Here is a 121,600-nt window from a genome sequence, read left to right as displayed (position 1 = left end):
AGGAAATTCATGGCAGCCACAGGTCAGGGAGAGTCTGTGGGTCCTGTGCCTGGAAAAAGGAAAGAGCCTTTAAAAAGGAAAAACAGGAGGAGAAAAAACAACATTTCCATGCTGCCAGAAGCTGCTGGGTGACTCCATTGCAGACACCAAAGGCTTTACCTGGATTCCACCACACCTGAGCCCCGTCCAGCCCAGGGAACTCTGATCCCCTTCAGACTGCAGCCCCTGCCCAGCTGGGAGCAGAGCCAGGAGCTGCTGGGCTCTCAGGATCCCAGCAGGAGCTGGATAACCCCACGTGTGTTGGCATGGTCTCTTATTCCGTGTCTGCCTGTTCCAAACGGTGGTGGAGAAGCAGCCCCAGCCCTGGAGCCAGGCAAGTGCCCCTTCCAAGGGGATGCTCCTGGCCTGGATCCTGCTGTGGGTACAAATTCCTCGTTTTTAACGCTGACTGGGATATCCCAGGGAACAACCTGCCCAGCAGGAAGGGATTTCCCGCTCCAGGGAAGTTTTATGCAAGATGCAGAGGGCTTTTCCAGCAGGGATCAGGGAATAATGGATTCCCCACGTCTGCTGGCTGTGCCAGAGGCAGGGTGATGCTGCTGGCCTGGCTGCCAGCCAGGAATGCTCCAGGATACACAAATTCCCAGCTGCTCCGGCAGCCCCGGCCAGCAGAGTGCCCTCTGCCACCAGCAGGAGCTGCTTTGGCTGGGATCAGCAAAGAGATCGGGAATGCACCCCTGGGACAGGGATGGGATCAGCCTGGGCACCCACAGAGCTCCCCAAGGCTTCTCCCAGAGCCCAGCACAGGGGCCTGGAGCAGCAGAACAGCAGGGGAACAGGTTTAAACTAAAAGAGGAGAGATTTAAATGAGTTAGGAAGGAATTTGTTACTCAGAAGGTGCTGGGGCCATGGCACAGGTTGTCCCCAGAATCTGAGGCTGCCCCATCCCTGGAAGTGTTCAAAGCCAGGGTGAACAGGGCTTAGAACAAGCTGGGATAGTGGATGGTGTCCGTGCACACAGCAGGGACTGGACAGAAGATGATCTCCTTTTTTTTTTTGCAGCCAAAACCATTCTGTGCTTCTATAATTTTCCCTCTTTATGGAAACACCCCATGGACAGAGCCTGCTCAGCCAAAATCCCCTCTTATCGAAAGAAAATCGATTTTTGCCTAATTTTGAATAATAATTTTTTTTTTTTTATATAATACCTCATCCTGAAAGGTAGCCTCTGCTTTTGGACACACCATCTCCATCCCCACCCCTGTCCAGGGGCAGCACAGGGGGTGTTTGCAGCATCACCCAGCAGTGGGGTGCAGTGCAGGGTGATGATGGTGCCCCTCTCCCATCCCCACTCTGTAATTCAGATGATCCCTGGGCTTCCCAAAAACGCCTCTCCAGCCCCAAGGAAGCTCCTGCAGCGAGCAGAGCTCGGGGCGGGCTCAGCAGGGGGAGCCACAGACTGTGCAGGGAGCCCTCACTGCGACATCCCCTGAAAAATCCCCTCGCCGGGATTCCTCCTCCTGGGGAGATGAGAGGCCTCAGAAAAGAATGGAAACAAGAATTATCTGACTGCTTGGGAACGTGGTCTGGAGATCGTTTACCAACAGGTAACGATTTGGTTACCTTTGATTGGTTCCATGTGAATTGTTTTTAATTAATGACCGATCACCATCAGCTGGGTCAGACTCTCAGGAGTCAGTCACGAGCTTTCATTATCACTCTTGTGAAGCCTTCTGATGTATCCTTTCTGTTTCTTTAGTAATAATATAATATAATATAATATAATATAATATAATATAATATAATATAATATAATATAATATAATATAATATAATATAATATAATATAATATAATATAATATAATATGGTATTATATTATATTATATTATATTAATGTATAATATATTCATATTTTATATAGTATATGTTTTATATATTTTTATATTATATATAAAATATAGTAATGTATTTATTATTATATTCATATATTGTATATAATTATAAATATATAATATATATTTGTGTATAATATATTTATATATTTTATATAGTATATGTATTTTATATATTATCTATAAAATATATTTTATAGAGAGTATATAAATATAATAATATATAATATTATTACATTATTATATATAAAAATATATTATTATCATATATAAAATTTATTATAAAATATATAATTAAATAATAATTATGATATATCAATATTGTAATATATAATTATAATAATTATAATATATAAATATATATAAAATATAATATTATTATATAATTATATATAATTATAAATATATAACATAGATTTGTGTGTGATATATTTATATATTTTTATGTATATCTTTTATATATATTTATATAATATATAATATATATTATAATAATATATTGTATAATGTCAACATGTATTATATTATATTATATTATATTATATTATATTATATTATATTATATTATATTATATTATATTATATTATATTATATTATATTATATTATATTATATTATATTATATTATATTATATTATATTATATTATATTATATTATATTATATTATATTCAGCCTTCTGAGACATGGAGTCAGATTCTCATCTCTCACCTTGTTCTGGGGACCCCCTCAAACGCCACAGGGACCAGCTGAGCCCCCGGGACATCCCTGACCTCGGGCATCCCCCAGGGCCTTTGCAGACCCCTGCCAGCTCTCCCTCCCTCCCTCCCTCCCACGGCTGCTTCCCTACAAAACCTTTCCCGTCCTTCTCTTCCTCCCCAGCCAGGCCCCGTTCCCCCCAGCTGATCTCCCGTGGTGAAGGGCAGTGCAGGAGAGGCTGCAGAGGTGGGCACAGAGCTGGGGCTGGCACCTGGGGCTGTGCCCACAGCCAAGGGCTGGCCCCTGCACAGCACCAAAAACCAGCAGGGAATGTCCTGAGCTGGAAGGGACCCTCAAAGGCCCATCCAGTCCAACTCCTGGCCCTGCACAGACACCCCAACACCCCCACCTGAGAACATTGTCCAAATCTTCCTTCAGCTCTGGCAGGATTGCTGCAGTGACCCCTTCCTTGGCTGCATCCTGAAATTTTGCCTTTTTCCCACACACTGATGCCCCTCAGGCTGGAGCAGTGTCTGTCCCCTCCTGCAGCAGCTCCATGCCCCAGGACAGGGTGCCAGCTGTGGAGGAGCTGTGCTGGCACCAGGGGATGCCCAGGGGCGTCAGAGGCACCAGAGCAGGGCAGGGCAGGGGTGCTGAGGCACAGACACCTGGGCTGGGCCCAGGAATTGCTCCCTCCATGGCTCCCACACATCCAATCCAAAGCAGCGCTGCTGTGCTCTGCCTTGGCACCTTTGAAATCATTTTCAGGCCTTTGCAGAGCAGTTGATCCCCCTTAGTTTGGGTTTTTCACCTTTGCTTCACTGTCACAATCCTGGTGTGGGGAAGAACAGCAAACAGAGGGAAGGTGGCACATTCACCTCCCAAAACCACCCCTGCAACACCTCAACACCCAAAACAAGACATAAACTTGTTAAAACAACAAATTCCCTGTGATTATATTCTTGGTGTATTTCAACAATATTCCTTTGAATACTGGGATTTATTTTCTGTCCCTCCCAGACCAAGACTTATTAACAAGAGCTTTAATGTTTTGTGCCCCCTCAACTCCTAAATCATGAGTGTAACTTCCAAAACAGCTGGAAGGAAAAGCTTTTCCTAGAAGCTGTTATTCCAGAAGGGCTCGGCCAAGGCTCAGAGGGCACAGCTCATTACAGGCTCTGTCCCAGCTCCAGAAACAGGAGCAGGAACAGGAGCTGAGGAGCTTGGGGAGCTCTTTAAGGAACTCTCCAAAGTGTGGAAGGTTCTGGAGGCTGCTCAAAGCCTCTGGGATGATCCCAGCCTTGCCTGCAGTTGCTGGAAGACAGATTTTTGTCTAAAAAGGGCCAAATTTGGAGCCCAGATCTGGAGGAATTGCCTGAACTGAAGCGTCCTGTTGGGCTTGGCAGTCTGGGGCTTGGTGGCCAGGCAGGGCTCTCCCAAATTTAATGATTCCATGATAAAAACCTGCATGTAGAGGTGGAACACAAGGGTGAGGGCCAAAGAGCCCAGGACATGGCTGGACATGGGATTTACAGATTGAGGTTTATGGATTGGGATTCCATGGCACAGGGATTTATGGAATGGTCACTCCACAGCACAGGGGCAGGAGGTGATGGGAGACACCCAAAATAACCAAAGTGAGAGGAAAAAAACCTCAAAGAAGCTGCTCAGATATTTTCTCTTGAGAAAATAAAATTGATAAGCAACACATAGCACTGGAGAGCATCGGGAAAGGAATGGAGCTCGTGATAAATCAGGTGGAGTCCTGGGAAATGGGGCAGGTCAGGGCTGGGAGGATGTCCCCTTCTTTAACAGCTTTTGGTCCTTCTGTTTTAGCTTTTAGTTGCAGATTTTTTGGGGGGGGGGGTTTGTGGTTTTGGTTTTAGGGGTTTTTAGCTATAAAGCAAAGTATTGGAAGCAAAATATTTTTTCGCCCCCATGAAAACAGATTTTCCCACGATGGCAAAGCCAGGGAAGCTCCTTCCCAATCCCACACCTTAAAAAAATTTTGAAATAGAAAATTCCTTGCAGAAGTGCCTGTTTTCCCAAGCAGGCCATTTCCCACCACAAGCAGCAGCTTTCATGCAGAGCTGTGGGAAAGGCAGAATCAGCCTCACCACAGGGATGGGCCTTGCCAATGCTCCTGGGGCTTCCCAGGGGATTTAATTCCACACAGTTCAGAGCATTTGGATCCAAAGGTCAGAAGGGGCTGGAGGAGGCTTCATTCACCCTCCCTTCTCCCTTCCTGGCCCCAGGGTGGACACAAACCCTGGGACCCCTTCCCTTGCCCTTGGGCTGCCCTGCTCATCACCAGTCTGCCACCCATGCATTTTATATTTTTATTTTTTCCCCTGAATCCCAGCAGTATCTGCTTCCTGGGAGGCTGGAGGACAAGGAGGAATGGCTTTAAGCCCATCTGCCCACCCTGGGGACAACTTTGGGGCAACCCAACCCAACCCAACCCAACCCTGGTTTCGCCTTCGAGGTTCCTCGTCACGGATGCTGATGGGATTCATCTGTTCAGGAACCAGGAATTCCCTCAGGTTAATGTGGGGTCCAGGACAGCTCAAGAAGAGCACAAAGGGTACAAGAAGAGTGTGAAACCCCCAAGCTCAATGCCAGGAGCAGCCCCTGCCCCTCACCACCCTGCTCCGGTGTTTCTGCTCTGGATTCCCCTGGCTCCAAGCAGCAGCATAAGAGAAGAAGGTGACAACAGATCCTGGAGGTTTTTTTGCTTCCCATTCACCAGCTGGGGACTCCCCTGTGGAAAACAGCACCACCCAACCCAGCACCTCATCCACGAGTGAAAACCATCCCCACACGAGGGCAGGGAGCTCTGTCCCTTCCCCTGTGCAGAACCATCAGCTCCAGGACCCCAAGGATGCTCCCACTCCAAAGGAGAACATTTTGCTTTAATGTTTCAGAGACAATGCACTGGAGAGCAGCACAACAGGGGCTGTACATCCTTTACATATTTACACACGGGGTGTGGTTAAAGCTCCTGTGTCTGAACAATGCTGACATCCCAAAAAACTCACTGAGATCAACAACAGCAAAAAATGGGAACAAAATCCAAGGCCACGAGTAGAGAGAGGTGTGTTTTAAGGACTACAGGTCACGTGGAAATAAAGAACAGTGGTGGTGCAACGTGAACTTTATCCTGAATAGAGATAAGTGGTTAAAACACAACTTTTTTGGCGCCTCAGGACCAACACAGTGTTTTACAGAGATTTAATTCCCAAACTGAAGCAAGGAAAAAGAAATAAGTGTACTGGTGTGTGCCCCTTTGGTCCTCAAAATCTCCTTCCAGTCGAGCTAAAAGGAGAGGTTCACTGCCAAGCTCAGGCAAGAAAGGTTTAAGGCTTTTCAGCTGGAAATTTGTAACAAACTGAACTGAAAACTGAAATGCCATGGGGTTGGTGTGGCTTAGCAATGTGCAGCACAGCTTGTTCACACCAGAGACAAACACTGTCCCAGCACCCAATCCTACAAACCCAGGGCAGAGGGTGCTCCAAAAGATTCTTCAATAATGCTGTGAAGGTCCTCAGAGTGAAATTAGTGTAATTAAACACATGAGCTTGTTCTCCTTCAAAAAGCTCTTCAGGCCCAATCTGACCAGACGTGATTTTTATTTTTGTTTGCAACTGGAAGCAGAAGGGAGGAATGTTGGTGAGACGGAGCTGGGCAGAGCAGAAACTGCCCTGAGCTTCGTGGACAGCTTGGATTGATGTCCACAAAGCAGAGAGAGCCCCGGGAACCCGCGGGCACCCAACCCCTGGCTCGCATCTGTTTCGCAAGCTCACTGTGAGCAGGGTGGTTCTCATTCGCTCCTCATCTTTTCCCAATTAAGAGTTGCAAAACACCCATTAAAACGGTAACAAAGCAGAAGTTCAGCCAAGTCCAGCTGGACTGAAACTTTTTGTACCAATTCTGCCACTTACAGAGGTTGCCACACACACGGGGGTGGGGGAAATGTGGTTTGATTCATCCTGGTGGCCCTGGAAATGCTTTTGTCAGCTGCTCTTGTGAAACGAGAGCTGCTGTCACTCCAGGTTGCTCTGCCCTGGAATAACCCAACCTGTGGGCAGGGAGGGGAGGTACCTGGGCTGTGCTCAGGATTTCACGCCCACCTTTGGTCCAGCATTGGAAATGGAAACCTTGGAATGCTTGCAAATCTTCATTTTCACATTATCAGACTGATTTTAGCTTCTCAGTCTAACGCGTGAAAAGCCAAGAAGGAAAGCTCAAGATATAAATATCATTAAAAACCTCTTTGGATACCTCAGTACTCTGCAGACAGACTCTGCAGGGTTTTTTCCTCCCCTCTGTTAAAGTTTCCTTAAAAACAGTAAGAGACTGACAGTTCAAGTGGTCAGAGCTTCTGAGGCACAGAGAAAAAGGTGCATAAACCCCTTTGTACTGAGACAGGGCTGTGCCCCAAATAATTCAGAAGTTAATTCCCTGCCTGTTAAGAGGATAGGAAAAATGGAGTTTACACATTTCTCAAACAAACAAACAAACAAAAAAAAAAAATACACAGAAAAGGAAGGTTAATACTAGCAAGAATATAAAACACACCAGAGGTAACAATTCAGAGGTATAACACACATATCCAGGTACTGAAACAGCCACTGCAGGACTTGCAATAAAACATAATTCAGTCCAATAATTCAGGACAATCCCAACCCTACAAAGATCCACATCCTTTCGGGTGTTTCCTGTGCTGCTCCACATTTATTCTCATAAACACAACATATCCATTTCACTCCTGAGCCCCACTTCTCTCCTGACTGCTGGATATTCTGCATCAAGGACGGAAGAACATTTCCAAACTCCTGTTTGTGGCATCAGTGGGAATCCAGGAGGAGCCTCCCCCATCCCACCTTCCCCAGGTGCCACCAGGAGCCTCTCACTGCACGGGGACCATGACAACAATTCACAACCATTGAGTTTAGAGCTGGGACGTGGGGACAAGGACAGACAGCGACACAGGACAGGACAATCCAGAGGGTGACACGGTTTCAGCTCCTGATGAGGGTCAGGAATTCCTCCCGGGTCTTGGGGTCCTCCCGGAACACGCCCAGCATGGTGCTGGTCACGGTTTTGCTGTTCATTTTCTGCACCCCGCGCATCACCATGCACATGTGCCTAGGAGAGAGCAGAAAATCGTGCCTAGAGAAAGTCAGGGCACCAGGAACACTGCTGGGGAAGGGAATCCCACAGGGAGAGATGGTTCTTACGTGGTGACACTCAGTTCTGGGAGGGTCACAAAACCTCCACAAGCAGAAAGGGCACCTGCAGCTCCTCAGCTGGGGAAGGGTCACATCCTCAGCCACTGAGCTCTGCCTTCCCTCTGATCCCAGGGAAATCCCACCCTCCCAAGGGGCACTCTGCTCACAGGACATGCCTGCTGCTGCTCCCAGGCTCTGACTGCTCCAGGAGGCAGCAGGAGCACAGGGCATGGACCTGGTGCAGTGGGGAAGCTCCTCCCTGCCACATCTCCACACAGGATCAGGCAGCTCCCACTTTAAATGTGAGCTCCAGCACATCAGCATCACTAATTTTTTAATTACTAGTAGTAATAAGTTACTATTAATAGTGTTGTTGTTGTTGTTATTATTGTAATTACTAATCCCTCTGCCTGACAACCAAGCACAGCACAGAGCCACCATGCACCAGCCCTGCAGCACAGGGATCCCACGGACCAGGATCCCACCCAGGGGACACCTGGGATCACACAGAGCTGGGATCACACCCCTAGAACATCTGGGATCACACAGAGCTGGGATCACACCCATGGGACACCTGGGATCACGCAGAGCTGGGATCCCCGACCTGGAACTTCTAGGATCCCAGACCTGGAACTCCTGGATCCCACCCCTGGAAGTGCTGGGATCACACCCATGGAACATCTGGGATCCCACAAAGCTGGGATCCCACCAATGGAACTCCTGGGATCCCACCCATGGGAACCTGGGATCACACAGAGCTGGGATCACACCGATGGGACACCTGGGATCCCACAGATCTGAGATCTCACCAATGGAACTCCTGGGATCACACAGAGCTGGGATCCCACCACTGGAACACCTGGGATCTCACCCCTGGAACACCTGGGATCTCACCTGTAGAACTCCTGGATCCCACCCCTGCAACTCCTGGGATCACACAGAACTGGGATCCCACCCTTGGAGTTCCTGGATCCCACCCTGGACCTCCTGGATTCCACCCTGGAGCTCTGAATCCACCCTGGAGCTCTGGGATCACATAAAGCCAGGATCCCACCCCTGGAACTCCTGGGATCACACAGAACTGGGATCCCACCCTTGGAGTTCCTGGATTCCACCCTGGAGCTCTGGATGCCCCCCTGGAGCTCTGGTTTCACTCACGTGGCTTCCACGACGACGCCGACCCCGGCGGGCTGCAAGGCCTCTGTGATGGCGATGGCAATTTGTTTGGTAAGGCGCTCCTGGACTGGGGGAACAACAGGGAATTCAGGCTCCCAGAGGGCCAGGATGGTTTGGCTTGGAAGGGACATTCAGGCTCATCTCATTCCCATTCCAAACCCCCCACCATGGGCAAGAACAGCTTCCACCAGACCAGGGTGCTCCCAGCCCTGTCCATCCTCTTTTCCAATTGTATCCTGCAACAGAGCTTTTATTTTCTTGTTTATCTTTGGAGCCACCTTGCATTCCATCTCTCCAACCACAATTTGTTCTACCAGCTCCTCCATTTCCTATTTTGCAAGAGGATTTTCTTGCCTCTCTGCTCTGTTTCAATTTTTAATGTTCCCAACGTTCCTGCTGCACCATTCATTCCACACGCCCGATTTCTTTCCTTAGGGAAAGGAAGCTGAGATCAAAAATGAGCTTTGTCCTGCAAAGCTTCACTTCCTGCAGCTCCAGCATCCTCTATTCACCAGCCTGGTGGTCACTGAGACTTCTCTTGCCAAGACCAGGCCAAATTTAACCATGGAACAAAGGCAGCAGGATCAGCCCAGCCCAAGGCTTGGACCCTGCAGCTTCCTCTCCCTCTCAGGGGCAGGAGGCAGCTCTTGCTCCTTGCTCCAAGGATTCCTGAAGGCATCTCTCCAAATCTCTGCAGGAGAGCTCATCCCCAGCAGCATCCAACTGGTTTAGTTATTCCTGGCAGCTCCACCTGGAGCACTTTCATCCCTGGAATCAGTTCCAGGCTCCATTTAGTTCCCTAAGCAGAAGTTATCTTCACTGGGAATGCAGGGGCTAAGAACAGCAGCATAACCTCTTCAAGAAACATTTTTCTCCCTTCTTAAACTCCACATCTACAGTTACCAGCCCCCTGCACTGACTAGGAGAGGAGAGCATACAACAAACACCAAATTTCGTGTTTACCTTGTAATCTTCTACTGTATATTTCCACGATCCTAAAGGAGAAAGGAAAAAGACAATATTACAGTTATTCCCAGCTGGCCACTGGCTGATCTTCACAATTAATTTGGTGCTGCCAAAAGAGACCCCTGTGTGAATCCATGGCTGTGAGGAACATCTCAGCCTGCCCTTGGCACATCCCTGTGTGCAGGGACAGGTTCCCCCCACCTGCAGCACCAGGGATTATTTCAGGGCAAACCAGTCACTCCTCTGGTCTCCTTCTGCTGGTTTGCAATTCCTTGTATCCCCACCCACCTGCATCACACAGCTGTGGGGGAATTCATGTCCAAAATCTCCCTAATTTCTGAACATTTCCCTGTGTTTCAGACTGGACCAAATGCTGCCTTAAGGTCAGCTCAGATAATGGATGCCCAGAATGCTGGAATTGAGCAAGAAATGTTTGGGATTCTTGCATCTGACCACAAATTTAGCTGAGAACAATGAGACAGAATTGGCCTTATTTAAAACAGAATCTCTCCACCCACTCATATCTCACCCCATCCTTCACATTTCAGTGCAGGATCACCTCAATGGTCCCCTCCAGTACAACTCCAAATTTAAGCCATTGGTGGCAGTGGAAGCGACACTCAATGACAGCTCCAGAATCCACACATTTTAAAAAATCCATATAATTGCTCTGTAACTGCAGGGGCCGTTCATGCCAAGCTCAAATGCTTAATTACACTTCAAGTGGCCACAAAAAGGAGTTGCTGTAAAGCTTTGATACCTGTCTGGGCACACCAGACAAAAGCCAGACACTGGCTGGCAGCCTCAAGCATCACTTACAAGAATCATCCCTGACAATGAGACTCTCCTGCTGCTTTTGAGAGAGAATTAAATGCACAAACTGCCCTCCAGCAATGAAATGGTTGTGCTACAGCATCAAACAAAGCAACACAATGTTTAGATTAACCATATGGATAGGAAACATGCTCAGATATTGCACAGAAGAAGTCCTAACAAGGTGTTTATGTAAAAACAGTTGTTTGAAAGAGCATTTTCAAGCCTGAGCTTAAAACCCAGGGAAAGATGTTTGTTTACTGAATGCAGGTCATCCACAACTACAGAAACTCACCACATAAAACTAATCCTATTATGAAAGATTAGGCCTAGAGCACCAGCAGCCTCACAAATCTTGAACACTGGCTGCATTATGCAGGGCACCAAAGGCAGGCACAGTTTGACCCCCAAACCTCTTCATGGTGAGCACTCAAAAGTGAGAACATTTTGTTATACAAGAACCTAATCTCTTCATTATTGCAGAATATGGGAGTCTCACCCTCACTTTACACAGAGGCAAGATTTGAGATTTGGGCACAGTGCAAGAAGCCTTGCACATATTTTGATGCAGGTTTCCATTCTGAGGATAAACAGGAGGAAATTTTTATCTTTCCAGCACCATAGTCTCACTTGCATTAAAAAAAAAATCCATGAAAAGCATTTTGGGCTCCTTTTTCCAGCTGCGGACAAGAGAGAAACAGAGACCAGAGCAAGCACAAAGCAGTGGGTGCACATTTCCAATGTGATCCTTGATGCTGCATGGGAACCCTGCAGAAATGAAACCTCGTGCTCAGGACAGTCTCTTCAGGAATGGATTCTCCTCAGAAATCCAACTCCAAAGAACAAACCCCCCAGCCCTGCCCCACCTAAAGACCCACCCAGAACTCAACACCAGCCATGGGATGCCACACACATCCCCAAATACGAGCAGCCAACAGGAGATGAGGATTTTGCCCAACAGCTGCAGGTCTGACAGCTCAGAACCCCAGCCTGCAACTCCAGCAGCTCCTACAGCCACAAAAAAAAAACAAAACAAAAAAAAAAAAAGAAATAAAAAAATAAAAACCCACCAAAACAAAACAAAACCAAACCTCTTTCCAGCCTTTTAACCAGAGCAAAGCCCACTCCTAAATGCCTCCCTGCAATAGGAATTTACACAGCAGAGATGTGAGATGTGACCTCCAAGGACCCTTCCCCTTCCAAACCCAACTCTGCTGTGCAAGCAGAGCCCAGAACACATCTGGATCCCTTTAGGACATTTTGCTGCCATATCCTACAGGTTCCTTACCTGCTAAGGAAACCCAGCAGGCAGGCAGATTTGCAGGGCTAATTTCTCATTAGTGTTGCTGTAACTACAGCAGGATTAACAGACCCATCAGGGAAAGCAGAACCTATGTGGTGTTTTTGAGCTGCAGCCAAATTTTTACATTTGTTTCTCCACTCTGATCCCAAATAATCTGCTTATTGAAGGGATCTACCATCCTCTTCCTCACCAGCAGGAGAAAGTGTCACTTAAAAACAAGAGCCAGTGCAACAACTGATCCAAGGGAACTTGCTGAGGGAAAAAAAGCTGTTTAACATACTAAATGGATTTCTCAAGTGCATCACAATTGCTTTGTTTCTTAGGCTGAACTTTATCTATAAAATCTACCCCACAGCACTCTCAGCAAGTTTGCAGTGAAAGAAAGAAATGTCACATTTTTTCTGAAGAGTCAGCTAAGAGATGAAAGCTTTAGATTGAATTTATATCCATGAAATGTGTTCATTTACGGATTTTTGTTCTTATTAGCCAATTTACACCCAAGTGGTAAAGAGCTGGAAATTCTCACTGGTTTTTTGTGGCTTGCCTTAGAACATAACCAAATTCTCTTGTTCTTTGCCTCAGAGCTCCCTGCAGACTCTGGGGGAACCTACAAAAGCATCAGAGCTCTGCTGCAGCCACTGGTGAGAATTAACACATAGCTCCAAGATTTATCTGTCCTCTCCACATAAAATAAAATAAAATAAAATAAAATAAAATAAAATAAAATAAAATAAAATAAAATAAAATAAAATAAAATAAAATAAAATAAAATAAAATATAAAATAATATATAAAACATAAATGAAAATAAAATAAAATAAAATACCACAAAAAAAAAAACGCCCAAAAAAGAATCCCAAAACCAATGCTGCGGATTGGTCTAAATCCAAATCCAGGACACAAAGTGGGCTGAGCTCTAGAGGCAGAGGAGATTAACAAGATTAACAGATTAACACAGCTAGCACAGCCTGGAATCCTTTTTACAAATTAGCATCACTTTCATTAGAACACTTACCTGGCGAGCTTGCTGAGGCCGAGCACTTGTTTGTTGGGGAGATAACCAATGTGTACCTGGGCAGGGGAGAAGAGCCATTAACAGCAGCAAAAGCACCCTCCCAAGGGCAGGTGGAACTCATGCACAGACAATGGGATGTGCATTTGCCCCAGGACTGACTCTGGGACTGCCCAGAGGTCTCAGCAAGTGGGAGGAACGTGGCACCACGCAAGCCTGGGGAACTGTGGAGCTGAGGCTGGGAGCATCTCACGAGGTCCTGGTGAAGAACAGGGGAGCTTTTCTGAGGGGCAGAGCAGTCACAGCTCTCCAGGAGCCAAGGCTCAGGTTCCAAGTCTAAGGAATGCTCCAGAACACTGCTGCATCTGGGCACAAAGGCAGTCTCTGTTACTCAGCACAGCACTATTTGTCTAAAATAAACATGCTTTTCTCCCAAGGCCTTAAATGGATTTAGGGAGAGGAAGGAAGAGGGACTGTGCTTTACTTGCAGTGAAAGTTCTGGTGGCAAGAAGTGCTTTGCCACCAAAAATCAGGCTGCAGTTCCTGATTTGATTATTTCTCTTGTTTTAGTATCAGAGATCACTGGTGATCAACCCAGCTTCCATCCTGCTCAAATATGGATTTGCTGAACATGTACTTGAACTAAATTGGAAGGAGTTTAGCAGAAAAGTGCTCAGATATGGAGGGAAGGACATTCAGCTCCTTGTTTTTAGCAATCCACTGAATCCCAGTGGGTTCAGAGTTATAACAGATTATAAACCAGTCCTGTGCCACTGTACCAGAGACTTGGAAAATGAGCCAAGCTGGAGCAGGGCTGTGTCAGTGGGGGATTCTGGCTTTGCCTGGAGGCCCCATCTCAGAATCCTGTGCTGCTGCACCTGCAGTGGAGGCACCACAGTGCACCTGATCACCTGGCTAACTTGCTCATTCCTACCCCTCCTGTCAGGCAATCAGCCCACTGACACCTGGAAAGATACATGAAACATTTCAGACAGAGAGACACTGCTTAGAAATAAGCCTTGAATCCTGTTCCCCATATTTTCGCAGATTTCTCGATTTCCTGTAAGGCAGAACTGCAAGTGCAAGACCTGCAGGTCAGTGTTTGCAGCCTGTTTGGTGCTCCCAGCAGGGCAATGGTTACTCTGAATATTCAGAGCCATACCAAGTCATTTTTAAGGATGAGTTGGTGTTTGTGAGGAGATTTCTCCAAACCACACAGGCTAAACAGCTGGATGTAAAAAAAAAAAATGCACACATTGCCACAGGAGTAACAGGGAGAATATACACAGTGCACACAACCAAGAGTAACAGGCACAACAGAAAGCTTGCACAGAAAAAGGGGTTATCCTGTTCTCCAGTATGAAATACCAACAACAAGAAAAGACAGCAGACAAACCTGAATTGACTCAGCTAAATAAACAGCTGGTTTCTGTTCATGTATTTTATTATGGGGAGACAATTTGCTTGGAACATATGTGGCACTGATTGAATTTTACAGACAACACAAGCACGTGCTGCTCTTGGACCTGTGAGCACCTTGTGGTAACAGATGGCTCAGGCTGAGCTCCATCCTCTGTGCTGATAAGGGACTGAAGAGGCTGAGACGTGCAGCTCCCACTCAGAACTCCTCATCACCTCTACAGTGGTTAACTGGAGAAATTTTATCTTCCTGAAGTTGTTGGGAATACAATTCCAGCACCCTGTGAAGCACCAGCCCCTTTCACAGGACTCCCCAATCAAGCACTGCCAGATTTGGCCACCCTCTGCCTGACCTGGCTCACATAATTAAGGCAGGGCTGCTAATGAGTGTGTTCCACTCACAGGGGGTTTCAGAGAGATGGATGTGCTCTGGATAGCTCTGAGCCAGGAGCTAAATCCATGACAGAGCCAGTGTGCAGGGTGAGCTGGTTTAATATCGAGATGTCTGCCCTCAAGGCTTGCTGCTGCTTCATGGAGAAGAGCTTTGATATGAAATGTCAGAAACCATTAGATTACTTAGACTAGCAAAGGTTGAGCATTATATTTCAGGAGCTTAAATTCAAATAAAAGCTCACATTAAGGAGACCTTCCTTATTTGTATTCTGAAGATTAAACTTCTAGGACTGTAGCCGTAAGCAGCGAGTACTTACAGCCTTAAAAAGCTTTGTAGCTACAGCTGCAAAGTCTTTTACATGTCCTTAAGGTCTTTTACTGTGCATTCCCACATTTGTTCTGTGAGGGAGAGTTACCTTTCCAACAAATGGAACGAGGTGATGCTCACACAATGAGAACATGTCTATGTCCTTCACAATTACCATCTCATCATGGTCTTCATCGAAGATGGCGTCGTTCAGGACATCTGAAATCAAACATCTGCATTAAAAATAAACCCAAAAATCATGGCAGGCTCTTCCAGACAAGAAGAAAGCTTGTAGCAAGGGCAGAGCTCTCTCAGGGCTGTAGATTTTAGGGTTAAGGTGTGGAGGGAAGTGAGGAGTAACATCGCAAGCAGTTTTGGTTTGGGTACAATCACACATTTGCCCTGGTGTCACCCTGCCTACGTGCTGCACCAGAAGTCAGCCTGGAGTGTTCTATTCAATTAATAGCTCGAGCATGGGTTAGAACAGGTCTGGTCTCTGCAGAATTACTGACATCTTTAGAGCAATTAACAGCTGACACTGTGGGCTTCCAGCCGTGCTTCCAGCAAGCAAAGCCAGCCTGAGGTCAGGGAAAACCTAAAAATCCACCACAGTGGTTCCTGCAAACATTTAACAGCAGCATTGCTGTCTCCAAGAAGGCTTTGCAGGCAAATTTCATCCTGCAGCTGTTCAGGTACACACAGAAGTCAGAAACACATCTGGGGAGAGACTTGCTGTCCTGATCTGAAATGGGCAGACACATCCACACTCCAGCCTAATTCTGCACCTCAGAGTCGGCAGAAAAGTGAGGTGTGGAAACTCCCACTGAGACAGAAGGGAGAAGAGACAGCTCAGTAAGAAAAGGAGCACATAACATGACACCTGGCTAATCTCAGAATGGATCCTCAGTTGATTTTCCACTTTCATCAGTCCCTTGACAAATCCCCAAACAATCCTGGCACATCAGTCTCCACAGAGATTGCAGGCACCTGAACCATGCTCAGAGATCTTAAAAGTAGAATAATCCCAAGTCAAGAACCCAGGTCTTTTGAAGAACAAGAAAGAAAAGTTATGTATGAAGGAGAAACTTGCAGGAGACAACCACCTGTACAGGTGGGCTGATAACAGGGACAAGGAACTCTGCAAACAAATTCAGCTGGGAGCCACACTGGCTCCTTGGGGCTCCTTCCAGGAAAGCAGAGTCCCACACACCACAGGCAGAGCAGGGCACTCAGGGACTGCCCTGCAAGCACCAGGGAGCACCTGCAGGGCTGGTGACACAAACCCAAGGGTGGTGGTGGCACAAACTTAGTGATGGTGACACAAACCCAAGGGTGGTGGTGACACAAAGCCAACAGTGATGTCTGCTCTGCTTGCCTTGGTGCCTTCCCCACACACACATCCAGCTAATGGCCACCATCTGCTGTCGATAAGGGATCATCATCAAGGAGCATTTTAATTTCCTGCCTGCTATCAGCCCTGCACAGGTAACCCTGGAAACGCGCTCCGCCTGCGACACGGGATCCTTCCTGAGCAGGGCTGGCAACCAAGGCAGGCAGGATGAATCCCAGGAGGGTTTGGATCAGGTCAGAGGGCCGGAATAGGGGCATGAAAAAGGCCAGGGAACAGTTCTGTGAAAGCACATAATTCTGATCTTTGAATTTCTGGGTTTAAACCGAGCACCGCTGGAGAGGGTTTTGATTGCATGGGCAGCATCAGGCACATGTATAATTATGAATTCAGCCAGGCAAAGGGAGAGCCCAAAAGAGAGGACCTGAACAGGCTCACAGGAGAGGGAAGGGGAGGCAGAGCAGCACTCTGGGTGCTGAGCTCCCTCCTGCAGCACTCTGCAGCCGTGCCATTTCCACAGCTGAAAGGCAAACAGTGGCTGGACAAAACCTGCTGCCGTGGCCAGAGTTATTAAACCAAAATCCAAACAGATCCACAAAGCATCTCCAGAGTGACTGCTGCTGTTATTAGACCCCCAGCTCAGGTCACACCAGCCTCACCAGGAGCATATCAGAGCCTGATGTCAGATATGGATTTACGTCAGCTCACGAGCAAAGCAGATTGTTCAGAACAGCCAGAAATGGCCAAATTCTCATTAAGAGTCCTGGTGTGTGACACAGAGCAGAGCTACAACAGAAGGTGCGTCACTCCTGAAGCCTCAAATCCACGTGTATATAGATGGATATACACTAAATAAAATATAAAATATATATTAGCAGGTCCTCACAAACTTTCTCTCCCAGCTGTGTTGTATCATGGGCACAGCTCAGGGGAGAAAAGAGAAGTTTTAGTGACCTCAGAAGTACCACACAGGCAACTCCAGGAACAAAAGGCACCCTGCATCCCTCTCAGGGCCAGAGCAATCAAACAGAAGCAAAAAGAGCACCCATCCTTCTTGCACATCCCCTCCAATGCCACAGCTCAGCCTCAGCAGCACGGGCAGTGCCCCAGCACAGCCAGGGGAGTTTCAGAGGTAAGAAAACACATCTGCACATCAAGAATTGCAGCCACAGAGCTGTGAGGAGCTTCAAGCTTCTTATTTATGGTGGTCTTGCCATTTTTGCATCTTTTATTTATTTATTTAATATTTTCAGCAAGTCGCAGCCAGGTCACAGACAACGCCAGCACTGTCCCTGCAGTGAGTTGGGCTGATTTTGTCAGCACCAGCTACTCCCTGAGAAGAAGGCCCACAAAGGAAGAAACCAGCTCAATGTTAGGCCCTCCAAAAACTCCTCCAAAAGTGCCAGATGATGCAAGGGCACAAAGGTAAAACCAAGTGTGAGGCTGAAGGCCACCACCTGAGTAAATGGCCACCGTCTTGAGTGGTCACCTATCCCTATTCTGCTCCAGTCTCTGCTTCACAAGTCTCTGTTCCTGAAATTCAGCCCAGCTTGAACCCTGCCCATCCCTACACCTCCCCCTTTGCAGCCCAAGCCCATGTTGACAAAAGCAGAGTGAGCAGAGCATCTTTCCACAGCTGCTTCTCCCTGTGTCCCACTGTTGGCAGTGATCACACAGGAGACACTTCCCTGGCGCAGACTCAAACACCTTGTGCAGGGAGGCCACACCATCTTATCTAAATTTGTCCGGGGTTTTTAGGTTTTTCTTAAAGATTTTTTTAATTTTTTCTAATTTTTTCCGTTTGCAATAACATCAAACAGGGCTCATAAAAGCTCAGCCTGTGTACTGCAGCACATGTTCTGGAAAATTTAACAGAGCTGAAAGGCCAGGAGGGGAAATAACCTCAGACTAAACAGGGCAGAAGCAAATCTGGGGACAAATTTTTGCCCCTTTTCCCGTTCTTTCACTCTACCTACCAGACCATGCTTCCCTAGTTTGACTTCATGGTTTTTACAGAGAGTTTGTGCTCTCTAAATCATTCCAGCCGAATTTTCCTTCAGCCAAAAGTTCAGCTCCTGGTGCAAAAACTTCATTGGGCTGTTGAAACTAAACAGCCACCTGTGCTGCAAGTTACCTCCTGAAACAGAGCAGAATTAATTTGCCCTTTATCTTCAAAAAAGAGCTGATAAAATGAAAAATCAGAACCGGGTGAAGACAGAATGAGAAAGACCTTTCAGGATTCTGCGTCAGAGCTCGGCAAAGACACCTGTTGCTATAGAAACTATTTGCATGGCTTTAATGTGACACGGGACAGCAAAAGCACCTCTGGCAATGAGAGAAGGCAGAGCCCACCCAGCACGGGCTCGGGAGGTGAAGGGGAGGAGGGATGGCAGCACTGCAGCAGCTCACAGCATCCAGAGCTGCCTTTTGCACTGTGCTGGAGTGAAGTGATGCAGGCTGCTCCCACCAGGGGTTTAAGCACTTCCCTGTGGTGTTCAGCTGCCTCACAGCTGCAATTTAAGTGCAGGTTGCTCAGTGCCAGCAGGATCAAGGCAGCCTCAGGAGCTCCCTGGAGCTCATCCATCCATCCTGGCAGGGACAGAAGGACAAGGCTCTCCTGACCCCATTTCACAGGTCCTGGCTGTCCCCTCTGTCCCTCTCTCTCCACAGCGACAGTGCCACAGGCAGGGCAGGAATGGGCCAAGGCAGGATCACATCCTATGGGACAACTCACACCCCCCAAACAAACTAATGTGACAGCCTTCACAGGGGTCTGAGGATGAGGGGAGAGACAAGGATTGACTCCATGTTTCAGAAGGCTTGATTTATAATTTTATATTATATATATATTATATATAAATATATAATATTGATGATATATATTACATTAAAACTATACTAAAATAATAGAAGGAAGGATTTCATCAGAAGGCTGGGCTAAGAATAGAAAAGAAAGAATGATAACAAAGGCTTGTGGCTCAGACAGAGACTCCGAGCCAGCTGACTGTGATTTGCCATTAGAAACAACCACATGAGACCAATCACAGATGCACCTGTTGCATTCCACAGCAGCAGATAATCAATGTTCACATTTTGTTCCTGAGGCCTCTCAGCTTCTCAGGAGGAAAAATCCTTAGGAAAGGATTTTCCATAAAAGATGTCTGTGACAACTAAAGCAGTGTCTGAGCTCAGGCCCCTCCAGAACACAGAGTTACCCCCAAAGCAGTGGCAGGGAGCTCACGTGGGCCAGGAGCAGGTCATGGTTTGGTCATTGCCCCAGAAGAGCAGTGCCAGGAGCCAGCCAAGGTCAAGGTCTTTAAGGCAGAAGCACCTGGGCAATGCTGCAGATGTTTCTGGTTGTCTTTCCCAGAGTCCCTCCCCAGCTGAGGACAGATGTGACTGCACCAGGAGACACCAGTTAACAGCTGGATGTGTGGCAGGGAAACCAGCAGGGTCAGGATGAAATCTGGAAAGGAACTGCTGGAAAAACCTCTCAGCTACTGCTGGATAAGCAGTAAAATGTAAAGTTAAACCTGGCTTTGTTTTTCGTTATTCATGTGATGACATTACAGGTAATTGTAGTTAGGGAAAAGATTCCAGACAAGCAACAAGAAAATTATTGCAGCCTTTGAGTATGAAAAAGGCACCAGGAATTTGTGATGCATTCAGAGAGCCAGGCTATAAAACCATTAATGTAAAGGGCTTGTAGTGCTGCAGGAAGTGAATGACTTCAGGTTGCTAAGAAAAGGAGGCTCTGGGTATGTCATTTGCTTCAAGATGTCTTGAAGAGCTCTAGAAAGAGGCACAGCCTGAGATGCCACATGACTGTTGAAATAGGCAATAGGGTTCAAAAGATGCTGAGAAATGAACACTTGCGATAACACACCTTCTGCAGAAACCAGGAGAAACCTTAGACACAAAGGAATTTACAAGTTTCTGGCTACTTTTTCAGATTTCATCACCAAAGCTCTAGAAACAGACACCCAGCTTCAGACAGGGACATTTGCTTCAGAAGCAAAGCTCAATCCCTCAATTACCAGGAGGGAGGTGAACCAGACATGTGGTTCAAGGGACATTTCATAGAAGCAAAGATAAAGGAGCAGCATTATTGCTCTTCAGCTAATTCTGGCTGTGATTTGTACAGATTTGTTTATTTTCCTGTGAGATACCCTCCATGTTGTAGGGAGACTGGAGTCTATTCATAACAGACCAGCTCCTGCAGACAGATGAAGCCAAGATTAGGTTCTAGAAGTTGTCCTCTGACAGGAGGTTTATTAATGTGAGGGAAAGCAGCATTATGGAGATGCTCATTAAAATGTATCAGGATTTTTCAATAACCATTTCAATGTCCCATGTGACAGAAGGTGCTCACCCACACTTCTTTCAGAAACTGAAACAAAGGAAAAATCAAAAACAAAACTCTTTAGAAGAGCAACATGAAAGATCAGAAGCCTGCAACAGCTCAGATCCAAGAGGTCACAATATTTAATAAATTCCTAACAAAACCCAACCAAGCTTAGTGTTACTTGAGCATTGACAGGAAGGGCAGATGATCCAGGAAAATCCCAGTTCCCAGAAGTTTCACTGCAATTAGTGTGTGTTCAAGCATGGTAGGCATCCCTTCTGTGGGGGCAGAGGTTGAAGAAACCCCAAAAAACCTCTCTCTGAACAGCCCTGTATTTCCCACCCTCTGATTTGCCCTGGCTGGAGCAGAACAGGGCTGAGGTTTCAGCTGTTGATAGATCCCATCCATGTGCTCATGGATGAGCCAGCAGCTCCTCAATTCCATGAAACACGTGCCATGTGCTCTAGCAGCTCCTCAGTTCCATGAAACACATCCATGTGCTCATGGATGAGCCAGCAGCTCCTCAATTCCATGAAACACATGCCATGTGCTCCAGCAGCACCTCAATTCCATGAAACATGTGCCATGTGCTCATGGATGAGCCAGCAGCTCCTCAATTCCATGAAACACGTGCCATGTGCTCTAGCAGCTCCTCAGTTCCATGAAACACATGCCATGTGCTCATGGATGAGCCAGCAGCTCCTCAGTTCCATGAAACATGTGCCATGTGCTCATGGATGAGCCAGCAGCTCCACAATTCCATGAAACACGTCCATGTGCTCATGGATGAGCCAGCAGCTCCTCAGTTCCATGAAACACATCCATGTGCTCATGGATGAGCCAGCAGCTCCTCAGTTCCATGAAACACGTGCCATGGGCTCATGGATGAGCCAGCAGCTCCACAATTCCATGAAACACGTGCCATGGGCTCATGGATGAGCCAGCAGCTCCTCAATTCCATGAAACACGTGCCATGGGCTCATGGATGAGCCAGCAGCTCCTCAGTTCCATGAAACACATGCCATGTGCTCATGGATGAGCCAGCAGCTCCTCAGTTCCATGAAACACGTGCCATGGGCTCATGGATGAGCCAGCAGCTCCTCAGTTCCATGAAACACGTGCCATGGGTTCATGGATGAGCCAGCAGCTCCTCAGTTCCATGAAACACGTGCCATGTGCTCCAGCAGCTCCTCAATTCCATGAAACATGTGCCATGGGCTCATGGATGAGCCAGCAGCTCCACAATTCCATGAAACACGTGCCATGTGCTCCAGCAGCTCCTCAATTCCATGAAACACGTGCCATGGGCTCATGGATGAGCCAGCAGCTCCACAATTCCATGAAACACATGCCATGTGCTCATGGATGAGCCAGCAGCTCCACAATTCCATGAAATATGTGCCATGTGCTCATGGATGAGCCAGCAGCTCCACAATTCAATGAAACACATGCCATGGGCTCATGGATGAGCCAGCAGCTCCTGAGTTCCATGAAACACATGCCATGTGCTCATGGATGAGCCAGCAGCTCCTCAGTTCCAGGAAAGCACAGCAGCTCCCCAGCTCTGGCAAAGGGCAGGGCTGCTGATCAAACAGCCTTGTTTGCTCAAGGCACTGTGTGTTTTGACACAGCAACACTTAGCACCTCAGCACAGCAAACCAAGCAGCCTGGAAAAATTTAGGAGCTTACACCATTGTTGTCCTCTATAAAAATACCAAATCCACTAGAAGAAAAGATTATTAAGGTTGAATTTTTTCACCCCACAGTGTAGGAAAAGCATACAAACTGATGAGTGAGGAAATGACCTAACTAGTTTATTGCTTTGAAATAAAAGGTGCCCAGCAGAGTCACTTGCCTTGCAGCCTTTCAAACCCCAGAGGTCCAGGAAGCAAAGTCATCCCCTCCCAGTATTTCTGATTTTCATTTCCCTGCTGAACACACTGAAAGGATGGGTGAACCTGCCAGCATGCCTGAGAGCTGCTCACATGAATAAAGGCTGGGAGAGTCCCCTGGCAGCAGCTCCCACCATCACCAAGCCCAGACTGGTGACCAAGTTTTGCTTTGAGTGTTTGTGGCTGATGAGAACAACTTAACTTAACTTCCTCCTGCAGATACAGCTCGTCCAGGCCTGTGCCTAATGTTTCCTGCAGGATTACACAATACAAACCACTCATTTATGGTTCACCTTTCAAAGGCAGGATCACTGACACTGTTTCTGTAACTTACCAGTTGCTTGGGTCTGAAACCTTCAGTTTCAGTTGAGTTAGTGCTGTCTGCAACCTTGTATATCCATTTATTCTCATTTACTCATTTTTCTCATTCTCATTTTACACTCATTTGCTGCCTTTGCACACACTTGTGCTTTGCAGTATTTATTGTCAGACCCTCAGACAGCACCTCTGAGGATGCCATGAAGCCTTTAGTAAAAGGAGGGACAAGGTTTGACAAGGTTTGTGTGGCAGGTATCTGCCTGAATCAGCTCTCAAAAAGCTGAAGGCACAGCCCTGCAGTTTACCCTCACCAGCCAAGGGGGCTGTTCTGAAATACAATTTACACTCAGAATTTACACCCAGAAATAGGAAGTTGATAGATCTGACCCTGGAAAAGAACAGATGTTCTTGGATGCTGGCACAGAAACACTGCATGAAATTGGGAGTTACTTTTTTGGTGACTTTCCTGCTCTGCCTTCCTTACCAACACATTGAGAGGTTTCTGTTGCAGCAGCTGCCAGTCTACACCAGTGCTGAGCATCTGCACTGAGCTGTCAGGGTTTTTAATCTGGTCCCCAGGTGGGTTTTATTTGAAATCACTAGAGGCATTCTTGCCAAGTGTGATGACTGGTACTACAGAGTGGGAACAGCACATTTGAATACATCCTGTCAATGAAAAGAGGTTGAGGCCTTTGGTAAAGCCAGGATTAATAAATGACAATCTGGAATTAACAGAAAGAGCCAGATACAGATATTTAACAAGTAAACTCTGCTAATGGCTCTGACACAGCCCTGAGCAGCTGCAGAGCACAGATAGCAGAGATGAATGGAGGGTAAGGCAGAACAGCCACTCTGCACTGCTGAAAACAAGGCAGGAAATACACAGAGTAGAAGCTGGAAAGCAGAATCAGTTTCTCAGCTGCTCACAAATCTGAATGGAGAGACAGAATTCAGGTGTTATCTTCCCTACAATACTACAAAGCTAAGCTCTGGGAAATACAAACATACAAATACAAGCAGGTGTCATGGAAGCCAAGTGACAACACCCAGCACAGGAGATCAAATGACAGCACGTTTAACTATGCTCCAGGTTATTATTATTATTATTGTTATTATTATCATTATTATGTTCTCAGACACACAGAAGCCAAAAAGCTCATGGAATGGTTTGGGCTGGAAGGGATCCCTAAAGGCCATCCCCTTGCAATAACACAGGGAGGGAGGTGAAAGCCAAGCACACCCAACACAGACCTGGCAGTGCACAGCAGCTTGACACTCTCAGGAGACAACAGAGCTGGGGAAGGGTCTGGAGAATTCCTGAGGGAGCTGGGAAGGGGCTCAGCCTGGAGCAAAGGAGGCTCAGGGGGCCCTTGTGGCTCTGCACAGCTCCTGACAGGAGGGGACAGCCATGGGGATGGGGCTCTGCTCCAGGGAACAGGGACAGGACAAGGGGAAATGGCCTCAAGTTGTGCCAGGGGAGGTTTGGATTGGATATTGGCAAAAATTTCTTCACTGAAAGTGTGATTAGGCATTGGCACAGCTGCTCAGGGCAAGGGTGGAGTGCCCATCCCTGAGGGATTTAAAAGCTGTGTGGATGTGGCACTCAGGGACAGGGCTCAGTGGTGGCCTTGGCAGTGCTGGGGAATGGTTGGACTCGATGATCTCAGAGGGCTTCTCCAACCTAAACAATTCTATAATTTGGGTGTATATATCACATCTTCCTTTGTGTTCCTTTATGAAAATGAAAACTCCATCAGACACTAATTGCTTCCCCCTCCCCAGGGCAGATGCTGCAGCAGACGAGGTCACAGGGCTGATTTTAAAGCCTGTCCCTGTTGTGCCATTCACTGCCCTGGGTCACCTGTGTCACTCCCTCCTGGCTGCACCTCCAGCCCTGTGAGCTCAGCAGGGACCTGTTGCAACACACACACACTTTGGCCATGTGGCTGTACAACTACCACAACCACAGAGCTTTTACCTGAGGAACCTTTCCTGGGAGGATGGAACTTGCAGCTATTGTGAGAGCCCCTCATCTTATGCCTGCTGCAGGGATAAAAAGGAAACACTCCTCAAAACACACCCTGCAAATCCCTGCTTTAACCTCTGCCTACCCAGACAGCTCCACAGGAGGAGCTGAACAAGCTGCAAAAAAACGCCTGGGAAAACAAGAGGTCAGGGCTGCTTCCTGTCAGGATTTTGGGGAGGGTTTGGGCTGGTTTTGGTTCATTTTCTTTTTCACTTACTGGTCCAGTTGCCAGCCTGGCCAGGCAGAGAGCTGGATTAGTATAACCAAGGGAACAGCACAGGATGCTGCAGCAGGGACAGCAGCAGTCCCAAAGCTACTCTTGTGCCCAAATGTTCTTTAGTTGTTGGCTCTAGGGTTCATCAGGTATTTAAAAATCTGTAAGAAGAATTTACTCATACTGATTCTCCTAACAAACTCTCCATCCACCGCTTGCTTTGCTCTCTGCTGTGGGCTTGTGCTTCAGCTGCAGCTCTTCCTTCTGTCTGGCTGGGAAAAGTGGAAGCTGAGCATCCTGCAAGAAGGGGTGAGCAGCTGGAAAGTGAAAGGATTCCCCACCTGACACAGGAAGGAATGTTAGTGTCCCAGCCTGACATGATTTCCTAAAAGGAAAGAAGCAGTCCAGGAGCAGAGCACGAGCAGTGACATTTTCTGTCCTTGGATATAATACAGCTCTCCCCCATGGATAATCAGAGGAGGGGAGTATCAGAACTACTCTGCTTAATTAAATGAATGTGAGAGATTAGAAGATCCCAGAGAACCCAGCTTGGAGCAGAAAAAAGTTTTTAAAATTACTTCAGGTAACGTGAGCACACAAAACTGGCAGCAAGGTAAGAGAGGACTTGAGAAGGGCAGCAACCTCATCCAGGTTCAGCACAGAAATTCGTGCTCAAGTTATCACTGGAAACATTCCCTGTGCTAGAGCCTGGCAGGATGGCTGAGAGACCTCCTGTGCTTTACAGCAGGAAAGTTAATCCCAGCAAACAAAAGACGAAACCTAATGAAACCTCACCTCAAACACACCGTGCAGCAGGACCAAGAGAGGAACAAGGAGCCCAGAGCTGCTCCCAGCTGTGAGCCAAAAACCTGGCTTGATCTGAAAGGCAGAGCAACTTCCAGGGCAGAAATGCTGTTCCTGGGACACAACAGTGGCACAAGAGTTTAAGCTGGCCATGAGTAAGTGAATGCTGGAAGTTGTAGAAATCTGATTTCGAAAGAGCCAACAGCAGAGAAACAAAAAAGAAACTAAACACAAGCCCCAGCCTTTAAGTTGAAGCACGGTGCCCTTAGAAAAGGGCTCTGATGTGGCAGCAGGAGCTCCCTGATGCCATCAGTAGCACAGGGCAGCCTTTGCTTTGGGCAAAGCATCCTGATGGAGCCTGGGGCAGGCTCAGCACCCCAGTGCCGATTCCAGAGAGCAGGGCAGGAGCAGCCGTTCCTCAGCCACACTCAGGGATCCTTGCTGGCTCTCTCTGCATCCCTCACTGACAGGAACTCGCCTTTACTGTAAGAAGGAGCAGAAAGGGGAATTCCCAAGCTCTCCAGGCTCTTTTTTACTGTTTGTACCGGGTACAGTCCTCAGCCAAGAGGCTGAGAAGAGGAAAAGTGATGTAAAATGATGCATTTTCAAGCAGTATTTACCCTGCATTGGAGTCATGAGTTGTTGATGAGAACGTATCCCAGCCAGTTCCTTTCCTCACACCCTCACCCAGCAAGCAGGGACACACACCTGGAGCAGGGATGTGAACCTGGGGCTCCCCTCCACACCTGCACTTGCTGCTGAGACCCCGAGATGGGGAAGGGATCTCCCTGTCCTCTTCCTTTCTCCTCACCTCGCTTTCTTAAGTTTCATTCCCACCTTTGAAAAACCTCACTCGATTAAAACATCGGCAGAACGGGACTTTTCCTGAGAAAACTAAAACCCCTTCTGTCTGCTAATGGGAATAAACCTGGATTGGATTGGGTTGGATTGGATTGGGTTCCCAACTTGTCCGAGCACAGCCGGGGAGGGAGGAAGGACGGAACCCACGAGTTCCTACGCCAGGGCAGGAAAAGTTTCCATCGGAAGAGAGAAAGCAAAAGCACTTGCTGTGCTCGCCCAAACGAGAGGCTTACGACAGAATGGAAACTTTACCTGCACAGAGTTTAATTAAAAAACACCCGAGATATTTGGGGAGGGAGAGGACAGCGAGGCGCACAGGCGATAACGAGCTGGGTGACGCGGTGACAGGACAGCGATCAGTTCTCATCAATTGATCAATCCCAGCTCCATCCCCGCGGCCCCGGGAGCGCTCCCTACCCGCGATGGTCTCCTGGTAGCCCTTGGTGAAGAACTGCATGGCCGTGGCCGCCCTCCAGGGCGTCTTGAGCAGCCCCTGCCGCTGCGGGTCCTCGCCCAGCGCCCGCAGGATGGAGGTGTACGCGGCGGCCAGGCCGGGCAGGCTCAGCTCGTTGTCCTCCTCGCTGCGGGGCCGCTCTCCCCGCCACCCTTCCCCGCTGCCGCCGCTCCCGGTGCCGGTGCCCGGGGCCCCGCGCGGTTTCTCCGCGGCCGCGGGCGGGGAGGGCGGCGGCTCCCGCCGTGCGCACCCGTTCCAGCCCCGCGCCGCCTCCATGGGCAGCGCCGTGCCCGAGCGGGGCCGAGCCGTGCCCGAGCCGTGCAGCCCCCGGGCCGGCCCTGCCCGTCCCGGCCCCAGCGCCGCCGCTTTTATCCCGCCCGCGCCGCCCCCATTGGCCGCCGCCGCTGCCGCCGTGAGGGGCCGTGCTGCCGTGAGGGGAGCGGGTGCTCCCGATGGGGGTACGGTACAGGGGGGATCCCCCGGATGGGGACCGGGTGGGGATAGCGGAGACCCGAGGGGACCCCGGGCTGGGCTGAGCGCCGGGGGTGGAGGGGGCGCCCCGGGTTCGGGGGATGCCAGGGCATCCCCGGGGTTGGGAGCCTGGCTGGGCGTGCGGGAGGGTCCCTGGGCTGAGGCGTGGGCCGGGGGTACCGAGGGGATCCCGGGGGATCCCCGGGCTGGGAGTGCGGGGGGATCCGGGGAGATCTCGGGGCTGAGGGTATGGGGGGATTCCTCGGCTGAGGGGTGCGCTGAGGGTACGGGGGTGCTCCTGGATCACCGGGGATCCCCCCGAGCTGAGAGCCAGGCTGGGAGGGCAGGGGGGTCCCCGGGCTGAGGGCATGGGGGGGATCTCTTTTCTGTGGGAGTATCCCAAGAGATCTCCAAGATATGGGATCCTCCAGGATGAGGTGCGTGAGCAGTGGGGAATGCCCTGGGCTGGGGCTATGGGAGCATCCAGAGGGACCCCTGGGCTCAAACCTGGTCCAGAGGTTCCAGGATGGAATCCCATGGACTGAGGTGTGCTGGGGGCATGGAGGCATCACTGGGGCTGAGGATGATGTGGGGCAGCCCCGAGGCTGAGGTGTGTGATGGGGTAGAGGGGGACCCCCCCAGCCTAGGGGCACAGTGGGATCCCTGGGCTGAGGCATGAGGGTACAGGGAGACCCCTCAGGCTGGGGGTGTTGGGGTTCTGCAGGCTGAGGGTTGGGGTTATGGGGGGGATTCAGGGCTGAGGAGGAGCTGGGGATTCAGCCCCAAGCTGCTGAAGGTGCCTCCTGCTGTCCCTCACTGTGGGGAGGGCTGTGGGGAGCCCAGGGTGAACAGAAAAGGAATGGGGATGGATGGGGCAGATTTGTGCCCCGGGATGCTTTGTGCCCTTCACAGCAGCTCCCAGCATCATTCTCCAAGTACTCCCCATCCCCTCAAACTCCTGGAGCTGCTCCCTTTCCCACAGGGTGCTGTTGGCACATCCTGCCAGTGGCTCCCTGGCACTGCTGGAATGCCACCACCACCATTCCGAGGCCCCTGGGGTTGGGATGCAGTCAACAGCATGATCCCAGGCATGGACTGACCTTCCTTGGTGACCATTCCCACCCCCTGATGCCAGCTGGGCTTCCATCCATCCCTCCAAACCCCAGGTCTCTGCAGGCACCTTCCTGCTGCAGGGCTGGCATGTCCCACTGTTTCCATATTCCCACCCAGGATTCATGAAATGTGCTAACTCTCATGACCAAGACCAAATATTTTGAAGTTTCTGTGGGGAACGTATTGGTGTGCCACCCCAAAAAGTGGTTTGAGCATCCTGCATCCTCCTGGGCACTTTTGGGGCAAACCCAGCAGACAGAGCACAGCTTGGGTTCAGGAGTTGGTGAACAAATAAATGCTGGGGCAGATTTTTGGAACACGGGTCCCCTCCAGCTGGAGCTATTCTGGGATTTTATGAGCTGGAAACTGAGTCTGAAGGCTCAGCTGAGCGTGGGGTGAATGCTCCATCACCCAAGCATGAGCAGGGGGACTCATATTTTCTGGATTGCAATCAAATAAATGGCCAGGATCTAAAGGAGCCACAAACCCTTCTCTTCACTCCACTGGTCCTTAAGGCAGCAGGGACAAATTGTCCCCCTCTTGTGCCTAGGAAATGGTGAATTGCTGGGAAGTTAAGGAGGGGAAGGAGCTGTCAGAGGGTGGGGTGTGACTCACTGGCTTTCCTCCTCCTCCTCCTGACACAAGAGCTGCATTTAACTAAGCCAAGCAAGAGAAAAAAAGAAAAAAAAAAAGCCCAGCAGCTGTAACACACTATTTCCACGTTTATCATTTGGTTTCTGATCACAGGTTTCAGCAGAAGAGCCAGCATGACTCAGGTGAAATGCAGGGCCCTGCAGCCAGCCCGGCTTTGTTCTATTGCCCCAGGCTCTGCTCAGGAACAGGAACTGCTGCACCACAAGGGTTTGGAGCCCTGAGCTGCATCCCTGCTCCTCCCCACACTCCCAGCTCATTTCCCAATCCTCTGAGGGTGTTCAAATCCTCTCTTTGAACCAGACAAGTCCCCTCACTCTCCTGTGGGCCTCGGCAGAGGGATGGCGCTTCCCTTTGGATCAGAGGGCTGGGAAATGCTCCTGAGGAGCTTCAAACCACTGAGACCCAGCCAGCCACACAGAAAAGGGCTTAGCAAAGGCCATCTAAGCATCTTGGCCTTCCCCAGGCTCTGCTCTCTTTGTTTCCTTGGAAAAGAAGATAAGCTCCCTCTGGAGTCAACCCCGACGCTGTGACTGCCTGAGCTGAGCTGCTGTGGGAGCTGGCTGGAATTCTTCTCCTATTTCTGGGGCAAGAAGGGCAGGTTCCAGCTTATTTACCAGCGTGGTCACTGCCTGGCTGTGCAGAAAATCACTTTTTCTGAGGGTGTCTGAGCAGGGGTTGCACACACAGGAGCTGATGCCAGCAGTTCTGTTAATGGCCTTTGCCACCATGGAATTTGTAGGTTCAGGTAATTGGGATTTGTGCCAGGATGTGGAAGGACACAGCCCCAGTTCCACCCACAGTGGAGTCCTCTCCCTTTGAAACACAATCTACATCAGCTGGGTAAGATTAAGCACTGAGACTTTTGGGTTTTTGAAGTATGTTATGATGATATTTTATTGATAATTCCCTGTTATTTACACCCCATGTTCTCATTAAGCCTTCTCAAATAAGTTTTTCATTGCTGTTTCTGAATACATACCAAAAAAAGTGAAATACAGACTATAAACCAGAAGAATCAAAGAATATTAAAGGTTGGAAATGACCTCTAAGACAATCAAGTCCAACCATTAACCCAGCACTGCCAAGGCCACCACTGACCAATGTCCCCAAGTGCCACATCCACATGGGTTTTGAACACTTCAAGGGATGGTGACTCCACCACTTCCACTGGAAGCCTATTCCAGTGCCTGACCACCCTTTCAGTGAAGAAATTTTCCCCAATATCCAATCCAAACCTCCCCTGGCACAACTTGTGGCTGTTTCTCCTTGTCCTGTCCCTGTTCCCTGGAGCAGAGCCCGACCCCCCGGCTGTGCCCTCCTGTCAGGAGCTGTGCGGAGCCACAAGGGCCCCTGAGCCTCCTTTGCTCCAGGTGAGCCCTGCCCAGCTCCCTCAGGGATTCTGCAGCCCCTGCCCAGCTCCTCAGGGATTCTGCAGCCCCTGCCCAGCTCCTCAGGGATTCTGCAGCCCCTGCCCAGCTCCTCAGGGATTCTGCAGCCCCTGCCCAGCTCCTCAGGGATTCTGCAGCCCCTGCCCAGCTCCTCAGGGATTCTGCAGCCCCTGCCCAGCTCCCTCAGGGATTCTGCAGCCCCTGCCCAGCTCCCTCAGCCCCTCCTGGTGCTCCAGACCCTTCCCAGCTCCCTCACTGCTCCTCACAGGACTTGTGCTCCAGACCCACCCTTAGAGGGAATGTGCCCTGGTTTTCCCTCCTCTGCTTGCTTAGAGCTTGGAGGGTATTTTCACAGTTTAAAGAGAAGAAATCCTTAAAGATCAACAAGACAAGGAGTGCAAAGAATCCTGAGACTGCAACTTGGATTATTTTCAAATGTAGAACAAGGTTTAGAGGAGGTGAAAGCCCTGTGCAGCCTCTGAAGGGTGCTGGGGGTCCCTGAGGGAGCCAGGGGATGCTGCTGGGGGGCAAGGTCCATGGGAAAGCCCTTCAGAGGCCTCTCTTGTCTTTGAAATTTGGGAAAATATCTAAAAGGGAGAGGATGGAGCAGGTCTGTGTTCAGGCTCCACTCCTTGGCCTGTTTTAGTCTGTGTTGGCTTTGGTGGGACCCAGCTGGGAAGGGCTGGAGCACCATTCCCTGTGTGTGAAATGTGATTTTCAGGGTTGCAAGAGTGGAGTTCCCAAAAGAAACCTCTCCACGCCAAGGCTAATGACGAAACACCCTGGGCAGAACTGACTGGGGCAGGTGAATCCATCAAAAAGGAGTTTCAAAGGGAATCTCTGCACCAGCAGCTGCTAAAAAGCTGTCAGGATAAACAGGAATCATGCACAGAACACACCTGCTTTTCCCTCTGTTGGCTGCAAAATGGGATCATTCAGGGCTGGGCTCAGAGCTTAAAGTTAGAGATGATGAATTCCACTCTCTGAATCCATCTGTGCCCACCCAGCACCTCAGCAAAGGAGCACAGCAGATCAATGCTGCTGCCAACAGCAAGCCAGGACGTGGCCCCAGCGTGATCCTGGGATCATAGCTGAGCCCACAGAGGCCATGGATGGCAACATCCCAGCCTGCAGACATCCTCCCTCTGCTCTGGAAACAGCCTGGGAGTTATCAGCCCCTGGAATCACAGTGGTTCACTTGAAAGAGTGAATCACGAGCAGTTTAATTCCATTACCCACAAGAACGAGCAGAATTGATTGCAGGCTCCCAAAACACTCGTTTGTTACAGGAGGATTTGTTGCTCCATGAGGGCAGAGGACGCCCAGGGCCTGAGGGGTTTTCTGCAGGTGGGATCTGCACTTTAGCTTGCTTGGTGGGGGTCTCACATCTTAGGGATGAGGCTGGAGGTGCAGGCAGCAGCTTTGCCCCAGGTTTCCTTTCCTGCCCTCACAGAGCAAGGACACAGGGGCTCTTGCCAATGGGTGTTTCCTCCCCAAAATTTAGAAAACTTCAGAAGTATTGGCCTGGGTAGGCTGTACCCAGGTGAATTTATATTTATGAGTGTGAAACCAGATATATGACAAAAGTTTCATGGCTCTCATGGAGCTATTCCCAACAGAAGGTACCTGACATCAGCCAGGATGATCTTTAGGTCCCTCCATCCCATCCCATTCCATCACCAAGGGTGGCTTTGGACTCAGAGCCCAGCAAATGGGAGCAGCAGCCGTGTCCCTGCATGGCTCCCCTCAATTGCTCCTCACTGCTATTACCCCAAGACATCGATAATGTGATTTGGAGACCAGGCTGTTCCCTGGCAACACATGGCTTGAAACCATTCCTGCAAATTTTCCCTGCCATTTGTGTCCAATTGAGTCAGGATCAAGTGGCTCTTTTCACAGCCTGGGTTGGTATTTGTGTTTTGTCTGCCTTTAAGTAAATTGTTTACTATCAAATTTGTTTGGCAGCATTCAGCTGAGCATGTTTAGTACAACAAGCAGAGGGAGAAGCCAGATCTGCTGTTCTCTGTCAGAGAGCTCCTTGAGGCACCCAATTTCCTCACAGGCAGCTCTCAGCCCTGGATTATCTCCTGAATTAATCTCCTCCCTGGATTATCCAGCCAGGACCACCAGGTCACTCCATGACCAGCACAATTATTTGTTTTTGGAAGGAAGCTGAGGTGCATCTCATAGCCAGAGGACCTCTGAGAGGGGAAATCTTATCCAAATACAGATTCTCCCTTGCCAGCTCCACCCTGAGAATCCAAAAGTGATGTATGCACCCTGACTCTCCCATTCCACAGAATTAATTGGCTTGGAAAAGACCTCTAAGATCACCAAGTCCAGACATCAAACCCAATCACTGGGATTCCCAGCACAGCCAAAAAGAAAAAGCAACTATCAACCAGATTCCTTGGCACAGTTTCCAAGTTCCTGGTTTTCCAGCAGAAAGGTGGCAAATTCAGGACAAACAAACATTTCTGAAGACTTCAGTGAAATTCTATTGAATTATTTAGCAACGTTGTTAAAAAAAAAATTGAAAACAAGCAAACAAAAAAACCACAAACAAAAAATTCAAAACCAGGTAGTAGAGATTTACCTCTTTTCAACTGAAAATCCACTATACATTTTCTGTTTCTTGGTCTGGCATTTCATTTCCACTCGAATTAGGATTTATACTTCTGCCTGTCCTGCTGTTGCTGGGTGAGTGCTCCCCGTTCCTGGCCAGCTCAGCACAGCTCCCTGGAAGGCTCCAGGTGATGGAGGATGCATTTGTAGCTCTGCCTGGAGCTGTGTAATAGAGCAAAACCCATCTTTGATGGTAGAAATGTACCAGCAGCCTCGTGGGAGATGATCAGCTGGAATATTCCCTGCCGTGGTCCCAAGAGCCCGTTTGGGGTTTGTTTTAGGGCCATGGACCTAAAATCACCAGAGAAAGTCCTGGGAGGAGCAGCTGAGGGAGCTGGGCAGGGGCTCAGCCTGGAGCAAAGGAGGCTCAGGGGGGACCTTGTGGCTCTGCACAGCTCCTGACAGGAGGGGACAGCCATGGGCATGGGACTCTGCTCCAGGGAACAGGGACAGGACAAGGGGAAATGGCCACAAGTTGTACCAGGGGAGGTTTGGATTGGATATTGGAGAAAATTTCTTCACTGTAAGGGTGGTCAGGCACTGGAATAGGCTTCCAGTAGAAGTGGTGGAGTCACCATCCCTTGAAGTGTTCAAAACCCATGTGGATGTGGCACTTGGGGACATTGGTCAGTGGTGGCCTTGGCAGTGCTGGGGGAATGGTTGGACTCAATGGCCTTGGAAGCCTTTCCAACCTTAAAAATTCTGATTCTAGAATTCTGATCCTACCCCCAGTCACACAGCTCTGAAGCAAATTCTCAAATCTGGTTTTGGAAGCAGCTCTGCCGGCTCTGACCTGCCCTGAGAGCCAGGCTGTGACCCCAGGGCTGGGGATGTTGGGTCTGATGAAACCCACAAATGTTACACTGCAAAAATTGTTATGCAGGGAGAAAAAATCACATGGAAATCAGGGCCCTGCAGGATGGTGCCCAAAATCCCCAGTGATTTCCATGAAACCACCCCTAAATCCAGGAGCCTCCTTTTAAACTGACCTTTGGTGTGTTTGTTCAGAAGGACTGTGGGATTGCAAACATCCAGCTCCCAGAAAACTCCCCTGGAAGTTTATTTTGGCTCTTTCCCCCCTCCACTGGGAGCCAAAAGGACTTTGGCTGCTCTGTAGGATGTTGTTTGCAGCAGTGGATGCCTCCCCAGATCCCTTGGAAGTTTTCCTTCCCCACTTCCAACATCAGCTCTGTCAGAGGGCTCTGGACAAGCACCCCAAACACGGATTTTGGATGTGGATGACAAGAATTGCCTGGAAAACCTCCCAGCACCACACTCAAGATGCTCAAGTCACCCTCAGAACAACCTTTTCTAGGAGTAAGAAAACATTTCAGTTCACCAAGCCCAGTGATTTTTTCATCAGGATGTTTTCCTTACCACTGCAACCCCGTTTTTCCACAATACACCCAAACAGGCTTTACTAGCTAAAAATAAATCCCAGTGTCTGATACAATAATTTCTTCCCAAAGAATGCAGAAAAATCAGAATTCTTCCTGATTATTTATGTTAAATATTACTTGCTGCCCACTATCAGCTTGAACACAGAAATTGTGAATTGATAGATAAGAACTGTGGATGACAGAAATATTGGAGTTGTCAGGTCTTCAGGATTTTCTGCTTGTTTTTCCCATTCCTGGTTGACATCACTACCCTCCTCTTTTTGTTTTCTCCAAAATTACCAACAGCCATTGCTAAAATAGTCTAATAAAACACTTCTTATGGTAAAAATTAATGGTTTTTAGTGAAATCTCACTCAATCTTCCATCCACAGATTTCAAGGTTTAAAGTGTGTTTTGAATTGAAAGTCATTTGCCTTTTAAAGAACCAAAGAATTGTTAAGGTTGTAAAAGACCTTTAAGATCATCAAGTCCAACTGATGCATTTTAATTAATACTGATGTATTTTCAGTAATAATCACAGTGGTTTGGGAGGGAAGGAACCTTAAAGCTCATCCATTTCCCAACTCCTGCAATGGCAGGGACACCTTCCACCATCCCAGGCTGCTCCCAGCCCCATCCAACCTGGCCTTGGACATTTCCAGGGATCCAGGATCAGCCACAGCTGCTCTGGGCACCCTGTGCCAGTATGAAGAGGGATGGAAAAAGAAAACAATGAAAGGCTGTGCAAAAAATGAATTGGAGAAGTCTTCAGTCTCAGCTGTTGTGCTGAAAACTTTTAACTGATCTTAGAAAACATTTCAAAATTTGAGTTTGCTTCAAATTTGAATTTGCTACATTTATCAGACATAGTGCTCTGTCTCCAGAGCAGGGTAAAACCAACTGACTGCCTTAGGGCTGGCAGGTAGAAATCTGTTTACTTTAATTACAACTGCAAAGAAGACTCTAGCACCTTAAACAAAGAAACAGCCATTTTATTTAAAGAGACAAACATTACAGACACAAATGTTAGAAACATTACAAGTTCTGAGCAGTTTCTGGATCCTGCTGAGGCAGGGATTGGGAAAGCACCTTTGCACAGTGTGGAACGGTTTGGCTTTGCACACCTGACCTTCCTAACTCAGTTTCTGCTCTGGTTTTCTATCCCTGCCCATATCAGGCTCTGCCAATGTCACAGGTGTTGAAGATGCAGCTGAACATGTTGCTGGTGTTCAGCTTTCTCCCCCTCACACCCATTTCCTGGAGTGTCTTGCTCTCAAGGCAGTAGGGATGGTAGGAAAGCCATTATTTTGCCTCTCTAAAACCACAGGGCAGATTTTGGACATAGTTTACCCTCCCCAGAAGGATTAATGTGATTTGGCAGCCAATATCAGTGGTATGAGGGCACACAGGGTGTACCACAGCCACACAGCTCTGCTCAGGGTGTGCTGCCAGGGAACAGGCCCATGAGCAGGATCTTGTCAAAGACTGGGAGGGCATTCAATATTCCTCTCAAAAATTGATAATAAACCACTTTCTAACAGACTATTTGGAGCCAGGCACTCTTTTTGCCAGTGCTCTTCAAGCATGGCAGCCAACTCCTCAACACAGAGGAATTTCTTCCATGAATTCTTTCAGAACACAGACACTGAGAAGGCACCACTTCATTCAGCTCTGCTTGAAGGCAAAAGCTGACAATCTGTTGTTTGTGGATGGATCTAAAGACTTGGATTTTTTGGATACATTTGTGTCCTCAGATTTCTGCTCCTGGCTCTTCTTCACCTCATCTTCCTCAGCTGGGGGACGTTTCCTCTTTTTGTCTTCTGCTGAGTCATTGACTCTTCCTCCTCTTGCTTTCTCAGTCCACACCTTTGAAGAAAAACAGAAAACTCCAAATTAGGTCCCAAAACTCACCACTTTGTTTTATACACATTGTTAATCTGATTTTAAGGTACTGAAATAATTCCTGTGATGAACTAATAGGGATTAAGTAAGGAACTATTTCTTCACTTTCCTTTTTTCTAACAACATTCTCCTTCACAACTGAACTTCTTTTGAAACTGTATATGAAATTGAAGCTCTAAATTGTCTTTCTGGAGAAATGAGAAACCCAAAAGATTCAACAAGTTAAATGAGAACAAATTGAATCCCCACTGAATTAAGCCTGGCTATGTGACTTTGAACTCATTCCTTTTGTTATTTGTTCATTGATTACATTCCTCTCACAAGCCTCACTTTGGAAAAGCTGCCTTTTGATATTGCTTATAATTCAGTTTATATTTTCATAAATTATAAGTCATAGATCACAGCACAATTCAAAACTGAAATCCATAAAGAGGAATTTCTGGAAAAAAAGTCCTAACTGAACATAACCCAGGGATTCACTGGAGAGAAAAAAAGTATCAAACCCACAGATTTAGAGAATGTTTTCTTACCATCCTTTCCTCTGATGTCAGCATTCTAAATCGACTCATTCCTTCTTTTATTACTTCTGCTTCATTCAGATCAGGATTATCTGTCAAAATGTTTGCTCTGTTCTCCTCTAGCCACATCTGGAAACCTGTCCTTGGTCTAAAGCAAGCACACAAAAACTGTCTGGTTAAGAAGATTATAGGAAAACCACATCCTCCCAAAACAACATCTCTGAGCAGCACCTAAGTGGTATTTTTGCTCTCAGAAGACCTCTCAGGGCAGCAGCCTCCTCTCTCCCATGCAGGATGCTCTCAGAACATGCTGACAAGGCAAGATCAAGTCAATGATTTTTATTAAAACTGTGATATATATATGGAGATTAACATTTTTAGAATGACAAAGCATAATGGTTCTCTTTCTTTCTGACAGGGTCCCATCAAGCTAAAAACAGAGCTCATTCATTTCTCACAGCTCTCCTTGCCACTTGTTGTAGAACATCATCTGTAAAGGTTAACTGAAAGAATGTCAGTCCAAATGAGTAATAATTACCTTCATCTTCCTCGGCTAAATGAAGCCTAAATGAAACATGATTGGAATAATGCAGGTTTCATGAGGATTGGGGTTGTTAGGAAATACATCTGCTTCCCAGGAACATGACAGATGAGAGCCTTAGCTAGGAAGAGATGAGCTCCTCAGGTGACTGAAGATTTTTTTGACCTTCTTTTTAAAAAAATCCCACCAAAATAAAGTTTTTACTTTTTCACATAAGACCCTTAGCTTTGAGATTTTCTTTGTGATTTTGTTTGTGATTTTCTAGAGCTGTTGAAATTTTCACTATTTCCTATGCTTGGGACTGTCACAGCAGCATGGTTTCATTTATCAAAGGTCATTACCAAGGCAAAAATTGTTGCTCAGAGCCCCAAAATTATATTTTGAACCGCTCATTTATTATTCCCTCCCACATTTTTCAAGTGGGTTCACAAATGTGACAACTTGTGAGCCGAACTTTAATCTTCATGTTATATTTCTTTGGCAAGTCCAACATCTTCAGAAATAAAACAGAGTTTGGACTTGCATTTCTATCAAAACTGGAATATGGCACTGAGATGAAAGTGTCTCTCACCTTCTGTTTTCAGTGTTTTCCTGTGCAGTGACTTTGGCTTCCTGGGACTCATTTCCTGCTTTTTCTTCTCTTTCTTCCACTGTTTTTTCCCCAGGATTAGTTGCAGGTGTGCGGGGCTGGAAGAAGGAGGCAGCTGAAGCCTACAGAAATGGAGAATAAGAAAGAAAAAAGTAAAATCCCCTCATTCTCAGACAACATGTAACATGTAGCCTAACAAACCTCAAGCCTTTCCTAAAGACATAATAATCACTTGCATTAATAGAGTATCTAGTCCATCCAATTTCAGCACAGCAGATGTTTACATTATTTCAAATAAAAGCACAAGGCTCACTACAGAAACTAATTTCTAAAATTGATTTTTTTTCCTGCTGTTTTATGTGCTGTCATAGTCTTTGCACTATGCTTTAATGAATTCTGCTATCTAAGCTGCTTTACTCACAGGGTTTCATACGTGATAAAAGCTGGTAAAATTCCATTTTTTATTCTTTCCTCACTGAAATGATGCAAGACTACAAACATTACCTGCTTGGTCTTGGGTTTGGGAGTCAGAGGCTTTATAACTGGAGGGTTCTGCTTGTCTGCAGCTCGACTGCCAGATGAAGATGTTTTCTTTGAGTATTTGGTCATATTGTCCAAAACATTTCCTGAGGGGACCACTGGCTCCTTTTTGCTGGATGACACCTAGCAAAACAAAGAAAATAAGTGTTTTATTTATTTTCTGTCATGTTCCCCTCCAAGGTATCTATTATATTGGAAACTGCAGACAGAATCTGTTGTGGTTTTCAGAGCATCACAATTAAAGCTGCAAAATTCTCACCTTAAATGGATTCACTCGTCCTCTGCTGCTGGATGCAACCAGAGCTGTTTCAGAGGAGAGAAAAAAGAATGTAAAAATGTGTGCACTCACACAAATTCCCAAATCTTTGAGGCAATGTGCACATTTTAGAGGAGTAGAAAGACACTTTAATAACCCTGTGAAGGTTATGCTGTATGTGTTCAGCTATTCTTAGTTATCAGAAATGCCACACAGGACAGGACAGCTTAAAATACAAACCCAGAGGAAGACCCAGTACTTCCTCCACTCCCAAATCCGTTTCCACTCCTATTATTCTTGCTCAAGGGTTGGCAGGTTGCAGGAGGTCACATTCTGCCCCTGCCTGCCCACACTCACAGCTCTAGCTCAGGATTTCTCACTCTGCTTTGCAAGTAATAAATGTGCCTGTGGGTAGTGAAACAAATCCATTGATCACTGTCCTCATTCCTCCCTTGTCCCAAAGAAAGCCTTCATGGCACAGCCAGGCTGGCACTGATTCAGCATTTGGCACAGCTGAGGCAATCAGAACAGTGCTGTGAACACCATTAGGTAGTGAGGACAGGAATAGGGAACCTCTTAAAAACAATCTGTGTGAGCAGGGCAGGCTGGACAGGGCCTGGAGCAGCCTGGGATAGTGGAAGATGTCCCTGCTCATGGCAGGGGGGGAAATAAGTTTTAAGGTCACTTCCAATCTAAGCCCTCCCATGATTCTGTGAATTTACCATTTGACAACACTGTTATGCACTAAATTTAAGTAGTAATGGGAGAATAAAGGATAAAAAACAGGAGCAGATTTGTGAAGAATGACAAAGGTTTTATCCTAGAATGAATTATTTACTCACCAGGCTTTGGAGTATTCACCTCTGCTGAAGTGACACCTTTGGAGAAACCATTTGGCTCTTCTGAAAAAGGAAAGGAGAACATATTTAAATACAATAAAATATGTAGCATAAATTCTTTTTTAAAAAAATCAAACCAAGCTGACAGGTAAGGAAGGATGGGGCTTCAGCAACTTGTCCTAGAGGAAGGTGTCCCTGCCCTTGGCAGCAGGGCTGCAACTGGATGATCTTTAAGGTCCCTTCCCACCCATTCTGTGATTCCATGATTACAGTAAAATTATCAGACAGTACAAACACTTTTACAAAACCATCTGTCACCTCTGCCTTGATTTAGAGCTGCAAATTTATTTCTTAAACCTTAAGCTTATTCCTTAAAGTGTGCTCAAACTACTCATCTATCAATCTACCTCCTGCAAGACTGGAACTGAAATCAAAGTAACTGATTAGGGGGTGAGCCAGTCCTTTAGGAATAAAATCAAGCAACAGGAAAAAATGCCCCAGGGCCCCTCTAATGGATACAAAGCACACACAGCTGTGACACAGCAGATGACACACAGTGAACTTGTTTCTCTGCAGTGACTGCAGGCACAAGCTGGAACATGGAGCCACTTAATTCCTTATTAAGTCTGCAAAAGCTATCTGGATAACTCCCAGTCTATTCAGAGAATATATTTTTCTTACTCTCTTTATGCACTTCTGGGGTTTCCTCTGCTTCCTCACAGGCATCAGTTTCTTCTTCATCTTCCACTTCTTGGTCCTGCTGAACATTCCTGCCTGGCAGCTGCCCCCACTTGGTGGCAGAGCTGCTGGAACTAAAGGAAGGAATTCAGCACAAAGGAAATGGTCACCAAGGCAGAAGGAAAACTGAAACAACAGATAGCAAGCTCACTTACCTAATTTAGGCAATAAGGACAATAACATTTGGCATTTATGTGCATTATACCTTGATTAAACTGTGATGATTAAAGATTCATTGACCACTCCATAACTTTACTGCCAGAACACTTTGCAACAAATATAAATGCAAATATTAAAGATCTTCTCTAATCTCCATGTAAACACATATACCTCCAGTATTATCAATTACTTTTTCTGCATCCATGAATATACACACAGTATATTAATATACACTGTATATATGTATTTTATTATATATCCATTATATATATAATATATACATATATACATATATATATGTATGTATATATATATAATCTATATAATGGATATATAATATCCATTATATACATATATATACACATATATATATGTATGTATATATATATAATATATATATATAATGGATATATAATTTCATACTGAGGGCATCAAGTTTGAACATTTAATCCAATTATTCTCTAAATTCCCAAAATAGTAGGATGTATAATTCTTGCATTTTCCTCCTAAAATTTGCCAATTACCAAAATCTGTATAATATAAACAAAAGGCCCATTTCTTTCAATCAAAACAATCAGTATTAGATTATTCTGGCACTAAGAACAACATAATGTTTGTGATGGATTTGAGCCCTCAGAGTGGTTGAAGTTGCAGACATGTGATTAAAGCTTCCACACAGGATCCAGAACAAGCCAGAATATTTAGAAATTAGTTTTGACTGTGCAGTTTAACACAGAAGAACAAGGGAAAGGCTACAGATAAGTTCAGGGACTTATCACTTCCTTTTGCTTAAATAAGTCTCAAACTTCATATACAAAATTGCTATAGGAAGACATTGCTTTCAACAATATTACATAAATGAATATAAATATATGTTATTATTATTATTATTATTATGAATTTAAATATGTTTAAAAGTAACCCCATAACAATTAAAAAAAAAAAACACCAAGACACAAACACACACCTTTTGCCTCATCACATTATACAAAGCAGATACAGGTAGGAGAGGAAAGATTGATAGCACAAAGAGGAAAAAAATGCAAAGCCAACCTGTAATATGTTCCATAGGTTTGAAGAGCTGGGATTAGTTAGGAGGGAATAAGACTAAATAAAATTAATTGAGATGGGATATTAGAAAAAAGGGATGGGTGGAGAAAGATAGGATTTTAAAACAGGTGTGGAATGAATCGAGATTGAGAGATTGAGACAAAGAGGGGAAAAAAATAGGTGGGAGTTAATCAAAGGTAGGGAAATGTGGGAAGAGAAAATTCCAGTCAGAGCAACTTAGCACTGAGCCTGCTTTGGCTCTCAGGCTGCTGGACACAGCACACAGGAAGTGAGGAGTGCAGACATTTCCCTTTGTGCTGTCCCATTTCCTGGGACTAATGAACAAACAAAACACCAGCAAGGATGTGTCATGCCACAAGTATCATTTCCAAGCAGAGCAACTCGAGCTGTCACTTCACCCACAAATACCCTGCAAACTGTGGGCCACAGGAAGTTCAGGGACTTAGCCCACAAATACCCTGCAAACTGTGGGCCACAGAAAGTTCAGGGAGTTAGCCCACAAATACCCTGCAAACTGTGGGCTACAGAAATGCATCAAAACCTTAACAGAGCAGCAAAACCATCCCAGTTTTTAGCCACGGAAATTTGCCTTACCCAGCGCTCGAGCGCTTTCGGAAATCCTCTTCCTCCTCCTCCTCCTCCTGCTGTGCTGCTTCCAGCTCTGAGGCTTTTTCCACAGCCACCTCACTGAGGAGCTGGGCCAGGTTGAGCCTGCGGGAGCGGGAGGCGTATTTGATGGCCAGATTGAGCACGCTGTGGGTCATGAGCCCAGCCAGCTCCACACAGCGCGACTCGCGCTCCAGCTTACAGGAGAGCTGCAAGAGAGGGAGCCCGGGGAGTCACACACCTCAATCCCACACTCCCTCAAGACTCCAGGAGTAGCACATCATGGTCTTGGTGGAGTGAATGAATAAAGACAAGACACCAATAATCACGAGCTACAGATCAAAGAAAAAGCTTTGTTATTTCTTTCTTCCCCCACCCTTCACACTGCAGCCCACCATTTATCAGACTGAACCAGCTGGTTGCCAATCACCAGCCAGACTCCTAAGAAGAAGAATCACATCAGCATTTACATCAGATGCCATCTACAAATAAATTATAGAACCATAAAATGGTTTGGGTTGAAAGGGAGCTTAAATCTCATCTCATTCCACCCCCCTGCCATGAGCAGGGATACCTTCCACACCAGGTTGCTCCAAGCCCTGTCCAACCTGGCCCTCAGCACCTCCAGTCTCAGGAATAAATCTTAGGGATTCTTCCTATATGTATTTGTACTTACAGCAAACAGCTTCATTAGAAGTTCCTGCTGTTCTTTCACTGCCTGATTTTTAGCATTTTCATCAAATTCATATCCATTTTTTGACAAGTAATCCATGTAGCCATGAAACAAAACAGAACGCCAGTACTGCTCCTGAAAAAAAGGGAGAAGGATGAGTGTTGGGATTCAGAGGGGAAAAACATCCCATAATATAATGTCTAATAATTTACAATGGATTTTATCCACTTATTCTGAAACATTCCTTTCCTCTGATAATGAGGGTGAGGGGCAGAGAATTCTCCTTCAAGTCAATGCTACCAGGGAAAAGATGGAGAACAACCACACTTACACAAACTGATCCAAACAGTTGCCATGTATTTTGAATTCCATTTATATTACAGGCTTGCAACAGAATGAAAGCTACATGTTCACCAATGTACTATCAGGATAGACAATTCTAGAACAAATTATTTTATCTGCTGTCCTACAGCAAGCTGGAAGTGTTCCAGAATAACTCAGTAAACTTAGGAGTTTACCTGAGAGACACAAATAAAAACTATAATGCAAGTATGGCTATTAGACCAGGCTAGCCTTGTTCAAAATAATTATAAACTTATTCAAAAGCAGTATGTTTTCATCAGATGTATTAGAATAACTTTTCTTTACCCACACAGATTCCCTCAAGCCAAATCAACAGTTTCTGGCATTCTCATCCCATTATTTTGGGTAGAGGGAGGAATGGCAAACTATCAGATAAAGAACAAAACACTTAACCAAATGAAGGAGAATTCATTAAAAATGTCAGGGTGTTTACTGTTGAAAATTTTTATCTACACTTCTATCAAAGAGAATAAATTTTAAATAGCATTCAACTCTTCAAAGGCTGAGGTTAGAATTTTATGTTCATTTCTCTTTGGTTCATCACAAGTTTGAAATCCTTAAACCAATAAAAAATGAAGGATAAAATCACTTCTTTTTCTAGAAGTGGTCTACAAGCACATCTTGCTCCAACCAGCCTCTAAATAAGCCAAGCCAGAAGATCTGTGTTTTCAGTGATTATGAATATGTATACTTAGTACATCTTTCAGAAATTTTGTTATGATTAAAATAGTAAAACCCAGACATAATCAAGGGCATCTTGACTGGGATCCCCAAATCTGGTATCACAACCCACTAAAAAAACCAAGAGTGAGAAAGACTTCAGTGGTCAGAAACAGATCATGTATAAATGCAACATTGCATCAGCTCTGCCAGTTTCATTTTGTGCTCTTCTAGGAACAGTTGTGAACCAAACCAGAGAACACTGAACCCAAATAACCTCCTGGCCACGTGTGTTACTCAGGGTTTGCACTGCTCCTCTTGTATCACCCCCACTCCAGGGACACCTGAGCTCCCAGCTGTGGACTCCCCACCATTCCATACCTCCATCTGTCCCTTCTCTGTTTCCACTTGACAATAAGGGAGTTTGAAAGGCAGGATTGCTACAGCAGGTCGTGGCAGGGTGGGAGGGAAGCGAGCTCCTTTACAGGGGATACACCTGGGCACAGAAACAAAACACAGCCACACTCACCACAGGCTCCACACCCAAACCAGGTCTCCCAAGCAGCAAGAAACTTCAAGAGGATGTGTACTTTGGAAAGTAGCAATTAAATGACTGGTTTAAATACAGCAATGTGTAAGATTGCATGAAAAAGGGTAATCTTTACATGGCAAGCAAGAAAAGTGTTCAAAACCAGCCAGGCACACGCTGCTCTTGTTCACACCTTAAACTCCAAATGTGGCACATAACACATTCTGATCTTGATCTCACAGAATGTTTGATTTAACAGCTGCTACAAAGAGTAAATGCAATATATTAAAATCAGAAACCACTGAGCAACTGAAGGGACAGACTTATTGCTTTATTATATTTAAAGGAGTAATTTCTGGTAACAATCACTTAAGCAGACCATTGACTGGGGAAGAGCTGTGTTTCCTGCAGCACCAATGCAGCATTGACAAAAACATCTGGGTTTCTAAGCTGCTGTTCCAGAGACTTAAAAAAAAAAAAAGAACAGGAAGCATCAGTGTTCTGGCTATCTCTTAATTAAGGCATGTGGTGTTTCTACAACAACCCTCCCCCTCCTTATCTTCATTATGCTGCTGGCTTTGAGTAAAATGTTCTTAACAATTCAGAGAGCAGCACCCTCTTTCTTGGAATAGAAGGAAAAACTCAACATGAGAGACTCACAGTTGATCATCTTATCAATGTGATGTGACCTGCACATTTTTGGTGGCAAACATAATGATTTGGAGGGAGAAACAGGCAGGAAAGTGACATTTTAATATCAAATTATTTCCCTTATTCCAAAAAAGCATTGTATTATGAAGAATGCCACATAAGTTTTATTAAAATTCAGTCTCCCACCAAACTCTAAAATTGTCTGTATATAGTAAAGTAAGAGAGTCTAAATTTCAGTAAAATATGTGAGCTGATGGATTCTGCCCTGGTAGGAAAAGGACACAGACCACTGAATAAAAACTGCTACAAACAAAGCTTAGCAACAAAATGTCCAGCACACATGTCACACTAAATAGAAACAATTATTTAGACACGCCAGTATAATATTTTATAAAGAAATGGTTAGCTTTCAGCTGAATATTTGAGCAATTTTACATCCAAAATGGCTCTTCAAGGCCACAGTTTAAATATTAAAGTAACAACAGACAGCTCTGATTTATCTATGTCTGATGATGTAGATGAGTTATAGGATTGGATTCTTTTCAAAGTCAAAAAAGGGGAAAACAAAGAGGGGGACAAAGATACCAAGAACCCCAAAAACTTGGGAAAAAAAAGAAAAAAACAACCAAAACCATCAAAAGGAGAAGTAGATGTCTAACAGCCACCATAACTTCAGACAGTTTCTCTAGCAAAATGCAGTTTTATGAATGTGTCAATAAAGTGCACACACACCTGTGAGCCAATTAATCAGTCACAAATTACAAAACTCTAATGAGTTACTCAAAGCCAGTTTATAAAGAATCCTCCATGCAGAATTCCACTTGGGGAGTTACCATTTGCTGTGAATATTTACCAGGCACCTGTTCCAGCACCAGCTGAAGTTTGCAGCTTTGTAAAAAGGGATTGAAAAAGATTCTCTAGGATTGAAAACCAAGACAAACAAAGCATGAATTATCTAACCTGAGCTGCTGGGGATTTTCATGGATGCCAACGACCCAGTAATGATCATATTTCCCCTTGCAATGCTCTCTGGTGTTGCACACTGGAACCCAGGTGTTGCCAAGCCCTCGGTTCAGCATCCGCACGATTCCCTCGGAATCCACGTAACAAGGGGTTCCTGTTTGGGACAAATGAGAGAATTTCCTCTGACAGGCAGCAAATTACAGCCCAGCCAGGTTTGGAGTGGTGGGTACAGCTGGGAAACGATGGTTTACACATTTCAGATAGATACCCTCTCTCCCAAAAGCAGCAGAAATCCGTTTGGCAAAGGCGGTTTCCTTGGAGAGATGCGCCACCTTCTGTCAGCCAGCACCACTGCTCCAAATTTAAACATTTTATGGAGAAATCGAATTTATTTATACTGCTTGGGCAGATTCCCAAAGGAAATCAGCTATTATACAATTATTTTTTTATGTTTATTATAAAAGGTCCTACCAAGCTACCAACTTTAAGGGGTTGGGGTGCTCTTATGGTGTAATAACAGTTTATTTCTTTTGGCTGAGCAGGAAAAGCAATCAGGAGAACAAGTTCTGATAATATTTGAATGGGAAAATATTAAAGACTTCTGATAAATATATTGAAAGAATATAAAAATAGAATTTTTTTTTGTTGAGGAGATTGGAAGAAAAAGTCCAATTCCTAAGATCTGCATTATTGAAAGGTTATTAATTAGCCAAACTTTTCCATAAAATAGCAGGATGGTTTGGGTTGGGAGGGATGTTAAAAACCATCTTGTTCCACCCTCTGCCTTGGGCAGAGACACCTTCCCCCATCCCAGGCTGCTCCAAGCCCTGTCCAGCCTGGCCTTGGAAACTTCCAGGGATCCAGGGGCAGCCACAGCTGTGCCAGGGTTTCACCACCCCCCCAGGGAAGAATTCCTTCCCAAAATCCCTCTGGCAGTTTGAATTCATTCCTCCTTGTCCAGTCCAAAGTCCCTCTCCAGCTTTCCTGCAGTCCCCCCAGCAGTGTCAGTATCTCTCTCATGCAGGTGTTCATACCTTCTGCAGAGAATCCAACCCACACCAAATAGGATTTCCTTGTCAGAGAAAGAGGGTCTCCATGCAAAATCTGTCTTTTCTTCATTCCTAGCTCCATCAGCTGTACCCCAAGGCACTGGTCCCCATCAAACCCAGTACCTAGGAGGAAGTTGTTCAATGATTGTGTTAGAAAACAGAAGAATTGACTAAATTAGTTTTGAATCAAAAATTAATTCTAATGCAGTGTTACCCGTGGATATCCCTGTCAGACACACAAGTATTTGATATTTTGGACACACAAGATGTGCATAACAACAAATTCCTTAATTTCCTGTAGTAATTCCTTCTGGTACATCTGAAATCCAAATTTAATGTATTAATTTCATTGTTGCAAAATTCTCCCCTTCCCCACAGTTTAATCCCAGCATCCCAATATCAAACACAGGCTCTGCTGTCAGAAGTCACAGGTCTGTGGGTGTGATGGATGTGCTTGTAAAAGGACAAAAGAAGAGGAAAAGGACAAACACCATGAAGAAAAGAAGAAGAAAACACTCTGGTGATTACAAACAAATTAACCAGTATGTGAAGCTGTGAGAGGCGAGGATTGAAAACAATCCCAGTTCAAAAAAAGACAAAAGGGAGAAATTACCTCTGTGATAAACAAGCATCAGCTGCTCTCCATGTCCTGCCATGGACACCACTGGGCCTGGGAGAGTGAAGATCTCCTTCTGGACTCCTCCAACTGTGAACACACGGACCAGGAGGGCACTGGTGGCACAGGCAGCCCAGCCCTGACCCAGACAGATGGCCTCAATCTCTTCATCCTTTGGCATATCCACTGTCCACTCCTTGTTGGCATCCCAGGAGCCAAAGTGGATGCAGTGCAGCTTGCTAAGGCAGAGACAAAGAACCAACAAACATCTCAACATGAAGTAAATACAATATCTGAAAATACACCAGTAAAATAAATTTTTGTCAGAGATCTCTGATGGAACTACAGGTGGCACTACAAATTTCAAGTGGCCATTTGCAAAGGTGTTGCTCTTATTACTCAAAAACTGAAGAGGCAGCTTGACCAGCACTGTAGATTTAAAGTCTCTAAAGCCTGAAGCAGAAAGAGTTGAAAGGCCTGAGAGATTTTTTTAGATGGAAGCAGCTAAATGTCCTCCTTGGCACCCTGAATGTCAGCCCTCATTAGAAGTCAGTAATGCTATTTTTCAAAGGGAAAAAATATTAGAAACTTCAGTTCTTAATAATTGTAAACTGCCTATGACCAATCCACAGACATGGTGCCTTTTGAGAGGTTACCCATTTCCACTGAGGAAAACACTGACACTGAAAACACTGACACTTTCAAAATCAGACAACCAACATATAACAATTAATACTTTTAAAGGATGCTTTTCAACTTACCACAAGGCTCTATGTGTGAAAATAATAAGAAAGATCTTTCTTCAAGATATTTCCACAGAAACCAACAATAAAATACTGTTGAAATTGTTCTTAAATGCAAGAACAGAGTTTAGCTGGCCCAGCTGCTTAAATCTTTCTGTGGTTTTCATAAACTAGTCTTCTTCACACTTGAAATTCTTATGGGTATCTCCAAACATCTCCTTAGCAACAGTGTGAAAAGAAATAGCTGAACCCTTATGATTGATCTTTGGTCTGAGCAGACTGAAAAATTGTTGTTCATTTCCTTTGAGCCTGCACTATGTACTTTCCAGTATGCATACATTTGGAAAAGGAATTAAGAAGAAAATCTTAAGAAACAATTTACATTTTTCAATACTCTTGAAGTCTCCAGTAGGTGGAAGCTAAAATTCCATTGAGAGTGGTCCCATTGTCTCAGGTTTAGCTGGGTGTGTGTTCAATTCCCATCTGTCAGAGGTGGAGCAGTTATCTCTGTCCATGGGGCAGTTTTTTCTTTATCTCTCCCACAGCCAACCCTCCCTCCAGGAGATCTCTGCTGTCCATGGGCACTGAGTGTCCCTGCAGGGCTGATCCAATCCCAGCATCCCATGGGGAGATGCTCCGCCCAGGGGAGGAGCCAAGCATTCCTACCAGGATCCAATCTGAGGGTTGGGACACCAGGACAGCCTTTCCACTGCATTGCCAGAGGGAGCCCAGGCCCATCTGCAGCAGCCCTGGAGCTGCAGAGGAAAACTCCCCCCTTGTGCAGGATCCCTGCTGCAGCAGAGCCACAGCTGGCACTGCAGGAGGGCTGAGCCCCCATGGCATGGGGCTGGGACACCCCCTGACACACAGGGGACAGGGCATGGTCTGACTCTATCAGTGTATTTTTTGTTTGTTTTTGGTTTTTTGCTTATTTGTTTGTAATATTGCATTTGAATTTTTAGTTATCCTAGTAAAGAACTGTTATTCCTATTCCCATATCTTCACCTAATTTCAAAATTATAACAACTCAGAGGGAGGGGGTTTGCATTTTCCATTTCAAGGAAGGCTCCTGTCTTCCTCAGTAGACACCTGTCTTTTCAAACCAAGACACCCATAAATAAAAAGCATGCTCAAAACCCAGAAAGCTCAGAACTTATATAAGCCGATACCAAAAGCCGAAATACTTGAAACAAGTTAAAAGCAGCTCCCTATTATGGGTTGTGCAAAGCAAGGCCATGACTTACCTTGCAAGCTCCTCTGTGCTCTCACAGGCCAGCAGGATGGCTTCAGTGGAGAGGTCAGCCATGGTGTGGCCCAGGGAGTTGGGCAGGTGAGTGGCATGGTGCACAGAGGTGTCGTGGAACTCGATGTCTATGGCGTTGTCCTGCTCGTCGTTGTAGCAGCGAATGATTCCGACCGAATTCCACACCTGGCAGAAGGAACCACACACACCCAAAAAACCCCATCAAATCAAATGCCCTAAATCCAGCAGGTCTACTGCCCTAATCCAGCCCGTTGTAATTATTTTATCTGGAACCAGAGTGGGTGGCAGGCTGGAGAAAGATTGGAGACCTGTGAAATCAGGACTTGTGGTTCCTAAAACAGCTGAATTAGGCAGAAAGTAGTTTTACTCTCACTGCATAGCCATCTTTCTCCTTACCAAATTAAGTGTAAAGAACTTGCAGATAGAAAGAAATAGTGAATGATTAACATACAAGTCTTAACAGCACAAAATTATCCACAGTTCTGACTTAAAACTAATTTTTTCCCTGTTCTACTCAATTTGCTAGAATTGAGTAGCACAGGTACAAACTGCATAGCTTGATTTTATCTCAAAGCAAAGTATTTATTTCTAAAGCAACTGAAATGTAAACCAAAATATTATGGAGTCCTTGCATGAAAACAAAGCTACTTTCCATTATTTAGCTTCACACTGTAAAGTATTAAAAAAATATTGGATTAGATTAAAAAGTGACACGAAATGGACAATATTAAATACAAAATTAGCATTTTAAATCTAAATAACCAGCATTTAAATCTAAATAATCACACAGATTTACCATGAATCGATGCATCAGATGCACAGGAGTGGAGCCAGACTGGAAGGGCTTTTGCCTGGGGGTTGGCATTGGCCCATCATAAAAAGGCTGCTGTGCAGATGATGGTGGCAAAGCTGAAAAGCCACCAGGCTGATCATCACCATCATCCTCCTTCTCAAGAAGACTGGAACTAGCTTTTATCAACCCAATATCTAGAAGTAAAAAAAAAAATAATAATAATCTCACACACAGTATGATGACAGAATATAGGTTAAAAAACTTTAAAACAGTCAAGATTTCTCTGGAAAAACAAAGCAGAATATATCTGAGTGGAGGATGCTAAAAGATCATCCCAGTAAAAGAGCTCTGGAAAATCAGTTCATTGTGTACCTAGTGAGTTATCATCATCATCATCAATTACTGCCCGTCTCACGTGGCCTGGGGGCTGCATAAGGTCATCAGCATCATCCTCATGATCTCCAGTTTTTGGGGAAGAAGGTGGCTCAATCACATCCCCATTTAAATAATCATCATCATCTCCATCAAACAGATCATTGTAGTCTTTGGCCACTGCACTGGCAACCTACGAGCAGATCAGCCATCAGCACAGAACTTCCTTTGGAATGCAACTCAAGAAATAAATTAACACACAAGAGGGAACTTGTAAAGCACAAAACAAAGTGTTCCACATAACCTAAATAATGATATTAATTCAAGAAGTCATTGGCACTGAGCACCTTGTCATTTGGCTTCTCTACATCACCAATATTTTCCAACAGCCCCAGATTTCCTTCATTGTCTGTGTAAGCAATTTGCTTATATTTAGGGTGCCATGCCAGTCCACAAATTGAGTATTTTTTCTCATGCTTCATCCTAAAAAGAATATGAAAATAATGGATTTTAGTAAGCTCCTCAGGGCAGAACCTTCCCCTCCAAGAGTTATTGCAAAAAGAGGTAATTTTTATTTAGTACAAGAAAGTGATATTACACATAATAAGATCATTAATAGGCCAACTTCAGAGTAAACAGTTGCTATAAAAATAGAGCAAGTCTTCCTTTTCTATGAATAAAATAATTTAAGGTTTAAAAATCAATCAGAATCATATTCTTAAAACAACAGCTTCCTGATACACATTTAGAAGACAAAAGAACTCCTCAGCACTCATTTATTCCAGAACCACCCAGTTATAGAAACAATATTATTTGTTTCTCTTGAAAAAACTGATAAATGAATCCTCTATCTTTTCCACCCTTTATGCTTACAAAAATCATCCCATTAATTATTTACATCATCTGTCAATAATTCTTAACATAGGGATTGCAGTTACAATCATGTTTCTTACACAGAATATTCAGATAATTCTCTTCTTCTCTACCTCATTTAATAACACCTTTGATTTTAATTGGGGGGGTATTTAGGGTTCTTTAAGAGCTTTAATTAAGCAAATTGCATTTGCCAGTCTATCCTTTTTGGCCTACAGGTGAGGATGGCTGACTGACTGAGCTGTGTTTCCCTTTCCCTCTGGAAAACTTGTTACTGGGGCCTGGGATGAGAGGAAAATTTGTTTCCATCAAAGCTATCCTTTAATCAATCATCAGTTTCAAAAATAATAACAGATATACACAGAATGAAAGATTCTGGGATTTGAACAAAATCCACACTCAAGTCCCTTCCCTAAGGTGCCTGACAGGTTAAAGCAGAAAACCCTGAAAATCTCAGAGTTTTTCAGGAGGCAGACTTCTACATTTGAACAAAAAAAGTTGCACAGAAAAGACCATAAAATTCTATTCTGAGAAAAAGAGAAGAATTTGGGGATTTATGGAACAACACTGAATACCTCTCTATGCACTGCTGGGTTTCCACATTCCACACCACTAAATTCCCATCCACACTTCCAGCTGCCAGGAACTGCCCACAAGGAGACCAGACCACAACATTCAAGGGCTAAGGAAAAAATAAAACAAATTATAATAAAAAGTAACCAATGCATGCACAGCATTCCTATTCAGGAGCTTAAAACAGACAGATATTCTGGAATAAAAATATTAATAATCATCTTTAGCAGAGTATATTCAGCCTCCTGTATGCGGGATGGGGTTAAGCAACTCTTTTTCTTTAAAAATTATTATAAAAATGGTTGCTTTAAAAAATCACTCTTTAAGATAGCATACATATTTTTGTTTCAGAATATGCATCTTCTGTCATTAAACAGTGCCATGAGGCCAAACAAAACCCAGTTCTAGACATGCAGAAAAAAGCAGAGTTTATTTTGCAAACTCAGCACTAAACATTGCTTTATTTATTTTGAACTTCATGCAGTCCCACAAATTAAAATCCAAGGCTGTGTGTTCTGCATCTTAATAACACTAGGAGGTGATTATCTTCAACCCAAAAATTCCCAAGTACACAGTGAGGCCAAAAGAAAGAAGATGGCACAGTCAGGTCTACTAAATTTCAGCTCAATAAAATAGAAAGTGAGCAAGTGACATCTCTGCTCCATACAGAAATAATACTCCTGACATTTTCTCTAAAAAGCTCTGTATTTAGAGCAATTTGTGGAAACAGATGTTCTTCAGCTGCAGTGGGTGAGTCACCAGGAGACTTCAGAGACCTGGTGGGTTACTAAAAATGAAGGAGGGGAATCACATGGAGGTGTTTGACACCACTCAGCATCTCTGCCCTGTTTTCCAACAGAAAGCAGAAATTAAACAGAAAATGTGAACAATAATTACCAAGAGAAGGGGGCCAGGGAAGGGAGAGGTACTGTGCAGAATTTCTTGCAGAATAACATTTAAATTGCAGAGTATTTAACAAGCCCCTGGTTTCTGCACCTACCTGTGTGATGGTGGCATCTGACAGATCAAATTGACTATCCCAGGTCTCTCTTCTGAACAGTGTAACAACTTTATCTACAGGAACTGCCAGCAGCTGCTCAAAGGAAAAATATTACACCATTTAGAACAAGTTACCTGTCAAACAGAACACTCAAGCAGCACATTTCCCTCATTCAGGAGCCTCACAGATGTGACTGCCTCAGGATTTAACAGCTCTCTAACATCCCAACCATGCCAACTGAGAGAGCAAGCTGAAGTAATTTAAATTACAAGGTTCTTTAATGCTTTCCACAGGCAACAGAGCAAAACATGCCTGTTTTTACTGTAATCTTAATTTCCTTCTGGCAGAAAACTGCACCATAAGGTTATGGGTTCTTATTTATCAAAATATGACACACACACACACATAGTTTTCAATGCCCTGAGCACAAGGCTTAGGTGATTCTTTATCCTCCCTCCCCAAACTCCTTTTGATCAGGTTACAATTTCTCAATAAATCTGATTTGAATAGCTGATTCCTGAACCAGCTCATTTCCCTTTCCATAAAACTACATTGATTTTACTGGCTGGTTATTTCTTTAGAATCTGTTTTTGTTAGGATTCCAACAATTTGCTTTGTAAGAGAAGCAAGACAACTGCTTACATTTTGAATACATGTGTGTGTGAAGAATTAAAAAATGCCAAGTATTTGGTTTTATGCAATATGGATATTGAAACAATTTGTACTGAGGGTGACATTCACTCTTCCATGGAAAATTGCAACTTAACACTGTCATAGCAGCCAGGGATTTTGAAGAATCATGGAAAAGCCCTCTAAGGTAATCAAGTCAAACCATTAACCTGACAGTGTCATCTTCACCACTAACCCATGTCCCCAAGTGCCACATCCACACAGCTTTTAAACCCCTCCAGGGATGGGGACTCCACCACTGCCCTGGGCAGCTGGGCCATGTCTGACAACCCTTTTGGTGAGGAAATTTTCCCTAATATCCAACGTAAACCTGCCCTGATGCAAACTGAGACCATTTCCTCTTGTCCTGATGTTTGTGACCTGGGAGAAGACACCAACCCCACCTGGCTGCAACTTTGATCTTCAGGTGAAAAGAAAGGGAGGAACTTACTGAGGAAATATTTACTGACTAGAGCAAAATTGACTCCAAGCAGAGGAGGACAGGACTGCTTTGATGCTCTGTTGTGCACAATTTGATTACTTCCCTCGTGTACAATGTTCCTTCCTATTCAAGCACAGCAAGACTGTTCAATGCTGGTTAGGGCTGACAGCTGAACTCCTGCCAAACTCAGTCTGGAGCTTAAAGAAGGAGCCATTTCCAGCTTTTTATGTTTCCTAGAAGGGAACTTCACCCCAAATATTCTCCTGACTCTCAGGAGGTGCAATTTGGGCTTGCCCAGACTGAATTCTACCAGAGGCAAAAGAAGGATTAAGATGTGATAAAAGAATGTCACTTACCTTGCCAGTGCCAGGTTGCCAGGCAAGCCTGCAGATTGATTTAGCATTTATCACATCATTACATTTCTGCAGCAGCAGCCAGCTTGTCGTGCATGTCTGAAAACAAAATTTTTAAAAATAAGCTTTTTAGCTCAGCAAAAATCTGCTGGTTAGGACAAATTCTTAAAGGATTTGGGTGGAGAAAAAAAAACAACAAAAGGAAGAAATATATCTGAACTGAAATAATCTCTTTCATAAAAATACAGTAGTACATACTGCCTTAAAAATAATTTGTCAATGTAGCCCTGAAACTATTTTAATGACAATAAAACTACTTGTAACAGAAATAAGATCACAGAACATGTATTTTTAACCAAGTACAGAACAAATGAGCCCATCTATTATTAGGTTATAGAGAAATCTGGCCAAAATGCATTTGTCAAACCCAGATCAACTGCAGCAAGGTGACACAGCACAGCCTGAATATGGTCCCAGCTGCAGAAAGAATGAATGGCTGTAATCTTAAATCCCAGAACAGATTCATGCATCAAACTGCCCAACCCTGGAACATTCTCAATGTAATTTCCCCAGAAGGAAAGCCACTGTCAGTCTGGAACGTGAGATTTCACACAACTATGCTTGTGTCATAAAAAAGGAGCAAGCCACAAGTGTGGGGGGGATATTTTCAACTGCACTTACAGGAATAATTCCACAGGGATTCTTATTCCAGTCAGTGGTATTTAGCAAAACTGACTCCATACCCATATGCAGAACTGCCTTATTAAAGCCTTCACCTGAAATTCTCAAGTTCCTTAGAGTTCTAAGAGCAGAGGCTAAATGTGCTTACTACAGTTAATAAATTGTTTATTATAATCAAAATTCCTCAGTGCTGAAATTCTGAAATGAGGACTCTGATGTCAGTTGCTATCCTCATTTTGTCCTTGGCACTTACAGTGTTGGCCAATTAGGAGAGATGAACAGAAGGAATCAGGGATTTCACAGGCAGGAAGAACAAAACACAGCTACCCAGGCAACATTTCATAATCAGGTTTTGGAATTTCTCCCAGAAGCAGAGAGAAGTATTCTGTGAAGTGTAGCTAGATTTCATCCCCAAAAGGAAAATCCTACTCCAGGAGGGTTATTTCAGTCCAGCTCTTCTTGCTGTCTGTGAAATCCTGGATTGCTTAGGAAAGATTTCACGTGGAAAGGGCAGCCTTTACCTGATCTGCAATGCTCCAGACTCTGACAGAACCATCACAGCTCGCCGAGGCCTCGGTGAGAGAATGGAGTAAACAAATTAATAATTAAAGACATGGAGAAATTAATGCTGCAGAATTGAAAAATCCCTACAACCAATGCCACACACACAGGATACACAGGCAGTTTTAAGAAAACCTGCCTGTTTAAACCACTTTAAGATTTAAAAATTTCCAATGCTGTCATCTTGGAGCTGTACTCAGCTCCAAACTGCTGTAATTACAAACCCTCATACTTCAAGTGAGCTATCTATTTGCAAAAGAGGCTCAAAATTAATATTACATATCTTTAGTGAGGCACCTTTGCTCCTCTAAATTAGATTCCAGAAGAACACAGACAGTAACTGATTAGTAAAGCAAAGACTGAGTTCTCCTGGGAGGAAACAAGTTGTGACAGACTCCACCACCAGCAAGGTCAGATGAAATGAAATTGTCTCATCTGCACAGCCACTGGTTGGATTTTTTGGTAAAAAAAATCTAATTTTTTTCTCCCCCCAAGGAAAATGAGATTCAAAGCAGAAAGCAAATAAGAAAAGTTTATTTTTACCAGGTAAACATTCTTGGGGTCAAAAGAAAGGCTTAACACAGGAGCATCGTGTCCTCGAAATGTTTTCTGCTTGCTGCTATCAGTCACCTCCACAACTTTGATCATAAAGTCACTGCAGATAACAATGACATAAAATTGTTAATATTGCTATTAACAATGACAAACTATGGTTTTATGGCAATAAAAATAGGCATTAAGCATCTTTTGGGGAAACTACAGCTCTCAACAATATATGATGTAATGGAAAATGAGAATCTTGAGGATTGTTACAACAGAACTCAGGCCAGACTGGTTTTAGCAGAAAATTATTTTTGTTCATGTCAAAATCCATAAAATATGGTTGTTTTTTGAAAAAGATATTATGGCCACACAGACCATATATCTCTTCAATATAATATTCTACATGATCTAATAAAAATCTCTGCTCAGATATCAGAGAGCTGATGATTTAATAAGAACTATCTACTGAGTGGGACCAATATTCATTAATATAATTATTTGGCCAAGAGGCTTTTAAAAATAAGATGGTGGAAGTAGTTTATTTTGTGTGACAGGATTTTTAAGACTATTTAGTGCATCAGATACAACAGAAGAATTTTAACAATTTCCTTCCTTCTTCCAAAATTGCAGCCAATGCTGCAGTTTAACTCACAATATCAATCCTAACTCCTAAGACAAAGAGCTCCTGTGATAAACTGTGATAAACTTCCAGTACCACTCCCTCAGAAACTTCATTGCAATACCCTCAGAAATTTCATTTTAAGACCTAATTCTATAGGGTTAACCATTACTTTTAACCTTTTTCATGTAGCTCATGAGAACTTTGGCAGCCAGTTGGACGTTAAATTTATATACAACTGAAGTTTGAGGATTTCATGTAAAAATGGAGAAATCTGGGACAAATAAAAGCAATTCTTGTCAGTTGCACTCCCACACTTCATGGCTTTCACCATTCTCCTTTAGGGTTACACAAAGACCTCACTGAGGGGTGGCCTGACAGTCTTGTGAGCTCTTTTTCCTGAAAACGTGGGAGCCCCAGCCAGGCTGCAGGAGTTCTGGGGGGTTATAAAAGTTTTAGAAACAGCAAAGAGTTTGCTGTCTGCCTAATCTCTCTAATCAAAGCTGGATCCTGGGGCAGAGCTGTTCTCTCAGAAACAAGCACTGGCAGAGGGCCCAAAGCCATGATCCCTGTCAGATTTGGAGATTACACTGGTTACTGCCCAGCCTCCCAGTTCTGCTGGAGCTGCTGCCAGAGTTCACAGTCCAGCACGTTCATCCAAAATGCTTTTCTGGTTCAATTCACACTTAGAGGAGTCAGGAAGCAGATCCCTGCCATCTCCCCTGTGGAGCAAAATTCCAGAAGAGAGGCAAGCAGGCAGTTTGAATTAGCTATGACTGCCCAAAGAGTTCACCAAATCCAATTAAGAACCACCTGAGCCTTAAATACACAAAAAACCCTCAAAAAACCCATTGCCTGTTGGCTATTTTGCTTCCTCTGTTAAAGCACTAGAGTATATTCTGCAAAAGCACACATGCTGCCCTAAGAAAATAACTAAACTACATATTAAATTCCCCTCAGGCAAGTCTTGAAAGTGTCATCTGTTATCATTTGGCAGATCAGTGATGCTTATGCCAGAGAAATGACTCAAAGCTCTCACACAAATCAGAGCCAATCTAACTTTTAGATGTGCACATTCATCTGCAGCCCCATGATCCTGAGCAGTGGGGACATCATCCTCAGCTCCCAGTGACAAAACCACCCCTGAGAGGGGACATCCAGAAAGGTGAACACTTGAGCTGAAAACACTCAAGGCTCCTAAAGAAAAGAAATTATTTCACAACACCAGGCTCCCATATAAAACTACTTGGTGGATCAAGTATCTCCCAGAGCATTGTTTCCTAAACTCCTCTTCATTCCTTTCTTCCCCTCCACCCCCTTGAAGGCATTTTCCAGCCCTCAGAGGTTTGCGGGTTCTTGACCTCGTTGGTAACAACCAGCCTGTGAGGAAATTTCCAGATTCTGAAGGGCAGCAGAGCTTTTGCTCACACATTACCTGGAGCCAGCAGCAACTTTGGTGCCATCAGGACTAAAGGTGACGTGGTTGGCAGGCATGGTGAAACGAGTGAGGATCCCATCTGGAGCTCCCTCAGGAAATGTGTGGATCTGGACAGTGTTGTTGGAGACTGCAGTGATCAGCCTTCCATTCTGACAACAAAATCAGCCACAAAATCTGTCACTTAAAACATATTTATGCCACAGAGACAAAAATCCCGCTCTGATGTCCCAAATATTTTGTCCAATTATTCATTTATTTATTAATTTCATTCATTTATTCATTCATTCATTTATCCATTTCAAAAAGGTCTGATAGTAAAAGTAGTACAGGAAATACTCTTTAACTTATATTTTTTCCACCCAAAAATATAGACAACCATAGTAACTTTAATAATTTAACACTTTAACCAAACTAACTTGCATGATATTTAGATCTGCTGCAGCATCAGGAGAGGGCACCCTTGGACTGGAATTCTCAGTTAAATTCCACCAGGGAAAGATGAGAAGTTCATCAGCTATAGCTCAGTTCTTTGCAGAAAACAGAAGGCAGATGTTTAACCCAGACTTTAAAAACTGCAAAATAAAATTGTTATCCCATTCTTGGAAAATAATATCTGTTTGAGTGACAATACTATTCCTCAGTTGTACACAGCAGTAAAACTTTAAAATAAATGTAAAGAAATTCTATATTTTCTTTTTTATTGTGTGTCTTTTTTTTTGGGGGGGTGGGGGGCAGTATTGTGGTTGGGGTTTTTTGTTAAGGTATATAAAATTATAGTAAAAAATCCTGAAGGTAAAGGAAACAGAAGTCAGTAGTGAATAACCAAAAAAAAAAAAATTAGATTTATTACCTAGATTACAACATCTCAAAACAGTCCCTCGTTGCATTTCATTAATGATGGGTAGTTTTTGAAAAAGGATTGCCTGACATTTAAGTCTCCCACTGCTTAAAAATAAAAGATCCCTCAAAGAAAAGCACCTTTTTCAATTTTTTCCAGGATTTTTCCTCATCTATTCTTTAACAGATTTAGCAATTTCTGGCTCTGCCACTTATTTGCTAAGAGAACCCATTCAAGTCACCTCACTTGGTCTGTGAAACAACAATTAATGTGGTGGAAATCTACAGCAAAATACCCTAAAAATCAATGATGAAAATAGATTTTACAGGTATATGAAGTATGTTAAAAAGGACATAAGAAAAAGGACTCCATTAAGGCAGTAATTCTGAATAAGACTTCACATTATAATTCTTATAATGCAATACAAATATGTTAATACTCATTTACTTCCTCTGTCATACTCCTCTACAAAATCACAAGTAGTTGAAAAATTATCTTAAATTTTCTCTTTATCACTGCCAGGTTAAATACACAATATTTGTAGAACTGATGCATACTTCTAGAAGTTTTCTCTTCTAAAATTGCCACAAAGACAACATTTTAGACCCACTATGATTAATGCAATATAAAAAAATTGAACATGAAGGAAAAAATGTGACAATTCTCAAGCTAAATACATGAACATGCATAGTAAAAATAATTATTTTCTATTATATAAATCTTCTCACTTCAGGGACACGGGGTCAGAGGCATCTTTAGGCCAAACAACAATTTTGAGAGCAAAACATCAACCAATTATTAAAAAAAAAAGTGTTACCAAACCATTACTCACTTTGTGAAAGCAAGTTTTGATTAATACAGATTATAATTCCTTGGACTTTAACACAGGCCCACATAAAACAACCTCTTGGCTTTCTTCCTAATACTTGATGATCACATCCTATGCTGGGAAAATTCTTGCAACTCACATGGTGAGAAAACACTGAAACAGCTTAAAAAGTTCACTGAATAATTAGCTTAATCTGCTGGGTTTGTTTCTCAGAAAGGAGATCAAAGTCAGAAATTAATATAACTGAATGTGAAGGAAGAGGAGGGGAAAAAAGCATTACAGAAGTTTAATGTAAGTTATAATTCCTCTACAACTGTGTATGGGGTAGAATGAATTGTCAGAGGTAATTCCTGTTTATGGTTACCCACAGAGGCAGCATCCCCGAGCTGGCACATCCAGAATCTGGAGGAAGATGCACAACTGTGAGCAGCTGTGTTAACAACCCTACCTTTAGAGCACAAGAGTAGGCCTTTTCTCCCACATTAATGGACTTTGGATCATCATCATCCAGGTTTTCCCAAATCCTAACATCTCCATCACTGCCACAAGTCACAATGCAGCTGTGGAAAGACACAGAATTTGTTAACATCCAGGAATCTGCATCCTTTTTGAAGCATTTGGTTGGAATGCCAAACGAGGCTTTTTGTGGTTTCAAGGGATTGTTACCAGACCATCTCTTATGAACTGTCTTTGCAATGATAATGAACTTAAGAAAGGAATAAAATAATATGTACTATAACCAGTATATAAGGTGGATATCCTGAGTTTGTTTTGAGAGGGCTTGGGTTTTTTTTTAGCTCACTTTTTAGTCTATAAAAAGGTATTACTAAATATATAGTTTGTATTTTAATACTAAATATATAGTTTTTATTTATACATTCAAGAACTACCACAAGGAAGAGATCAAAATATAGCAATCCCAATATTGCTTTCCTTCAACTATATTTTTAATTTCTTAGTGCATACATAAACGTATTTACTCCCACACTACACTGATTTCTGCTAAAATCTATGAAGTCACTCTCATAAAATGTGCACATAGAGTTTTAAAATATATAATACTTACTATATATATATATACACATGGGGATATATATATATATGCTTATATTTAAGTTATAAATCAATCACTTCTAAAATCAGAGCACCTAAATATGTCACACAGCCAGTTCTCAGCACAGGCAAAACCCAAAGGATTTCTTGAACCATGCCAGGCCATAAATCCATCCCAGTGTATCACACAGCAGTGGCTGATATAGAAATCATTCAGATCAGAATCATTCAGATTGAAAAAGCCCTCTAAGATCATCCAGTCCAACCACTCCCCCAGCACTGCCAAGGTCACCAATCCGTGTCCCCAAGTGCCACATCCACACAGCTTTTCAATCCCCCCAGGGATGGGCACTCCACCACTGCCCTGGGCAGCTGTGCCAATGGCTGACCACTCTTTTAGAGAGGAATTTTTTCCTAACACCAAACTGCTGGGAAAGCGTGAGACAGGAACAAGCCCAGGCCTCTCTTGGCTCTGTTACCTGCCGGTGTCATCGAAGCAGACATCGGTGTGTCCCTCGGTGTGGCCGTACCGCATTGGCTTCTGCTTTGATGGCATCTCTGCTCCCACCTGTCTGCTCATGGACAGGAAAAAAGAAGAGAAATAACATCAATTAAAGGGAAACAATTGGGGAAGAGCATCAGATGGGGGGACAAAATGAGAGCTGCTGGGACACCCACCTGCAGGGATGGGGACATGGGCTGGGAACACCAAGGGGATGGGGACACAGGGTGGCAGATGGGGACACTGTGGGGATGAGGACATGGGAATGGGGATATCCTGGGAGGGGAGCAGGGGACACTGCAGGGATGGTGACATCGCAGGGATGGGGGCACGGGAATGGGAGATGAAGACACACTGATGAGGTGATGGGGACAGGAGATGGGGACACTGTAGGGATGATGGGGATGTAGGATGATAGGGACACTGACATCGTGGTGATGGGGACAGGGGGTTAGGGGGAGCCACAAGGATGGGGGCATCGGGAAATAGACTTGGGGATAGGAGATGGGGACATTGGATATTGCGGGGATGAGGGACACGCTGATGAGGTCACGGGGTGGGAGATGGGGACACTGTAGGGAGGGTGACATTTCAGGGATGGGGATATCGCAGGGATAGGAGATGGGGACACCGCGGGGATGGGGACACAGGGACAGGGGGTGTGAGGATGGGGACACCGCAGAGATGGGGACACAGGGACAGGGGGTGTGAGGATGGGGACACTGCGGGGATGGGGACACAGGGACAGGGGGTGTGAGGATGGGGACACCGCGGGGATGGGGACACAGGGACAGGGGGTGTGAGGATGGGGACACTGCGGGGATGGGGACACAGGGATACGGGGTGTGAGCATGGGGACACCGCGGGGACGCGGGCCCGGGTTACCGAGGCCCGGAGGGGCCTGGCACGCCGGGGCCTCTCCCTCGGCCGTCCCAGGGCAGGCCGGACAAGCCGCCCGCCGGAGCCCGGCAGGGACCCCCGTTCCCCGCGGCTGCCCCCGCTCCGGAAAGGTCCCGCAGGGTCCCGGTGGGGCCGCAGCCGCCATCCCTCCCTCTCCCTGTCCCTGTCCCTCCCGCCGCTCACCGCGGGCCCCGCCGCCCGTTCGAGCCTTCCCGCGCCCGCCGCCGCCGCTCCGCCCTCGCTGGGCCGGGCCCGAGCCGTCAGCGCCGGGGCGGGGCCGGGGCGGGCGCGGGGCGGCCCCGGCGGCGGGGATGGCGGCGGCGGCGGCCGGGTGAGGGGCCGCGGCTGGCAGCGCCGAGCCCGCCGGCACCCGGCTGGGGACAGGGACAGAGCGCCGGCCCCGCGGGGTGAGTTGGGGCCGGGCCGGCGGGGATGGAGCTGAGGGCGGCAGGCGGGGGTGAGCCGGGGAAATCGGGGTCTCCTGTCACCGGCGGGGCTCGCGGCTGCGCCCTGTCAGTCCCCGGGGGACTCGGACCGGGTCTCCGGTCACCGGTGGGGGTTGGCCGGGGGCCCGCCCTCTGTCACCGCGGTGCTCGGAGCGGGGTCAGCGCTGTCCTCCGGCGGGACTCGGTCCAGGCTCTGCTGTCACCGGGGTAATTCGACAAGGAGCTGAGCTTTGTCACCGGGGGAGGCTCGGTCCGGGCTCTGAGCCGCTGTCAGTGCCTGGGGGGCTCAGCCCGGGATCTCCGGTCACCGCGAGGGGATCCGGTCCGGGGTCTTCGCTCTGTCACCGGGGGTTCGGTCTGTGTGCTTCCCCTCTGAAAAACCCCGTGCCCGGCGTGTGTACCCGAACGCAAACAGGGCACATACATTCCCAGCTTATCCTTCTGTGTGTGGATTCAATGGCAGCTCCTCCAGAGGCACAGGGGAAAAGCCTCTGCCCTCCGCCCCCCTTGGGCAGCACCCCAGGAACACCGGGGCTGTGCTCACCCAGCCGCAGGACCTGTCCCTTTGGAGATCCTTATGGTCATTATGGAATTACTCTGGAATTCCAGCCATCCTGATGCCTCTGCGAGGTGGAGTTGACAGCAGTGGTAGTCAGGCAGGTAGTGATTGCACTGCAAAAATCATTCAGCTTTTTTTTTTTTTTTTTTTTTTGGCTGAAAAATAGGAAGAACATCCTGGCTGATCTCTCGAAGGATTAAAAAAATGCTAGAATTGAAGATACCTGAAATAAAGAGGGAAAAACAGCGTTATCTGTTTTCCCTTTATGTAGCCTTAATGATCTGGCCCAGTTTATTCCTGTTTCTAAGAAAAAATTGCTTCCAGGAAAAGCCCTTTTATCTTCAGTTTTGTTCTGCAGCGGGGTTATTGGTTGTTGGGCTGAGCAGAGTGATTTATTTATATTGGAAATGTGTTTCTCTCTAACACTCACATTGCTGGTAGTTTAATGAATGAATAAGTGGCAGGATTACAAAGCAGGCACATTCTTTAAAAAAATTATAGAAATATGGCCAGATTTCATTATTAAACCTCGTGGAAGCTGTGTAGAGACATGTTTTCCATGGGTGTATCCTACATATTTCAGTAAATCGTGATTTCTGGCGAGGATAATGTGTTCTAGAGAAATGATTCGGAGCTGAACTGCTTATCAGATGAGTGGGAAGACCAAGCTATTCCTGCTGCAAGCCGCTGCCTGGGATGGAGACAAATGCCTGTCAAATGTGTTTATTTTCCCTAATCACTTTAATTTTCAGTGTCTCCGATAGAAACTGCACTTAAAGTGTTTTGCGGTGCAAAAGCCATTTTACATTCGCTTCTATGTAACAACGAATTTCCTTGTCTGCAGGTGCTGCCTTGCTGGGATCACTCTTTGAGGAAAAATGGGGGGAGGTTTTTCAGGGGTGGTCACTGGTCCAGGGCACTGCAGGCTCTGTGGCTTTGTCCGGAGTGACAGGCACCAAATGCAAAGTTTAGAGTTTAAATCCGGTTGGGAACTGGGGCTGCCTTGATTATTAGGTGTGAGTCGGGAATTGCTGCTCTCCCCTCGGTTTCTGGGTGGAGCACGGAGTGCTGGTCATGGACCATAAAGCTTTCACTGATTTAGTGCTGGGGAGGCCGCTGAGCTTTGCCTGCATCTCTTCTGCCACGCTTAATGAGCAGAGCTTCATTAAGGCAGGAGATAGGAGCAGCCCTCACCTCTGGCACCTGCTGCCAGCTCAGTTCCACCTCCTGGGAGTGAATAAAATATCCCCGTGTTGGGGTTAGCTGGGCATGGCCCCCCTTCCTCCTACAGTTCTGGGGATAAATCAAAGGTATTTTCAAAGAAGAAATATTTAGGTTGCAAATGGTGCCTTTAGAAAGTCTTTTTCTTTTGTGTGTATTTGTGATAATTGCTTTAATTTGCTGTAAAGGCCTCTGGAGTCAAGCTTAGGTATTTTTAGATGGTGTCGTAAATCAAAGCAAAGCCAGAACTGGAGAAAAATAATTTAAGACAAAGGAATTGAGATTTATTGTTATCCTTAGTAGGTTGGGAAGGTCAGGTTTTAAAATGTGGTCTTGTGGCCAAAATCTAATTGGGTGAAATTAATGAAAGCGGTTTGTGACCAGTGAGATTTCGTTTTAACTTTTATGTAAGTTATGAAAGAAAAAGTACTCCAGTTTATTGCAGCTTGCTCTTCTCTCTCAAGATTTTATCAGCTCTACAAAATCAACTTCCATAACAATTCCAGAATTGATTCCTCGTTCTTTGTGAGCCTTCTTTTGTTGTTTAATTAGAGGAGCAATACAGCAACGCTTCGTGTGCTTGGGCAGAAAACTTTCCAAGCACTTCCTGCACCAGGAGGGTTGTGCAGCATGGAAGCACCAGAGAGGTGGTGGGACCTCCATCCTGGGAGCTTTTCAGGACATGGCCAGGCTCCCCTGAGCCCACACTGGCAGCAGTCCCATTCCAAGTGGGAGGCTGGGCTGGAGACCCCCCACCATCTGCTCCTTCTTTACACAGAAAGGGAAGCAGCCTGATGAAAAGAACTGTTGGGCTAGAGGCAAGGATCCAGCAGCTCAGGACAGAAGTATCTGGTTAAAGCAGTTCAGTGTTCAAGTATTTATTGAATAAATGAAAAAAAAAAAAAAAAAAGGCTGTCTACATGTATGGTATTGGGTTATTGATTAGACATATGGTGAGGCTGTCGCTGTCTTATCACAGCTGTGGGTTGCAGCCTACCCCTGCCTAGGAGGGAATATTGTTATCCTTCCAAACAGCAACTGGATATTGGTTTTAGTCTGGGCTTGAAGTCTCAGGGTAGAGGCATCAGCTCCTGAAAGAAAAAACACTTTCTCTGCAGACAAGAGAGAGGAACCTCTGAAGAAGGGAGCACAAAACCAACAGCAAAAGCCACCCAGCTCTCTGCCTGTCCTCAGGGACTGTAGTGTGGCAGTGTTGGGTAACCTTGGACTGCCAGCCGGCTCCTGTGGCCCCAAGTGAACTCTGCTCATCCCCCCCATGTGTTTTATCTTTGCTGTTTCCTTAGGGGAAAGGGTTCCCAGCATAAGGGTTTTGTCAAACCTGCCATCATCGGAGATGCCTGAGGTGCCCCTTTTGCAGGCAGAACACTCATTATTTCTCCCAAAAAGAGCTCAGACCTGATGTGTGTGAGCTGCACGGTGCTGGACTCCTCCATTTAACCTTCCCCTCTAGGGAAAAGTGCACTCTGTGTTCCCTCTCTTTTATCCTTGCCCTCCTGTCCTGCTCTCCCAGCAGCGCTCGGCGTTAATGGAGGTCCGTGGCATTTCCCTGGGATGCTGCAGTGAAAGTAAGAGCTGCCTTAGATGGATGGCCCCAAGTGATAATAGAGCACTGAATGCCTCCCCTGCCCTTTATGCCTTCCTCTTCCTGACACTTTAATTATTTTTGCTCCCCATTTTATTGGTGGGGCTGTGAATCACTGATCCAGAAGGGTGTGAAGGTGTGATCCCTCACTGTAATGCCGAACAGTGGGATTTGGGAGGCAGCTCTCCCATAGCTTATAACACACGGTCAGGTTCAAACCTGGCTTTAGTAGGATGACATCCCTTTTTTCTTCATTTGTTCCCTGCTCTTTTCACAGCTCTGGTGCTCTGTCTGATTAGCAGCTGCTGCTCTGACGTGGCAGGAGCGGCGCCTGGGCTCCAGCAGCCCTTCAAAAACCCCAGGGAAGCAGCTCTGGCTAATGGTGCGTGGCTTTGCAGCATCACGTGCTGCTTCCCCAGCTTCTCTTGCAGGGTTCAGGTACCACTAATGATTCATGACAGCAGAAAGGTACAAAGGGGAAGGTGGCTTTACAGCTCAATTCAACAGCAGCACAGAAATTCCGTAAAAACCAAGCTTTTTCAGTTGGAAGGCTGAAGTTAGGAGATAACAGGCACTTCTGGGCTTTGTATGTTTTGCAGTTTTTAATTAAAAACCCAAAATCTGCATGTTCTTATTCCTTATATGGGCTGGATGAGCAGAATGAGATAATTGAAGGTTTCAAAAGCAATTACAAACTGTCATATCCTAATTTTTAAGTACTTGACTTTGCAACCTCAGTGATATCTCTCTCTCCAATTAAAAATCCCATATATAGACAATTAACGTGTTTTACTACAGGATGAATCTAAAAACTTTTTGTCTTCAGTGACTTCAGGCTATCACCAGGGTAAATGAGATTGCTTTTTTTCTCTCTTTTTTTTGAATTGTGGAGAAAATTCTTTGCTTCACTCTAGGTATTGCTGGATGAAAAATATCAAGGTTCCAAAAGCAATCAATGAATCAATTCTGGTCTAAATAAAGAAGTTTCGAGTTTCATATGCACATGTTTCCTTTCTCCTGTCTTCATTGTGTCTCACCATGCTTTTACTGAAAAGCAATTTGCAAAACCCTGAGAGAAGAAAAATAAATCTCTAGTTTAATCTTAGATTTGTAATTGCTGAAATATGGACCCTTTCCTGTGATTCCTCTTGGTACCAGTGAGGTGATATTCATCTGCGTTGCTCTGATGCCATTTTTCTTCCCAGCATATTCTCAATATTGAACCCATCTTACCTTCCTTCTACATTTCTTCATCTCCTCCCTTTCCCCTGCCTTTTTCCTTTCCCCCACAGCTCTCAGGTCTGCGGGTTTTAAATAAGGAATGCAATGTGAAAAATTCCTGGGTGAAAGTTCCATCTGGGATGCATTTGGCCCACAGATTGCATGTGAGCCTTTTGGCAAGGCTGTCTTGTTCTTTTACTGAAAGCAGAGGCTCCAACTCAGCCTGCCTGTGCAGAGCAGCCCCGGGGGACTGCAGAGAGGTTGTGTCATGCTGGCTAATCCTGATGATGAGAATGGATTGAATGGAGAGAGGAAGTGGATGCCCTTTTCTTTTCCTGCTTAGTATTTGCCATGTCAATTAGTTGTAAAAAAAAAAAAAGTCCAAAACCCCCAAAAAACACAGAAAAACCCACAGCTGAAAAAAAAAAGCCCCGGTGCAACAGAGGAGCTGTGCATGGTTTTGGTGCAGAAGCATCACAGAATCATACAATATCCTGATTATGATAAGTGATGGGAAATATTTCTACATCCTGCCATGCCTCAGGGGGTACAGCATCCATACCATATTGCTATCTATGTATCTTGAAAAAATCCTGCTCCACTTTCAACTGAGTAATCAAAAGAGGATTTTTTTCATCTTTTTTTCAAAGTGCAGCAGTCAAAAGGAAACCTCTTATCTATTTGAGAATTCAATATAACTTTGGAAACAAAAGAAAATGAAATCAGCAACCGTAGGTCTCAAAGCAACACTGATTTTAATAATGTAAACTTCCTTCTCTAATGAGTAATAAGCAGTTCCATCTTTCACGGCCTTTTAAAATTGCTTTTAGTAAGGGGCTGGATTGTTTTAATCCTTTTCAGTATGTAAAGCCCCAGATATTTCAATCCCTTAGGGCCTCAGTATTTCCTAGCTCCCTTCCTTTGAAAAGGCAGAGGAAAACAGCTTTCAGAAAACTGACAGAATCTGTGACTGATAAAATTTAGGTTTGTTTCTTTTTAATTTTTATCCTGAAAGTGACCCAAAAGTGTCAGTTAAGAAAAAGATCTCTGGCATCCCATCCTGTGGATTAGTAGCAAACAGGCATATCATCTAGGTACAGTAGCTCTTTGTACTCTGACCTACTTGTTTCTGTTCTGGTTTGTTCCTCCTTGAAAGGTTATTTGGAAGAGATGCAGGATTTGCTCCCTGAACAGCTAAAGCAGTATCACCTGCCCCAGGAAGGGTTTCCTTCTGAAATGGGCCCTGGCACAATGGGGCTGCCAACGCCTGAAACGTTCTGCTCTGCTGCATAATCAGAATGAAAACTCAACAAATATGTTAAGGTAGTTTTTTTCTGGAGGATGCTTTTCCCAAAGAAGGGTTAAGAGAGCTTTTTTTTTCCTGGGATCTTGTATTTATGGGGTGTGCTACTGAATTCACCTCAATCACATGATTTTTACGTGGTCAGCAATTAATTGTCACTGTTGTCCTGTACCCACCAGCACTGCTGTTGCATTGTGTGCGTGCATAGCAGCTAACTGAGCTGTGTTTTCTTTTTCCTTAGATATTTCCAGAAAGTGCCTCGAGGAAGCTTCCTTATGTAGAAAAACCCCACAAGAAACACAGTGTGTGCTTCCTGGCAGCTCGTGAAGCAAAGCTGTCACAATGGCAGAGAACAAGGACAGCAGCGCGAAAAACGCAGATGTGAGGCCCAAAAGCAGCCGGAGCAGGAGTGCAGACAGAAAGGATGGATATGTCTGGAGTGGGAAAAAGCTCTCCTGGTCCAAGAAAAGTGAGCATTGCCCTGATCCTGAAACAGCAAATGCTGCAGGAAGGTCGGGGACTAATTTGAGGAGCCAAGAGAGGAAATACAGCTGCTCGTCCATCGAGCTGGATCTAGACAGGTCCTGTGGGCACAGGTTTTTGGGGCGCTCTCTCAAGCAGAAGCTGCAGGACGCTGTGGGTCAGTGCTTTCCCATCAAGAACTGCAGCAGCCGGCACGCCTCAGGACTGCCCTCCAAAAGGAAGATCCATATCAGTGAGCTGATGCTGGATAAGTGTCCTTTCCCTCCTCGCTCAGAGCTGGCTTTCCGCTGGCACTTGATCAAAAGGCACACGGCCCCTATAAGTCCAAAGGCAGAAGAATGGATAATTGCTGATTTATCCCAGCACGAGGAAAGGGAGGACCAGCTGCGAGACGAGGACATTGCCAATGGGGGGATGGACTCTCCCTCCCAGTCCTGTGACTTCACTGACAGCAGCTCCTCTCGGGGGGACCCGAGGCCCGAGCTGGTGACAGGTAAGGTGGCAAGGAGCAGCAGAGAGGAGAGTGACATGGACTCCGATGATGAAGTCATAACCCTGTGCACAAGCTCTCGGAAACGAAACAAGCCCAAGTGGGAAACGGATGACGAGCTGCTGCGGATGGAAACGCCCCCGAAATACCACACCCAGATTGATTATGTCCACTGCCTAGTGCCAGACCTCCTCCAGATCAATAACAACCCCTGCTACTGGGGAGTCATGGATAAATACGCCGCCGAGGCGCTGCTGGAAGGGAAGCCAGAGGGAACGTTCCTGTTGCGAGACTCTGCCCAGGAGGACTATTTGTTCTCCGTCAGCTTCCGCCGCTACAGCCGCTCCCTCCACGCCCGGATAGAGCAGTGGAATCACAACTTCAGCTTTGATGCCCACGATCCCTGTGTCTTCCATTCTCCTGACATCACGGGGCTCCTAGAACACTACAAAGATCCGAGCTCCTGTATGTTCTTTGAACCACTTTTATCCACTCCCCTGAACAGGACCTTTCCCTTCTCGCTCCAGCATATATGTAGAACGGTCATTTGCAACAGTACAACTTATGATGGTATCGATGCACTTCCCATTCCTCCCTCGGTGAAGCTGTATCTCAAGGAATATCATTATAAGTCAAAAGTTAGAGTGCTCAGGATTGATGTACCAGAGCAGCAAAGCTAGAAAATATTTTTGTGAAAGAAATTTTCTCCCAACAGACAATAGTATGTTCAATCTCTTTTCCTTCTAGGTTTTTTTTTAATAGCGACTTGATTATTTTTTCTTTTTCTGAATATTATTTACCACCCAAACTAGTCTCTGTTTAAATGTACTTTTGAGTCTGCACAGCTCTCTTTTTTAGAAATTATATTCATTGTGGGCTTTTGGTACTGTCCCTAGGCTAGAGTTTTATGGAATTCCAGGTAGGCTTTCTGGTACTTCTATAGATGGATAGACGTTAGATCTAAAACCCCCTGAAAATCACTTTTGAACTGGATCTGTCTTTTCTATTGTAGTTGACACGTGTTGCTGACATGATTGAAATAATGCACTGTTAACTAAAGATTGACTCATCTGTATTTTCTGCATTTCTTTTAAAATGAGTGCTCTAGCCTCTGTGTCTGTGTGTCTGTCTGTCCCTATCCACTGCAGTAAATTCGTCGGTCTATTTCTAACATTACTATTCCAAGCAAAATGAAGTTTGAAAGAGGATATGATCTTTCTATAAATATATCAGGGGACTAAATACCAGGGAGAGGAAAAACAATTCAAGTTAAGGACAACACTGAGTGCAGGAACAAACATGTATAAACTGGTCCTGGAAAGGTTTTGGTTGGAGAGGAGGAAGACTCATCGTCGTCAGAGCAGCAGGGTTCTGGAAGAGCTTTTCATTTTGTGTAAAGCAGTAAAAAGCAAACTGCTCATAAACTGGGATTTGATCAGTGTCTGGAAGAGATAATCATGTAGTTACTTATGATAGACGGGGCTTGGACTTGGGAACTCTGTTTCTGTGTTACTGTTGCATTATATGAATTACCCAGTTTTTGCTGTAGGAGCTGCCGCTGCTTAAATGATAAAGCACAAGGGTGGGAGGGTGGGAAGGATGGTATTTCCTTTAAAATCTGCATATTTAACCATCTGATTCTGCATGGTTGAGCCTGAGGTGATGGTGAATAACTTTCCTACTTTGTTAGTGGGGGGGGTTATTTTTTTTAATAAGTGTAATTTAAAAAGAAAACAACTCTGCTGACTTTCTTGCAATGTGAAGCATTCGGCCGAATGGCTTCCTGCCAAATTCCATGTACGGGAAAACCCTGCGTGGATAATGCTCCTAAAAGCATTACTTACATTGCACGGACAGGCAGATCTGCTGCTGAGCTGTTGGTGGAATCCCACGGGGCTCAGTGGATGTGGGTTCAGGCAGGAAGCTCCAGGCTGGCCTCGGGGTGCAGCTGCAGGTCTGATCCCTGTTCCTGCTTTATCTGCTCTCCCAAACTGGGCCCGGAACTCCTCTGCCAAAAGAATGTGAGATGGTGTAATTGTAACTCCAACAACCACATTGTTTCCTCTCCTTTGACTACAGGGAGCCTTTGTATCCTCTCAAAATGCTTTTGAAACTGAGCCCCAAGCCTGCTGAATTACAAATGTGTTGAATTTCATGCATGTGAAGGATCCTATCAAAAAATCAGCAATGACCTGTGGGTGAGGTTATCACTGAATGATGGGGTTGGAAGGGAGCTCTGGAGGAGATCTCATCCAAGCCCTGCTCAAGCACAGGATCACATCCAAGTGGGTTTTGGACATCTCCAGAGTAGGAGACTCCACAACCTCTCTGCACAGCCTGTTCCAGGCCTCCATCACCTGCACAGTAAAGAGGTTTTTTCCTCATAATCAGATGGAACTTCCTGTGTTTCAGTTTGTGCCCGTTGCTCCCTGTCCTGTCTCAGGGCACCACTTGAAGGAGTCTGTTCCCATCCTCCTTTCACCTGCCCCTAAGGTATTTGTGTGGATTGATTGGTTCCCCTCTCTCTCAGCTGTCACTTCTCCAGAGTTGATGCCCAGGTCCCTCAGCCTTTCCTCACAGCAGAGATGCTCCAGTCCCCTCAGCACCTTCACAGCCACTGGCCCACTCCAGTAATTCCTTGCATTTCTTGTGCTGAGCAGCCCAGAACTGGACACAGCAGTCCCAGCTGAGCCCTCACCAGGGCTGAGGAGAGGGGCAGGGTCACCTGCTGGCCACACTGTCCCTCCTGCAGCCCAGGGTTCCATTGGCCTTCCTGGCCACAAGGACACAGTGCTGGCTCACCCCAGCTCCTTCTGCACAGCTCTGCTTCCAGCAGCTCAGCCCCAGCCTGCACTGGTGCATGGGGTGATTGTTCCCCAGGGTAGGGGCACCCTGCTTGAGCTTCCCTGGGCTCCTCCCTGCCCATCTCCCCAGCCTGCTCTGGGTCTGGCTGAGTGTCAGCACAGCCTGTTGGTGTGGCAGCCACTCCTCCCAGCTCTGTATCACCAGCAAACCTGCTGGGGGAACACTCTGTCCCTTCATCCAGGGTGGTGAATAAGCTGAACAAGACTGGGCCCATCACTGATCCCTTGGGAATCTGTGTGCAGGCAAGGAGCAGTAGAGCACAGTGCTGTAGAGCCTGGATCCAAGATTGCCGACTCAGACTAAGCAATATTTCTATTTGGATCTTTTCATTTCACCTTGTATGGATTCCTGTAGATTTGTGGATATCAAATCCATGCTGCAAGGTGGCAGCTCAGGAATTACCAAGGGAGCTTTTCCATGCAACTCCACCAGGACCTGCCACCCTGCCCTTACCCCCAACCTGAGCAGATAAAACCCTTTCCACTGAGCTGCTGCCACTGTGGTGATGTAAACAGATTTCCAGGGACATCTGCCTAGAGACCAGCCCGTTTGTTTCCCTGGGTTTTAAATAGGTTTGGAACCAAAGTCTCCAGGGAGAAAACGCTAACACATCAATCCGTGGCATCGCGCACGGGTGAGCGCGCTCCAGGACGAATTCTCAGCTGCTATAAATCACTGTGCCTTTATTGATACACTTCTAGTGGCTCATCCCAGCTGAGATCCTCCCTCCTCCATATCCAAATGGAACTGTGGGACTGATGGCAGAAAAATCACCCTGGTTTTTTTTCTGTAATTTTTATCTTGTGCTGCTTCCATTCATTGCCTTTTGCAAAAGCTGTATTTTATCAAGGGCAGCTTTGTATTGCTAAGTCCATTTTACCCTGTCACTGCCATTTTCCAGGTTCATCATTGCTCTGCTCTTGCCCACTGTGCCCATCATGGTGGGATGGTGGGCTGGGATTTGGGGGGCTGCAGTAGGAAGGAAGAGTTTCTGGTTCAAGATCTGGAGTGACATCAGAGATATTTGCAGTCTGCTTGATTAAAATTCTCTTTCAGAAACTCCTAATTAGGGAAAAAAGCTCATCATTTTAGATAGGGATTAGCATTATTTTTATGGCAGGAGCACAAAAATTAGATTTTGACCAAAAGTTGTGCTTCAGAAGTTAGTGAAGGCCACTGTCATTTTCAAAATCAGCAAAGATTGTGCCCCTTCAAAATGAAAGGCCAAATAAACCTTTTCTGGGGTATCATTCCCCAACATACTGTGTTTCAGTGTCATTATGGATTCAGCCTACATTGTTTTGACATGAGTTGATGCATCACTTACCCCAAAAACATCTTGAGCACTCCAAATTTAGGAGACCTATATAATACAGCAGTTGGGGGAAGAAGGTGTGGCACATAAAAATAATGCCTTTGGACTGGGGGGCAGTTAATTGCATTAGTTTAGAGAAATCATATGTGGAAAGTATTGATAAATGGGATTTTGTGAAAGTTCCCACTATTTTTTCCTGATTTTTGTCCACCTGTGTGACATTTGTCCCTAACAACACTTGAGTTGTGTCACATATGCATTCTGTGCAAGATCCATGCCATGAACTGTTTCATACCTGTTTTATGAAACAGAAGAACTCAAAAGGTCTATTTTGTTTCAGTCCATTTACCTTTTTTTCTCTTCTTTCCCTCTCTGTTTTAAATAAACCTGGCAGGACTGGTTTTACAATATGCCAAGAATTGTCACCCTAAAATTTTCCTCCCACTGCTGTCATTGTCAGTCCTACCAGTGCTGCTCATTCCAGTGCCACCTTACAACACCTTGGCCCAAAGACAAGCAAGTCCTGAGTTCAGTTTTGAAACCCTCTTAAAAATTAGCCTCAAAACCAGGGTAAGAACTTCCATTTTCTAGAATCACAGAATCCCAGCATGGTTTGGGGTGAAAGGAACCTCACAGATCATGCAGTTCCACCCCCTGCCAGGGGCAGGGACACCTTCCACTAGCCCAGGTTTCTCCAAGCTCCATCCAACCTGGCCTGGAACACTTCCCAGGATGAGGAATCCTCAGCTTCTCAGCCCAAATCCTGCCAAGACAGAAATCCCCCATTCTTCAGGATGAAGATTTAAAGTGGAACAAGGGAAGGTGCAGAGATGTGCCCAAACCCAGGTGTTCAAGATTATGAAGGCCAGTGGATGAGCAAGGTCATAAATCCAGAGGTGACTCTGGTCACACCTCCCTGCTTTGGGCCACCCAACCAGCTTTGCATCAGCAGTTGTGTCTGCAAGATGTGCTTTGAGTTGTTTTGAAGGTTGTCCCACAGCAGCACAGTGGAAACAGAGTGTATTGAATTGGTGTGAACAGTTCTGGTTAAAAAAGATCTGATTTTCCTAAATTAATTTGATATAAGAGAGAGAGAAATGATCAGGGTCTTGATGCACACCAGGCAAACTACATATACAAGTTATTTTTATGGGATGGTTTAGGAAAAAATTAAACATTCTTTCCACTAATTGTGTGCTCTGGAGTTTGCTGTTGCCTGGAATGACTTTTTGCAGGTCTGTACCAATGTCACTCATTGGCCCCAGGCCATCGATACAGAGCAACTTCAGCTGCAGCAGGGTCATTGATGAGCTTGGGGTGGTTTGTGTTTCTGATAATTGGGAATGCACATTTCTTCTCCATTTTCCTATTCTAGCATTTGTCTTGATGAAATCCACATCAAGAAATTTGTGTATTTGGATACATATACGTGTATCTATAGCAGCACATCCAACTTTAAAAAAAAAAAAAAAAAAAAAAACAGACCAACAAATTATCATGATTTAAACGCTTTCCTTTTAAAGATGCTGGTGGGCTTCCAGCATAAAGAAGAAATCCTTGTATGATGCAGTCATACAGGGCCTTACTATAAAATTGACATGCTCTTAAATAATTAAAAACGGGGATACTTTAATTTTGAAAAAGGATGCTGGAGGAAGGAGGTTAAAGGAAGCTTTTAGTCAGATCCAAGGTTAGATTTATTGATCTAGTGATCAATCCTTTTCTCTTTCCTGAATTTAAAGCTAATGGGAGACTGTGGTCAGAGATGAGTGGCTTTTAGTTAAGGTTTTTGACTCTTATAAATAATACAACAAATGTCCTAGTAAGTAATAAGAAATAAGATACTCGCTCATTCTTTTTAAATAGAACAAACGTGGCAAACAAGACTCAGCTGTAATTTTTGAAGTCATTTATTAGACAAATTGCTCTTCTCTACTTCTTTTACAAGAGAGACATAAACCATTATATTATTTATTCATGAATCATAGCCATTAAGATGATAAATCAAATTATCAGCTTCCTGTCTCTCTTCAGTTTTAATCATTTTTTATAGTTCATGCACTATAAAGACAGCTTCCTTCCTATGAAACAAGAGACCTTCAGAGACCTTTTTATTGGAAACGTACATTTCCTTCCCATTTTTAAGTACATCCCAGTGATTTTCCCTGTCAATTTTACCTGCAATAAAAATCCAATAAGGAACTTGTTCATTGATTCACTATAGCAAAGTTAGCCATGAAGTAAGTGATTTTGGTTAACCTTTGAAACAGTGGAAAACGCAGTTAGAGGACTTCTTTTTTCTGCCACCCCTAAATGTGCATGGTGGCACCATATATTTAATAGAGAGAAATAGTGAGATTTGATAGAGAGAAATATTTGTTAGAGAGAAATATTTAATGGAGAGGAAATATTTAATGGAGAGGAATATTTAATGGAGAGGAATATTTAATGGAGAGGAATATTTAATGGAGAGAAATATTTAATGGAGAGGAATATTTAATAGAGAGAAATCTTGACGCTTCACAAAGGGTTTAACGCGATCTCTGCAGTGGTATATCACTTCTCAAATGCATCCAGGCTGCTTTTTCCTGCTCTGTTCGCACAGCCTGTGCCCGGGAGGCGGGAGAGCCGGAGCTGCTGTGGGAGCTGAGATGGTTTCACACATCCTCCCCTCCCTCGCTCTGTGCCCGCCTCTGTCTGGCCCCGCATCCCGGCGAGCCACTCGTGATGGGGCGTGGGTGGAGAAGTGTCCATTGAGAAGGAAATGCACATTGATTTCCACTGCCAGCAGCAGCAGGCAGCCGGTTTTAAACTTGATCATCCTCGCCGAAGGATGCTCCGTGCTCGGGAAGCACCGGTGAGGTCAGAGGTAGGCAGGGTGAAAGAGGAGCCTCTGCATCGCTGCAAATCCTCATCCGTGCTGCAGTGTAAAAATCGATAGTTGTTTACTCAACCCTATGAATAATAGAGTTTTGAACGTAAATATATAATTTATGCGTCTGAAATCTATAGCGTGGGGCTGGCAGGAGGTGCAATAACTTCCCTGTATCCCTTTTAAAAATCCCCTGGGTGTCTGGGGGATGTGTTATCTGGACAAAACACATCCTCAGCCCAGCCTGCCCACAGGCAGGTCATTGCAAGCATCTTCCTGTGGGGATCCTTTAGGAATGGCTGCCCCTGGATGGCCTTGTGTGGGCATCCCAGATGTTTTATGGCTGCGGAGAATCCCTGGAACAGGGTGGGTTTGGGACCAGCCTGAGGGATGCCTGCAGCAAGCACGGCTCCTGTGGTTGCCACAAGGTGATCAGAGGGCTGGAGCAGCTCTCCTGTGAGGAGAGGCTGAGAGAATTGGAATTGTTCAGCTTGGAAAAAAGAAGGTTTCAGGGTGATCTAATTGTGGCCTTGCACTACCTGAAGGGAGCCCACAAGAAATATGGAGAGGAACTTTTTACAAGGGCATGGAGTGACAGGGCAAGAGGGAATGGACTCAAACTGACAGAGAGTAGGTTTGGATGGGATATGAGGATGAAATTCTTCCCTGTGAAGAGTTTGAGATCCTGGCACAGGGTGCCCAGAGAAGCTGTGGCTGCCCCTGGATTCCTGGACGTGTCCAAGGCCAGGTTGGACAGGGCTTGGAGCAAACTGGGACAGTGGAAGGTGTCCCTGCCATGGCAGGGATGGAATGTTGTGTCTTTAAAGTCCCTTCCAGCCCCAACCATTCCATGATCCTGTGAGGAACATCCCAGAACATAATTACCATCATTTCCCAGGAAGGATGTCTGGCCTGTGCAGAGGGCCAAAGCCAGAGTCCCTCTGCTAAAGCTGGGCCTTGGGAATATGGATCCCTCCTCCCTGTCCTCTTGTTATTCCTGTAGTTCTTGCACATCAAAATGATGCAGCAAGAAAAACACTGAGCCCCTGTTACATCCTATAATCCAACATTGCTGGGAAGTGCCAGCCCAAAGATTTGAATCCAGAATGAAGGCAGGAGATAATTTGGCTATCTAGAAGCTTTTCCATCTTATTTCCCTTAATCTTATTTTTAATTCTTTGGGGGAAAAAAGTCTTCGTTATTTCTTAAGTGTGATGTTGAGCCAGTCGCTCAGGGCATCTCTTGAGTTTGTTTCAGATGAGCAGGTTCATTGCCAGACATTTTGTTTTTAATGTGTGTCAATTGGACTAGACCACAGTCCATGGCTTGTGCTAATGTGGGATTTTTTTTGTTCAGGAAAAGGCTGGGTTTGTCCTTCCTAGCAGTTACATGATTGTATTTCTAGGTCAGGTCTTAATGTGTAGCTAAATGAAGTTCCAAATTGGACAAAACACCTAGTAAGGGTCTTGATGTTTGATGCTGTTACGATTAGAAAGTTGTCTGATCAAATTTTATTTCCAATTTAAAAAAAAATTGAATTAGCTTTCAGATTGAGACCTTCACTGTTATTTTTAGTCTACAACTAATGAACCCCTGAAAATAGAGTGTATAATGAAAATACAGTGATTGGTTCTGCTGGGATGGTTGAGAAAATACATTAGCAGATCAGAATGGGTAATAAATCTTCCGTCAAAACCTTCCTCATTAAACTGGATAATTTGAAATTGCCTCTGGTGTATTAAACAGTTCATTATTTTGAGGGGAGCAAAACACAAGACAAAAGAGTTGTGTTCTTTTAATTGATATCCAAAGCCTGAAAAAGAAAAAAAAAATTAAGCAAATTTAGTCAAGAATAATCAATCTGAGCACTGGCTGTGTTGTTTGGAGCCATCCAAAACTTCTCATCCTCTGACTCAGGGGAAGGAGGAAAGGTCTTTATGAACACTGGGGCAGTGAAAAGGGAGTAGCTCTATTAAATATGACATTTGCACTGTTGCAAATTGAGGTGATTTCAGGTTTGTGGCTATTTTTTGGATGGTTTTAGCATATTAGAAATTAATCCACCCACACATCCCCAAACTTAATTTCTTTATTAGCATTGTAGTATTATTCCAGAAGCCTCTCATGCAACAAACACACCAAGGGTGCTGTCAGCCTGAGGGAAGGGTGTCTGCAGGAGCAGGAAGGATAACCAGACTGGGATAAGGAGGAGCAAGAGAGGGGAACTGGGTTAACAGCTGGAGCAAGGCAAAAAGCCAGTGCTGGCTACGGCCTCACAGCAGTGGGAATGGGAACCCCACCCTGGTGGCTTTTGACTTCTTTGACCTGGCAAGCTGGAAGCTGAGGACAAGCTAAATGCTGGTTCTGTCCCCTCTCTTCCCAGTAGAACCTCTGGCATCAGGCTGGGAGCTGCCTGAGATGTCACTGCCACCAAGGGCTGGCCATGGGGACATCCTGTCATTTCTGCACTCCTGTCATTTTTATACTCTCTGAGACAAATTATATCTCAGTGTGATGCTGCTAGATCTGGTGTCCTTGTACACCAGTGTAGCCATGATATTTTATGAAAAAGCCTTTCCTTAGGATTTTTCCTCCTGAGAAGCTGAGAGGCCTCAGGATCAAAATGTTAACAATGGTTATCTGCTGCTGTGGAATGCAACAGGTGCATCTGGGATTGGTCTCATGTGGTTGTTTGTAATTAATGGCCAATCACAGTCAGCTGGCTCAGACTCTCTGTCCGAGACACAAACCTTTCTTATCATTCTTTCTTTTTCTATTCTTAGCTAGCCTTCTGATGAAATCCTTTCTTCTATTCTTTTAGTACAGTTTTAATATAATATATATAATAAAATAATAAATCAGCCTTCTGAAACATGGAGTCAGATCCTCGTCTCTTCCCTCATCCTAAAACCCCTGTGAACACTGTCACACCCAGGAATCTGGGTGCTGTGCCCAAGGAGAGGGCACACAGGAAGGGGAAATAAGAGAACATTTTATTGGGGAAGATATGGCCAAGGGGGGATGCTGAGTGGGAGGGTGTGAGTTTGAGCACTCAGCAAATGAGGCACTCCATCATCTCACTAGGAACACACACATTTATTCAGGTAAGATTTAAAAAAATGTTCCCTGCTTGAGGAAAAGCCTCTTCCCAAGTTTTCCCCTCCTCCAAAGGAATTGGGAAAAAAAAAAAAAAATCAGCTCTCCTCCCCTTCCCAGCCTTCCTCACACATGAGCAATGCCTGCTTTCTGCTGGATATTCCCTCCTGACAGGATCTTCTGCTACCACAGGTATGATCTGTTGGTACAAATTACCTGAGTGGGTGGCAGATACTTGGCTAGACAAAAGGCCAGCCAAGGAATAAAAGGATCCTTTCTTTCACAAGGAGCTGGGAGGATGCACAGAATACTTTGATATTGTGCTTCATATAATAGCAAAAGCATAAGGAAATAACCCCTTGCCTTATCTGATGTGCTTCTTCTATTGATTCCAGACAGGCAGGATTATCAAGGGGGAAAGGAAGGGGAGGAAGGAGGCAGAAGGAGGAGGCAGGGAAACTGAGGAACCAGAGTCACCTCTTTCCAAGGGCTTCCCAAGCTATGAGCTGTGTCCCTGCTCTGTAATCTTCTGTCCTCCCTCCCCCAGCCTGCTCTCCTAATTATTTCGATACCCACACGCTGTCATCAAACACAACTCCCAAAAGCTCACTTTGGAACTTTGTTTGCCAAATGTTTGGCCACGTTAGGGTGGAAATTATTCCAGATAAATTCATTCAGCACTTTACGAGCCAAACATGGCACATTTGTTAGCACACAAATAACATATGGCATTAGCAAATGAAATTTAATACTGTAACAGCTGAAATCACAAGTGGGTCTTATTCACCTTAACCTGAAATGCTCAGTGGGAGGGAGTAAAGCAAAAAATCCATGCACACTTCCCTCCATCACCTTCTGGCTGGAGCGCTGTCATGAACATCCAAAATTCTTGTACTCTAAGACAAGACTTGCTTGGTTTTCTCTAAAAGCAGAAATGTGCTTTTAGAGAAAACCAAGCTAATATGTCCATGGCCATGCCAGGCTGGGCCAAAAGTCCATATGGACAAGTCCTCTGTCCATCCCACAGTGGCCACAAGGAAGAGGAGCTCAGGCAGTGGCCCAGCCCAATTTATCAATGTGTGCTTTGCTCATCTCAAAATAAAAACCAGCATTATTGTATGAAGTTGCTTTGAATGAAACACTGAATTCTTGCATTGGACAATGGTCTCAGGCACGTGTGTTGGGATTCTCGGGGCTGTCCTGTGCAGGGCCAGGACTTGGACTCAGTGATCCTTTTGTGCCACTCCCAGTTCAGAATATTCTGCAATTCTGTGATTCTGCATTTATGGGCTAAATGTCACAAAGTGTCAGAATTTCTGTCAGTAGGGAGAGTCACTGCAAACAACTGACTGCAAATCAGTGAGTGAATGAGAGTGGATCTCCACAAAAGTGCATTTAATTAATTTGCTAATTACAGCCAGTTTTTAACTATGAAAATACATTTTAGCACAAGTGTAATGTATGCATTGTCTAAAAGAAAAGTCATTCCTAGCAGTACAGACCTAACCTCGGTGAAATCTTTGCTGAGGGAAAGAGTGCTTTGATTTTTTTACTGCACTCTAGCATAATGGTTTCGCTGGAGTCTCATCCTGCAATCCCTGCTCCTACCTACGTGTTCTTCAGAGACAATGTGTGTGATTAGGAGCTATTCAGAGGTTTAAAGAGCACTGCACTGGTTGTTTTTACCTCCTGTTACTTCATTAAACCCGCGCTTCAGGCTCGGGGGAGGCCTCCTGTTTGGGGAGTTGGTGCTCTCTGCTATTTTGGCAGCACACCTTGTTGTTTTCCCAGAATGTGTTGAGCTGAAGCAGCGCCGAGGGAAGGGAGGAGTGTGCCCGGCTCCCGAACCAGACTGGTTTTCTCAGATCACCAGCCGGCAATGTCACCGAGGAGCTGTTATTCACTTTATTTGTGTTGCAACAGGCCCTCGGTGCTGCAGACCTCGAAACCAAACCCAACCAAGGGGATGCTCCACGTCACCAAGAAATTCCGAGCGGTGTGAAAAACGTGTATTTTATGATTGGCTTTTCGCAAATATTAAAGTGAATATTAGATGTGTTGTGTTAGAAAGTAATGCTGTATTGATTCTCTTAAGTAGTGTGTTAAATATAGTTTTAGGTTATAAAAAAATGTTAAAATAGAAACTATGCTATGTAGGATACTTTTTTTAAAGAAAGAACTTGCAGCAAGATAGCAGCCACAGGACATCTGAATCTTTCAGAGAAAGAGAATTTATTGCTCCCTTATCAGGAGAAATGAACTTCTTCCTGCCTCGAAGGCGCTGTTAGGAATCAGAGGAAGAAGTTGACACTGCCCAGACAGAATCCTGGGTTTGAATGGAATTTATGCATCATGGATGAGGTGTATGAATATGCAACAGGCTGCTGCTTTTAAGGGTTAATCCTCTGTTAACGTGGGGAAAAGGTACCCGGACTGCCCAGAAAAAGGTACCTGGACTGTCCGTAACTCTTTGTCTCTATTGTCTCATATTGTCCTAATTCAAATTGTCCAAATTATTATTACTCTAATTGTTTTACTATTTTTATAACCATTTTATTACTATTAAACTTTCAAAATTTTAAAACCAAGTTTTTCGCAGCGGGAAGCAGGAGGTGGCTCCAGGAGCGGGGCTCTGCAGCGCTAACCACGGCCGGGGCTGCAGGCGCCGCACGGGGAACCAAAGCACGGGAATTTCCCAGAGGAGGAGGAGGAGGAGGAGGAGAACGAGCTCCTGCCAAGCGGAGCAAAGGCAACGAGGGATCTGGGAAAGCAGGCAGCGGGGAGCGGAGTTTGCTGGAGGCACTTTTGAAGTGCCCGTTCTGCTAAAGTGCCTCCAGCACAGCCCTGGGGAGCACGGAAACAACAAGGCAATTACGTCCTCGGGTCCCTGCGATGCTGTCAGAGCTCAGCCCGGGATGTTTTGCCGGGCACTTTATCACAACAGTCAGTCCCTTTGCTTCCTAAATGGCTGCAGAAAGGAGTATTCCCGCTAATTAATTAGGATGCCTTCGCCCCTGGTGGGGATTTGGAGTCTGTTTCTTCAGCCAATATTGCAAATATTCACAGGAGGAGGAGGAGGAGGAGTGCCGGCCCCCAGGCAGGGAGAGCTGAGGTAAGGATGATGCTCACTCCCAGCCTGGCTGCTGGGAAGGCTCAGGATGAATTCTAGATGTAGGATTTCCATGCAAAAAAAAATCCAGTGCTGAGCTGACATTATTTTGCCCCGCTTCAACGAGAACTCCCCAGCGTAAGACAAACCTGCCACTCAAACTCAGCAGGGTTGAGACTTTCTCGTCTCCAGCCTCATCCGAAAAGCCCTGAAATCAGTAAGGAAGCTTGGAAATGAAGTTTGGATCAGGCTCATTCCCAACCTTCCGTTATCTCACTTGCAATTTATCACTGAAATGGCTGTAATTCTCCCCAGGGAGAATTTCTAGTATTTAAACAGCTACTACCCTGCATAATTTCTTCCTGTTTTCATAAAAGAAAGAGGAACTGAGAATATTATGCTAAATGCCTCAAGAGTCCAAAGAATAGAGATTTTCATGGAATTTTCTGAATTTATTATCACTGTGAGAGATGTGGCTGGAAACAAGCCCAAGGTTAAAAAGTTCAAATTATTGTTTTCTTCCTTTTTTTTAAATGACTGTGGAAATGATCTTCAGTTAATTCCAGCTCTATCTACACTTTAAAGGATCTCTTTCAGGCAGATATTAAAAATATATGTCTCATTTATTTATAGGACTTCTTTATAGTTGGGCGACTATTGACTTGACAAACCCATTTGACCTAAAATATGACTAAGAAGTGTATTTGTGGTTTGTTTATTAGCTGAGACGTCTGTCCCGGGCTAATCTGTTTTCTGGCTCTACTCTTCCAGCAGGCTGATGGAAAAATAAAACCCAAAGAAGGAAGTGGATTCTTAACAGCGATCATGAAAACTGCTTTATTCTCAGGGCATTTTTGCATGGCATTAGCAACTAAAAGGCACCACTTCAGCCTGGCACTTAAGCTATTTGCTTAATCAGGGCCTGAAAGCAGAGAAGAAGGAGGAGGAATAGCATGGGTGTTATTCCCACAGAATTTCTTGGAGCGTTAAATGGCTAATAGGGACAAGGTTTAACTGTATGATGTTGCAGTGGGTGAAATTCGGGTTCTTTTGATGACGTAGCCCAAAACTGGCAAAGGAATTGCAGCCACCAAATCCCTGCCCAGAGCAGGGAGGGTAAGATAAAAAACTCTGTCCTGCAATGGAATCAACTCTCTTAGCTGCACCAGGGGCTTGGCAAATGCTCACCCCAGTTTAGCGAAGAAATGTTGGGGGAAAATTCTCCCACCCTGAAAGATTCCTAAAACTACTGAAATTACCAGAAGCACATCAGGAAAGCCGAGAATGCAGCTCAGCCCACACTGCCACCCCCTCCCCTGGGTGAGCTCTGGATGTAACACTTTGCTCAGAGTGTTTTTTACTCAATACTCCTGTCGATAACTCATCACATGCCCTTCAGCAGCACCTTTGTCACATCAATGACTTAGAGCTCTTTCAGGAGCTCAAACGACCCTTCCGTGCCTCATTCCCTGCATTACTACAAGCCATTTGCCTGTAAATGTGTTCTTTGGCACCCATCAGTGCATCATTGACCTTGCCAGTAAGGCCACAGCATCAATACACATCAGAACAACTTGGTATCGACCATTTAATGTCATGTACAAAATCCTAGAATCGTTTAGGTTGGCAAAGACCTCTAAGATCATCCCAACTATTACCCCAGCACTGCCATATTCACCACTAAACCATGTCCCCAGGGCTTGTGTCATGGCTGTGCCAAACCAGGCACCTCAGAGGTTTGCAGAGAAAAGTGCCTGAGCAGGGCAGCCTATCCCAGAGAGCAAATGGATCCCAGCACAGAAAGATGAAAACGAGACACAACATACAGCCACTATCGGTGTCACGGGGAAAAGATTGAGATTCTGGCAATCCAGGCACATTTTTTGATTTTGCTGCTCCCAGCACAGCAGGGATCACCAGCAGCCATCCCATGGCACAAATGGCAGCACTGTGCCACAGCCTCGCCTTGGGTGGGTCTCCCACGGCTGCTGCTGCAGATGTGACCCCAGAGTGCCAAGTGCCAGGGGCCTGGGGGTTTGGCAAGGGGAGGATCACTCCACATCCCTTGTCTTCCTCCTCTTCCTGAGGACCTGGTGTTGCCCACATTCATGAGGCCAGCTGGACCTCTAGGCTGTCCCACTGTGACTATTCCAAAATCTCTCCCCCAGGGATGTGTGAATGTGCCTGTGTGTTTATATCTGCCAGAGCATCTGGGCCACAGGGAAAATCAACTCTGCCCTCATTGCCAGGGCAAAGCCTCCACAGCCAGTTATTCCTCACCTCCTCCTCCTCCCTCTCCAAAAAAAAGAAAAAAAGAGCTTTGTTTACAATTGCAACATCAGAGCGAAATAAAATAAGAGGTCCTTTTATCTTCTTTTCAAGGTTTTGGATAAAGAAATTTTCCATCTTTTTCTGCACAGCACTGAGCACTTGAAAACATGATCCTTCAGAGAAGGAAGGGCCATAATTCTATATTATCATCTGCCTGCTGGAGCCGTGGCTGCCAGCCAGCCAGCAAATGTCACACACTCATTGAGAGGCTGCGAGGATTGCAACACCGTGCTGGGAGCCACGCTCTGGGACTGCCCATGTGGAGCAAAGGGGAAGGGCAAGAAGGAGGAATCAGAAGGAATTTTGGATATCAGAAGGAATTCCTTCATGGAAAGGGTGGTTCAACACTGGAAAGGGCTGCCCAGGGAGGTGATGAAGTCACTGTCCCTCAAGGTGTTCAAAGAATGATTGGATGTGGCACTCAGTGCTCTGGTCTGGTGGTGACAGGGTGGTGACAGTCACAGGTTGGACTCAATGACCTTGGAGATCCTTTCCAACCTAAATGATTCTGTGGTTGCATGACAGAGTAGTGACAAAGGTTTGGATCTCTCCAGGAAACTGTGGTTCCCAATTTGGGGGTTAGGAGAAGGTGAGCACCTCTCTGAGAGGACAGATGATGGGGTGGCTTCCATTGCTGCCACCCACAGAGGAGTTTCCCACTTTTTGTTCACTAAAAAAGAAGAAGCAAAAAAGTGAAGAGAGTTCTGTTTTCTGCTGCCAGACATAATCACTAACTCCAAAACCTGAAAACAAACTCATACAGCAACTTGACACATGATCAAGGCTTTACATATCCACCAATGTGGGAAGAAAATGTCCCCAAAAAATTCACTCGTTGTCACAGAGAGCTCATGTGTTAGTACCAAAGTGGCTGTCGGAGTGCCTTTAATGACAGTTCACCTGCTCAGCATTTCACAACGAGCAGACAGCTACGCTTCCTTTCCAGTTCAATCCAGTTTATCTCCTCTCCTCAATAGGGTGAATTTGCCATCCCCATGCACTTTGAACCAGTTTTATGATTTTATCTTCATGGCAACAAGCCTCTGCTTTGAGGAAGAGCACTTATTAACTAGAGACAGCGTCGTTTTCAAAGTGATTTATTTTATGAGAGTTTTGAAATAAATGATCAGTCAGTGATTGGCCATAGGGGAAAAGCATATAAAAGCTTACCACATGCACTGAACATACCATCTGGTATCCTTTAAAATCTAGCTTCAGGGTGGCTCAGCTAATTCTTCAGAGTGCTTGATGTTCACAGAGCACACTGAAGCATGAATTGAAAAGCGAGTGACATCGCCCTGCAAGAATCAACACTGGAACTAAAGATTAATATCTTACATCTCACTGTTCCAGCGCATCAGCAAGAAACTGGCATTTTCTTAATGAAAGCTGACGTTACATACCAGAATTTTAAACTTGATTTAAAAAAAAACCCTTTTTTTTCCGAGTTGGATGGCAAAGTGATGCCTGCACTGTGTGCCGTTCCTCCTGACTGGCTGATGTAAAAGGGAGGTACAACAAAGATATTGTTATTGTTCCTTTGAATTTACTGTTCACGGCATGAACAGCCCTCCGGGTGTGATAAAGTTCCCTGCCTCTGATGCCTGTCACAGCTCAAGATCTGTGCTATTGTCCCTGAAAAGTACCGAATCAGACAATTTAAGTATTGTCTGTTGGTCTTTTACCCCAAAACAAAGGCTGAGGCAGGCAATTATGCCCAATTTTGTCACTGAAAGACAAGAGAGATGCTGAAACCGGAGGGAGTTCAGCAGGGGCCACTGGCACAGTTGGGAGCCAGAGCATGAAGAAAGGCTGTGGAAATTGTATTTCTGAGCCGGGAGAGAGGCTGGGAAGGAGCTCAGGGCAGCCTCCAGCCATCCAGGCGGGTGGCACTGAGTGGGCAGAGGTACGTGCCAGGAGAACAAGCCACGAGTCCAGCAAGGGAAAGTCTGACAGGATGCAGGGAATAATGGCAGCGCTCACAGGGGCTGCTCCCAGGCATGGAACATCCAGAGAGGTTGAGCAATCTCTGACTTTGGAGACACTCAGAACTCAGGCAGACAAGGTTCACAGCTGTCCCTGTTCGGAGACAGAGGTTAGACCAGAGCTTCCTCCCAACCCAAATATTTACACTCAGCTGAGCTAAAAACAGAGTGGCCAACACTTGGAGCACACAGGCAGGGTGCAGGCCCTGCAATGAAGAACTGCCCTCACATTACTACACCAAACAGCCTTTCTGAATAATTTAAATTCACTGTTTCACCCCAATGTTTCTTTCATTACATAATTTAGTGTGCAAATTAATATCTTGCAATAGGATGTGGCCAGGGCTCGGTGCTAGCCCTTCCCAAGACCTATTCCTGGCGCTGAGATGAATCAATTGAATGTAAATTCCACACTGGCACAGGCTGCCCAAAGAAGCTGTGGTTGCCTCAGCCCTGGCAGTGTTCCAGGCCAGGTTGGATAGGGCTTGGACAAAATTGGGATAGTGGAAGGTGTCCCTGCCCATGGCATGGGCTTGGAACAAGGTGGTCTTTAAGGTTCCTCCCATCCCAAACCAGTCTGGGATTAATTTTACAGCCTTCACATACACACACACACAGCTGAAGAGCTGCATTTGCCCAAGGGAGGAGAAAAAGTTCAAAAATTCATCATTTTCTACTTCTACACATTGAATGATCCTAATGTGAAGCTCAGCGAGGTTGGCTGGTGAGATTATTGATTAAAAGTGCTTATGCAGTCCCAGCCTGATATTTAAAGTGAGACATCACCACGGTTGTCAGCTGCATGTTTGCTCATTAATTAGGGTTTCTAACTAGCAGATTGCTCAGGAAGAAACGTCAGGCTCTGGGGACTCCTGCTGTCACCACTGGCAGCCCAGGACAGCACCCACAGAGGTGCCCTTTGAGGTGTAGAGAAGCAGAGGCGCCCTGAGCACAGCTGGGAGGAGCACTGAGTTCATTCTTATTTGCTCATTTCTGCCATGCCAAAAGGGCTGCTCCTACAGGAACTCCCAGTGATCACTGAACTCGGAAAGGCAATTGTGAGAGCTGTGAAGTCAGCCCAAAATTTCTGTGGCTTTTGTTTAAATTCAGAGGGCAGGTGGTTGTGTCCTTCTGGGAGGAGGTCTATAGGAAATGCCCAGTTAGTTTTGTTGGAAAAGAAATGAAATTTAGCAAAATATTTAATTATAGTGAGTTGTGTGTGAACTGGTTTGTTAAAAAGCAGTTTTGTAGCCGTTGAAAAGTGTGTTGAGTTTTGTGTGTAACCTAGCAGGTAGTCTTAGGGATTTAATAAATAATTAAACTAGTGCAAGAAAGTAAGAATGCTAACCTGTCTAGAGGCAGCATACAATGCTCTTAGAATAAGATAAGCAGAGGATTAATGATCTTGTTTGTGAACCAAGGAATGTATCACAAGGGGTCTGTGACTAGGCAAGGGGAACGGGGAACTGTTCCTTGGAGGCTAGGCAAGGGGAACGGGGAAACTGTTCCTTGGAGACTTTGTTGTGAATCGCATGTATAAGAGGGAAGCACCCATACGTGAATTCGGGGGCTGGGATTTTGGGACGTGAGTCCCCCAGTTCCCCGGGCCCTTAATAAAGCACCCACAAAACTTATCCGAGTTTTGTGTCATTTATCAATCGGGCAACAGTTTTCTGGCGACCGCGGCAGGACTCCGAGGGCTGCTGGGGCGGTTCGCGTCCCGATCCACTCCAAGCCGGCACCGAGCACTTCTCGGGGAGTCATCGGTCGTGCCCGACCCCCCGCGCCTGTCGGACAAACTGCATTAAGGTAAGCCCGAAGGTGCTTTATATTGGAAAAAGGTGATAATTGGATTTGGATTTGGTGGTTGGTAAAAAAGCCTAGGCTCCGGCCATAAGACGTCTAAGGACGCAGGACCGGAACTCGCCTCCTGTTTGTTTTAGGGAAGGACGGCGAGAAGGTATATTGGTTTAAGGTATATTGGTTTATTGGGATTAATAGTGGAATTAAACGTTGTAATATGATGTCTTTTAAAACTTTTAAAACCTTAGTGCAAGCCAATGGTAAAATACCTGGAAATACACCATTAGGTTGTATATTGAAACGGTGGAAAAGTGAGGGGTATTATCAAGAATTGGATAAAAGCAAAATGATAGATTACTGTCATCATTGGTGGCCTGAATATGAGATTGGGGAAGCGGGATGGCTGGTGAATGGTACACTGGAATTGGGGATAATGGAATCTTTGATGCAATTTTTAAGGAGGAATGAGAAATGGGATGAAATACCATATTTGGATTTGTTTTTCGTTTTATATCGGAAAGAGGAATGGCAAAAGGAATGTGGTATTTTGGTTTTAGAAGTGAATGATGAAAGGGAGTGTGTGGGATGTAAAGAAAGAAAGGAGCGTAATTTGTATCCTTCAGTCGAGGAAGATTTGTCTTATTGTATAGCACCTCCGAGGGTTCCGGTTGCTCCTAATGTGCCCCCTGCTCCCCCTGCAGATATAGCTATAAAAACGGGATCTAGTGAGAGTGATAGTGATGGTGGTGATGGTGAAAAGAAGGTATACAACAACAGGGAAAAAGAAACTGCAAAAAGACAACAAGCTAGTATTCTGGCTGTAATGCAACAGACAGGGGCAGGAGGAAGACCCATTAGGGGTCGAGGAGGAGCTAATCATGGACAGAGGGAGTTGCCAAGAGGTCGGGGAGGATTTGGGTTTGCACTTAACATGGGGAGGTTGGATCCAAACCAGTGTGCGTTTTGCCGACAATTGGGACACTGGAAAAATGAATGCCCGGTTAGAGGAGGTATGGGCATGGGAAACATGGGATTAAGGACAGCCCCAATGGGAAATGCCCCTGTGGGAGGATTCACGGGAGGACCAGCAGAAGTTGCTCAAGCACTAGTTTTGGGAAACTATCAGAATCAAAGCTGACTAGAAAAGGATTTAAGGGTAGTTTAGAAATAGATGGAAAGGATCAAGAATTTATGGTAGACACTGGAGCTACTTATTCTGTATTCAATAGACGATTGGGACCTTTGAGTGACACAATGGTACAGGTGGTGGGGGCAACAGGGAAGCTAGAGGAACAACCATTTTTACAACCTTTAAATCTTAGGTTTGGGGGGAAGGAATTAGATCACCAATTTTTGTATATGCCAAACTGCCCCACACCCCTTCTTGGCAGAGATCTGTTGTCCCGACTTAATGTGAAAATAATATTTGAAGGGGGAAGGGTGAAATTGGAAATACCTGAGGAACAAATAGCAGGCATTTTTGTAATCAAGGAAGTGGATGCCTCTCCTATTCCAGAAGAAATTGAGCAGGCTGTAGTACCCTGAGTATGGGAGTCAGGGGTCCCCGGAAAATCTAAAGCCGCGCAGCCAGTAAAGGTGGAACTAAAGGAAGGGGCCCGACCAGTGAGGATAAAGCAATACCCCTTGAAGCTTGAGGCAAGGAGGGGAGTAGCCCCGTTAATTAAACAATTTTTGGCTCAAGGAATATTACAGGAATGTGAATCGGAGTATAATACTCCAATTTTTCCAGTAAAGAAACCTAATGGTAAGTACCGTTTGGTACAGGACTTAAGGGCTATTAATGAAATAGTGAAAGACATACATCCAGTTGTTGCTAATCCTTATACTTTGTTAACATCTGTATCAGAGGAGTTTAAATGGTTCTCAGTGATTGACCTTAAAGATGCCTTCTTCTGCATCCCACTGGCAGTAGAGAGTAGGAAATATTTTGCCTTCGAGTGGGAGAGTCCTGATTTTGGGAGAAAGAAGCAGCTCATGTGGACGAGACTCCCACAGGGATTTAAATGCTCCCCTACTATTTTTGGAAACCAACTGGTCAAGGAGCTGGAGGAATGGAAGATAACCCAGGTAACAATATCCCCATCCTTGTATGTAGTCCTGCAGTACGTGGACGACATTTTTCTGGCTACTAAGGAAAGGGAAATGTGCGTGGAATTAACAATTAAATTACTCAACATGCTTGGCCAAGCAGGGTATCGGGTTTCTAAGGAAAAAGCTCAATTGGTCAAAAATAGCGTTATTTACCTCGGTTGTGAGATCACACAAGGGCAGAGACGTTTGGGAGTAAACCGAATAGAGGCAATATGTGCTATTCCTTTGCCTCGTAACCATCAGGAATTGAGATCTTTTCTAGGAATGGTGGGATGGTGTCGACTGTGGATCATGAATTTCGGTCTCCTAGCCAAGCCACTTTATGAGGCCTTGAAGCAGCATCGGTTGGAGTGGACAACACAGCAAAAGAAGGCCTTCCAGGAATTGAAGCAGACATTAAAAGAGGCCCCAGCCCTAGGACTCCCTGACGTGACCAAGGAATTCCAGTTGTACGTGAATGAGAGGCAAAAACTGGCATTGGGGGTCCTCACCCAGAAGGTGGGATCCTGGAAGAGGCCTGTGGGATACTTCTCTAAACAACTGGATTCGGTAAGTTCCGGGTGGCCCTCGTGTTTACGAGCCGTGGCGGCAACAATAATTCTTATTCAAGAGGCCCGGAAATTGACTTTGGGGGCAAAAATGAAAGTGTTTGTTCCCCATATGGTCATGGCCGTTTTGGAGCAAAAGGGGGGTCACTGGCTATCATCCAGTCGAATGTTGCAATACCAGGCCATCCTGAGAGAACAGGATGATATTGGAATAAGGACTACTAATCATGTTAATCCAGCAGAGTTTTTACGCAGTGACCAGGAAGCTGGGGTACTGGTGCATGATTGCGTAGAGGTAATTGAACAAGTATATGCCAGCAGACCCGACCTAAAGGATGAACCATTGGAAGAACCTGAATGGGAACTATACACTGATGGATCCAGTTTTGTCGAGAATGGGACTCGCTATGCCGGGTATGCAGTGGTAACATTGGATCGGGTAATAGAGGCAAAGGCTTTGTTACCTGGAACTTCGGCCCAGAAGGCAGAGGTGATTGGACTCACCAGAGCCCTGTATTTGAGCAAGGACAAAAGGGTTAATATCTGGACAGATTCTAAATATGCCTTTGGTGTGGTTCATGTACATGGGGCGTTGTGGAAGGAAAGGGGGCTTTTGAATTCACAGGGAACCAACATCAAGCACCGGGAAGAAGTGCTACAGCTACTGGATGCGGTACACAGTCCCAAAGCAGTTGCAGTAATGCATGTTAGAGGACATCAGACTGCGGAAGGAGACGTTTACAGAGGAAATCGATTTGCTGATGTTACAGCACGGCAAGTGGCACGGGAAGTATGGACTCAAATGGCATTGGTACCGGTAAGAACAAATCCGGCTACCCCATACCTGAATCAGGAGCCCAAATATTCAATAGAAGATGGAAAACTAATAAACTTGCTAGGGGCACAGAGGAATCAACTTGGGTGGTACGTTACACCAATGGGACAAATAGTGGTACCTACCCGCATAATGAAATTTATTTTGGAATCAGAACATAATAAATGTCATTGGGGGGCAGAAGTATTGGTAAAATTTTTGAAGAATGAGATAATCTCTAATCAGATGTTAACAATGGCAAAAAGAGTTAATGCAATGTGCCCAGTATGTTTGAAAAATAATCCAGTAGTTAGGAGACAAATACAAATGAGAAAGTTGCAAGTCGGGCCACAACCAGGAGACTACTGGCAAGTTGATTTTTCTGAATTGCCTAGGGCACAGAGATACAGATACTTGTTAGTGTACGTATGTACGTTCTCAGGGTGGCCGGAAGCTTTTCCATGTAGAACTAATCATGCTAAGGAGGAGGTAAAAACCTTGTTAAAAGAAATAATATCAAGATTTGGAGTACCTTTAGGATTGTCATCAGATAGGGGTCCACATTTTATAGCCGGGGTAGTGCAGGAATTAGCACGAATGTTAGATATAACCTGGAATTTGCATACCCCCTGGAGACCTCAGTCTAGTGGGCAGGTGGAAAGGATGAATCAAACCCTGAAAGGACAAATCAAAAAGATTTGCCAGGAAGATAAACTGCACTGGCCTCAAGCTTTGCCTTTGGCCCTACTCAGGATTCGAATTAAACCAAGGGAAAAGGTAGGCGTAAGTCCATATGAGATATTATATGGCAAACCATATCATGCAACTGTATTAAAAGGGGAGGTACATGTGAGTGGGGACCAGGCGATTGCAGAGTATGTTATGTCACTTAATAAGATCTTGAATTCTTTAAGAAATACGTTACAGTGGAATAGACCGCTCACGCTGGAGAATTCTGTCCACGACATCCAGCCTGGGGACCAGGTGTACGTCAAGAAGTGGATCACGGATCCGCTACGGGAATCATGGAGCGGACCCCACCAGGTGATGATGACGACCTACACGGCGGTGAAGGTCCAGGGGATGGATGCTTGGATCCATTACACCAGGGTAAAGAAGGCACCGTTCCAGTGGGAAACCCAGATAGTGTCTCCAACCCGGATGATCTTCCGCGCAAAGCCGCCTTCTTAATTATATTACTGCTAGTGATCATGAGACTATTACCCGTTCAAGGGTCTACTCTAGTACAGGTTGAAGAAACAAAGATTACAGTCATGGAAGGGATGGATGTTCAATTAACTTGTGTTATCTTTGACAGCCAGAGAGTTGAGGCCGGTGAAGTTATTGCAATATGGCAACGGGGGGCTGAAAGAAGCCGAGGCAAGATAGGAGTCGGTTGGGATCAGGATAAACAACAAGGAAACACGGTACTGAATCTTACCAAGGTAACCACAAACGATACGGGAGAATATACATGTTTGGTCAAAATACGGGATAGTTTTGATTACAAAAGAGTGAGTATGAGGGTTTTGCCATGGACAGGGGATTGTGCTGAAAACATAAAGGTTAATCCAGTATCAATGGCAGTGGACATGTGGGATGGGCCACCTCTCAGAATAAATTGTTCCTTCCTAGTAAGATCAAGATATCAAAGGAACCTTTGAGTCAAATGGTGGAAGCAAAATAGGGAACTGACCTGGGACAGAATAGAGGACGGGACCAATTGGTGGGGAAAGGAAGACAAAGGTTGTGGGTGGTCGAGTGTCACTAATCCTAGAATAGGAAATGCATGGTGGAGGCATGACAGAATGATGTTATCCTTACAGAGACACGGTAGGAGTAGACGAGAGGTTAATGATACAATAGAACGAAATCCCAACAAAATGAGATGAGTTGTCAGAATGTCACACAGAATTTTGACACCTGGAATATTTGGAAGACATTATGGGGACCTAGTGTTTTGGAACACTATAATTACCTTGGGGAAGTACAATGGTGCATCCAATGGTCAGGAGTAAAGAATCAGTCACATTATAGGGCCCTTATCACGTCTACATCTTCCCGAGAGTTCAGACCGCAGAAAGAGGATTGGAATTGTACTGAGGTTTTTACATGTGATACACCGGAAGACTGAATTGGATTGGTACTGGTGAAAATGGCATTAAAGTGGGGATGCGAGTGTAGGGGGTATGATCACACGGTTAGCAGAGAGTCCATGGATGGACCTATAGATTGCAGATATACTACTGTGCATAGCCCTGGAAATCTAGTCTGGGTGTTGGGACACAGACAGTGGACCACACATTTACCTCTAGATGGATCAGTAACACAAATCACCCTAGGGGTTCCCACATTGTGTCCATACTGGAAACAGAACAGATTGATCCAAAGGAAAGGACTCAGAAAGAGGGAAGAATCCCTAGAGGAGCAGTGGCATGAACCTGGCTCAGGAGTGCAATTTGGATGGATATTGGAGTCATTATTCCCTCCGGTAGCGACATATCGAAACAGGGAAATGCTCAGCAATTTGTTAGGACAGACAGAAAGGTTGGCAGCAGCTACTAAGAAGGGATTTAAGGATCTAAATTTGCAATTGCAAGCTACATCAAGAATGACCCTACAAAACAGAATGGCATTGGATTTGCTACTGTTAAAGGAACATGGAGTTTGTGGTTACCTGAGTAGGAGAATAGATCATTGCTGTGTACACATTCCAAATGTTACACTTGAAGTTGAGAAAGATATTTCTCAACTGGCAGAAGTGGAAACAAAAACCAAGGAAATTGAAAGGGAAGCACAGCATAAATGGATAGGAGCAGTATTTGATTCTTTGGGGCTTCACCTGTCTGGCTGGATTACGTCTGCTATACAGTATGTACTAATGTTTTTAGTATTTCTAGTGACTATATGGATTGTATATAGATGCCTCTTAGGTGTGATCGAAAAGGAAAAGAGGCAATCTCTCCGGTTGCTGAAGGCGATGACCCGTGGGCGGCAGAATGAAGAACATTCCCCACCTCGTTATGAAGATGTTACTGTCAATACTGTTGATTGAGCATCCTTGCAGCAGGACTGAAGGATGCTCAAAAGGGGGGAAATGTTGGAAAAGAAATGAAATTTAGCAAAATATTTAATTATAGTGAGTTGTGTGTGAACTGGTTTGTTAAAAAGCAGTTTTGTAGCCGTTGAAAAGTGTGTTGAGTTTTGTGTGTAACCTAGCAGGTAGTCTTAGGGATTTAATAAATAATTAAACTAGTGCAAGAAAGTAAGAATGCTAACCTGTCTAGAGGCAGCATACAATGCTCTTAGAATAAGATAAGCAGAGGATTAATGATCTTGTTTGTGAACCAAGGAATGTATCACAAGGGGTCTGTGACTAGGCAAGGGGAACGGGGAACTGTTCCTTGGAGGCTAGGCAAGGGGAACGGGGAAACTGTTCCTTGGAGACTTTGTTGTGAATCGCATGTATAAGAGGGAAGCACCCATACGTGAATTCGGGGGCTGGGATTTTGGGACGTGAGTCCCCCAGTTCCCCGGGCCCTTAATAAAGCACCCACAAAACTTATCCGAGTTTTGTGTCATTTATCAATCGGGCAACAGTTTGGGTAGTAATTATTTATGAAAATTAGTCAGTAAAAACATTGCAGTTTCAAGCCTGTTAGCTACCACAGAATTTCAGAATGGTTTAGGCAGGAAGGGACTTTAAAGCTCATCTTGTTCCACCCCCTGCCATGGGCAGGGACACTTCCATTATCCCAGGCTGCTCCCAGCCCTGTCCAACCTGACCTTGGGCACTGCCAGGGATCCAGGGGCAGCCACAGCTGCTCTGGGCACCCTGTGCCAGGTTCTCCCCACCCTCACAGCCAAGAATTCTCAATCTCCCTGGATTCTCAATCCATCCCTGCCCTCTGGCACTGGGAGCCATTCCCTGGCTCCTGTCCCTCCATGCCTTGTCCCCAGTCCCTCTGCAGCTCTCCTGGAGCCCCTTCAGGCCCTGCCAGGGGCTCTGAGCTCTCCCTGGAGCCTTCTCCTCTCCAGGGGAACATTCCCAGCTCTCCCAGCCTGCCCCCAGCCCTGGAGCAGCTCCATCATTTCCTCTGCACTTGCTCCAGCAGCTCCACCTCCTGATTTTGGGGTCCCAGAGATGCACACAACACTGCAGTGGGGTCCAGGAAACTGGAGCAGAGGGGAAGATCCCCTCTTTTCCCTGCTGCTCACTCTCTTGGGAACACAGCCCAGGACATGGGCGATTTCTGGGCTGCCAGCACCCCGCTCCTGCTCCTGCCACAGAATTATCCGTGTTCCTTCAGAAAAGGCCAAATAACGACCTTGAAAAGCACAAACAGATGCTCCCTCCCAAGGGAAGGGCGCCAGCAGCATGTGCTGGGCATCGGCCGTGCCCGCGTTTCTGCTGAGTTTAACAGAATTCTGCGGGCATGGAAAGGCTCGGGATTTGTGCCATAGCTGGGAAGGGCAGGGCAGGCGTGAAAAATGCCAGTCACTTGTTTTTAGTATTTTAAATGTTTAATGGTAATAAAGTGGTTATAAAAATAGTAATAAAATTAGAGTAATAAAAAATTGGACAATTAGGATTTAGGATAATACAAGATAATAAGAACAAAGAGTTACAGACAGTCCAGGAACCTTTTCTGGGCAAAATAAGCCTGAAAAAGGACCCACGTTAACAAAGGATTAACCCTTAAAAACAACAGCCTGTTGCATGTTCATACACCTCATACATGATGCATAAATTCCATTCAAACACAGGATTCTGTCTGGGCAGTGTCAACTTTTTCCTCTTAATCCTGAAGTCATCTTCATAGCTGAGCGAGGCAGGAAAAAGTTCAATTCTTCTGATAAGGGAGCAATAAATTCTCTTCCTCTGAAAGACTTCGGTGTCCCGTGGCTGCTATCTGGTGCGAGTACCTCATTCCTTTCTTAAAAAAATAACCCACATACATAGTTTTTATTTTAATTTTATGTTATATCCTAAAACTATATTTAACACACTACTTAAAAAAATTAATACAGCATAAATTTCTAACATAACACATATCATATTCAATTTAGTATTTGTGAAAAGCCAATCATAAAATACGCATTTTTCCACAGCAGGGAACCACACCGTGTGTTTGGGCCCTGCCACAGGGGCTGTGGACACAGAGACACACAGGGAGAGGGGAAAGGGAAAAACGCAGATTTCAGGTGCAGTTTTAGGTTTGGGATAATAATTTGGGATAACTTAAAGTGAAAATGTGGTGGTATTTTGTGCAAGGTGAGGGGAAATCCCAGCCAGTGGTCATGGCCACAAGGCTGACAGAGCTCAGGGAGAGTTTGGACAAGGCTCTCTATATTTAACACACTACTTTAAAAAATTAATACAGCATAAATTTCTGACATAACACATATCATATTCAATTTAATATTTGTGAAAAGCCAATAATAAAATACGCATTTTTCACAGCAGGGAATCACACCGTGTGTTTAGGCCCTGCCACAGGGGCTACGGACAGAGAGACACAGAGCGAGAGGGGAAAAGGAAAAATGCAGATTTCAGGTGCAGTTTTAGGTTTGAAAAGTGAAAAGACATGATTTGGGATAACTTAAAGTGAAAATGTGGTGGTATTTCATGCAAGGTGAGGGGAAATCCCAGCCAGTGGTCATGAGTACAAGGCTGACAGAGGTCTCAGGAGTGCGGTGGAATTGTTGGGGCTGTTGGGATTGCCTTTAGTCGTTCCTACTCGGCAAGAAGAAAATCAGATTTGGATTTTCAGCAGTCATATAGATCCATTAGAAACAGCTGTTTGTATGATTATTAATTACACAGTTTATACGATTGTTAATTACACTGTTAAACATGGCAGGAGTTGTGCAGCTTCTGCTGAAGTGTTGGCACTGGCAGCTGTACGTCTAAACAAATCAATGCTCTTGGAACTTTTACTGGAACCATCAATGGTAATTTACCTTGGACACAGAAATAACATTTTAATTTCTTAGTAGTTAAACTGATATTTTTTTAAATCTAAGAATATTTCGACTTTTTTTTCCCATTGAAGGGACCGAAAGTAACAGCTTTTCTTTGTTGGTTTCTTGGAGCTTTTACTGGAACCATCAATTGCAATTTACCTTGCACACAGAAATAACATTTTAATTTCTTAGTAGTTAAATTGATATTTTTTTTTACACTAAGCATATTTCTACTTTTTTCCCCGTTGAAGGGGAAAGTAAGCGCTTTGCTTTGTCGGTTTCTGCTGCAGGTCTTAAACCGCACGGCGCAGATTCTGATTCACGGACGAGAGGAGGCGACAAATCAAGATACAATTTAATTTTTTTTTTTAATGAAAGCGGTGAAAATGGCGGTGAAATGGTGGCGAAACGCTGTTTAAGAGCAGCTCTCGGGGCCGGCAGGCCGGGTCCCCTCAGGGGCCGCGCCCGCCCCTCAGGGGAGGTGTCACGTGCCCCCACCCAGCCCGCGCGGCGTTTGTGGGCGGAGAGGGGCGTGGCCTCATGATTGATGGGCGTGGACTATACCGCATATGACGTGGGCGTGGTCACAGGGTGGGTGTGGCCTATGACGCGCGTTGCCGGCGGGAAAGGGGCGTGGCCTTACCGGGGCCGGGCGGTGCCGGTGACGCAGCGGCCGTAGAGGGGCGTGGCCGAGCGCGCGCCCCTCCGGTGCGGCGGGGGGGTGGGCGTGGCCGCCGTGACGCAGTTCCGGTTCCGGTGCCCGTCGCGGTGGCGGTGGAGCTGCGGCCGCCGCGTCGCTCCGGGCCTGCACCGGCTCCCCCCGCTCAGGTACCGGCACCGGCCCCGCCGCCGGCAGGGGAGCGCGGGAGGGCGGGGGGGCTGCGGCCGCGGGGCCGCCGGGCCGCGCCTCGGCCATCCCGGAGGTGCCGCCCCGCCTGCGGGGGGCGGGCGGTGCTGCTCCCTGCCGAGCACCGGGGGTCGCTCGTGGCGGGGCCTGCTGGCTCTGCGGCGGCGCTGGCGTGGCTGGGTTCAATATTTGCTCGCCTTTTTTATTTATTTTAATTATTTTCGTATTTTGCGGCCGTGGTTTATTAATGAGCAAATCAATGAGCGTGCATTGCATTTAAGTGAGTTTGAGTTCAAGCTTCCTGTCTACAGAAGGGCTCGGGAAAGGCGGTGTGGCGGAGTTGGTGAGAAGTTGGTTTATTAGATTTTAACGTGTTTAATGCAGCTGATGCACAGGGCATGGCCAGCACTGCGCGGTATCAGGTTTGATTTCCGATGAAAAACTTGTTTCCAGGAGAATTCCCTGGAGAACGGGGCTGATCTGGTGCTCCTCAGCCTTGGTGGTGGAGCTCCTCATTGCCAGTACAAAAGTCGCTGCTTTGTGTTTTTGAAAGCAAAATGACACACCCTGAGAGTGCCCTTCCTAGGGGCTGAAGGAAAATCCGTGGTGAATATCATGAATGTCAGGCCAGCCCTGGGAAGCGTTTTGGGTATTCTTGAAGCTTGAGTTCATTCATGTGCGTGTTAACAGTGCCAGTTGAAGGAAGGTGCCAGGTGTAAGAGCTGAAAAGTGATTTTTCTGCAGCAGAAATGTGTCTGGGGGTGTGTGGATCAGAGCTGGGGGTGCACTGGGACACGTGGGTTTGGTGGTTTTTAGGTGGTGGCACACCAAAACCCTGTTTGATGGTCATTGCTCAGAGTCAGAGTGTTCAATTATGATGATAATGATAATGATTAACTGATAATGCTCGAGAGGAGAGCACAGGATCCCTGGGAGTGCTCCTGGACAGGCTCGGAGCAGCCTGGGCTGCTGGGAGGTGTCCCCGCATGGCAGGGCTGGCACGGGATGAGCTTTGTGTCCCCTGCACCCCAAACCCCCGTGGGATTCTCTGTTGGGAGGCTCTGTGGCCCTCAGGATGGTTTCGAGCTGGAATCATTGCAAGCTGCTGCAGTCCCAGCTCTGTTCCAGGTGCTCTGGGCAGGGGATCTGTGTTGTGCCCTGGCTCTGTGGCACAGCTGGCACAACCAGGGCACCTCCCTGTGCTCTGTGCTCCCATCTGCTGGGCTCGAGGGCCTGGTGAGGGTGAGGAGCTGGCACAGATCACAGATCCTCGTGGCTTCGTGTTCTGCAGCTCTTGGACACTGCCAGCTCCTCCTCTGCTTTGAGGAATTGTTTTCTTTTTGGTAGTGGACCATTTGTAGCAAATGCCACCATGACATCTGTCCTGAAAATCTGAAGTGTTATTTTTGTCATTTTTTCATTTATAATAGACAGGGAAAGGGGCAGAAATATCCCCAGACCTCTCGTAGATCCTGATGAATTACCTGTTGGGTTAGTTTGTCAATTAACTTTATTTTCCCAATGGGTAAATACCCAGGGTACACCAAATTATTTTATGGTGTGAGCACTGAGGAGGCTTTAGGGATGGGAAGGGGCCAGAGGAGATGATCAGAGGGCTGCAGTGAGGAAAGGCTGGGAGGCTTGGGAAGGTTCATCCTGGAGAAGAGAAGGCTTTGGGGTGATCCAGCTGTGGCCTTGAGAACCTGAAGAGTCTGCAAGAAAGATGGAGAGGGGCTGGTTGAAGTGACAGGACACAGGGAATGGCTTCCCAGTGCCAGAGGGCAGGGCTGGCTGGGATTTTGGGCAGGAGTTGTTCCCTGTGGGGGTGGGCAGGCCCTGGCACAGGTGCCCAGAGCAGCTGTGGCTGCCCCTGGATCCCTGGGAGTGAGCAGCAGGGAAAAGAGGGGATCTGCCCCTCTGCTCCTGAGACCCCACTGCAGTGTTGTGTGCATCTCTGGGACCCCCAAAACCAGGAGGTGGAGCTGCTGGAGCAAGTGCAGAGGAAATGATGGAGCTGCTCCAGGGCTGGAGGCAGGCTGGGAGAGCTGGGGGTGCTGCCCTGGAGAGGAGAAGGCTCCAGGGAGAGCTCAGAGCCCCTGGCAGGGCCTGAAGGGGCTCCAGGAGAGCTGCAGAGGGACTGGGGACAAGGGATGCAGGGACAGGAGCCAGGGAATGGCTGCCAGTGCCAGAGGGCAGGGATGGATGGGAGATTGGGAATTGGGAATTCTTCATAATGAGGGTGGGGAGGCCCTGGATCCCTGGCAGTGGGATCTTGGGAAGGAGTCCCTGCCATGGCAGGGGTGGAGCTGGATGATCTTCAAGGTCCCCCCCAGCCCAAACCATTCTGGGATTGTCTAAAGGCGCCTCTGAAGTGTTGATAGTTAACGCCTGAAGCTGCAGAAATTTGCATATTTTAGAAAACATTTAGAAGCCGTCAAAGACTTGGTGTCTCTTCCATTTTCTCCGGGTGCTATGTTGGGTAGTTCCACTTATGTGGGCAGAGATGCTGTTGTGGATGAGGTGGTGCTGGCAGGAATTAGTCATGGTGGAGTGACAAAGGAACCTCTCTGCCGAGGCTGCCGTGCCACCCAGTGGAAATGCAGCCCTGCCTGTTGCATCTCCAGAAAACCTTTTTTTTTCTGTGTTTGAAAGATGATCTTGGAGACAGGAACTAAATCTGGCACATCAAGTGTTGGATTAATGTCACACAACTCAAAAAAAAAAAAAATAAAAATAGGGAAGCAGTTGATGCTTAGTTTTGGGTTAGAAAAAGTGCTTTGGATGGCTCTTCCTAATGAGGGTCTGTAAGGAACTGGTGGTGGATAAAAGCCAGGAAAGGCAAAAACATGAGAAAAATTGCTACTACACCATAGTTTCAGTGAGATGGATGCAATCCAAGAGGGTTTGGAGCTGCAGAAACCATCGTGGAGCTGCTTTGTTGTGGAAGCTGTGCAGTAGGATGGATTTAGCACAGCACACGTAGCACCAGAGCCAGGCACAGACCTCCCTGAGTCACCCCTGCTTGTGAAGGCTCTTGGAAGAGCTGGGTTGGAATTGAGCTTCCCAACCTCTCTTTTTTCCCAATTCAGCCTCTCTGATCCCACCTCCCTGCTGGTGATTTCTGGGAGCAGCTCATGGAGAGGATGGATATCCATGGGTGTAATTTCCAGGCATCCTTCCTGCTTCTCCTGGCTCTGAGGATAAAGGGTGGGAGGGACTGAGCTCCTGGCAGCTGTGTTTGTGCAGGCATTGAGCATCTCTGTCCATCCAGCTCTGAGGGGCTCAGGGGTGCTGCCCTGAGCAGCAGAGCTGGCTCTGGGCTCCTGGGAAGGCAGAGATGTTTCCAGGAGCATTGGCCTTCAGAAAACAAAGGGAATTTTATCTCACAGTGGATGCAAGCAGGACTTCACTCTGAATGCTGCCAGCTCTGTTGCCTTTCTGCTCCCTGCCAAGTGACTTCAGCTCCTGAACCCTCCTTCCATTTGTTCTTCCATTTGTTCTTTCTTCATCCCAGCTGCAGGGAGGATGATTTGGAGTAGAGTTGGAATGTGGCAGAATGAATGTCTGCTGCATGAATGGGATTCTCTGCTGCTATCAGTGCTTGTGCTCCAGGAAAGCTTCAAGAGATAATTGGTAATTCTAATGGCTCTAAAAATCCCATCAAGCCACCAATCAGTGTGGGGAGTTTTTTCCTAAAATCTTGACTCTAAAAATCCCATCAAGCCACCAATCAGTGTGGGGTTTTTTTCCTAAAATCTTGATTCTAAAAATCCCATCAAGCCACCATATTGTGTGTGGATTTTTTTCTAAAATCTTGAGCCCATGTGTGACCTGGAAGGAACTTTAAAATTTAAAATTTAGTTACTTGGGGTTCTTCTGTCTGTCACTGTCTCTGAGTCTGATTGGTGAGCATGTGAATGCCTTGGGCAATAATTGCAACAATATAATTAATATTCCTGTAAGGTTTTGGCTGGAATTCTTTAACTAGTGTTGAACAAGCTGAATGGAACATAGGTTCCAGATTTAAGTACAGATGAGTTCATCTGTTGTCTGAATGTGAAGGGTAATTTCAGTTTCTTTTTGATGAAATGAAGGTGGCAGTACCCAGATTCAATGTCTGTTTAAAAAACATCCCTGAAATAGGGCATCCTTTCTGCAAGAGGATCCTTGACATGCTTGGCATGGGCTCAGTTATCCCAAATGTTGCCAACAAATGTTGCTCTTGTCTGCTTGCCAAAGTAAAATAGCAACTAAATCTCATTATAAGCTATGCTTAACTACTTTTTTTTCTTCTTTTTTTTTTCATAATCGTGCAGCAGAATTGTTCTCTTCATTTTCATGGCACAGAAATATTTGGGAATGATCTGCTAACAAATATTGGGGATATCAGCTGATATTTGGGAAGCAGGCCTGTTTCAGCTGTGTTCACCCACTGCTTGACTTGAATTTACTCCTCTGTGACACTTTTGTGACAGATCACAGGATTTTCTTCTGAGTTCTCCTTTACTTTCCTTTCTTCTCTTCCTTCTCTCCCTCGCAGCAAATGTTCCAACTTCTTGTGGGGACTATTTTCAGTCTGGTGTAGATCTGGTTTTCAGTTGGTCTTATCCCATCTCTCCATCTGCCCAAAGAAATGAAGATTCTCTTGACCTGTTTTGGTGGTTTTAAATAACCTGATGATGATGATGATGATGATGATTATCTGTGCACTTGTGTAAAAGGTTTTTTTTGTACTTGTGTGTATATTAATTGTTTTCCTTTATTTTGGGCATTATGATAAATAGCTTCTCTGTCCATAGAGGTAAATTGAACTACAGCACCACCAAAAATCCCCTGCCAACTTATTATTATTGAGTGTGGCTGATTGCAAAAATTAATGAATTCTTAGCAGAAGAGGTATTTCTTGAAGAGAAATTGAGTTTGTAATAGATGTCTCAGACTGCTGAGCTGTAATAGCAGGAGCAGAAACCACTTCCCTGATGTAGTTCAGTTGGTTTCTCAATTTTAAACAAATAATCCTTGATCTGAAATGTTCCTCATCTGAGACAGAGAGTTCTTACTTGAAAGAACAACTGCTGTTATAAATTAATACTGGAGTTATAACAAACCTTTGTATTCATGCAGTTAGGCACTGAATTCCATCAACTTTGCAGATACATATTTCTTAAAAGATTTATTTAAATTATTAGGTGTTTCCTGACAGGTTTATTTAAATTACAAGGTATTTCTTGAAAGGTTTATTTAAGTTACAAGGTATTTCTTAAAAGGGTTATTTAAATTATTAGGAGGAACTTGAAAAGTTCACTGTGTTTCCACAGAGGTCTGGGTTCTTCCATGTGGTCATAAATAACTGGGGAAATGAGATGAGCAGTGTCCTGTTGATACAAAGCCATTCAGGAAAGTAAGGAAGGATTGGGTAATAAATGAGCAAAAATAATTCAGTGGCAATAAATCTGCTGTGATTCAGAGTAGATAAATGTAGAGTGGTGCATATAATTTCACATATAAAACGCTGAGCTGACCCTTGACACTGAGGAGTGAAATATTGCCCCAGAAGTGTCAGTTCCATAGGGATCTAAAAGCAGCTGAAAAATGAAGAAATGTTAGGAAGGAAATAGAAGACAAACCAGAGCATAATTATGATACTGTATAAATCAATAGTTTATCCCACATCTTCAATTCTCTGTGGTTCTTTCTTGTCATTCATCCCAAAAGATACAAAAGGCTTGGAAAAGCCTCAGATTGAGGCAGGGAGAATAATCAGAGGTAGGGAATAATCAAAGGTAGGGAAGAGCTGCTGCACCAGGGTCAGGGGAATAAGCTGGAACTCAGCCTGGAGAAGGCAGAGATGAAAGAAAATGGTAAAAATCTGTAGGATAATGATCAGCATGGGCAGGCTGGGTGAGAACAGACTTGCTGATTTCCTCAGCTGCAAGTGAAAGTAGTAAAATCCAGGTTTAGAACAAAAAAAAGGAGGTGGCTTTTGTGCAACAAATAGCAGCCTGTGGAGTGCCTTGCCAGTGGGTGTTGTAGGAACAGCTCTCAAGTGGGCAAATGAGACATCCCCTCGTCTAAGTGAGGAAACTGGATTTGTGTTTGTGGAAAAGGAATTATTGGAGGGTTAAGGGTTATTGCTCCATGGAAATTGTCTACAGCTGATTCAAATACAGATTGGAATCATTGAAGTGTTGGGGTGAGAGTCATTGCTGTTCCTGTTCTTCTCTACTGGTCACAGATAAAATGGGATGCTGAGCTAAATGGCCCTTGTCTGATCAGAGCTAAATATATAATATAATATATAGATGTATAATGTATATAAATAATACAAATATAAATATAATATATAGTATAAATATATAATATATACAAATAATATAATGTAAGTAAATAATATAATGCAAATATATAATAAAATAATATATTATAAATATATAATACAATATATAAATATATAAAATACTATATAAATAATATAATATTAATATATAATTTAGATTATATATTATATAAATATAATATATATAATATAAATATAATATATATACAAATAATATAATGTAAGTCATTCCTATTCTTGTTCTTTACTGGTCATAGATGAAATGGGATGCTGAGCTAAATGGCCCTTGTCTGATCAGAGCTAAATATATAATATACAAATGTATAATGTATATAAATAACATCATATAAATAAATAATTTATATAATATATTATATATATTATATAATATATACAAATAATATAATGTAAGTCATTCCTATTCTTGTTCTTCTCTACTTTAAGACAAAATGGGATGGTGAGTTAAATGGCCCTTGTCTGATCAGAGCTAAATATATAATATAATATATAAATGTATAATGTATATAAGTAATATAATATGAATATATAATTTATATTATATATTATATATTATATATTATAAATATAAAAATATATTATATAAATATATAATTTATATTATATATAAATATATAATATAAATATATAATATATACAAATAATATAATGTAAGTCATTCCTATTCTTTTTCTTCTTTACTTTAAGATAAAATGGGATGCTGAGCTGAATGGCCCCTTGTGTGATCAGAGCTGTGCTGAGGTCAGGAGATTGTGTAGGTAATAACAAACTTAAAATACAGTTTCAGAGAAGATTGTACAAATAATATAATATAAATATATAATAAAATAATAAATTATAAATATATAATACAATATATAAATATATAAAATAATATAATATAAATATATAATTTATATTATATGTGTTATATAAATATAATATATATAATATAAGTATATAATATATACAAATAATATAATGTAAGTCATTCCTATTCTTTTTCTTCTTTACTTTAAGATAAAATGGGATGCTGAGCTGAATGGCCCCTTGTGTGATCAGAGCTGTGCTGAGGTCAGGAGATTGTGTAGGTAGTAACAAACTTGAAATACAGTTTCAGAGAAGATTGTACAAATAATATAACGTAAGTAAATAATACAATATAAATATATAATAAAAGAATATATTATAAATATATAATACAATATATAAATATATAAAATAATATATAAATGACATAATATAACTATATAATTTATATAATATATTATATATAAATATAATATATATAATATAAATATATACTATATACAAATAATATAATGTAAGTCATTCCTATTCTTGTTCTTCTCTACTTTAAGACAAAATGGGATGCTGAGCTAAATGGCCCTTGTCTGATCAGAGCTGGTCTGAGGTCAGGTGATTGTGTAGATAGTAACAAACTTAAAATACAGTTTCAGAGAAGATTGTACAAATAATATAATGTAAGTCAATAATATAATATAAATATATGATAAAGTAATATATTATAAATATATAATATATAAATATATAAATATATAAAATAATATGTAGATAATATAATATAAATATATAATTTAGATTATATGTATTATATAAATATTATATATATAATATAAATATATAATATATACAAATAATATAATGTAAGTCATTCCTATTCTTGTTCTTCTCTACTTTAAGATAAAATGGGATGCTGAGCTGAATGGCCCCTTGTGTGATCAGAGCTGTCCTGAGGTCAGGAGATTGTGTAGATAGTAACAAACTTAAAATACAGTTTCAGAGAAGATTGTACAAATAATATAATGTAAGTCAATAATATAATATAAATATATAATAAAATAATATATTATAAATATATAATATATAAATATATAAATATAAAAATAATATATAAATAATATAATATAAATATATAATTTAGATTATATGTATTATATAAATATAATATATAATATAAATATCTAATATATACAAATAATATAATGTAAGTCATTCCTATTCTTGTTCTTCTTTACTTTAAGACAAAATGGGATGCTGAGTTAAATGGCCCTTGTCTGATCAGAGCTGTGCTGAGGTCAGGAGATTGTGTAGGTAGTAACAAACTTAAAATACAGTTTCAGAGAAGATTGTACAAATAATATAATATAAATATATAATAAAATAATAAATTATAAATATATAATACAATATATAAATATATAAAATAATATAATATAAATATATAATTTATATTATATGTGTTATATAAATATAATATATATAATATAAGTATATAATATATACAAATAATATAATGTAAGTCATTCCTATTCTTGTTCTTCTCTACTTTAAGACAAAATGGGATGCTGAGTTAAATGGCCCTTGTCTGATCAGAGCTGTGCTGAGGTCAGGAGATTGTGTAGGTAGTAACAAACTTAAAATACAGTTTCAGAGAAGATTGTACAAATAATATAATGTAAATAATGTGGATATATATTAACCTAAGGCAGTAAAATGTAAGTAATGTGGATATATATTAACCTAAGGGAGCTTAAAAACCTCTTTGGTCTGGGCTTTCTGTACAAACCTCCATCCCTGGGACCATTCTCTGTCTGAGAAGTCAGTTCTCCACCATCAGCAAGGGCAATACAAGGATTGTGTTTTGTGGGGACCAACTTTGCAGTAGTATTTCTACTTTTCACTTGTCTTTTACATTTTTCCTGCTCTTATGTCCCTACACTCTCCCCTCAAGCTTTTTAGCTGCTCTTGGTAATCTTTTTGAACATTTCCTGACCTCTGGTTGTGTGTTAATGTCTCATTGGTCCCTAATTTTTGGTGCCTATTTATGTGGAAGTGAGGAGAGGTTGGGAGTTGGATACACGAGTGACACCTCTGCAGTCAATTACTGCAGTTGGGGAATGTGAATGAAAACACTCTCTGCCCTTGGTGTTATTATTTATTCTGAAATAACTGGAGGATAAACCATCAGCAAGCTGTAGTTCTTTTATTTTGGGCAGTGAGATCTGTGTGATTCCAGCTCTGAGGTCCCCAACATGAGAAGGATCTGTTGGGACAAGTCCAGAGGAGGCCATGGAGATGCTGGGAGAGCTGGGGGTGCTCCCCTGGAGAGGAGAAGGCTCCAGAGAGAGCTCAGAGCCCCTGGCAGGGCCTGAAGGGGCTCCAGGAGAGCTGCAGAGGGACTGGGGACAAGGGATGGAGGGACAGGAGCCAGGGAATGGCTGCCAGTGCCAGAGGGCAGGGATGGATGGGAGATTGGGAGCAATTTTGAGGGTGGGCAGGCCCTGGCACAGGGTGCCCAGAGCAGCTGTGGCTGCCCCTGCATCCCTGGCAGTGCCCCAGGCCAGGCTGGATGGGCTTGGAGCAGCCTGGGACAGTGGAAGGTGTCCCTGCCATGGCAGGGGGTGTAACCAGGTGATCTTCAATGTCCCTTCCAACCCAAACCATCCCATCCTTCTCTGATTTAATCATGTTTTGGTTCAGAGGTATTGACTTCACCCACAAGAATCCTGCTTTACCTTTTCCAAATCCCAGTTTAGAAAACACCTGGAATCCTTCCCAGGCATCCCTGTCTGGGCAGGCTCCATATGAAGGCTTAAAATCTTTTTTGCTATTGCAATGTGACCCATTTACCTCCTGTGTCACACCTGTCTGAGAGGAGGCAGGTGGAGGCTCAGGCCTTCCCTTTCCATGGGAACTTTATCCAGAGAAAAGTGTTTGGGTCACTCTGTGAGCACAGGGAGGCAGCTGGGACAGGGCTAAAACACAGAGAGAAAATTTATTCCCCTTATCTCACCAAGTGGGGATCCCCAAAGCAACACCTGGCACAGGTGTCCTGATCCCTGCCCCACATGAGACAAATGTAGATGTCTCAGTTAGTCTTGCTTAAAAATACCTTTATTATTTTCAACAAATTTCACTTTATCTTACCTTACTTTTCAGCACAATGTCTGGAACTGATGATTTTTCGGTAAGTAACAGTTTTTCTTTCCTGAAGATCAGCTGTCACCATCATATTTTCTGAAAAATCTCTTTACCCAGGATTTTTCTCCTGGGAAGCTGAGAAGCCTCAGAGAAAAAAAAAAAAAAAAAAAAGATAATTATCTGATTTGTTCTCCTGTGTTTTGCTACTTTGGAATGTGGTTGGAAATTGTTTATCCAACATCTGAATTGTTTTTACTTATTGGCCAGTGATGACCAAGCTGTGTCAGACTCTCAAGAGAGAGTAATGAGTTTTTTATTATTATCTTTTTAGCTTTCTGTCTGTATCCTTTCTGTATTCTTTAGTACAGTTTAGTTTAGTATTCTTTAATGTAATATAGATCATAAAATAATAAATTAGCGTTCTAAGAGCATGGAGCCAGGTTCATCATTCCTCCCTTTGTCGAGGGTCTCAGAAAATACCACAATCAGCCAGTTGTGTTGATTATTAAAAGCTGACATAGTTTTTTGAAGGAAAAGGGGAGCTGACAGCTGAGACATCTCCTCTGTGTCACAGTAATGGTGTTTTCCTTTGGGGTAGAGGTAGCAATCAATCCCTGGACTAAACATCAGAAGCTGCTCGTGGGTTCTCTCCTGTGGCATTAACCAAGGGGCTGTGCTTTCATGCCATCAGGATAGCTGCAATGGAAATTTAGGGAAATGTTTTCAGGTTTGTGCTGCAGCTGCCTGTTGTTGTTCCGTGTGCTGGGGTCGCCTTTTATCTCTTGGGTTTTTAACTGTGGCCTGTCAGAACGCCTCTGCTGCCTTAGCGATAGGAGCTGCCCAGAAATGAACGTAATCGTGTGTGTGCAGCCACCAGAGCTCCTCTCCTCCCTCGGCAGCTGGGCTGTGTGTGGGGGTGGCTGCAGCCGGGAGTGCCGGCCCGCACATTCCATCCTCACCGCCCTTTGTCTTTCAGTTGGCAGATGCTTTACCAGACCAGTCGCCTGCTAAAACCTCCAAAGTGAGCAGCACCAAGCCTGGCCAGCAGCCCGGGCAGCCTCCGCAGGGCTGGCCGGCTTCCAACCCTTGGAATAACCCCAGCGCCCCCCCTATGACTCCAACGGGACTGCCGCCCAACACCTCGGCTTCCAGCGTGCCCTTCGGACCTCCTCCCACGGGAATGTATCCTTCAATGCCCCCGGGACCGCCTGCTCCATTTCCTCCTCCTCCTACCGGACCCTCCTGCCCTCCTCCTGGTGGTCCATATCCACCCCCAACTGTGCCAGGTCCTGTCCCACCAGGGCAGTACCCTCCACCAAATATGCCCTTTCCAGAGCTTCCACGACCTTACGGAGGTCCAACGGAGCCAGCTGCGCCTCCCGCTCCTGTTGGGCCGTGGGGATCCATGCCCTCTGGGGCATGGGGACCAACAATGGGAGGGCAGTATCCTGCTCCCAGCATGCCATATCCACCCCCAGGGCCATATTCTGCTCCCACCCAGACTCCAGGGGCTGCGCCGACGGTACCGTGGGGGACGGTGCCGCCCGGGACGTGGGGACCGACACCGCCCGGCCCATTCCCTCCACCCACGGGATCATATCCAGCTCCAGGACTATATCCTACGCCCCCTAATCCTTTTCAAGTGCCATCTGGTCCTGCTGGTGCTCCATCAATGCCTGGTGGTCCCCATGTGAGTATTTCATTTTGGTCTCAAGTTACTCTAAAGTGTTTCACTTTAAAGTGGGGAAATTCTGTAGTGTAAAACCTGTTAGTGCAGGTAAGGAGTTTCAGCACATCTCGAGTTTTGTTCATCAAGTCAGTGGGATAACAGCAATTTAAATATTAAATATACCAGAATAGCTAAATTATGTTAATTTATATTTATTAAATTATGTCACTATTATGTTATGTTGTGTTATATGTATAGTATTATATTATAGTATATTATAGTATATGTATAGTATATTATATTTATATTATATTATATTATATTGTATTGTATTGTATTGTATTGTATTATATTATATTATATTATATTATATTGTATAATATTATATTGTATAATATAGTATAATATAGTATAATATAGTATAATATAGCATAATATAGCATAATATAGTATATTATAGTATAATATAGTATAATATAATATAATATAATATAATATAATATAATATAATATAATATAATATAATATAATATAATATAATATAATATAATATAATATAATATAATATAATATAATATAATATAATATAATATAACATAACATAATATAATATGTAATATAATGTAATATTATGTAATTTTATGTAATATGATGTCGTATAATGTGGTATAATATTATACCATATTATATTATATCATAGTATTATTTTATTGTTATATTATATCTCACATTATATACATTTATATTATTATTTTATACATATGTAAAAATAATTATTCTATTATTATAGTAGTCTTCCACTGCTTGGAAAAACTCTGAAAGCCAAGAAAAGGGGGAAAGCGTTGTAATAATTCTGAAAGAGGAAATATTCTCATCCCTTTAATCAAGAATAATTATTCCCCTTACTGATACAGCAATAAGGAGGGAATAACAGAATATAAGGATGAATTTGTGATTAATTAACAATATTTGTAACTGTGAGTGAACTGCCATGTGACAAGCCTGTACTGACCGTGCCTTATTGTCTCTTGCAGCCTTACCGCTGAATACGTCCTGGGCAACAAAATACTGTAGTTTTCCACCTTCATCCACTACTTACAGAGATTTTTACAGTTTTTGTTTCAGTAATGTATGGGGCTATGAAGAATATTGCCTCTTGTATGTGCATTTGAGGTATGAAGGAGCAGTTTACATCAATTTACCTTGCTCATATGCTGGCATAATTATTTGGTTTAATCAAGTGAAATACAAAGAGAAGAAATCAACTAACACACCTGTGGTTCTTATGTTGGCAAGTATTCCTTGGAAAAAGAGGAGTTGCCATGTAAGGATTATAAAGAATCAGGCCCATGGAATTTTAAAAAGTTAATTCTTAAATTAATGCTTTAATTCTCGTTGCCAGACTCCTGCTGGTCATTGAACGATGGATAGTCATATTTTGTCTATTTTCAGGTTATTCTAAAAAGTCAATAGAGAAAGTGTTTCAACATTTTAGTCAAGAAACCTAATTTTTGAACGTGCTACAGTAATTCAGACTAACAAGACAGAGCATGTGAACTCGAAGGCTTTCTCAGCATTTTGTACATACTCAAACCAATTGCTCGGTCTGGGACTACGGAGGAGAAGAGCCACGTTTGGAAGCCTTGGTGTGACTTGTCAGCACACTGGTGGGGTTCACAAACAGGCATTCCTGTGCAAGTGAAATAACCTGGATGTGCAGTTAACTTTGAATCAGCAAAATGTGAGTTTTATGCATGCAAATGAGGACATCCTGTTGCCAGTTCTCATTCTGTGGTGGTTGGAAGTTTGGCTTGGTCTGTGTAAAGAGAAACTGATCCCCACGTAGGTACTTCCCTATTTCTGACCTGGGTTCTAGTCATTTCAAATTTGACTTGGCTGCTGGGTTGTGTGAACCTGGCAGACTTTTTCAGAGTCCCTGGAAACTGAACTTGAGCTTAAAACCCAACCTGAGCATTCCCTTCCCAGCAGTTTTTGGCACAGTCGTGTCACGGCAGAGATCCCCGTTGGGCGCGAGGGGCTCTCGTTGGCTGTCCCTGGGAGCAGCCCCTGTTCCCAGCTGGGTGTGTGCATACCTCACAAAGTAGGAGGAATTTGGGAGAAATTGAATGTCAGGAAGCCTGTGCACTGCTGTGCAGCTGCCCCTCCCCAGGGGCACTGCCCTGAGCTTTCTTGTTCTTGCCATATCTGTGCCAAGCACGCCCGCGGGGTTTGCCGAGGCCACGGCTCTTGGTGGTTCTTCACGGCCTGCACTCGGACCACGGACAGTCTGTTTCCTCCCCAGCTGGGGATCTCCTGACTTAGCCTCTGTGGGTAGAATTAGGAACAGATTTTGCTTCACATGGTAGCTCATTAGGGAGTCTTTGTATCATGGAACTGTGAACACGAGTTAATTCTCTTCCAGTGCTTTCGTGGCTTCCTGCATGCGTGCGATGGACACAATAAAATAAAAGCACATGGGGTGACCTGGTGGTGGTGCTCCTTGGTAGTTGCAGCCTTTATGGCAAAGTCCTACAGTATTTTTGCAGGAGAAAGCAGCCAGCTGAGCTGTGGCTGCTTTAATCCAACATCATGAAAGCTGATAGCAAAGGAATGTCTATTTTTTCTTTTAGGAAGACAATACTGGAGCTAAACAAAAATACTTTTAACACTTCAACTTAAACCCCAGCAACTTAACCCTTGGAATAAGTACCAAAAGTGCAAGTCTTCACTAACCTTAAAAAAACCCCCAGTTACCCCCCAAGCAGACTTGGCAAGACTAATTAAAAATTAACATAAGCAACATTGACTGCATTTGCTTAAGTGCTTTTTTGATACCTGCAGCCTTAGACTGTAAATCATTGTAATGAAAAAAACATTTATTCCAAATGAATGGATCATGCAGTAGCAGCCCTCCAGTTGGAATTGCACTGGCCATATGTCTCTGCAGGGAATGGGAAGAGGTAGGAAAGGATAAAGCAAAAGTAGCAAGTAATGATTTTTGGAAAGGGGTTTTGTAAAAGTAACTAGACTTCTAGGTTCTTCCTGAAATAGGCAGGATTTATTACTGGAACATTTAGGCTAAAATTCAATATATATGGGATGTTTTTCAATGTATATTCGTATTTCTTGAGGTCATGAAAACTGTTTCATAACCCCTTTGTTTTTGTGAGCAGAGTTCTTTGCATAGCAGTGAAAAGGGTATTCCTGTTAATCTATTGTGTAAAAACTCAAGGTGTCACTATATACCGTGTAGTAACTTTATCACATGTTATGTCAAGTGTGAGCAACTTCTGGCCTGAAGCTTTTGCAATGGAATTTGTACATTTCTATGCATCATTTTGAGTTCAATTGCTGAGGAGTTTGTTTTGACTTGTGCTTTGAGGTTGACATACTGCATTTGTTTACAATACGAAATATAAGCAATCACATCTTTAAAGTATAGATTATCACCTGCTGCTGTATTTTCTTTAGATGAAACAAATATTGCTGTATGATAGTGAGAAGCTATAAATACAGGATTTGATATTTTTTTGAAAATGCTGTCACTTTTGTATAAGATTAGACATTAAACGTATTTTCAAGACTGTTGTGTTCACTGTTTTTCAATTCCTGCTTTTGACATGCCTGTGTAGACTTTTGCCTTGAATGAATAGTAAAAATAGGACATCCTTGATTTGCAAAGCCTGAATATAAAATCAGAATTACTTGACTTCTGTGAGTGTTTTTCCTCTTCCTTTTGTGATATTTGCAGCCTGTACATGAGGGATATTAAATGTGGATGGGACCATGGCTCTGGTGTAGCATGTCAGCCCCAGGTACTGCCTGTTCACAAATTCCTTGGTCATTAGGAGAGAAAATAACTGATCTTGCTTGCTCCAGAGGAGGAATGAGACTGGTTTTTACCTGTGAAGAGTTGTGTGTGTGTGTTTTCCCTGCCCCTGAACCATTCCTGTGCCAGATTGACACACGTGGATGTGGTAAGTGACCCCCAATCCCCTGTTCTTACACACTTGCCAGGAGTTTGATGGGATAAAGTGAATAACAGAAACTCCAGGGCTTGGCATCAGTGTGAGCTGCTGAATTTGGGCATCACTTGTGGCTGCATTTCCATGTATTGGCTTGCAGAGCAGTCACACTGAGCTGGCCAGTGCTGCTGCCTTGGTTCACACCTTCACCCTTCAGGGCAGGTAAAAATGGCAGCAGTGAGCAGGAAATAATGGAAACAAAAAGCTCTTTTTAGGCCATGGTCCAAAAATAATCCTGACATCTGTTAATAGAGCAGTGCAGTGTGTGGGCAGTGCTTTGTCCTGACTGTTCAGCTGTGGGATTGTCCCTTGCTCTGGATTTCCCAGATGAATTCTGTCTGCAGCTCCTGTGCACCAGTGAGGACATGGCCATGCAGATCCATTTGTGTTAATTGCTGCCCTGCAGACCCAGAAAACTTCAGCTGAATATTTTTGAGGGACCAAGTCCTGTGAGAGGGGGCTGGGCAGGGGCTCAGCCTGGAGAAAAGGAGGCTCAGGGGGGACCTTGGGCTCTGCCCAGCTCTGAGTGCAGTCTGGGCTCTGCTCCCAGGGAACAAGGGACAGGATGAGAGGGAATTGATCTGCACCAGGGGAGCTTTAGATTGGATGTTAGAGGAAATTTCCTCCTGGAAGGAATGGCCCAGGCCTGGCACTGCTGCCCAGGGAGCCCCATCCTGGGGGGATTTAAAGGCTGTGTGGATGTGGCACTTGGGGACAGGGGTCAGTGGTGGCCTTGGCAGTGCTGGGGGAATGGTTGGACTCGATCTTAGAGGGCTTCTCCAAACAGATTCAGTGGTTCTAAGTGTTATTTATTTATGTAATTCTTAGGAGAGGAGTAAAAGCTGTTCAGGGCTGTTGCAGAGTGGTCAGTGCAGGGTTCATCCCGCTGTGGATATGTCAGTTCTGCTCCACTCCTGTGAAGGAGGTGCCCAAACTCCTGTGGGTGAGCCCAGCTCCATTGCTGTGCCCAGCCACCAATGGATCCACTGCCCAGCCACTCCAGACTGTCCCAGGAGAGAGAGGTGGTGATCATAGGGTGGTTTGGGTTGGAAGGGGCCTTAAAAACCATCTCATTCCACCCCTGCTGTGGGCAGGGATTCCTCCCACCTTGATAGGAAGGGTGTCCTGAGCCTCAGTGCAGTGAGAGCCCTTCAGCATCTGTGGAAGGATGAAATGTTCCATGTGTGTTTTTATTAATATTGGCTGCCCTATTTCTAAAGATCAGAATTCCAGTTGTTGAAAGGCAGTTCCATACACACCAAACAGCCGTTTATTCACCAGGCACTGGTGTCTGAGTAATGACAAAACAAAAATTTCAGCTTTCACCCAGAGCTTCCAGCCACCTCCTCCACACTCCCAGTGTCCCACCAGGGTGTGCTCACCCCAGGCACAGGGGATGGGCAGGGGGATCTCAGGAGGATTGGACCCCAGTGTGTCCCTGGGTGGGTGTTGGAGGTGTGTGTGCCCTGCAGGGCAGTGAGCTCTGCACCCACAGCCCCCATCCCTGGGCAGGGGTCTGGAGAGGGCTGGTGCCTCCACTGGGGTGATAAATCCTCTCTTTCACTCACTGCTGGCCCAGCTTCCCCATTTCCAAGGGTGATGTAGTGGGATGAGCTGCTGTAACTTTTCCTCTGCTCTCACAGGCCAGTGGAACGAGTTAACTAAAAATGCCAGCTGATAGCAGAGAGGGGACGTATTTTTGGTCACTCTTGCCTGCAGAACCTCTCAGGTTTGTTGGAAGTTGTGGCTGCCCCACCTCTGGAATTGTCCAAGGCCAGGTTGGATGGGGCTTGGAACAACCTGGAGTCCCTACTCATGGCAGTGTTGGAATTGGATCATCTCTAAGGTCTGATCCCACCAAAACCACCTGGGATTCTGTGATAGTTTTGTTTCAGAGGTCCCCTGGCTGGTCAGGCTGTGCTGTTTGGTGACAATGGAACTTTGCATCCCCTGAGCTGCCGTGCAGTCCCAAGCTACACCCAGGTCAGTGCACAGCAGGAACAGTTCTCTCCCTGTTATCACCTTCCAGAGGAACCCTCCCTGTTAAATGAGACTGGGAGATAAAATCTCAGTGCCTGTGTTCCGTGCTCTTCCCAGCTTTCTAATGGCAGCACAGGGAAGGGCTGTGATGAGCAGCCCTTGGCACACCTCGGGTTCCATTTCAGGTCCTCCTGCTGGCTGTGCAAGATCTTACCTGCTGCTGCACATTCATGTTCTTGTGATTAGGGGACGGAATTCCTGTAGCAATTAACCCCTAAACTCCTGCCTCAGCTCAGTTTCATTCCAAGTGGGAACCAGGAACCTCCCAGTGTCCCTTCCCACCAGAATCACACATCACTCTTAGGAAGTAGTGCTGGTTAAAAGCAAATATGGAATTTATCCATTCTTGAAGTAAATTCAGGAGATGATAAAAGACACTGGATTTCATTTGGGAATTCCTGGGCTTGGCAAGAATGGGGAGTAGTGGCATGAAGCTGTGCCAGGGTGGGTTAAGGTTGGATATCAGGATAGGTTCTTCCCCCAGAGGGTGCTGGCACTGCCCAGGGAATGGGCACAGCCCCGAGGCTGCCAGAGCTCCAGGGGGGTTTGGACAGCAGTGCCAGGGGTGCCCAGGCTGGGATTGTTGGGGGCTGGATCAATGATCCTTGTGGGTCCATCCCACTCAGGATACTCTGTGACACCCCTGGCCCATGAATGCAGCGTTGTCCTGGGGTAGATCCATGCTGAGAACCCAGAAGTGTGCCCTGAAAAGGGCATTTTGTCAGGATATTTCCCTTTTCTGAGCTGCTAAAGGATAATGAAAAGTAACCTTGTGCTGTGGTGCCTTTGAAAGGAACCTGCTTCATTTGCACAATGTGAAATCTTCACATCCCAGTGCTGTGTGACAGAAATGGTTCAGAGGGGTTGTTTCCAATTTGCCTGTGCTCCCTTCAGTTACAGGCAACACCCTCCAGCAAAGAGAAGGTGGCAGAATATCACAGTTAAAATTCACTCAAAGTGGGGAAATTGCTGCTTTCATACCCTGCTGCTTCTCTCCCTGTGTGCCCAGCTCTGTCAAGCCAGGCTTTGCTGGCACTCCTCAAGGACACAGAGTTGTTGATCTTGGAGGTTTTTTAATTGAGCTGCTTCAAAGTCCCATCAGCTTCCACACCAGGCTTTCATTTCTGCATTTCTGCCTGGATTCTGTCCTGTTTTCCCCTCAGAAAGCAACAAATATAATAATTTAGTAATAATAATATAAAAATATAAAGCTGGAATACTGGGCTGATCATAGTCATGGCTCTGTGCTGCCACTGTCACCATCCTTGTTTGATGCTCCTCTCCTGTCCTGGCTGGCAGAGTAGGGAGCTGCTAAAAGGAGAGTGGGAGTGGACTGACATCAAGCAAAAACTGCTCTGAGTGGGTCAAAAAAAATATATATAAGGTGTTGGAAAACCGTTTTTGAGTGTTGTGTGAAAGCAACAGAGGCTTTCAGAGAAAGCAACAGAGAAATCCAGAGGCCCCTCTGGATTTTGCTCTCAGTGCTGGAGCTGCCCCTCCACCACCCTGCTCATCACCACAGGGCTCTGCTGCTGCTCCCCCTGCCCTGCCAAGCCTCTGGGACAGGTGGCTGTGTTTGATTATTGATTATTTTAACACGGAATCTGATAAAAAATGGCAAAACCAACGTTTTAGTGGCATATGGTGCTGCTGGGAGAGGTTGTTAGGACCTGCAGTTTGCACAGACACTGCCTGAGCCCTGGCTCTGCAGGAGGAACACAAACTCAGGAGGTTTAAATCTGAGCCGTGCTCAGTGTAGGGGTTCACAGCAGGATGGATTCCTGTGCTCTGCAAAAATCTAGCGCAGGAAAGAAGGAAAAGGACTCCTCCAAAGCTTTTCCCTCTCCTCTGGTTTCCTGAGATTTGGCAGAAACCACCCACTGAGGTCGGATTCGTGTTTCCCAACCTCAAAGATTCTGTGATTGCTCTGTAATAAAGTTGTTTCAAACCCTGCAGAGTGGTTGGTACTGAGGCTTTCTGCTGCCTGAGGCTGAGCTGTCCTGCCTTTCTTTGCCCTTCATGTTTTCCCAGCCCCATGTGCTCAGGGTGGTGTCACACAGGGATTTTGCTCTCCTTATGGAGCATCTGTCCCAGAGACAAGGAGGGTTTTCCCTGCCCTCAGTGAACTGATGCAATCCCTTCCTGCAGCACAGCACTGTTCCTCTCAGCTCTTTAGGCTGAGGGTGGGCAAGAAAAGCACCAAGGTCTTGGATTTTGATGGCAACAAGCCCTGGGGGCTTTGGCCCCATCTGCAGCAGCATTTGGGGTCACTGCAGGCATGGCTCCTGCAGTTATTTAATCATATTTGCATGCAGGATTCTCCATGAGAGCCCCTGGGCACCAGGCTGCAGAGGAGGATGGAATTTCTATCAAGCTCAAAGCCAGGGGGAGTGTGAGGACTTCTGTAAAATCTCTGCTGACACAAATTGCTACGAGACTCATTTAAGGCTCCAAAAGCAACTTCTGCTCAGCTCTGAGTGCCAGCCTCAAAGTGCTCCTCATTTCCTCGTCTTCAATCACACAAAAGCTTCAAGGCTGGCAGGGTTTTGCTCATCCACAGCCCCAGCATGAGTGGATGGGTGGAGATTTTTGGGGTGGACTTGCAGCTCTCCAGGGCTGGGTGAGTGCAGCTTGGGTTTCCCAGGAGGAGGAGGGAGCTCCAGAGGCAGGATTTTGCTTTGGTGCTTTATAAAAAGAATAAAAGGAGGATAAAGAGCAAGCCCAGACCTGCTGGTACACTGAGGGTTCATGTGAGCAGCAGGGGTGGTGCTGCTTGTCCCCTGGTTTTCCTTTCTTTGCCATCAAACTCGGGGTGCTGAAATTCTCAACCTTCCTCTGATGGAGCTTTTCCCCAGTGCTGGGGCAGAGTGATTCTGGGGAGGGGGAGATGGTGATGCAGCCCAAAAAGCTCTGGAATTAACTAAATCCTCAAAAGGGCAGTAGGAGGAGGAGAAGAGAAGGAGAAGGAGAAGGAGAAGGAGAAGGAGAAGGAGAAGGAGAAGGGACACTCTTCATCCCTGCTCTCAGAAGCCCTGGGATGAAATTGCTCAAGTCTGGCCTGTCCCAGAGGAGATTCCCATTGCCTGATTTTGCTGTGATGCATTTTTTTATTGCCTAGGAGAGTCAGAGGTGACTCAGGCCCTGGAATTCAGGGCTGGAGCTGTGGTGACACCTCAGGGAAGGGC

The 121,600-nt window shown here is 44.9% G+C and overlaps 4 protein-coding genes across 5 annotated transcripts; 2 read left to right on the top strand and 2 right to left on the bottom strand.

Moving 5' to 3' along the window:
* Nucleotides 1-5,472: 5,472 nt before the first annotated feature.
* Nucleotides 5,473-27,749, bottom strand: GCH1 (GTP cyclohydrolase 1). Its single transcript, XM_058026414.1, has 6 exons — nucleotides 27,437-27,749; nucleotides 15,321-15,430; nucleotides 13,096-13,151; nucleotides 9,963-9,994; nucleotides 8,982-9,066; nucleotides 5,473-7,740 (listed from the first exon to the last, which is right to left on the bottom strand). Exons 1-6 carry the CDS (start codon nucleotides 27,747-27,749, stop codon nucleotides 7,614-7,616), a joined length of 723 nt encoding a protein of 240 aa, XP_057882397.1. The 3' UTR covers nucleotides 5,473-7,613.
* Nucleotides 27,750-36,756: 9,007 nt separating this feature from the next.
* On the bottom strand, nucleotides 36,757-63,620 carry WDHD1 (WD repeat and HMG-box DNA binding protein 1). Its single transcript, XM_058026631.1, has 26 exons — nucleotides 63,596-63,620; nucleotides 62,490-62,582; nucleotides 61,406-61,517; nucleotides 59,288-59,439; nucleotides 57,234-57,345; nucleotides 56,651-56,701; nucleotides 55,452-55,547; nucleotides 53,985-54,077; nucleotides 52,987-53,093; nucleotides 51,886-52,021; nucleotides 51,539-51,731; nucleotides 51,170-51,360; nucleotides 50,354-50,538; nucleotides 48,364-48,605; nucleotides 47,736-47,873; nucleotides 46,699-46,855; nucleotides 44,940-45,054; nucleotides 43,539-43,670; nucleotides 42,851-43,071; nucleotides 40,970-41,100; nucleotides 40,292-40,351; nucleotides 39,453-39,496; nucleotides 39,158-39,316; nucleotides 38,636-38,775; nucleotides 37,536-37,671; nucleotides 36,757-36,969 (listed from the first exon to the last, which is right to left on the bottom strand). Exons 2-26 carry the CDS (start codon nucleotides 62,564-62,566, stop codon nucleotides 36,769-36,771), a joined length of 3,381 nt encoding a protein of 1,126 aa, XP_057882614.1. The 5' UTR covers nucleotides 62,567-62,582; nucleotides 63,596-63,620; the 3' UTR covers nucleotides 36,757-36,768.
* Nucleotides 63,621-63,756: 136 nt separating this feature from the next.
* Nucleotides 63,757-71,845, top strand: SOCS4 (suppressor of cytokine signaling 4). Its single transcript, XM_058026482.1, has 2 exons — nucleotides 63,757-63,819; nucleotides 70,007-71,845. Exon 2 carries the CDS (start codon nucleotides 70,108-70,110, stop codon nucleotides 71,416-71,418), a length of 1,311 nt encoding a protein of 436 aa, XP_057882465.1. The 5' UTR covers nucleotides 63,757-63,819; nucleotides 70,007-70,107; the 3' UTR covers nucleotides 71,419-71,845.
* Nucleotides 71,846-100,301: 28,456 nt separating this feature from the next.
* Nucleotides 100,302-116,059, top strand: MAPK1IP1L (mitogen-activated protein kinase 1 interacting protein 1 like). 2 transcript variants are annotated; one of them, XM_058027138.1, is made up of 4 exons: nucleotides 100,302-100,383; nucleotides 110,700-110,727; nucleotides 111,658-112,371; nucleotides 113,385-116,059. In XM_058027138.1, exons 2-4 carry the CDS (start codon nucleotides 110,704-110,706, stop codon nucleotides 113,394-113,396), a joined length of 750 nt encoding a protein of 249 aa, XP_057883121.1. In that variant the 5' UTR covers nucleotides 100,302-100,383; nucleotides 110,700-110,703; the 3' UTR covers nucleotides 113,397-116,059. The 2 variants fall into 2 exon arrangements, with proteins under 2 accessions (XP_057883121.1, XP_057883120.1); XM_058027137.1 differs by lacking the exon at nucleotides 100,302-100,383 and adding an exon at nucleotides 103,880-104,035.
* Nucleotides 116,060-121,600: the final 5,541 nt, after the last annotated feature.

Source organism: Melospiza georgiana, chromosome 6 (assembly GCF_028018845.1).
Source record: "Melospiza georgiana isolate bMelGeo1 chromosome 6, bMelGeo1.pri, whole genome shotgun sequence".
NCBI lineage: Eukaryota > Metazoa > Chordata > Aves > Passeriformes > Passerellidae > Melospiza > Melospiza georgiana.
Note: the sequence above shows the minus strand (reverse complement) of the source record. Positions and strands in the feature narration are given on the sequence as shown.

Coding starts and splice junctions, on each gene's coding strand:
- GCH1 (XM_058026414.1), bottom strand. CDS start 27,749: ATGGAGGCGGCGCGGGGCTGGAACGGGTGCGCACGGCGGGAGCCGCCG. Junction 9,995..13,095: donor GGCCTCAGCAAGCTCGCCAG/GTAAGTGTTCTA, acceptor TTTCTCCTTTAG/GATCGTGGAAATATACAGTA. Junction 7,741..8,981: donor GGCGTCGTCGTGGAAGCCAC/GTGAGTGAAACC, acceptor GCTCTCTCCTAG/GCACATGTGCATGGTGATGC.
- WDHD1 (XM_058026631.1), bottom strand. CDS start 62,566: ATGCCATCAAAGCAGAAGCCAATGCGGTACGGCCACACCGAGGGACAC. Junction 56,702..57,233: donor ACCCCAAGAATGTTTACCTG/GTAAAAATAAAC, acceptor TCTCTCACCGAG/GCCTCGGCGAGCTGTGATGG. Junction 41,101..42,850: donor CGAAAGCGCTCGAGCGCTGG/GTAAGGCAAATT, acceptor TCCTTCCTTTAG/TTCCAGCAGCTCTGCCACCA.
- SOCS4 (XM_058026482.1), top strand. CDS start 70,108: ATGGCAGAGAACAAGGACAGCAGCGCGAAAAACGCAGATGTGAGGCCC.
- MAPK1IP1L (XM_058027137.1), top strand. CDS start 103,959: ATGAATGTCTGCTGCATGAATGGGATTCTCTGCTGCTATCAGTGCTTG. Junction 104,036..110,699: donor AAAGCTTCAAGAGATAATTG/GTAATTCTAATG, acceptor CTTACTTTTCAG/CACAATGTCTGGAACTGATG. Junction 110,728..111,657: donor CTGGAACTGATGATTTTTCG/GTAAGTAACAGT, acceptor TTTGTCTTTCAG/TTGGCAGATGCTTTACCAGA.